Raw genomic sequence first — 144179 nt, 5'->3', positions numbered from 1 at the left:
CTGAAAAATTAAAAAGCAAACAGAACCCCCCAAATAAAAATAAAGTAAAAAAAATCCTCGTCAACTGAAATCTTTTCTCTGTTTATCGTGATGTTGTATATTAGTCTAGTTGTAAGCAGTTTTGTTTACATTGAGTTGTAATCCAAACTTAAAGATGCAGTGTTTGATGATGATCTGTACGTGCTTCAAGTCCTCTTGATTTTTAGCAAGCAAGGTCATGCCACTTCAGATTGAAGGTTGCTAGAGAGCCTTTCTCCAGTCCTGAAGGTTGGTTTTCTCCACAGTCCATCTTCTCAGATTGTTTGTTCAGCACGGCGTTGTTAGGTGTCATTGAGTTTGTTCCAACCCATAGCAACTCTGCCTAGAAGGAAACACTGCCTGGTCCCACACCATCCTCACAACTATTGTATGTGAGCCCATTGTTGCAACCCCTGGGTCAATCCATCTCACCTAGGGTCTTCCTCTTTTTCACTGCCCTTCAACTTTACTAAGCATGATGTCCTTTTCCAGGGACAGGCCTCTCCCAATAATATGTCTTCATTTATGTTTTGAAAGAGTTTCAATGGCATACAATTCACATATTATGCAATTTAATAATTCAATCACATTGGTAAGAGTTGTACGAGTATCACCAACATCAGTTTTAGAACATTTTCTTCATTATTGTACTCATCTGCATTAGCTCCCTGTTTTCCCCAGCCTCCTCTTCTCTTGGAAATATCCTAAGGAACTGTAATCTAATTATTTTCTCTATAGATTTACCTATCTTGGATTTCATATACAGAAAAATAATTAAAACAACAGCAACAGCAACAACAACTAAAGAGCATTCTGTCTGTACTTCTTCCAAGACAGATCTATTTGTTGTTTTGGCAACTCATGGTAATTTCAATACTCATCACCAGCACCATAATTCAAATAAGTACTTTCTTTTCAGTCTTTCTTATTCAATATCCAATTTTTACATGCTGTGGTAGTTACATAATCTGCTGTCAATTTGGGACTTGACAGGATTAAGAGTGAAGGGGTGGAGTCTAGTCTGTCAGTTGGGTCATAGCCAATGGGCTTCTCTGTGGGCATGGCCTTCTTCTGAGAATTCTGGGAAATATGGGTTTTCCTCCTTGGAAGCAGGAGAGACTATTCACCCCCTGGGAGACATTGCAGCTAACAGGATACATGAAACTACACTAGTGTCTGGAGCTGGAGAAACCACATAGACCTACCCTGATGCAACCAGACCTCTGAAACCAGAGAAGCCATGTATAGACCCCTGGCAGTCCTGAGATGCTTACACCGCCACTGGATCCAAAGACTTTCTACCCACTGGCCTGTGATCATCCTGCATTCAGCGTCATCCATTGCATATGTTTCATGAGTCTGAAGAGGACTTTATAGATTGGTATTGGACATATGGGCTAATATTGGACTTAATGGCTTGGACTGGATTTGGTTAGGATCTTTCTTAATGTACAATTCCCCTTTATATAAAACTATCGCTTATACACATGGGTTTCTATTGATTTGTTTCTCTACACGACCCAGACTAACACACATGCATATAAGGCAACAGAAAAAAGCATGGGTTGAATCAGGCACATCTTAGTTTTTAAAGTAACATCCTTGCTTTTCAACACCTCAAAAAATCTTGTGGAGCAGATTTATCCAGTGCAATAAGTCATTTGATTTCTTGACAGCTACATCCATGAGCATTGAGTAAGGATCCAAGCAAGAAAAAAAAATCCTTGTCAAATTTAATCTGTTTATCATAATGTTTATTATTAGTCCAGTTGTGAGCACTTTGGTTTTCTTTATTTTGAAGTCTGCAGTCCTTGATCTTCGTCAATACATGCTTCAAGTCCTCCTCACTTTCTGCAAGTAAGATTGTGCCATCTGGACATTGAAGAGTTTTACTAAGCCTTCCTCCAGTCCTAATGCCACATTCTTCTTCATATGGTTCAGATTCATAGATCATCTGGTCAGCATGCAGATTGAATCAGTATGGCACGAAGATACCATCCTGTCACACATTATTCTTCATTTTACACCATGTCTGCAATGTGAGCAGTTCAAAACCACCAGTCACTCCTCGGGAGATAGACCATGCTATCTGCTCCAGTAAACAGTTAAAGTCTCAGAAACCCACAAGGGCAGTTCTACCCTGTCCTACAGGGTCACTATGAGCCAGAAGAGACACAATGGCAGCGACTTGCTTGAGTGTTTTCTTGTTCTGTTTGAATGATAACTTCTCAATCCATGTACAGGAACCTTTTAGACTATGAATGTAACACCATTATTTTTGAATTTGTCATTTCTGGGGCAGTAAGCCATATGACTGTACTCTTAAAAATTGCCAAATCCCATAGGGAAAAAAGCTACTGTATACAAACATTTGTGGGGTGAAGACTGTGTAGTATGGCAGAGACCAGACCAAAACCAGGGATGCACATGGTGGACAATGGTGGAGGAGGTGGGGAAAGGAAAACAAAAGGATGAATACAAGGAAGAAAAGGGTAGTGGGGTCATAGGGCATTAATCCACCCAGGGGGAGGGTATTGTTTATATCTCCACAGGGAAAGTGGGACCAGACTTCAACCCAGTGTCGCAAGGTGTGAATGCAATATCCCGGCGTGGAGGAGGGAACCCGTGGAGAGGTCTGGGAGGCTGGCCCCAGCACCATAAATTAAGTGGATTCCTGCCCCTCCCCCTTAAAGAATTTGTTCCAAAGGACGACATTGACTCTGCAGCTCCGGGAGATGGACATATTTGATCAGAGCACACGGGAGCAGATGAAGGGGCAGGAGGAGAGAGTGAAGCACAGCCTGGCCACCAGGCCGTGATGATGATGTTCCTAAGTAGAGCAGCCAGTCCACAGAGAGAACAACATGGCTGGCCCTACTATGAGACATGATGCCCCTCAGTGACTAAGGGTGATACAGGGGACAGCACCGGAGACACAGTGTGGGAATTGCACCCGACCTGATCCCACCACACCGAGGCAAATCACTGGGGGAGTGCAGCAGAACAGCAAGGGAATGGAGTGGCAAGGTCCCCAGGGAATGCTGAAAGTGGACTTTGGGGCCAGGGCGTGGTGCCCCAACAGACTGGACTGGAAAACGCTCCTAAGGGCCAGCAAACGATCCCAGAACTAACTACAAGCTTTTCTCTTGTGAACTGTTTTGTTCTGTTCTTTGTCAGTGGTTTGTTTTTGTTGTTTTGTTGTCTGGTTGTATACTGTTGCTTTGTTTTCCTCTGTCTAGTTTTCGTGCATGTTAGTGACTCCACAGGTCTGTCTGAATAGGACAGGCTGGATGAACTATCTGGAGGAAAAACAACGGGACCGACAGTTCCGGGGGGACTTGGGGTGGGGGGGTAGGGGGGGTAAGGAAGTGGTGTTAACAAAACCCAGGGACAAGGGAAAAACATGGGACCCCAAATGGTAGAGAAGGGGGAGTGGCAGGCCTGGTGGGAAATGATCAAGGGTAGGGCTGCTTAGAGAAGAGGTATACTCTAGCCCAGGTGGCGATGAAGCATGGTAGTAGGGCAGGAGGAAAGTCAAGGGAGATGGAGGAAAGAGCTAGGAGTCAAAGGGCATTCATGGAGGTCTAGACAAAGACATGTACATGCAAATATATATAGGAGGATGGGGAAATAGATCTATGTGTCTATATTTATAGGTCAAGTATTAGGGTGGCGGAAGGACCTTGGGCCTCTTCTCAAACACTCCCTCAATGCATGAATACCTTCTTTTATTAAATTGGAACTCTATGATGCTCACTCTCCCGACACAACGGCTGGAGCCAAAGTGGGTGAACAAGTAAATGTGGTGAAGAAAGCTGATGGTGCCCAGCTATCAAAAGAGATAGTGACTGGGGTCTTAAAGTCTTGAAGATAAACAAGCGGCCATCTAGCTCAGAAGCAACAAAGTCCACATGGAAGAACACACCAGCCTGTGTGATCGAGTGGTCCCAAAGGGATCAGTTACCAGGCATCAAAGAACAAAAAACCATATCATTGATTGCACACCTCCATGATAAGATCGCTGAAGACAAATGGGTGCATAAGCAAATGTGGTGAAGAAAGCTGATGGTGCCCGGCTATCAAAAGAGATAGTGTCTGGGGTCTTAAAGGCTTGAAGGTGAACAAAGCGGCCATCTAGCTCAGAAGCAAATAAGCCCACATGGAAGAAGCACACCGGCCAGTACGATCATGAGGTGCCCAAGGGACCAGGTATAAGGCATCATGCAAAAAAAAAAAAAGATATAAGTGTGTGTATGTATGTGTATATATGTGTATATGTATATATGTATATGTATATATATCATATCGAATGAAGGGGGAAGTGCAGAGTGGAGACCCAGGGCCCAAGTGTCGGCCAATGGAGATCCCCTCATAGAGGGGTTTAGGAGAGGAGATGGGTTAATTAGGGTGTGAGGTAGTATCGATGAAGAACACAGCTTTCCCCCGGATCCTGGATGCTTCCTCCCCCCAACTACCATGATCCGAATTCTACCTTGCAGGGCTGGATAGGACAGAGGCTGTACACTGGTACATATGAGGGCTGGAGGTACAGGGAATCCAGGGTGGATGATACCTTCAGGACCAAGGGTGTGAGGGACGATGCTGGGAGAGTGGAGGGTGAGTGGGTTGGAAAGGGGGAATTGATTACAGGGATCCACATGTGACCTCTTCCCTGGGAGAGGGACAGCAGAGAAGGGGGGAAGGGAGACTCCGGATAGGGCAAGATATGACAAAATAACGATGTATAAATTACCAAGGGCACATGAGGGAGGGGGGAATGGGGAGGGAGGGGAAAAAAAAGAGGACCTGATGCAAGGGGCTTAAGTGGAGAGTAAATGCCTTGAGAATGATTTGGGCAGGGAATGTATGGATGTGCTTTATACAATTGATGTATGTATATGTATGGATTGTGGTAAGAGTTGTATGAGTCCCTAATAAAATGTAAAAGAAGAAAAGAGAAAAAAATGATTAGGGCAAATACTGTACAGATGTGCTTTATACAAATGATGTATGTATATGTATGAACTGTGAAAAGAATTGTATGAGCCCCAATAAATTGTTAAAATAAAAAAAAATAAAAATAAAAAAAAAGATTAAAAAAATTGCCAATTCCAGCCTATTTTGGCTCACAAATCCTAGGATATTGATCTTTATACATTCCATCTCATTTTTGACAACTTCCAATTTTTCTAGATTCATATTTCACATGTTCCACGTTCCAAATATTAATGGAGATTTGCAGTTGTTCTTTCTAATTTTGAGTCGTGCTCCATCAGTAAATGAAAGTCCCCAAAGCTTTGCTCCACCCACATGATTAAGGTTGTCTTTGCTTTCAGGAGGCAGGTCTTCTCCAGGTTTATTTTAAATGTCAATCTGGGTTGCACGTCTTCTGGTTCTGTGTCACGTAACATTCCCCTGCTATTCAGAATAGCAGTGATATATACAGACAGAAATATTCCTATATATACTCTCATAGTGGTAGACATTTAGACTCTTTCCAATCAGTGGCTTATATGCTATGAGAGGTCTGAGAGATATTGGGGAATCTCAAAAGGAAGGCAGGGAAGGAAATAGCAAGCAGGGCCTCAACTAGAGTATTTTCATTTTTTGCTGTTTTATGCATTGGGATGCCGCAAAGTTCCTGTTAGATAACCTTACTTATAACGACCCCCAAAGGGAGAATATGCCCAGTATTATGTTCCTAAGTGGACACTTTAGACCTAGTTTCTGTTCAGCCTTTGGTGATCCAGGACACTTGCTGTAGACAACCAGGACTTCAAACTCTGTCCTTTTGAGGCCACACTAGAAGGATCCTATTTGGAAATAACTGCTGATAGACCTGGACTTCATCTTAAACAGTTATCGTAGATTGAATGAACTGAAATACTGCCTTAGTCTTAAGGCTGAAACCCCGTAGTGTGCAATGAAGCAGATGACTAAAATCCCAAGACCGCGGATTTAGACACCATTGAACTTTGGTGGAAATATCTGGTTTTGAAGGTTTCCAGTAAATTGCAACTCAATACTACCATATGTTTTCTATTTCTATATATATTTTTTGATTTTTTATGAAATGCCTTTGTTCAGCAGATATAGCTTTGCCTTTGGGCATGAGACTTAATGAAATTTTTGCCCAGTTCCCAGCCTTCATTGTTAGGTAAATAGTGTCTATTCACTTAAGTTTTTCATCTGGACAAGTCAAAAATCCAGATATTTTAATATAAGAAGCTGTCTTCCATATGTATACTTTCTATTTATAAACAATATTTAAAGTCCTGTATCATTGGCTAGATTGATACTATCAATAGAATGACCATATTTCCTATGGGGATGATTTATAATGCTCCCCAATTAGATAATGATGTCCCTAAAGTAGCCCAGGGATACATATAAACCATAGATATATTAATTGATTTTAAGCTCACATCTAACCATATCCCTAATCTAAGAAAAATTAGTTCTTAGGACATAGTTCTACTAGATACTAGCCTTCATGAAGAGTTCACCAATGATCTAGGTGCTATAGACTAGCCTTCATGAAGAGTTCACCAATGATCTAGGTGCTATAGCAAAATGGAGTGAAGAAATCAGATGGTACCTGATTACCAGATCTGGGATTTTAAATATTTATCTTACAAAAACAGCCATTTACATCAGATGTCAGCTAAATCCATACCACACTAGCCTGTGTAATTCAAAATCCAAAACTGGATGAACAAATCTTATTAGGTTTTAATTCTGAGTCCCCAGCTTTTTCAGAATGGATGACTATTAATGACAGTGAGTGGCCATAATCCATTTGCATAGCCCTCATTTGGATTATGCATCCCATGAATTCTCTGATCATTGATCAGGGATGTGAATAACCTTGTTATCAGAGAGAGCACATTGGGAAATGGACTAATGAAGATATAGTCAGGTTAAAATGTAACACCTTACCATTTGTTCTCCCTTTGACCCATTTTAAATTTTTTCTAGTTTACATTGTTTTTTTGCTTTCTTTTCTATTGAGATTGATTTGTTATTTGTTTCTTTTCTTGGTACTTCCCCCCCTATATGAAATTCATGATAGGTAAATCTATATATATAGAGTAAGTGGATTAATTGTTTCTTGGGGTTATAGTAGGGAAGGCTGAGGGAAATCTGGAGCTAACAACAATGAGTACAAGAAAGAAGAAAATGTTAAAAAAAAGTTGATTTGGTGATGAATGTACAACTGTTTTAAAAATGTTTAAATTATTGAATTGCATGATGTGCGAATTATATGTCTATAAACCTGTTAAAAATAAAATTTAAAAAAGAATTCTGGAATTACATACCCTCTTCTGTGTTAGCCTGGGTAGCCTAGAAAAACAAATTCATAGAAACTTATATGTGTACAAGAGAGAGTCTTATATAAAGGGTAAGTGTGCATTAAGAAAGCATCCCAACCCAGTCCAGATCAAGTCCATAAGCCCGGTATTAGCCCAATCTATAAAGTCCTCTTCGGACTCACAAAACACATTCAATGACAGGAAGATCACAGGCCAGTGGGTGGGAAGTCTTGTGAATACCGTGGCATTGTAAGCATCTCAGCAGTGGCAGGAGTCTTTGTGTGACTTCTCCAGGTCCAGGGTTCTGGCTGCACCAGGGTAGGTCCATGTGGCTTCTCCAGGTCCCAGGGCATGGAGTCTATCAGCAGTGTAGTGCCACGTGTCTTGTCAGTAGAGCGTCTCCAAGGGAGTGAGGAGAGAGAGAGATAGTGTCTCCTGCCTCCAAGAAGGAATACAGGATTTTCCCAGAATTCTCAGAAGGCTACACCCACACAGAGGCCTCGTTGGCTATGATTCGATTGACAGACTAGACTCCACCCCTTCACTTGTAATCCTCAAATTGACAATTATATAACTACCATATCTTCAAACCAGTGATCTAATTTGTTGTTCTTTTTCTGTGGACTCAAAATGGTACAATGACTTCCCCAGTATCATCCAGCCAATGTGCGTTAGGGCCAGGTTAGATCCCAAGTCTTGGGACTCTGAGTTAAATATTGTCCATTCTTTATCCTCGTACTCATTTCTTTGCTTCCTGTGGCTGAACACTTCAAGCATCCACGAGAAGGAAGGATGTGTCTGGTCCCTGTGTGATATACAAAGAGTTAACATACTTGACTGCTCAATGAAAGGCTGGCTCTTTGACTGCACTCAGAGGCATCTCAAAAGAAAGCCTGGGTGCATTCTGTGATGTTCACCTTCCCAAAATGATCGCTGAAGACAAATGGGTGCATAAGCATATGTGGTGAAGAAAGAAAATGGTGCCTGGCTATCAAAAGATGTAGTGTCCGGGGTCTTAAATGCTTGAAGATAAATAAGTGGCCATCTAGCTGAGAAACAACAAAGCCCACATGGAAGAAGCACACCAGTCTGTGTGGTCACAAGGTGCCTATAGGAGCAGGTATCAGGCATCACAGATCAAAAAAAGAAAATCATATCATTGTGAATGAAGTGGAGTGCAGAGTGGACACCCAAAGTCCATCTGTAAGCAAGTGGACATCCCCTTACAGAAGGGTCATGGGGGAGGAGATGAGCCAGTCAAAATGCAGTATAGTGCCAATGAAATATACAACATTCCTCTAGTTCTTTAATGCCTCCTCACCCCAACTATCATCACCCCAATTCTACCTTACAAATCTGGCTAGACCAGAGCATGTACAGGGGTACAGATAAGAGCGGGAAACACAGGGAGTCCAGGGCATATAAACCCCTAAAAACCAGTATGAAGAGTAGCCACAACAAGAGAGTAAGAGGAAGGTGCAGGGAGAAAGGGGGAACTGATCACAATGATCTACTTATAGCACCTTTTCAGAGAGATGGACAACAGAAAAGTGGGTAAAGGGAGATATCAGTCAATGTAAGACATGAAAAAAAAATTATGAATTATCAAAGGTTCATGAGGGAGAGAGGGTGGGGAAGGGAAGCAGGGAAAATGAGGGACTGTATCAAGGACTCAGCTAGAAAGAAAATGTTTTTAAATGATGATGGCAACAAATGTACAAATGTGCTTGACATAATGTATGGATTGTGATAAGAGTTGTACAAGCCCCCTATAAAATGATTTAATTAAAAAAAGAAATAAAGCCTGGGTGACTTATTTCTGAAAAATCAGCCATTGATAAACTCTATCGAGCACACAGATTTACTTCAATACTTTTGGGGTCACGACGAGTTAGCATTGACTCAATGACAATTGGCTTTTAACTTCAGTAGGGGCACACGCAAAACAAGTTGATCAGCTTGGAGGTGAGCTCAAAGGTATGTGGCTTGTTTAAAGTGGAATGGTCTAATTAGAGTTGTGGAGGGAAGCTAGGTAGAGCATATTGTAGCAAGAGACCAAAGCCAATGCCTTCATGAGTCTGTGATGGGGTAGTTACAGGTTGCTTACAGGTTGGCAAGACTGGTATTTCTGTCATTTTGTTCACCCATTTTGTTTTGGCTGCTGCATATGTTGTGCACTCTTCTATTTAAAATAATAAGTTCCTTATGCGATATCTATTATCACCTCTAATTTGACGATGTGGAACCCGGAGTGTCAGAAGACAGGTGGACTCCTTGGAGGTGCAATACAAGTTTGACCCTACAACCATCTCCCAGATTCGTTAGTACCCTTTTCCCCAGCACAAGGCTCCCTTCTGATTTGCTACAAACCATACCCAGGACTGCCTGTACAGCTGAATTCTCTTCACAGGCCTCTGCCCCAGCTGAGACCAGCATCCCTTGCATCTGTATGAAGCCGGGATGAAGCAGACAGACCGATGTGTGTGCAGACACCTTCCTTTACGTCCCTCGATCACTTGCCTCCAGGCCACACCGGCTGCAGCAAGGGGTCTGCCAAGAATTGCCTTTCTCTTCTCTGGCTTCCCTCTTATTTTTTTTTAAAAAGCCCACTGGGCAGGACTAATATGCAGTAAAACTGATTTGTGCACTTTCCAGCCCTGGCGGAGAACAACAGCCGTGTACATTAGTGGGGAGGTATTTAATGGATGATTTATAAGATGTTGAAGATAAAACTTGAAAGATACATGGGCAGCGCCGAGGTGCAACATTCTTGAGGAACAGAGAACATTAAGTGCTTGATTGGCTGGGATGATTTAGAAGCCAGCCTCGGGCAGCCGCCCAGTCAGCCCGACAACGTTCCGGCAGCCTCTCTCCTGATGGCCTTGGCCTATGATGAGGGTGTGAGCTAGAGATGGACTGCCCTGTAGATCTCAGAGGAAACTTCCATGTGAAATGAGACCAGGCCTGCAGGGTTTCTTCCCCACAACCCTCCTGAGCGTGCAGCTTGAACTCTCTAGAACAGCTTTCCAGGCAGCAGCCCTCACCAGGTAGTGTTGTGGCTCTTTTCCAGAGAAGTGTGGTTCGACAATCCGGTGTAGTTTGTGAACCGTGAGTGAGTGCTGCCCCAGCTTTTAGTCTGAGCAGGTAATCAAGATGGACAAAGCCCTGGAATCCAGAAAATGAGTAGCTTTCCCGCTGGATAATTCCCAAACTAACAACAACAACAACAACAAAGTGGCCAAGGCATGTGTTCTAATAGAAACTATGAAATTAACTCGAAGAACCTGGCTCTCTGTCACTGACTCCAGACTCTCCAGGAGATGGAGCCCTGCCCTGAAAAGTTGGGTTTCTATTAGCCAAACTGACTGTGTACTCCCTCCCGCCGCCCTTCACTCACTCACTCACTCACTCACTCACTCACTCACTCACTCACTCACTCACTCACTCACTCACTCACTCACTCATTCTTGCTGCTAGAATTCACATTCTCAGTGGTACCACACTCCTCTTAGGTTTATCTTTGGCAAAACTATAGAACATGTCAGTGGTCCCTTGCCTCTTCCCTCTGAGAAGACCTCCTTGTCATCTTCTTAATCCTGTAGTGAGTTGTTCAAGGGGAAGTGTTCAGCTGCTAATTGGCAGGTCACCAGTTCAAACTCAGAGCTCTCCTTGTGAGAACGAAGCGGCAGTCTGCTTTTGAAACCCTTGAAAGCCATGTGCTACAGAGTTGCTCTGAGTCAGAATGGACTCCGCAGCCCTAAGCTTGGTCTGCTTTTATTTATTTTTTATTTTTTTTAACTTCTGTATCCCTGCCATTTGCAAAAAGCAAAATCCAACCGTCCTGCTTTGTACCACCTTTTAGCTTCTGTAATCACACTACTTCCAGACCTTTACAATTTGCATCCAGAGTCTTAATGTGAAACCAACTTTGAGGCCCAAAGGAATGACTTCAGTAATGGTGGCGTGACGGTGAGACAGTCCCCTCTGACCTCATCAACTCTGACGTAAGGGATGGACAGTGGTGTAGAGTGACAGCTTTTCCCAGGGACCTCCTTCAGTCCCCTCCCACTGAGCCAGCCAAGATGTAGGGAGGTTAGCTCCAGCAAGTGCATTCTCAGCCCTTCAGCCTATGATCCTGCACCTTTTCTGACTCTTGACTCTGGGATCCAGGTCAGAAAGGGCAGTTATTAAATTTGTAATTGTGGATGGAAATATGAAATTACCCAAAAGATGAAATAGGGGGAAACTTGTTTATTATAGAAAGATGAAGGAATTTGATACAAGTGTGTAAGATGAAGGGAGTTAGCGGTTTCTGTGCAGTGACTAGGTGCTAGGCAATGTATTTGCTCATTGAAGTTCTCACACCATTTAAAATGAGGTTTTTGAGGTCCAGAGATGTGTGTGTGTGTGTGTGTGTATGTGTGTGTGTGTGTGTGTGTGTGTGTGTGTGTGTGAGAGAGAGAGAGAGAGAGAGAGAGAGAGAGAGAGAGAGAGAGAGAGAGAGAGAGAGAGAGAGAGAGAGAGACTGTCTATGTAGGGCCTGGATTGTTTTTACCCAATCCTGTACTGATCGTTTGTCTTTGAAACCTCAACTCTCAGTCAGGCCATTCTGAATCTCTGGAGTGAAGCTAAGCTGTCGGGAAGGGTGCTGGATAGGTACCCCTTTGGGTCCACATTGTGGCTCTCCAGAACCACTGTGTGCAAGGACTGAGATTACTGGCCTGGCTGAATGCTCCTCTCCCACAGTCGTGGCAACGTGTCCATCTGTATAGTTGTGGTCCGTGACAGGAAGATATGTGCTAATTAGCCACATTTCTGTTTTATGAAGTGTGTGTGTGTGGGGGGGGGGTGAGGTCCAATAATGACCCCTTTGTTTTGAATAATGGCTTCACTCTGGCCTCTCTGACTCCAAGGTCAGAATACATTTCAAACATCATCAATATCCTTGGTAAACAGTAACTGACCACAGTCAAGGCATTCTGATCAGCCTGGGAGGGAGGAGACTCCCAGATGCTCTAGAGAGGGTAATGCCACTCAATAATTCCACCAGTGTTTTACTGCCAAGGTCTGTGTGTGCTAGATATTATGAAGAATAACAAAAAGACTAAGATTCACCTTAGATTAGAGGTCTTATTATCTAATTAGAGAAGTAAGGCATGGTATGAAAGGGTATATTAAAATATGTTAGTATACGCCTATTGGCTAGGTAGGTAGAGATTGAAACATGGAGTCAAACATTGAAGTTGCCCTCAAGACCTATATTCAAGGCTCAGTTCCATTAACTAGCTGTGCGGATCTGAGCACGTTAATTAACTTCTCTGAGTCTCACTTTCCTCCACCATTACGATGGCAATGCTAATCTCCCAGGGTTTAATGTAATGAAAAATAAATGAATGTTTGCTTGTAAATTCAGTCAGCTTCACATAGGGTAAACAGCTATCCATAAACACTTAGATAGATCTGGGATTAAATAAATGTACATATGCCAAAAATCAGATGTGGTGGTGTTTGGTCATTCAGAGGGAGATTGTCACAGAAGGGATATGTCCTTTTTACCACATCAGATCAGAGGGCACAGGGTCACCACACTGACTTTTTACTAGACTGTCTATCTTATTTAGTGCAGGAGGTGTTTCTCCAACTTGTTCACTGTAAAATTTACTGTATTTTCTGTATTGTTCGATACGTACTATCTTTTTCTGTATTTACTATATCTTCCATTTGTATTTACTATGGTTTCTTATACATGCTTGTTTCTTTGGAATCAAGACCACCCTGCAGTCAAGGGTAAAGGAATTAAGCTGGGGATCGGACTGATATTTTCAACTTTTTATCTTGAGGTAATTGTAGATACACATGCAGCTGTAAAAAAGAATTAGTACAGAGGGATTCTGTGTACCCAGAGGTATACATCTTACACAATACAGTATCATAGTGCACAAAGCATAATATAATATTATATAGAACAACATCATGACCAGGAAGTCAATATTGACATAATCCATCAATATCATCCCATTTTCAGCAGTTTAGCATGTGATGTTTCACTAACACTACAAATTCTGACTCACAGGGACCCTAGAGGGCAGGGTAGAACTGCCCTTGTGGATTTCTGAGGCTGTAACTCTCTGTGGGAGTAGCAAGCTTCCTCTAGTGCCTCGGCTGGTGGTTTTGAACTGCTGATGTTTTGGTTAGCAGTCTGATACACAACCCACTGCATCACAAGGGCTCCTCAGAATCAGGTTCCTAGCTGCCTTCTAAGCAATTTCACCACTTGCATAAGTTTGTGTGAGCATCATCATCAAGATCCAGAATAGGTGTAGCATCTTTGGTTTTCCTGTTATAGCTATAATGATACCCTCATCCCCATTGCTCTCAATGCCAGACAGTCATTAATCTTTCCTCATCTCTATGATGGTTTGTTCATTTCAAGAATGTCATATAAACAGAATCATGTGGTGTGCAGCCATTTGGGATCCATCCTCCCTCCAACTTCTCACTTTTCCTGATCTTTTCTTCACTCAGCATATCCCCTGAGATCCATCCAGAATGCTGTTCATCAATATTCCATTCCTTTTAATTGAAGAGTAATATTCCATGATATGCATGTTCCATAGTCTGTTTAACCACTCACCCATTGAAGAACATTTGGTTTTTCCCAGTTTTTGACTATCACAAATAAATCTGCTATGAACACTCATGCACAAATTGTTATGTATACAAATTTTTTTTCTGGGAAAAATGCCCATGGACGATTGATTTTGAACATGATCCAGGCAGGGGATTTGTGGTTTTGTTCTCTTTCTCTGTACCCCTGTTTTGATCATGGGCTGGTGTCTGTCTGCAACATCCCTTATTACCTCTCATCTGAGGATATTCAGTAAAGCAGGCAAGGCAGTGGTTTTACCATTCAAGCTGGTGGGAAGTGACTTTGTTCACTCTTGCTTTGGCTGAAGTTACATGGTCTGGGGCTGTCCTGGAAGGGAGTCAGGCACTTGGTTTTCAAAAGGAGCAAACTCAGGGTTCCATTGAGCATACCTCCTGCCCCCATGCTCCAGCCCCCCAGCCCCCCCACACACCTTGGCTTGATTGTGTCAATACTAGGGGGAACTTTTCATCTGGTGAAGCTCAAGGAGGCCAAGTGGTAATGAGTTCTGTGACCTTGGGAAACTCCCATGACCTAAGGGTTCATTAATTTCAGCTTTATGTATGGTTGTGGTAGTTACTTAATTTCTGGTTGCTGCCAGAGCCCTGTGACGCTTCCATCGCCAATGGATCCATATGACTCTGTACCCACAAATCTGTGATCTTCCTGCATTCTGCATCACTGCATGTGCCTTCCTGCGTCTGAAGAAGGACTTTTGGACTAGTATTGGATTTATGAACTTGAGTTGGACTGGGATGTTTTCTTGATAAATAACTACTTCTTGATATAAAACTCTGTCTTAAACATATGTGAGTGCCGCTGGATTTTTGTCTCTGGTCTACCCAGCCTAACGCAATAGTGCAATGAATCGAGAATCCTATTCTCCATTGGAGTAGAAACATAACTGTCTAGACCTCTCATCACTGTTGTTGTTAGGTGCTTTCAAGTCAGCTCTGACTCATAAGAGTTCGATGCATAATAGAATGATGTGCTGCCCAGTCCTATGCAAGCCTCACAAGAATAACTATGTTTGAGGCCAGTGTAGGCAGAGTGTCAATCCATCTCATAGAGAGTCTTTGATGACCTTTATTTTATAAAACATGAAGTACTCCTCTGAGTCTTAGTCCTTCCTGAGGACATGTCCAAAGTGAGATGATGTCTTGCTATCCTCATTCTAAGGAGCATTCTGGATGTCACCATCAGATGGCTAATGTAGAACCATTCACAGCTCAAATTGTGGCCCATACAAAGTAAACCTCACAATGGGGAGAAGTCAACTGCTTCACAGAACAATAACATGAAGGTTATCGTTTTACAGAGAACCAGTTCAGAAACTCTCACAGCTACTGAGTAATTCCAACTCATAGCCACCCTATTGTCAGGGTAGAAATGCCCCTGTGGGTTTCCAAGACTGTAACTCTTATGGGAGTAGAAAGCCTCATCTTTCTCCTGAGAGGCAGCTAGTGGTTTCAAACTGCTGACCTTGTGGCTAGCAGTCCAACTCATAGTCACTACACCACCAGGACTCCTAAACAACAGGTTAAATTCCCAATAATTAGAACAAGTGCCTACTCAAGGTGAAACTAACTAGCTCGTGTTATCACCATTAAAATATGCTTGCAAAGAGGACCTGATGCAAAGGGCTTAAGTGGAGAGCAAATGCTTTGAGAATGATTGGGGCAGGGAATGTATGGATGTGTTTTATACAATTGATGTATGTATATGTATGGATTGTGATGAGAGTTGAATGAGTCCCTAATAAAATGTAAAAAAAGAAACGAGGAGAAAAAAAAAGAAAATGATTAGGGCAAAGAATGTACAGATGTGCTTTATACAATTGATGTATGTATATGTATGGACTGTGATAAGAGTTGTATGAGCCCCTAATAAATTGTTTTTAAAAAATAAAATAAAATATGCTTGCTGTGATAAGGTGGCTTTGTTCTTGGGTAATTGGCAAGAAAAATAGACATAGCACTTTCTTGGGGGCACTCTTTATCCCTGTATTTCTTGGTACCAGAGTTCTTCCCTGGAGAGTTATGCATGTATAGAGTCATATTTCACAACTGAACATAGGTAACATTATGATAAATAGAATAAAGATCAATGTTGTCAAGGATTTCATCTTGTTTGGATCAATAATCAATGCTCATGGAGGCAGCCATCAAGATCAAATGACACATTGCTTTGGGTAAATCTACTGCACGAGACCTCTTTAAATTGTTGAAAATCAAGGATGTTACTTTGAAGGATAAGGTGCCTTACCCAAGCCAGTGCATATTCAATCACTTCATATGCATGAGAAAGTTGGAAGTTGAATAAGGAAGACCAAAGAAGAATGGGTACATTTTAATTATGGAGAAGGTAAAAAATACTGAAAGTCCCATGGGAAGAACAAGCCTGTCTTGGCAGAAGTATAGGCAGAATCCTCCTTAGAGACAAGGATGGCACGATTTCATCACATGTATTTTGGACGTGTTGGCAGGAGAGACCAGTATCGAGAGAAGGGCGTCATGCTTGGTAAAGTAGTGAGGCAGCGAAAAAGAGCAAGATGCTCTACAACATTGACACAGTGGCTGCATCGATGGACTCAATGAAAGAACCATTGTGGGGATGTCACAGGACCATGCAGTGTTTTGTTCTGTTTTGCATAGGGTTTCTATGAATCCGAACTGACTCGATGGTATCTATAACTACTACAAGGCACTCCAATGTGGGAGACACAGAGGAGAAGCACATGGTGGGGGTGGAGACCATCACAGACTGGAGACTGTAGAAGAAAGATAGGTTGGGGATGGAGGCAAAAGAAGAATAAGTCAAGGAATCACGTAAGTGGGATAAAGAGTCTGACTTGGGTGCTTTGTATTTTTCCCACTGTGTAGTTCTTTGAGCTCAACTTGCTCAACATGATCTGAGAGAGATTGAAGCATTGGGAAATTACACCTTAATAGTCTTCTGCGGACTCTGTCTTCACTCTACCCTGACTCTGTTTGTGGCCACAGATGATCCGTGGCAGCAAGAGACAAAATACCTTCCAAGGCACAGGGTCCATGGAAGAGCAAGTCTCCTGCTTCCTCTGTTCTTCCACCTTGCCCACGGGTTAGCTGGGAATAGCCCCATGAGACGGTACATGTGGGCCATCCCATCCTATTGAAATGAAGGCTATAGTAGTGGTTTTCAAGCCTGCCTGCTTCCAAGATATTGAAAAGTCTTGAAAATATGTGAAATATCCCATTTCTATTGAATAAGAGGTTTCTAGCAGTGATATGAATCCGAATGTTTTACAAACTTCACAAGAGACCGATGAGTAGCTAGATATGGGAACAACTCTCTCAGATGATTGGGGCCTTGGTGGCACAGTGGGTTAAGCATTTGTATGCTAATCACAAAGTGTGCCATTCAACGTCAAACTCAGCAGCCATGCTACAAGAGGAAAATTTGGGAGTCCACTTCCATAAAGAGTTATAGCCTTCAAAATTAGGAGGCAGGTCTGCTCTGTCCTTTAGAGTCCCTATGAGTTGCAATCAAGTCAATGTTGGAGGGTTTTGGTTTGATACGAGACAATTTCTAAGGTTACTCCTATGCGATGAAGAACTGGAGAAAGGTACCTACTACCTTTACTCCATAAAATTCTGAAGCTTTCTGCATGCTCTCATTCCTATAACTCCTTCATTTAGGACAGTCTTTTCTTTCTTTCTTAAAAAAATAAAAAAAACAAACCATCTTAGTAGGAGCTCGTACCACTCTTATCACCATCCACACATCCATCCATTGTGTCAAGCACATTTGTACATTTGTTGCCATCATCCTTCTCAAAACATTTCCTTTCTACTTGAACCCTTGGTATGAGCTTCTAAATTCCCCCTCTCTCCCCAACCTTCCCACCCTCACAAGCCCTTGATAATTCATAAATTATTATTATTTTTTCATGTCTTGCGCTGACTGATGTCTCCCCTTACCCACTTTTCTGTTGTCCATCCCCCAGGAAGGGGGTTATATGTAAATTGTTGTGGTCGGTTCTGCCCCCTCCCCTTTCCTTTACCCTCCTGGTATCACTACTCTCATTATCTATCCTGAAGGGTTTATCTGTCCCAGATTCCCTGTGTTTTCAGCTCTTATCTGTACCAGTGTACATCCTCTGTTCTAGCCAGATTATTAAGTTAGAATAGGGCTCACGATAGTTTGGCGGGGGAAAGGGGTGGGGAGGGAAGCATTAAAGAACTAGAGGAACGTTGTATATATCATCGGGGTTGTACTGCACCTTGAGGGCACAATCTTTTCTTTATTTCTTTAAATGATACACAACTGCAGTTCTTTGGAGAAGATGAAGTGTCTTTGAAATACTTTGAATGAAGGTCTTCTCAGAAATTAGTCACTGGACAAAAAGGTCACGTAAAAAAATGATTTCATGAGAAATCTGGGTTCTCTAGAGCAGCACGAAATTCACATTCTGCCACCAGTCTCCTCTCACCATCTCTACTTCCTTGCCAGTCTCTCTTCTCTGCTGGAGTCTGATGTCCACTTTCTCTGTGCCATAGAAGCAGCTCTTGCTAAGGTCCCTAGTGACTTGCTCTTTGTCAAGCTCAAAGGCGTCTCCACTGTTCTCATGCTACTTGAATTCCCTACAGTGTTTTGTGACATGGATCTTCACAAAACTATTTTTCTCTGGATCTTCTGCTATCTCTCTGGCCATTCCTTGGGGTCTATTTTATTGTAGCTTATGTTTCCTCCACCCACCTTTAATGGCCTTCCTCAGAATGCCAGCCTCGGTCCCTTCTATAAAGTCACATACCCTACACTCACTTCTGTGAGATTTCACTTACTTCCAGGGCGGTAGTGGGGATCTTCCCCATTCTAGAGTGATTTACCTTCCCACGTCTTCACCTCAAGCTCTCCGTCGTTCAAACTAAAGAGACCTTCCTCCCTAGAAAGATTTCCATCTCCCTTTTCAGGGGACACCAGTCTCCAGTTGTCATTGTGTTTCTGAGTCACAGGGAGCCCATGTGTGACACGGACAGGTGTGCTCTATAAGGTCTTCATGCATCCCTCCTCCTGTCCTTCTTTCTGTCCCCCCTCCCCCCCTCCCTCCCTTATTTTATTCCCCACCCACCTCTTACCTTTCTACTGTGATTTAGGTAAAAAAAAATACAGAGGAAATTGGCTTCCTATTCAACACTTCATGCAGATTTTGTTTTGTGACATCAATCGCAACCTCCACGATGTAACAACAGTTGACCCACTTTCTCCCTGTGCTTCCTGTTTCTGTTCATCCTTCTTTCTTGTCCCTTTCTGCCTTCTGAGCTGTGCCCATGGGCAAATGTTGCTCTTTGATCTCAGACAGTTGATTGTTCCATAGGGCTTTGAAAGCGGACTTTTCGCAAGTAAATCTCTAGTCCTGACTTCCAAGGGACCTCTGAGTGAACTTGAACCTCCCACCACTTGTCTAACAGTCACACGGTCAACTGATTGTATTCTCCAGGGACTCCACTCAGTTTAGTGAGGGGCATTGGGAGCCATTGTCCAAGGTGGAGCCCCAGAAGCTCTTGTCTCTACTTGAGAGATATCGGCCAAATCTCTTGCTTTCAGCACACTCACTGTGCTTTGAGGCAGGCTCTTGTGCTCTCTTACTCAGACTAGTGAATAGCTTCATAAATGGTTGTACTCTTTGTTAATATATAAATCATTTTGGGGGGGCTCTTACAGCTCTTATAACAATGCATGCATCAATTGTATCATGGTTGCACTCTTAATGCTCTTTGAACAGCATAAAAGTGGTCTTTATAAAGTACAGGCTTCATCAGATTTTTGATCATTAAAAAACATTTGCCAAATGCCATTGTCAAATACAAAATAAGACATTAACCTCTTAATATGGATGGTACAAATGGGTAATGCCATCAGCTGCTAACTAAAAGGTTGGTGGTTTGAATCCACCCAGAGGTGCCCCCTAAGACGTTGTCTCAAATGCATTGGACGTATTACCAGGAGAGGAAAAGGATATCATGCTGGGCAAAGTTGAGGGCCAGTGAAGAAGAGGATGCGATGGATGGATGCCATGGCTGCATCAATGGGCTCACACATAAGGACAACAGTGAGGATGGGACAGGACTGGGCAGTGTTTTCTCGGTTGTTTACAGAGTCACTATGAGGTAGAGCTGACTCGGCAGCTCCTAGCAACCACAACTACAGAGGTGCCTTGGAAGAAAAGTTTGGTGGTCTATTTCTGACAAAAATCAGCCACGGAGTATAAGTTCTACTTGGACACACATGGGAACAAATGAACTAAATCAACTTGAAGACAACTAGTTTTTAACTCCTTAATAGAACCATCAAGGGCCTTTTTTGCCTCTTTCATTGCATCTTCTGTCTTCTTGCTTCACCCTCCAGCTCTCTACACGTCCTCTGGGCCCCAGTCACCCTGGATGCCCAGTGAGATATTACCATGCCCTGAATTGGATTGGCTGGTCCTTTTGCTTCAGTTGGGCTCTATGATTAGAATGCCCCGGTCCCCTGTCTGCCTGGTGAAATTCTGCTCGTCTTTCAAATACTGGCTCTCTTCACGAAGCTTTCCTCGGCACCCTGCCTCCCTTAAGGCTCATATGAGTTTACTCTTGGTGCTCAAAGGACAATTAACTAGCATATTTTATTGTGATTCGCTAACCTATCTTCCTCGCTACTTCTCAGGGAATGTGTTTCATTCACCTGTGAATTTCTAACAGCGCCGCACTTGCCACACAGACACTCTAATTCATGTTTACAGAATTTCCATGAAGCTCTAACACTGGGGGCAGTGGTGATCCAGTGGCAGGATTCTAGCATTCCCTGTAGGAAACAGTGTGATGCCTGCCCAAGGTCTATCAAGCACAGCCAGTACTAGTCTGCCCTTGGAGGCCTCTGTGCTCTATGATGCTTAATAGGTATCAATAGAGCTTCTAGAGGGACTAGGAAGAAAGGCGTGGCAATATACTCCTCCCAAATAGGCAATCAAAGCCATATAGACCACAATGGCTATATCCCATTGTGCCCGGGGTTGCCCTGAGTCAGGGGCCAACTCAACGCAGCTAACAAGAAGATATACCATTAAGAATGATCGTGAGAGTAATACTAACGAGTAGTATTCACGAGGACCTTCCAGGTATCGAAGGAGCCCTACTGGTGGCGTGGCTAGCCACTGATAACCTAGCCACCAGTGACTCAAACTCAATCCCCTCTCTGAGAGAAAAACATGTAGCAACTCACTTATGCAAAGAGAGAAGCCTTGGAAACGCTATGGGGGCAGTTCTCGTCTAAGGGTTGCGGTGACTTGAATTGACTTGACAGCAATGGGTGTTTTCAATGTGCCAAGCAAAGGAACTACAGGTGTTATTATCCCTGTTTGATTAAAGGGAAAACTGAAGCCATCGAAAAGTTAATCAATTTGATTTAAGTGTCCCAGCTTATATATTTAAGAGTCAGATTTGGAGCTACATGGCTTGATTCCAGGATTCATTTCTTCATGTTTAGTCACTTCTCCATCCCAAAGCCAAAACCAAAGTACTTCCTGAGTAGATCTTGATGGGAGGGGATAGAATTTATAAGCAAGGGGCAGGAAATAGAAGCCAAGCTTTGAGCAGTCCTGAGGGGAGGCTGGTTCTCCGAGGGGACTTATTTTCTTTATAGGATCAGAGTTCTAGCTGGTGCAAACTGTTAATACAATGGAAGTGCTGCTCATGGGAGGTCCAAGTCTACTGAGGAGCACCAAGGAAAAACCCACAGAGCACACTCACAGTGCTGTCATTGATCCAAATGGTAACTGTATTTTTAAATTTATGTAATCATTTTATTGGGGGCTCATACAACTCTTATCACCATCCATCCATGTGTCAAGCATATTTGTACATTTGTTGCCATCATCATTCTCAGGACATTCACTTTCTACTTGACCCTTGGCATCATCTCCTCGTGTTTGTTGTTGTTGTTGTTGTTGTTTTGAATTATACTGGGTTGAGCCCAATAGTTCAACTGCAGCCTGTGCATCTCAGATTGTGGGAGATAAGAAGAGAATAACAAGGAAGGAGATCGTCTTGATGTGTCATGACTGGTTTGACAACTCCATTCGCCACCATCACCTTCTGTCAAATCTCTGAGGTAGAGAAAGGGAAGGGAGAAGGAATAATCACTTCTCCGAGTTTGAGGAATATTTTCTTTAAAGCACGTAGTCAAATGGCCCCACCAGCAGACAGGCGGATCATATACAGATGATTTAACAGCAATCTTGTTGAGTTCATGGAGTGAAGAATTCCCATTCCCATCTCCGAGAAGACTGGAACTAAATAAAGTTGAACTGACTTTGACACGGCAGTGCGATGGAGTCTGAGTTCCTACTTAAAGGCATAGCACCTTATTTTAAGTTGGCTTCCCAGGGTTTAGGGAAGACAATCCAGGTGATAAAAATACTTGTTTCTTTGCATTCTAAAAACCTCCTTTCCTTAGGAAGAGGTTCAAGATGTTTCAGTCCCACAGGCTGCTTTATGTACTGGGTAAGTGGTCTTTGCTAAATCTACTGTGATGAAGGCTGGGAATGATGGTATTGTTATTATTTTCTGCCAGTGTCTTGTCCATGTTAGCTCATTGGAATCTTCCTGGAAATGCTATGGCATGGGTCATATTGTTATCCCCGTATCCAAGAAGATGGAAACTCAGCGAGACTAGTCACTTGCTCAAAGTCAGAGCCAATGAGCGGTGATAAATAAGGATGTTTAAATTGTGGCCAATCTCTGGCTGACGAGGCTGCAAATGTTTCTATGCCAAGGAAGAGTAAGCCTGACTGCCACATCACCTCACTTCCCAAGCCTTGGTGGTGCTGCTGTATAAGCACTTGATTGTTGCTCTGGTTCAAATCCACCAGATGCTCCCAGGGGGAAAGATGATGCTGTCTGCTCACATAACGACGGACAGGCAGAGAAACCCTATATGAGGCCACTATGGGTTGGAATCGGCTCACTCTCAGTGGGCTTGGTTTTTGGTTTAGCTCTTTGCTTAAGCATTCTATGCTGGGGTCTAACAGAGGCAGGAAGGCTGAGGATCTGGGTGAAATAACTGGGTGGACAGAACCTCTTCTTAATTTCTGACCTTGGAGTAGCTTCACATTCACCGCCTGCCTTGGTTTTTCAGCTGTAGTCGTCTCACACACAGGGTGCTGATGCATCGAGCGGACTCACATCGGCAGTGTGTTCAAGGACTCTCCGTGGGAGTGCAGGTAAAGCAGTGTGGACAGGCTCAGCAAGGGCACTGGCAAGTTCAGCACTGGCCAGAGGTCTGACTGATGAAACCAGGCACCTGACCCTGCTGCCGACATTGGGATTGCCCTCCGCCTGGGCACACTGGGTTCCCAGGGTCTTTTTGTTCCCATCCCCTTGTCTTGGTATCCACTTGTGAGGACGTTTACCGAGGGAGGCTTGTGGCTTTTCCCTTTATGTTTCTGGCCTGGCCAGACCTCCCTCACAGCCGGGAGTCTTAATCAAGGGGAGCAATTACACGAGAACGAACAACAAATCGAGATCAATACAGAGACTCTACTGTCTACTGGAAGAAACAAAATTTATGACTTGGCTGGATTATGCTTACCAGCCAAGAATAGTGGTGGTTCCAAGCGACCCCTCCTACCGGGATCAATCATGGCATTTTATTACTTTGCTCAACTCTGCTTGCTCCCCACCCTCTAGCCTCCATCTTATCAGAGCCCAATCTCCAAGGAAAATATTGCACTTGTTATCAAATTTTAGAAAGAGAATTTATGGCAAAGGAAGATTGATTTAAAGCCTTCCTTTAAAAGGGGAGCGGGGGGTGGTGGAAAGGTAAATTTTGCTGCGTCTTTTAGATTGGTTCCTTTGCTTATCTCTTCATTTTATGACATAATCTGTTGTAGCATTACCCAGGGTCCTCTGGGCTGAAGCTTCTTGCCCGGCATTAGATAAGGGGGAGATATTGTCTGGGTGTAAAGTTTAAAGCCCGTGGCAAGGGCTCATTTTTCTCATTTCAGGCAAGGGAGAAAGGATATAAAATGAAAAGCAAGCAATCAATAAAGAAGAAAGATAGAGATCTTCCCAAAAAAGGAAAAAAAGAAATCCTCCCCTCCGTGACTGCTCTTTTAAGTAAGACTTTAACGGGCGAATAATGAGCTCCCATGTCTTGTGGTGGAGGAGGGGCTGGAGGGAACACCGCCTCCCCTCCCCCAACCTGGAAAACCCACTCCCCTTCCATTCCCATACTGCATAATTGATGTACCATTGTGAGTGTTGGGGTTATTCTGTACCACTCAGCCTTCCTCGTTCCTGCCAGACAGCCTGTAAAAGTGGGGCAGAGCGGTTAATTAACTATCGGGCAATGAGGATAGGAGTGTGGGGCTTGTGCAGATCGGATCATAACCGCTGTTATCCTACTCTGCTTAAGCGGAGATGCCGCCTCCCAACTGCTCATGAGAGAAGAAAAGAAAAGGTACACATATTCTTTGGTTAATCCTGGAGTTTATGATAGACTAGTCTGATTTAATGGCTTGACCGTCATTCTGTTGTTAGAAAATCAGTATTTTACGAAGAAAGAGTATTGAAAGCCATAAATACATTCCAGTTATATGAACCTTGGCCACAGACTTACGTACTGCGGAGACTATAATGAGTGGCAAAGAAACAGCCACCCAAAGAGGCAGGGGAAGCAGGAACCCCATTAAGAAGCTCAAAGGTCTGTCAACAGCGGCAGCACCCCAGGTCTTAAAAGAAGCTCTCCTGAGACTATCGGGGGAGAGAAGACTCTGCAATTATCTTCCCTTGTGGAGTTCCTTTGTGTCACTCATTCTGGGATGGTAGTGGGGAAAGTAGGTCCATGAGTGGGCTGGCTACTTACCAAAAGGTTAGCTGTTCAAATCCACCCACAATTCTAAGGAGTGCAGTTCTTTTCTGAAACACTTGGGTTGCCAGGAGTTAGAACTGACTTGACAACTCTTTTTTTAAGAGGGGGTAGTAGATAGAGTAAATGCCCTTATGATGCACTGAGTTAAGCACCTGGCTATTAACCATACAGCTGGCAATTCAAATCTAGCAGCTTCTTCAAGGGAAAATGATGAGGTTTTCTGCTCTCACAAAGATTTAAAATCTCAAAAACCCCTAGTAGTAGTTGTATTGTATCCTGTGAGTCATGGTCAGTGCAAATCAGAATCAACTTGGTGGCAGTGAGTTAGGGTGGGTTTTTATTGGGCAGATAAGACATTGTTGGGACAGGCACAATGCTGGCAAGAGCAGGAATGGGGACAGGATCTCAAAGGAAAGGCTTCCCAACTTCACGGAGCAGCAGTCAAAAGACGGGGCTCTTTTCTTCTTGAATCCAAGTGCAAGTTAGAGGGCTCTCTTGTGCTGAAACATCAGAACATGCTACCTATTTGCTTCTTTCCTTGACTCTTTTGCAGACAGGGCATCTCCCTCTGATCCAGGCTTGGTAAAACATGGCCCAGATTTGAGTCAGGGGCTATTGTGTTACAATCTACCCAAACCAACTTGTTTCCAGTGACTTGAACCTGACTCAATGGGAAGGACAGAGTAGAACTGCTCCACAGAGTCTCTGAAACTATAAATCATTATGGAAATACACTGCATCATCTTTCTTCTGCTTAGAGGCTGATAAATTCAAAAGGCAAGAGCTTTTCAGTTCGCAACCCAGCACTTGGCTCCTTTGTGAGGTCAAGCTGTAGGGACATTAGGGATTTCTCTGGCTATTGTAGTGCTTGTAGAAATGTCCCCATTGCAGGTGCAGCAGTGGTTCCCCTGTTTAAAGCCAGCAGTGCTGTCAGTGGGGCCAGGTCAGCTGGGGTGCCTGGAGTGGAGTGACGGTATCAGTAGTATCCTCAGTAGACCATTCTGTTGAGCAATTCTGAATATTGTTTCTACCTCTGTAGACACAGAATGTATACTTCGATGATCCTACGCACATCTTCATACCTCCCCTGCCTGGGCCTGCGGCAATGCTATGTGCAATTTGTTACAAAACAGTTGATGTCTGGGAGGCCTCTGATGGTGGAGCTGGCCAATGTACTGTGGAGAGAAAAGGCAATCCAATATGTGAAATACATATTTTTGTTGTGAGCTGTCACTGAGTTGGCTCCCACTCACGGAGACGTCATGTGTAACAGGATGAAAGATTGCTGAGTCCTGTGACATCTTCATGACTATTGGTGTGTTCCAGTCTATTGCTGCAACCACTGTCGATTTTTAAGTGCCTTTGTTTTCTACAGAGTATCTGAGTTAGTTTATTGTGCCAACCTGGCTGATAAACACAGGTGGGGTTAATTGAAGGGTGGAGAGATAAATGGCTTGGTGAGCCTCACCTTTCTAGTTCTCAGGTCTCTTGCTTTCTGATGGTCGGAGCAGGGTGCAGCTGCCTTCGCCAGGTCCCTGCTTCAGCTGGCAAGGCTTACTTCCTACAAGACATCCCTGAGAAGAAGCCCCATGGACCTACCTCAGTGCAGCCCTGGGTGCTGGAGCAGCCACATGGAGACTCCAGGCAGCACTGAGATGCTTGCACATTCACAGACTCAGCTTTCCTCCTGCAGTCGGCATCATTGTGTGTGTTTTGTGAGATGGAGAAGGACTTTGTGGATTGGTGTCGGACATATGAGTTAATGTTGGACCTGTGGGCTTGGGCAGCGCTGGGTTGGGATGTTTTCTTGATGCGCGCTTAACCTTTATAGAAAATGCTCTCAGACATGAGTTTCTGTGGAATTGTTTCTCTAAGGTTCCCAGACTAACACAGCATCGGAACAGTGATATCTGCAAGCACCAAGAGCTTAGATGAATTGCTTGAGCTAAGCAGGAAGGCCACTTGCACCACCGTTAGTTGAAGGATTTCTTCTGCTCTAGTCCCTGCTCAAAACTGATCACCTCTGAAACCCAAGACATATGTCACAGCTCTAATTCTGAGAGGTGCTGTGTCTTTGTATAGGATAAAGCAATGTAGCCATGGTCTTTGGAAGGGTGACCTGGCGTACTTCAGACCAGTAGACCTCTAAAACCTTCACTGGTATGGCCGAACGTGGACCTCGGAAGGTTTATCTTCTAATCTATGGCATAAGTGTTTTGGCGGGGTATTCATTCCTGATATATTGTGATCATAAGTCTGAATGATATGATGCTGTCTCCTTAGTGGACTACTGTGATAACTGCTACTTAAAGCCATTTGGGGTCATATTGTGGGTGAGAATTCACACAGCTCTGGGGCCAGTCTGTGAATATGAACTGATTCTGATTTTCTGAATTTTCATCATCATAACTGCCTACCAAGGCCAGAGGCTGGTTGATCTATTTCGTTAAAGAGACCATTACTAGCACATCGGGTGCTGTTGGGTCGAACACTTGGTTTGATATACAGTAGTTCACCGTCATCTGCGATGATCTATCTGTGATTTACAGGAGCCAGGCTGAAGACTTAAATAGGGATATGATGAGAACCACCATTCTTGCATCCTTTGAAGTCTCTGTGATGGAACTAATATCTGTTATTATCACCAGGATGTGGTATTTATTCTGACTTACTTTCAGTGAATTCCATTTGGCTTTTCTTAATAGAATAGCATTTACTCCACAGTTCAGGGGACCAATGGGAGGGCCTTGTCAGGGACTTATTGTGTTCGTTCTGACTTGAACCTGGGCCAGGTTTTTATTGCCTGACTTTTGTGTATCTTCAATCTTAGGGGGCAAAGACTGGATGAGGTCAATGTCAGTTCAGTTACTATGTCCTATAACCTCACAAGATCTGGTAGTCTACCTTGTATAACTACTCTTGTGAATGAAATAAGTCTACTTAGAAAAGTATTATGGATATCTATCTTATCTATCTTTCATCTATCTATCTATCTATCTATCTATCTATCTATCTATCTATCTATCTATCTATCTATCTATCTATCTATCTATCTTGTGACATTGTAGGATCAGAAACCTAGCCTCCCTTTCAATTGAAGGACTCTGGGCCAAAGACCAAGGATCCCTGATGCTGCTGTTGAGCAAGCAGTGAACTTCTCACCCAAAGGTCTGTGGTTCAAACCCACTAGCCATTCCCTAGGATACTGTCAGCTCCGGTAAATACTCAGAGCTTTAGTGGCTCTATAGTGGGTCATTCATTAGGAGTTGATATTGACTCAATGACAGTGGGTTTTAGTTTTGGTTTGGGATGAAGACCTAGTACTTGTCAAGAAACTTGGCAATATTTGTGGTTTTCCATTGTGTCAGCTGATGACAGCCTTCTGAACACCAGTTCTACATCTGAACTCCAGTTCTACATCTGAACTCCAGTTCTACATCTAAGCACAAGTTCTACATCTTCTTTGCTTAAATTTATCCTCATGGATTGCCCATATATTTCAGCCCTACAAACATCATAGTTGGTTAGGTATTGCGACACATTCCTATGTGGACTATAGTTATTGCCACACTAGTCTTGCATCTGCGTTGCCATCGCAGCCTTTGATTTTCCAGATCCCTTTCATTCTCGCTGGCCCCTCAAGGAGCTGAAGTTTCCCAGGAAATATAGCTAATTTCTCTCATCTTATTTTCGTACATTCATTCAGGCCTGTCTTGCTTGGTGAGACATTTCATCCCTTCTTCAAGACTCTTCTGTGGCTTTCAGAACTCCATGGTTGACCTACCAACATTTCTGTCCCTGTTTATTCTGTAAAACACGACTGCAGCTACTACCATGAAGGAGATTTGTAGATGTGAGCCCAGCAGCTGATCTGCAGGAGGAAGGTGGGGCCGTTGGTTTCTGTAAGGATTACAGCCTTTGGGGACCTTTCCGGGTACTTGTACTTTGTCAGATAGGGATGCTGTAAATCCGACGGGCTCAACAAAAATGGCATTGGGGCAACTCACTGGAGTCCCTACTTGCTGCATCAGGTGCCTTCCTTTCCTTTCCAAATAAACTCTGTTCTCTGCTCACCAAAAAAAAACCCCACAAAAAAACCCCAAAACTACAAACCAAAACAAAACATGGACTTGGTTTTTGATTGTGGTGGGAGAGAGAAATATAGAGTTGCTCACTAGAGTTGCTCACTCTTGTTGACATTTTCGGGTAGAACCACTAACCTCTCACCAACAACTCCCCCCAGGCCATTCATGGTTGAATTGAGCACCCCCAAAATAGGTATCCGTTTGGCAAGGCCATGATTTTCGGTGGCTTGGCAATTATATAATGATGCAAAGTGGCATTTATATGATTCCCCATGGTGTGATCTGATGTGCTAAATCAGCCAGTTATGAGTGGACCATAACACTCTAATCTCACCATAGCTCAAATCCAATGTATGGGGAATTTCCTTGAAAACGCCTTTTATCTTACAGGGGACAGAAGAAAAGACAAGTGAAAAAGAGAGAGAGGAGCCCACTACCACCAAGAAAGAAGAGCCAGGAGTGGAGCGCATTCACTGTCCCAATTTCTGTGGACCTCCCAGCTCCAGGCGAAGGCTGATGCCAAACAAAGGGAGAGTGCCAAGGACCAGGAAGGAAGATACAGACCTTCCTTCTAAACTGTGAACCGACACAGAGAGAGCATCTCTCGACAACTGGTGCTGTGAATTTGGACTTAGACTCTGCTAAATTGTGAGAAAACATATTTCTGTTTGTTAGTCATCTCCTTATGACCCTTCTGTTATACCAACACACCTGGTGATGGCTGCCCATACTGTTTGGTGATACTGTGGCCCTGATTTTTTCCTAGTCAGAAGATTCTCTATAAATCTTTTTAATAGCTTTAAACCAGAATCCTAGTTATACCTCTTCCCTGTTCCATGAGGTCATCTCTATTGCAGCAGCCCATTAGAATACTTTCTCTTGATGCCCCTATATTATGCCTGGGTGAATATTCTTCTAGATCTTAAATACACTCTGGATGTGTGTGAGTGTGTTTCAGTGTAACTGACCTTTCTGTGACTCCCTTCTCCAGTACTGGATACCTAGAAGGTATGTAATAAATGTTTACAGATTATTGATATCTAAACGACATAAGGCAAATAGGGAGCCAAGTGGGGAATAGCAGACAGCCATTGTTAGAGACCTGGCCTGTGCTGTCTCAGGTGTTAGAGGAAAGGATGTTCCAGGTGCCCAGATTTGGGTAGGTATGTTTGAGTCCATTCATTCATTGGTGCTCAGAGAACCTTTTAGGAATGGACAAGGCCATTCCATCTTTTCTGTACCCCCAGCTGGAGGCAGGTTTCACTCCCTGGTTGACTTGTGTGGCCCAGAGCGCCTCATTATCTCCTCTAGCCACTTGCCTGGGAGGATCCTGGATTCCCTTCCCGGGTAACAGTCCTAGGAAACAGGAAGAGAGAAAGTAGCTGGGGAAAGAATGAGCAATTACAAATGGCAAGCACCAGCCCCAAACATGCAATTATTTCCCAAACAGGCTATTTACAACCCGTCAGACTGAGCCTGCAGGGAGTGGGGAGTGTGCAATCTGGGAATGGTCCTGGCTGAAAGAGGCAGAAAAGGGAGTGTCAGGGCTGGCTGTGAACCGTATGAGGCAGAGAGATGGAGGCATTGGTGCATGAGGCAATGGCCAGTTGGGAGGGAACAGTAAAGGGCAGCCAATATCCCTTCTGTGACCTGCCCTTGTGCAGCTGATGCCTCTTCTGTTCTGGCCATGTACTCAGGATTCTGCTCTGTGTTAGTCTGGGTAGACTAGAGAAACAAATTCAGACACTCATGTGTATATAAGAAAGAGCCCTATATACAAAAGCAGTTGAATATTGAGAAGACCTCCCACCCCAGTCCAGATTCAGTCCATAAATCTGATATTAGCCGAATATATAAAGTTCAATACCAATCTATAAAGTCCTCTTCAGGCTCACAAAACGCATGCAATGACGCCAAATGCAGGAAGATCACAGTCTTGAGGATCCAGTGACATTATAAGCATCTCAGCACTGGCAGGGGTCTCTACCTGGCTTCTCCAGCTCAGGGCACTAGTGTAGTTCCATGTATCTTGTCAGCTGCTATGTCTCCCAGGGAGTGAGCAGAGAGAGGGAGTGTCTCCCACCTCCAAGGAAGAATACCACAATTCCCAGAATCCTAAGGAGACAGCCATGCCCACACAGAAGCCTCATTGGCTATGACCTGATTACAGGCTAGACTCGCCTCCTTCGCTCTTAACTCTCGAATTGACACCAGATGATGTAACATAGTCCTTCGCAAGCTGCTACCTTCACAGTTTCCTACTCCCTTCCTTCTCTTATCTTCTCCTGGTCAATTTTACTACCTGGGAACAGCTGCCTCGGTCCACATAGATCTCATGTGTCTGAAGCCTTGGGACTTTTGTCCTCTCCATAGTTGGTGTTGTCTCTGGTTCCTATTCCAAATTCAAGTACAAACCCATTGTCTTCCTCTTTCTCATCCGTGCACACTGCAGGCTGTATCCCAGTAAGTGGCCCCCAGAAGATGGTTCTGCCTTCATTAACCCCAGCCTCGGTTTCCTTGTTCACCCAATGGGGCATGGAAACAGTGCTTTCTTCTTTGGGTTACGGTGAGGGCTGGAGCAGTTGATGCTAGTGGGGTGCTGAGCACCGCCGTAGTACATAGTGAGTGTTCGGTAGCTGTCAGTGACTGCTGCTTGCTAACGACTTGCTCGAGGCTTCCTCGGGGCTCAGAGAACCCAGAAGAAACTTCTGGTCACTCTTTTGTTTCTTCCATATCTTGACCCCCTTAAGATAGAACAGGGATATCTTCTCTGGTTATAAAGTGTATTTTACAGTAATTCCTAATAAGCCTTTTGGCATGGGCCATTTAAATTTGGTCTGTATAGTCAAGCCTTAAGAGTCCTCTCTGGTGCTCATTAGAGTGGACTTTGAGAACTGTACTAAATGCTGGTTACAGATGATTCTTATGTTCCTCTGGTCAGCCTTATTTTCAAAAGAGATTGCTCACCAGAGCCATTTGTGATCATTAGAGTGAGGAAACTCTTCAAAGGAATGTCTGTGTTAGGAGACGCAGCTGGGACATTATCGTCAACCTGAGCTGACCGGGCCGGGGATGAGAACATCTGATGGTGTCGGTTAGTGATGGCCAGGGCAGATACTGCACCTGCTCTTACGTTAGATTAGGCTTTTTTTAGTTGGATTATAGAAGCCACCCTCTTTGCCTAAGTATATGCGACACTGAACCTCTTAAGACAAAACATAACAAAACCATACCAACAACAACAAAACCACTGGGGAACTGGGCTCAGGAGACGTGTGTTTAGATCTCAGTTTATACTCAATGCTGCATTTTTTGAATTGGTTTTCCAGCAGACCCTTTCCCTGTCCTGTCCCAGAGCACTGTTCTCGATAAGCTGCATAGATGAGTTATTTTGTTGTCTGACTTTCACTTGAGTTCTAGGCAAGTAGAGGCACCAACAGCAGATCAGAGAGTGAGCTTAGGTTATTTATTACTCAGACTCCTACCTAGCATCTTGGTAGAGATTAAGTTTTTCCATCTAATGCCATGATTCCATAGGGTTGTCCTCTCTTACACCTGTCTTTAGATTGCAGTAACCACACAGTCTCTTGCACCTTGGAGTAGATGGAGGGAGCTGATGTTCTTGCCTTCATCTATTTCATCATCCCTTAGGGGCAGATCTTAACTGTGCTCACATCGATATGCATAATCCCTGCTGTAAACTTTTCTCATTTAGTTTTTTTTCTCTCTGACTTCTCCGTGATAGTACAATTCAGCGATTTTCTGTTCCAGTGGTTATGCGCAGAAGGACTACAGTCAAGCTCTCTTGGTTCACTGCTTGACTGTTTATTAGCTGTGTGTCTATAGCAAAGTGACTTAACTTCCATGTGTCTCCATGTTCTGTAATATGGGACTAAATCAGAGTGCCTCGTGAATTGGTTTGTAGTCACGATCAAAAGACTTAAGACATGCAAAGCCCCAGAACAGGGCATAAACTATAGCAAGCCTCCAATAAAGGTTACCTATAATCATCATCCTTAGGCTTAGTTTAGGGAGCAAATATAGAAAGGAAATTGTAGAGAATATTCTAGGAGGACACTATAATATAAAAGGAACCATAGAGACAGGAAGATATGTGCAGATCAGTGAAGATCCTGGCCTACTCCAAGGTTAATTCATCTAAAGAAACACAATGCACAGAATAAGGTTGGTTCAACATAGTATAGTAAATATTCACCTTGAGTGTGTTGTGGGTCTTGGTAGAAGGACCTGTCCTGTGGCCATTCTAACATTCCTCCAAGGTTCTGGAAAGCAGAATTTCATTAAAAATCTGGAGTCTTCTAAACACAGGCAAGTGGATGCCACTCAAGCTTGGAGGTGGTTTTGCCATATTTCTACCAGAATTAAAAAGCAACAACAACAAAAATTTGTTTTTGCTAAAGCTGTTGATGGATCTTATTTTTCATCTTGGATGTCTCAGAGGCTACATCTCACATTGTCTTAGCCACTTTTAATTTTTGACACTTGTCGCAACACACTGCTTGCAGATGTAGCCTGGGAAGGAGCTGCCTGAACCTCTTGGGTTATTGTATGTTTTCTGTCCTTGGGCTTCTTTGTCTCACTATGGAGGATGCTGTGGCATCTCACTCAACCAAGCTAGCGTAAATGCCAGTTTGGAAGAGTGAACGAGTTAATGACCCCCATCTCTGGCAGGGTTTGGGGAATCTTTTACCAATTGAGTACAAGTTTCAGTGTATACTTTCTTCTTTATATCTTGGGCAGATGTTACTGGAACACCCTATATGCAGTTCTGTAGAGGATCCCAAGCAAGATAGAGTCCCAATTGTTCATAATTTTTATAGATTCAATGTGATAGGTTTTTTTTTTGTGACCACCTGGCCAATACGAACACGTGAGATTAATAAGGTTTCAGTTTGATTGGACGGCAAAGAGATCAATGGTTCAGCAAGGCCCATCCATCTCTCTCGTGCTCTCTGGTGATTGGACCCAGAGCGCGGCTGCTTTAACTAGTTCTCTGCCTCAACTTGTGAGCTACACTACCAGTGGGATAGCCAACCTGTCGTGTGGCTAGAGTTTGAGGTTCCTTCAAGACCCACTTTGTCATGCTGCTGGTATGTACATTGCTTGAGCATGAGGCTGGTGGATCCTGTCATCTTGCATTGTTTGAGTTCCATATCCTGCCTGGGTCTACATCTCTAAGCTCCTGAACTGCTGACTGTTGGTCACCCACCCTGCTCTTTGCTGCCTGTGGACAGACTACCTGAATTGCCCGAGGGAAAACAGCTCTCTGTTTCCTTGACCTTGGACCCAGGAGCCCTCATGAGCTGAAGGGCTTCTAGTATATATAGAAGTGAATTGAACTGACTCCTCTGTACCACTGTGTGGACTAATTAGCTGTTTTATTCCTTCATGCCTATATATATATTTTCACAAGTGTCCTGGTTTTGTTTCTCTAGAGAACCCTGCCTAACACACTCAATAATGCATTCTTGGATTGACTTTCTCTCTTTCTTTTCTTACTCTTCCAATTCCCTCCAGACCCATTCTTTAGGAATTGTCCCGAAAATAAACTACTGTCTGCTATGCCCTTGTATTAAGCACTGATTTTTTTTAGGTGAACCCAAGCTAAAATATTATTTTTACTTCATTTCCTGTTATTAAGTACATTTTCCTATTGCATTTTATGATGCTTTAATGAACATAGTTTATGTCCTCTTAATAATACTCATAATAGCTGAAAGTGAGCCTTTCATAAATAAGACCACAATTTCCACGATGGGTCTTAATAGCCATATTCTTCAGTGAGTTACACCTTCTAGAAAGCCAGGCTTCTGCAGAAACAGAATGGTCCAAGGGGATGAGCAATAAAGTGGGCTTCAGTAACATCAGCTCCTTCACCAAGTCCTTCCACTATCTAGTTGTATAATTAAAAACAAAACAAAACCAAGAAACACTTTTGTTATAATATCTCTATTTAGACCTAATTTATATACCCCAAACCTCATTCACTTAAATTGCTCAAATTGCTTTTAGAATATTACAGCATTGTTTAGCCATCACCAAAATCTAATTTCATCACTCCTGAAAAAACTTTGTACCATTAGCAGTCATTACTCACTCCCTTGTCCCTTTACCAATTGAGTATACATTTCCATGCATAAACGCTATCTTCTTTATGTCTTAGATGATTCTGTAACACCCTGTATGCAGGGGCTCCCAAGCAAGATTGAGTTGCAGTTGTTCAAAATTGTTATTGACTCAACAATGCACTTGTGTTCGGCTGGGGTGACTAGAGAAACAAATCCAGAGACACTCATATATATGTGTAAGAGGGCCCTTTATATCAAGAAGTAATTGTATATTAGAAAAACACCCCAGCCCAGGCAAGATGAAGTCCATAAGTCTGAAATGAGTCCATAAGTCCAATACTAGTCCATAAATCATTCTTGACTCAGGCAGTACATGCAATGAGGCAAAATGCAGGAAGATCACAGGTTGTTGGGTAAAAAGTCCTGTGGATCCAATGGAGGTGCAACCATATCAGCGCTGGTATGCGTCTCCATCTGATTTGTCAACAGGAAGAAGAAGGAAGAGAGAGAGAGAGAGAGAGAGAGAGAGAGAGAGAGAGAGAGAGAGAGAGAGAGAGAGAAAGTTCCCAGAATCCTTGTGAGAAGGCCACGCCCACAAGAAGGCTGTGACATGATTGACAGGCTAGACTCCACACCCCAATTACCATAGCATTCTCAGATTGCCTTTTTCTTTTCATTTGCTTATTCTCTCCACTCCCATTCCCTAGGATGCTCCCCCCAAATAAACTACCTTCTGCTACATCCTTGTATTAAGCACTGCTTTTGGGGATAAACCCAAGCTAAGACATTATTTTATTAAGTGCATTTTCCTATTCCCTGGTCTTACCTAGCTGCCATCAAATCAATCCCAACTCATGGTGACTCCATGCCTTAGGCAGCCACTGATCTATTTACTATTTCTGTAGATTTGCCCAGCCAGTACTCTAAATACATAGCATTATAAATTCGATGGTAGTTGTGACTTAGCATAATGTTTTTGAGCGTCATCCATTTGAGTTATTATGCATAGCTACTAACCTCAGGAATTGTGCTTTTTCTCTAGCCCTAAAACAAACAAGACACAAACTAAAAAACAAAACAAAATCAGCTGACTGCCATCTGATTCATCCCAACTCATAGCTGAGTATGTCCCACAGTGACTCTATAGGACAGGGTTTCTGAGGCTATATCTCTCTCTCTTTCTTCTTAAATTTTATTTTATTGGGCTCTTACAGCGCTTTTCACAATCCATACATATATCCATTTTTGTCAAACACATTTTTACATATGTTTTAATCACCTTTTTCAAGACGTTTTCTTTCTACTTGAGCCCCTGGAAAAAAGCTCCTCGTTTTCCCCCCTCCCTCCCTCACCTTCCCACCCTCCCCCATGCCCCCTATAAATTATAATAATCTATAAATTATTCCTTTTTTCCTTCATGTTTAACACTGACTGCTGTCCCATTTCACCCACCCTTCTGCTGTCCGTCCCCCTGGGATGGGGACCACAAGTTGATCTTTATGATCGGTTCCCCCCATTCCCCCTCCCCGCCATTACCCTCCTAGTATCGCTGTTCCCCTTATTGGTCTTTAGGGCTTTATCTGTTCTGGAATCCCTGTGTTTCCAACTCTTATCTGTACCATTGGTAAGATAAAATTGGGGTCATGGTTGTGGAGGAGGGCGGGGGGTGGGGTGGGGGAGGAAGTATTAAAGAACTAGAGGAAGGCTATGTGTTTCATCAGTGCTGTACTGCACCCTGACTGGCTCTTCTCTTCCTTGTGGCTGTTCTGGTTCTGACAGAGGGGTGTCCCAATTGAATACTGATGGGCTTTGGTTCTCCATGCTACCCTCCCCCTCATTCCATTTGCTATGCTTTTTGTTTGTTTTGTTTGGGTCTTTGATGCCTGATAGCTGATCCCATTGACACCTCATGATCACACAGGCTGGTGTGCTTCTGGACACTTATTTATCTTCAAACTTTTAAGACCCAGATGCTATATCTCTCATCTTTCTTCCACAGAGTGACTGGTGGTTTTGAATTGCTGATCTTGTGGTTAAGAGCCCAATGCATAACCCATTATACCACCAGAGCTTCTAGAAGTCTAGTAATATCAAGTCTCAAAGGAAGAAAGGCAGGAAGTAGAGAAGCCTGGAGAAAAAGCAGCTTTGGTTTTTTTATGATAAGATTTTTAGCTCTGGAAAGAGTTGCAAAGTTCTTCTTTGACAGTTGATGCCTGCGTGTGCATGTCGAAACCAATTACCTATGAGGAGTAATTGAAATCATTAATAGTCACAAACAAATGTGTCTATTCCACAAGTAATTTGCAGTAACATTTAGTAATTGATAGTAATTTTTAGTAATTAAGTAATTCATTTACGAAGCTACACAGCCATTTTATGGGGTTACTTCGTGTTCCCACAGCAAATCTTAATTACTTAATCCAAGTACCGGAAATATTTCTGTCACTTCTAAAAAAATAAGTCTGTATAGAATGTGCTATTCTGGGTAAGCCCCACTAGAAAGACTCCATGGAGAGAAGTTATTTTCCTGAAGAGTAGTAATTAAAAGGCTGGAGCTACCTTAGGGGCCAATAGTGGGGTTGTTGAGTGAAGACCTTTTAGACTTAATTTTGGTCTGTGTTGCACAGAACGTCCGAGTGAAATATGGGTTGTGAGAACTTGTTTCTTCTTTTCCTCTCCCCAATATTTTGGCGCAGCCTTTGTCTGGTTTGTCCAGACTTTTACAAAACCAGGCAGGAGTTGGCTGTTGATAATGAGCAAGCACAGGGCCCATTCTTATCTTTAAGGTACAGTGTGAAAGTTGGGGCTCAGTCTTTGGTATTATCCGCAGCCTAACTCCAAGTCACTGTTCCTAGTGGCTAATTCTCTCCAGAAGACGTGACTTGCTTCTTTCCTCCCTCCTGACTATCCCAGTTTAGTTTAGATCTCTACCTTTCTCTATGCAGACTATGTGCTATAGTCAGTCGACTCCTGGTAGATCCTAAGTAGGCCAAGCAATCATAGTAATACCACTGTCATTTCTTCCTAGGGAATGGTTCAGAAGACTGGAAGTCACCCAGGAATATTCATGATTCCTATTAATCCAACCAGGAAGAAGGCTTCCATTGGTGGTGGAAGAGACTCTTCTCTGTGGGAAAGTGACATTTCTTCATATGGCTCTTCTTTCCATGTTTCTGTAACTCCCACCCAATGATTGGGCGGTGTTGTGTTGGTTTTTAAAAATCTATTTTATTTTATTATGCATTTATTTAATAAATCATTTTATTGGGGGTTCTTACAGATCTTATAACAATCCATACATCAATTGTATCAAGCATATTTGTACATATGTTGTCATCATTCCCAAAACATGTTATTTCTACTTGAGCCCTTGATATAAGTTCCTCTTTTCCCCACTTCATCCCCCAACCTCTCACCATAGTAACCCCTTGATAATTATACATTATTTTAATTTTCATATTTTACACAGTCCACTGTCTCCCTTCACCAACATTTCTGCTATCTGTCCCCTAGGAGAGGGTGGTGGGGAGGATGTTGTACATCAATCATTGTGATCAGTTCCCCCTTTCTCCCCCTCCTGCTCCCACCTTCCCCCTACCCTCATGGTATCGATACTCTCATTATCGGTCCTCAGGAGTGTTGTTGTTGTTAGGTCCCTTTTAGTTGGTTTCAATCCACAATGACCCTCTGTGCAACGGTACCAAACACTGCTGGGTCCTGAGCCATCTTCACAGTTCTGTTCGAGTCACTGCCACAGCCCCTGTGTCCAGACATGTTGCTGAAGGGCTTCCTCTTTGTCATTGCCCCTTCACTTTACCGAGCATGATGTCCTTCTCCAGGGACTGGTCTCCCTGATAACCTACCCAAAATGCATGCGGCAGTGTCTCTCTATCCTTGCCTCATGGTTGGGTGGGATTGTGCCAATGCTGTTGTTGTTAGGTGACATTCAGTCAGGTTCAGCCCATAGCGACCCAAGAACAACAGAACGGAACGCTGCTCAGGCCTGTGCCATCCTCGCAGTTGTTCCTATGCCTGAGCCTATCGGTTGCAGTCCATGTGTCTGTCCATCTCTTTGAGGGTCCTCCCCTCCTTTGCTGCCCCTCCACTTTGCCACACCTCAAGTCCTTCTCCAGAGATGGCTTCTGACAACATGGTCCAGGTATGTAAGACAAAGTCTCGCCATCCTGCCTCTAAGGGGCACTCTAGGGATGCTTCTTCCAAGACAGAGCAGTTTGACCTTTTAGCAGTCCATGATACTTTCAATATTCTTCTCCAGCATCACAATTCAAATGCATTGATTCTCCAGTTTTCTTTATTCAATGTCCGACTTCCACAGGCATTTGAGGCAAACAGGGTATGTGAAACACTGCTGAGGGGATTGATTGATTTTGACATTCCTTTGACTATAAGAATGAAGCATCCCAAAAGCCAGAAGAGAGAACCTCAGGGCCATAAGGAAGAATAGCCACCAGCAAAGCATGGTTAAGAGTACTACTTAAAGTTGCAGAGGCCAGGACCAGGGACACCAGAGGCCGTGGCTTAGAAACCATGGCACCAAGCAAAGGAGCCACACCAAGACCAGAAGCCAAGGCAAGGAGATCATGAGACAGAGCAAAGGAGCCGTGCCAAGTCATTGAGACTGTGCAGCTGGGCAACGGGCTATCTCCTGGCCCATAGCCACAGAGGCCAAGAGACCACATAGCTGAGGACTCAAGAGACTTGGCTGCTGGCTGAAGAGAGGTGATGCTGTGGCCCAATGACTGCATCCTTAATGTGTCTGGTCCTGGCTTTTGGTGCCTGTTAACCTCCCTAATCAAATCCCCCTAATCATTAGCATTGTCTGTGAGTCCTGTGTGGCCACTGCAACAGATGATTGAACCCAGCAGGGAAATAGAGTGCCATGGAAGGAATGATTGGTGCCGGAATAAGATAAAGAAGGATAGATGGTGGAGGCATGTCTGACCAATCTCTGCCTCATGGCATTAAGCCTTTGCCTAAGTCTTGCGCTGCTGAGGAGTTGGATTCTCCTCCCTACTGAAGCCAGAGGATGTCAGAGGTTGTCTCCTGCCATCCACAAACCCTCTTTCTACTCGGAGTCTCTAGGTGGCTCAGACACTTCAGCACTAGACTCTAACCGTAAGGGCAATTCAAACCCACTCTGAGGTGCCCTGGAAGACAGATCTGTCATCCTATGTGCATTCTACTTTGAACACATGGAGGTCTCTTTGAGTCAGAATCTATCCATCAGTAACTAGCAGCAACTCTCCGTCTTGCTTACATGTGAACCTCGGTACTGTTGGTAGCCATCCTGACACCATATGGCAGACTATCCTAAAAATGAAGCCTACAGAGGTGGACACAGCTTAAGGAATCAGAGAAGCTGAATCTGGGTGCTTGTGTACCTATGATTCTACTTCTGAATTTCTTGTTATATGAGATGATATACTGAACTTTGTGTTAAATTCAGCTTGGGGTTCATTGTATGTTACCTGCAGTCCCAAGTACCCAAACTCCTATGTCACCAGTCCCCATCTTCTATCCCTATTTGATTTCTCCATATCTGAAGCAAGGCTCCATAGGAGAGCTCACATTTTACTGATACTGCTTAGATAGACTGTCCAATGCCACTCCTCCCTTACCTGGGAGAGTTCTGCATCAATAACCCCGATCATAACTTTTAAGCTCAGCTCCAGATCTATTTCTTCCATGAAATCTTCCCTGACCCCCCACCACACACACACAACCACCCCCAGGCCTCTATAGAATTCTGTAGCATGATGTCCACGCACTGTACTTGGTATTACTCATTAGAGGTGGTACATGTAGTTCTTCTCAGCAAATCCTGGATAACAGAGGAAAACAGACTAGCAATGGGATGGGGAAGAAGAAATGGGCTCCCAGTGAAGGTCCATCTAAAAAGAGTGTAGAAAACCAACGGAGAGACAGTTGGTAAATACTACAGCTGTCCAGAGGAGGGGGAGACCATTTGGAGCTAAGCTGATTGGGAAGATACGAAACTTTTTGTGTCTGTGAAGGGATAGAAAAAATGGGATTGTTAAATACATACAGGCTTTTGAAAGGGGCTATATATAATTTTCCATTATTATGTATTGAACATTAGCTATATTCTAAACATTATACAAAGTCCTCCACCCATACATATCATCTCACTTAAATTGCGTACGGAACATACATTGTTTATTTCATTTATAAATAGAAATACCTTTCACCAAAATCAAACCAAACTCACTGCCATTGAGTTCATCTGACTCATAGCATTCTTATAGGATGGAGTAGAACGGTCTCTGTGGCTTTCAGAGACTGTAACTCTTTTAAAAAAATCATTTTATTAGGGACTCATACACCTCCCATCACAATCCATCCATACATCAATTGTGTAAAGTACATTTGTACATTCATTGCCCTCATCATTCTCAAAACATTTGCTCTCTACCCAAGACCCTGGTATCAGGTCCTAATTTCCCCCCCTTCCTCTCCCCTCCCCCCTCCCTCATGAACCCCTGATAATTTATAAATTATTATTTTGTCATATCTTGCTCTGTCCCACGTCTCCCTTCCCTTACTTCTCTGTTGTATGCCTCCCAGGGAGGAGGTCATATGCAGATCCTTAAAATAGGTTCCCCCTTTCCAACCCGCCCTCCCTATGCCCTCCCAGTATCGCCACTCACATCACTGGTCCTGAGGGGATCATCTGCCCTGGCTTCCCTGTGTTTCCAGTTCTCATCTGTACCAGTGTACCTCCTCTGGTCTACTCAGGCTTGCAAGGTAGGCTTTGGATCATGACAGTGGGAGGGGGAAATGAAGCATTTAGGAACTAGAGGAAAGTTGTATTTTTGATCGTTGCTACATCACACCCTGACTGTCTCGTGTCCTCCCCAAGACCCTTCTGTAAGGGGATGTCCACTGGGATACAAATGGGCTTTGGGTCTCTACTCCGCACTCTCCCACTCATTCACTCTGGTAAGATTTTTGTTCTGATGATGCCTTATACCTGATCCCTTGACACCTCGTGATCACACAGGCTGGTATGCTTCTTCCATGTGGGCTTTGTTACTTCTGAGCTAGATGGTCACTTGTTTACCTTCAAGTCTTAAAGACCCCAGACACTATCTCTTTTGATAGCCGGGCACCATCTGCTTTCTTTACCACATTTAGTGGTTCACCCGCTATGGAGACTATAAATCTTTAAAGGAGTATAAAATACCATCTTTCTCCCAGGAGATGGTTGGTAGTTTTGAACAGCTGACCTTGCAGTTAGCAGCCCAACACATAACCAATACACCACCAGGACTCCTGAGGGATACCTATAGTTATGGTTTTATTTGTGTTATAAAGCTATGTGCAAATCCTAAGCCCCAGTACCTATGTATGAGGCTTTATTTAGAAACACTCTGTAGATCTCATGGTTAGCATGAGATCACACTGGAGTCTACATTCCCATCTGATCAGGCCCTTACAAGAAGAGCAGAGGAGATGGGAAAAATTAGTGCTGAGGGAAGATGGGCAAATGGAGAGAGAAGCAGAGATTGGAGTTATGTTGCTACAAGCCAAGGGATGTTTCAGGAAACTAGAACTAAAGAAATCACAGGATCTTCCCCTAGAGCAGTGGTTCTCAACCTGTGGGTCGCAACCCCTTTGGGGTTGAGGGAGTCTTTCACAGGGGTTTCCCAATTCATAACAGTAGCAAAATTACATTTATTAAGTAGCAATGAAAATAATTTTATGGTTTTGGGGTCCCACAATGTGAGGAATTGAATTAAAGGGTTGCAGCATTAGGAAGGTTGAGAACCACTGCCATAGAGTTTTCAGTGAGAGCCGCGTTCTGCTGGTACCCCACAGGTGGGCTTGTATTCTCTGGGACTATGAATGCCCCTCAGAGGCAAGGATGACAAGACTTTGTCGCCTTACGTACTTTGGACATATTGGCAGAAGAGAGTAGTCCCTGGAAAAGAACATCACATTTGGTGAAGTGGAGGGGCAGCAAACAGGAGGAAGGCTCTCAAGGAGAAGGATGGACATCGTGGCTGCAACTAGGGGCTCAGGTGTGGAAACAATTGTGAGGTTGGCCCGGAACAAGCAGTGTTTCATTCTGTGGTGCACAGGGTCAGTCGCCATGAGTCAGAATTGACTCGATGGCAGGTAACAAGCACAACAGCACGAGGGCTTGGATTTCTGTTGTTTTAAACCACCCAGCTTCTGGTACTTTGTTCTGGGAGCTTTGAAAACAGTACATTTATTCATTTCATTGCTACTTAATAATAATAGGGTCCCTGCCTATACTACAGATGGTAATAGATAGCCTTCAAAGCAGGTCTTCTAAGGCCAGACCCAAAGCCACTTCCATACCTCTCAAGTCTTTTCCGATCTTCATTTCATTTGTTGTTCAGCAGAGGCCAGCGATTGTTTTCGATGAGCACCAGCCTTACCCCTTTTCGGCTTTACACACCATACAGGCTGAGTTGCCCCAACTCAATCCTGCCCCTGCCGCCCAAAGGCAGGCGTAGATAATACGCAAACAATGCAGCACCAACAGAACTTTATTTATGACACTGAAATTTGTATTTCATACAACTTTCTCATGTTACAAATAGTGTTTTTTACTCACCTACCCCCAACCATTAAAAAAAATAATAATGTAGAAACAGGGGCAGTTGGGATTTGTCCTGCTGGCCACATTTGCCAACGTCTCCTTTATCCCAACGATGAATTCGAAGGCTGTGCATCTAATGAAGGGCGGAGGGGGAGCCCCACCACCTCACGAGGCTGCCCCAGGTCTCCTTGACCCCTCCATAGCTGTGCTCAATTGCTTGGCTCCGACCTGTTTATCAGCCCCAGGCCTTCTTTTCATTTAGCAATCTGCAAAGGTCTCCGATGAAAAGCCTTCGCCCGCCCTCATTCTCTAGCCTGACATAATTAGCCACATCTCAGCCCCACCTTCTAATCTCTCCTTTAATGAGCAGCACCAGTCCTGCATCACTTTAAAGGAGCAAGCAGCCCCTTGGTGTCAATTCAGAGGGAAAAGCTTTCCAGTGCTTACAGGGTAAGGAGCAGTAAGCGGGTACAAAGAAGAACCTAGAAGTTCTGGCACTGTTAAGAGCGCAGAGCACTTTACAAGGATGGTGTGTCCCTCTTTCTGAGGCAACAGGATAGCAGACCCAACATGCCAGGTAATCTGTTACTCCTGGGCGGCAAAGCCTTTACCTCTGAGTCTTGGAGCCCAGAGACTTGGGCGAAGTCCATTGAGCAAGCTCTGGCATGCATGGGACTAGCTCAGCCTGGCCTTGTTTTATCTCGGATGGAGAAGCTGTGTGCAGCGCCAGTGAGCCGCGTCCAGGGGAGATGATTTAAGAGGAGTGGTTTAGCGCTGTGTGATGTTACATCTCTCTCATTTCCCTCCACTGAAGTGAACAATCACCCACCTATCCCTTTTGTTCAGGCAGGGGGTTATAAGGAGATAGTGGGTGGCATCATTGATGCTGGGTTCTTCAGGGAAGCCAATTTGATCACTGGTTCACCTCGAGCGCTGGGGGTGTCTTGTTGCTGGATACAATAGTAATTATTGTTGCTAGTTAAGGCAGATGTTTCCCAGGAACACACACTGCGAAGCCTGGCCCTGTGCTGAGGCTGGCTGTGGAGAGGCAGACAGGGAGTGAGAGAGAGAGCTGTGGTTTGTGGTTTATTATCAGAAGGATATATGACACAAAGCCTGGGTGGAGCAGGGGACACCTGTTAACAGGGATGCTTGCAAAGTTACTGTTTGGGTGCCCCAGCTGCCTGTTTGAAGTCTTGTCACCTTAATTTTCTAAGGCACTGAGAGAACCCATTTACACCTTGATACCAATGCCTCCCAGGACCAGAGGCTTTGTTTCTCCTTTGTTTCTGGAAATAAGTTATCTATACAATTTATCAAAGTCTTTTTAAAAGATGGGAGGGTGCAAGGGTGCTTTTCCTGGTCCTTGAAATCTTCCTAGGAGTTCCTGGGAGGTACAAATCATTAAAATGCTCAGCTGCTAACCAGAAAGGTTAGAGTTTCAAATGCACCCAGACATGACTTGGAAGAAAGGCTTGGTAATCTGCTTCCAAAAAACCAGCCACTGAGAGTAGAGCCTAGTTCTATTCTCCTTGATAAGCATGAGTTGGCATTGACTCAAGGGGTAGCTGCTTTAAACAATAAATTAAAGCCTCTTTTTAAGTAGGCTTCACCTCTTTTTAAAAAAATCATTTTATTGGGATTTCTTACAGATATAACAATCCATAATTCAATTAGATCAAGCATAATTATAATTGTTGCCACCATCAGTTTCAAGACACTTTCTTTCTTCTTGTACTCTTTGATATCAGCTCTCCTTTATCCCCTCCCTCCCCCACCATACCCCCAAGGAACTATTATTGTTATTATTATTATTGCCATATCTCACACAATCCCCTGTATCTGTTCACCTATAATTCTGTTATTCATTCCCCTTCAGTGGGGTTATACACTCATTGCTATCAGTGCCCCTTCCTCTCCTTCTCCCCACTCTCTTCCCTTACCCTCAGGGAATCATTACTCACCTTACACTTTCTGAAGGGTTATCTATCTTGGGTCTCATGCATTGAATGATCTAAATTATACAAAGGAACAAATGCAGGTCTAACAAGATCAATGAGGTAAAACTGAGACCATAATACTAAGAGGAGGAAATATTAGAGAACTAGAGGATAGTTATGTGTTTCATCAGTGCTGTACTGCACCCCAGATATATCATCCTTCCATGTGGCTCTTCTGTGCTGGACTGTCTCCACTTTGGCTATGCTTCTTCACGTCAATTTGATTACTTGCTGTTGAATTTCTGTTACCTATTCCCATTGACATTGACACCTCACGATCACACAGGATAGTGTGCTTCTTCCATTTGGGCTTTGTTGCTTCCCTGCTAGATGGCCACTTGTTTAACTTCACACCTTGGCAGAAAAAGACAACCTTTTCTGGGCCTGCGTCATTGATATCGATCCCCCTCCTCAATATCAGACAGTGCTTCCACCTTCAGACTGGAGAAGGACATCCTGTTTGGTAGTGGGGCAGCAAAAAAAGGGGAAGGCCCTCAAGGAGATGGACTGACACACTGGCTGCAACAAGGGGCTCAAGTACAAGGACACTTGTGGGGCTGGTGCTGCACCAACCAGGGAGTGCTTCAGTCTGCTGGGCATAGGTCGCAATGGGTCGGCACTGACTCGATGACCTCTAACAGCAGCAGCAGAGGGGCTTCAGTTAGTGAAACCTCGACTTTCGCAGTGTCTCGCTTGCTTTCTTCCTGCAGTGACCTTGTGAGGTCGGCAAAACAAGGATAACAGTAACTTCTATTTATTGTTTATATTATTTTTTATTATAATAAATAAATCTTCACCATCACACAGAGAGGCTGATAGCATTTGGTAAATAACAACCGTTGTTGCTGAATTCCAACCCCTGTTCCACTTACTCTGTTTCTGATTCTCTTATCAGCTCTTTCTCATGCCCCACAGGGAAGCAGAGAGGTTCAAAGGGATTCAGTAATCCATCTAGGATTCCACAGGTCGGAAGTGGCAGGATAGAGCTTGGACACTGCCTCTACCTGACCCTGGCATCAGAGATGATGTGGCAGAGCAGGGGACATTAAGGGGAAATGTGTGTAAATGCTTCATGTACTTGGCTATGAACCAAAAGATTGGAGGTGTGAGTCTACCTAGAGGCACCTCCAAATAAAGATCTGGAGGTTTATGAAAAATAAGCCACTGGATACCCCAGGGAGCACAGCTCCACTCTTCTACACCTGAGGTTGCCAGGAGTTAAGGTGACTTGACAGCACCGGGTCACACATAGAACCTGGGATCCTAAAGGCCATGTATGCAAGGACATACACTTCTCTCATGAGACCAGCCTTAGAAGCTCATGTCCCAAACCAAACTTCAGAAAGTTTTTCCTCCTGGATAAAATTCTTGATGAAACATCAAGAAAAATGCCCTAATTACACCCACTGCCATCAAGTTGATTCAGATGTAGGGTTTTCTAAGCTGTACATGTTTAGTGGATCAGACAGCCTCATCTTTCTCTCATGGAGCTGCTGATGGACTTGAACTAAAACCTTAAGGCCAATATCCTCCTCGCTCTCTCCCACTCTCTTTCTGTTTGATATCTTACTCTGTTACCCCTCTTCTATGATCTCAACCTCCCATATGGCCCACCCTGGGCAGCGGCATTCCATACCAAGACTCTTCTGCAAAGAATATTCACAGGCCCCCTTTAGCTTGAACAGATCCCAGAATGTGTATAATCCATAGTAAGTGTCCCCCAGCTAACCCTAGATCCAAGAATAACTGAAAGGAACACATTATCTGACCCACCTTCCTCCTGGCCCATTTCAGAAGCAAGAGATACATCAAGACAACATCCAAGGGAACAGGATTCAACAACCAGGCCTCCATTTACAGATAGAAGTGGTTTAGAAGGTGGGAAGGGGTGGGAAGAAGGCAGAATCCTAAAGGTATAAAGTTATAAAAGACCCAGCTGGCCCCAATTCAGGAAGGTCTCAGAATTTTGGCCATGAGACACTGAGCTTCTCCTTGTGTGCACAGACCAAAAAAAAAATCCCCTTCTGCTTCTCTTGCACTTAAATTTTAATTGGCAAATAGAACAAGACAAGGACCCATAGGTTTGTTGACTACATGACCACCAGTTTTGAGGCTAGTGGCCCAGTGCTTAGGATTCTTAAATTCTTGATAGGACCTGTAATTGAGTTTCTTGAAGAAACAGCTCACCATATTATATTCTGCAGACCCATTCCTCAGACAGGGTGCAGTGGCAGGCAAGAAATCGCTGCCTATTGATCTTGTCATTGGTAATTAATGACAACCACAAATTAATAACTGCATGCACACAAAATGATTTTCAGAGGTGCAATAATTAGATTTAATGCTTGCCACATCATGTATTTAATTATCAGCTTCATTATGAATTTTAATGAACTTTCAATGGTTCAAGATACTCCCATCCCATTAGGTATGTGACTCCTTTCTCATTTGTGAATGGATTTTATTCTCTAGGACATTGGAGTTAACTTCCATAGGTGATGAGTACTAATTTCTAGCTCTTCTTTCTGTTCCCCGTCCCACATAGACAGGTAAGATGCTTTGGCAAAGGGATGAGTTCTTTCCCTCAAGATGTTGGCCCTCGTTGACCAGAGGCGAGAAAGAAGACATAGAAACTGCTACCACCCTTGTTTCTGGAGTTGTGCGGACACAGGTAAGTCACTTCCCTTCTCTAGACTGCAGTTTTCTTATCTAAAAAGTGATGATAAAAGCGGATAAGGGCGACAGGGTCCATGGTGTCTGAAGTGTGATATCTCCAACCCCATATTCCTGTAGACCCCGGTTGAGACAGTTTCTAGAAACAAGAGTGTAAGAAGCAGGTGGACATTATTCCTCAGTGTCCCCTGGCTGTAAGTAGGGAAACTGCCTTGGGAAAAGACATGTCTGCCAGTTCTGTTGTGAGTCCAGCTGCTATTACTGCGACAGAATTTAGGCTCGAGCTGGGGATTACAACCGCAGCATCCACTCGCAATTTGGAGCCTGGGCCACCGGGAAATTGCAGGCAATTTGGATGAAAATGGTTGGAAAATTGCAGTGTTTAGGCTTCTCCACAATCCCCTTCATTTCTCCCCCTTACTTTCTTTTTTATTTCTTTTTTGAAATTACTTTAGAAGAAAGACAACAGGCTAGACTAGATGGGGTTTTTTTTCTTTTCCTTTTCCCACCCAGTTTGTGATGTATTTTGTAAACAAACATGTAAATTGATGGAGAATTTAACTACCCTTCAGGAAAAGTGGCTAAAAGACTAGAGGGAAAGAAAAAGACTCGACAGAAACCCTGGATTACCTGGAATGTGGGGGAATATTGTATCCTGGTTGATTGAATTTCGTAAGGGCTACAAGCGCGGATCAAGGCACTTCATCCTGCTGTAAAATGGCCCAAAATGAGTCCACTTATTGGTCTTAGTATTTAATTAATTATCTCAAAATTTTAGTCCCTGCAGCATCTCCCCCCAAAGTTGTGGAAGTCACTTGATTCTATAATGGTATGTTAATTGGGAGATAGAAATATGCAACGTGTGGGAGATAAACTGTACAGACTGTCATGATTCCTCTATTCTATTCAATTTGCCCGTTTAATATTTGTTTCTCCTCTCTACTTTCTAATTGATTTCTGGCCTTTATTTAAATATTTACCTGAGACAGACAATTCTATTTTTGGAAAGATCTTGTTATCTACAATTTTCTACATTATATTGAGCCAAAATGCATTTCCCTATATTCAATCAATCACTGGGTCTAATTCTATCCCTTGGGTCAACACAGACTGAGCGGTTTCCCACTTGCACATGTCAGCACATCATGCATTTGTGAGAAAGTCATCTTCCCGCCCGCTGGAGGAGTTCCCTCCGCTCTTGTACAGTTGGCATGGAAGAGCTCGGACTGGGGAGCCTGCTTGTCTGTGCTGCCGCCCGACTTTATGTCTCCCCAGTGCCTGCGCATGCGCTCGGGGAACCTACTCAGTCCCTCTTTTCCTCGCGTTCTTAATCTATGAGCTGGAGAATAACCCAATCGCCTTGCTATGAGTAAAACTCGATGTAATATATATAATCAGTACCTGGTATACAGAAGGGACTATTTGTATGTTTTCTACTATTTAAAAAAAATCATTTTATTGGGGGCTCTTACAACTCATCACAATCCATCCATCCATCCATCCATCCATTGTGTCAAGCACATTTGTACATTTGTTGCCATCATCATTTTCAAAACATTTTCTTTCTTCTTATGCCCTTGGTATCAGCTCCTCATTTCCCCTCCCTCCCTTCCCATGCCCTTCCTTCCTCATGAACCCTTGATAATTTATAAGTTATTATTTTTCATGCCTTACACGGACTGATGTCTCCCGTTGCCCACTTTTCTGTTGTCCGTCACCCTGGGAGGGGGTTATAGGTAGATCATTGTGATAAGTTTCCCCTATTCTCCTCTACCTTCCCCTCCCCTCCTGGTATGGCTACTCTCAATATTAGTCCTGAGGGATTTATCTGTCCTCAGTTCCCTTTGTTTTCAGCTCTTATCTGTATCCATGTATATGATCTGGTCTAGCCAGATTTGTAAGATAGAATTGGGATCATGATAGTGGTGGGGGGAGAGGAAGCATTAAATAACTAGAAGAAAGCTGTATGTTTCATTGTTGCTATACTGCACCCAGATTGGCCCTCTCCTTCCTGTGACCCTTCTGTAAGGGGATGTCCAGTTGCCTACAGCTGAGTTTTGTGTCCCTACTCCGCACTGCCCCTCATTCTCAATGTTTTATAATATTATGGAGCTCATTATGGTTTCTTTTTTGAATAAGATTCAGTTCATTGTCATTATTTTTAAAGTATAACAGTCATATACACATATACTTTTACTGGAAAGTATAGTACATGAGTACAATGAAACAAAGCAAAAACAAATCAGTTTACATCAAGTCAAATCTGACTCCTGACATCTGCATGTGCTTCCCAGTGGATTTGTGCTCCGGAAAGGATTTCAATGACTATGACCTTTCAGAAGCAGATTATCAGCCCTTTATTTTGAGGTGTCTTGGGGTGCATTTGAACTGCCAGCCTAATGCTTAGCCATTTGTACCCAGAGCTGTTTACTACAAAAAATGGAGTGCAGACACTAACCTCATGGAATATGTTTTCTTCTAAGGGGGATATGGATAAACAAATGTGTATCTGTTTTACCACAGTGATCATATGCACTGAAAAAGAAATTATGGAATGCTAGATATAAGTCATCTAGTTGAGGGTAGGAAAGCAAAGCAGTGACTCAAAGGGTGAGTAGAAATGAACCAGTTGGAACAAGAAGGGATTAGACAGGCTTACGAGCAGAGAAGAGAACCTGAAGATGGAACTTAGATGTTTAAGACAACATGACAATGAGCCTAGATTGTGATACATTAGGGAAACGGAATGTAGGAAGAGATAGAAGACGTGGCCAGGGGTCTCAGATCAAGTAGACTTCATAATCAGATAGCTGACTAATAAAAACCCATCAGGAAAAGGAGAACCATGGTCTAATTTATATATTTAAAAATGACTCCAATTGCTCCTGGAGAATAGAGTCAAGATACAAGCAAGGGGAAATCATCAGATTACAGATGAAAAACCATGATAGACTAGAATTATGACAGTAGACATGTAGAAAAGCCAACTGATAGAGAGGAAATTTACAAGAATAAAGCCCTTGGACTTGGTCATGGATTAGATGTGGAGTATGAAGACGTTATCTGAAGGAAGTCTGTCGTGGGGGAAAAAGAGACCCTAAATTCAAATGTATTTTATAGAGACCCCTTCATTGACTCTTAAACAGGACAATGACAGCGCAAACCATGCAGATGAGGGAGAGTGTCAGCATGAGACGATAATGGGGTCATTTACAGCCACATGGCTGCTTACATATGACATGGAAACCCAGAAACTAATCACAGAGTTACTACAAAAGTGGGAAAGGTGCCCTGCCTGGCATACTTGCACTTATTGCAGATTAGAAGCATTTACAAGTTTGATTCAAGGCCTTCTGGCCACCATGTTCATTACCATGTGGCCTTGGTATCCCAATCTCCATGAAGGGCATGGCCAGGCAAATATCTGAGAGCTAGACTACACTTCCCCGGACTGGCCAAGGACGTCACAGAAAACACCCTCTAACTTTCACATTGCTGTTTAAGGATTAGAAAGAACTGAATAGAGGTTGAAGCTTAAGTCTAGATTTAAGACTCCCACAGAAAACCATGGGCAGTCTTTTGAAAACCTAATTTTCAGAATTTAGGCTCTAATAGCCCCCCCCCCCCATGGTGTGGTGGGGTACATGCTGGGCTGCTAACTGCAAGGTCAGCAATTGGAACCAGCAGTTCCTCCGAGGGCGAAAGATGAGGTTTTCTGCTCCCATAAAGTTTAACACCCTCAGAAACCCAAGGAGGCAGTGCTACCCTCCCCCTCAAAGTCAGTGTGAGTCAGAATAAGTGAGTTTGCTTCTGTTTGGTGCAGGTCTTCTGAGTTTCTCCCTAATGATTGACATAGCATGTTGAGAGTGGTGCTTTGGGGGGTGGGGACAAAGAGCAGGCTCTTGAGTTGGAGATGCCTGAACGTGCAGTTTCTGGACGGTTGTTGGGGTGCTAGCAGTTGTATAATCTTGTAAAGATGGAGTGTAGAAAAATGAGGAAATCGGGGGTAGGAGTCCATGAATACTGACACGCAATGGTTGGACAGAAACTTCAGAGGCTGGAGCATTGGAATAGAAGTTGAGAAGACATGCCTAGAAATATAGAAAGGAAACAGGCAAGTATTGTACCACCATGGAAAGAGTGAGCAAGTGGCCAACTGACTTGTTGAAAGACACTAAGAAGTCAAGTGCCAGGAAAATGGAAACATGTCCAGCAAGTTTGGTGATCTGGAGATCGCCAGTGCCCTGTGGTGGTGGTGGTGGTGGTGGTGGTGGTGGTGGTGGTGGTGGTGGTGGTGGTAGTGGGGTCAAGTTAGATTTGAGTAGTTTGAAATGTGAATGGGAAGTAGGGATGGAGACAAAGGCCTAAAGTTGTTTTTTCAAAGGTGTTTGGCTGTGAAGAGGAATAAAGAGATGATAAAAACTGGAAGATCCAGGGGTGCCTATTATAGAGATTAATATATGTATTTATATCATTTATATATACATAGTTATTGAGAGATGTAGAGAGTGTTCACATATTGACCAGACAAAACTAAAAGGGAGAGGAGGTTGAAGACCCAGAAGACAGGGGCAAGTAATCGATGATATTAACGCTCCTGAGAAGAGGAAGGGATGGATACTGAGCACACCTGTAGGAACAGATGTGTCCGATAGCTCGGCTCCCTCTTCCTGGTCACAGGAAGGGACAGGACCAGATAGAGGCAGGCTTGCTGGTTTGTGGGACATGGAAAGAGTTCCTTGGGAATGATTCCTCTAGTCTCTGTGAGGTAGATTCTCTGACAATGGTGAAGAAGGTATGCAGAGAGCGTAGCCCAGAGGGGGGAGTACAGAGACAAGAGTGAGCTGCTCTCTCTTCCTCCTGATGCTGCAAGTATGTTTCTGCCTCCCAGGATGTCAGTGGGAGTCACTAGGTGGTGCACATGGTTAACACACTTGGCTGGTAACCCCCAGGATGGAGGTTTCCACACACCAAGGGATGACTTCAAAGGAAGGCCTGGCGCCTTCAAAGCAAAGCTACTTTGGAAGCATCAACACTGAAAACCCTACTGGACACAGTTCTGCTTTGACACACATGGGGTCGCTGTGAATCATAATTCACTTGACCACATATTTGTTTTCTGAACCAGGGCTATCTTTGCTCAGGGGTGTGTGTATGTTTCTCAGAGTCTTTGCCTGAAAGGTAGTGGTTGGCTTGCCGGAGGAATCTAGAAACGAAAATTTAAAGATGCACAGCATACTGGTTTGGCAAGGACAGTCCTCATTGACCTGTGATCCAGGGAACTGTGAATGCTGCCCCTTTTACACCCGACAGTATCCTGGTTTGTATTATAAGTTGCAAGGTCACTCCGCACTTTGAGGATGGAGTAAACCCTCCAAACAAACCTCACTGCCACCCAGTTGATGCCAGCTCATAGTGACCCTATGTGACAAGGTAGAGCAGTCTCCTTTGAGTTTCTGGGACTGTAAATTTTATGGGAGTAGAAAGTTCTATCTTTCTCCCATGGAGAAGCTGCTGACTTTATAGTTAGCAGAAGAACCCATAAACCACTATGCCACCTAGGCTCCTGGGTGGCATTAGGGGGTAGTAAATGTCAATTTCTATTTCCTGAGCTTCAATTTGGCTATACCCTAAAACCAAATCCTTCTCCTCTCTTCTCTATTTCCAAGAGTGGGCCTCTGGGTCAGATTAGATGGTTATATAAATATCCTCCCCCGTATGACATATCCTTAAAGGACTGGGAAAACCATGTATGTATAGTTACTACAAAGTGATGAATCTGGGGGCCCACATCAAGGAAGCAGGGCACTCTCTCTCCCCCCAGAGTGAATTCCTGGCCCTCAGTGGGATCAGTGATTGATTGGACAGTGTTTCCTGATAATTAATGTGCTCTTGGTACCCTTACCTTATTGATCTCTCTGTCTCTCTCTTTCACTCTCTCTCTCTCTCTTTTTTTTTTTGGACACCGCACATCCGACAGCACTTTGGTACAACAAAGCACCCAGAAGCATAATGTATTGATCTGTAAAAAGCCTTTTGAAACAGAGAAGTTTTTTTGGCTGGGTTCAAGAAACCTCAGCAGTTACGTCTGTCCCCAACTACAATACACCCAGAGATGTTTTCTAAGAGGAGAAGGTGGACACCCCTGCTGATAGGTCCTGCCAGGGCCCATTTTAGGACTGCCAGCTTCCCGGGGCTTTCCCTGGCAGGTGCTGTGTGAGAGGCTGAGAAAGAAGGGCTGTGCTTGCTGAGGGGGACAGGAGTTGAATGAAGTTGAAATCTATGTGTTTTTAACAGCAGGTAGACAGAACATTTTTTTTTTGGAAGCAAAATAAATGAGAGCCAGTAAAAAGATGTGAATGGCTCAGGAGAGAAGCAGGGAGGGCCTGAGCTGCCCAGGCCTGGCCGTGGGGAGCCGAGAGGGATGAGTGATGAGGCCGTGGGAAGGTAACCCAGCAGAGCCCAAGAGTCAGTCACTTAGCTGTAGTGCTACATCAGAATAACGTGCTGGCTGGCTTTCTGTTGAGCAAATATTTCTTGTATGCGAGTAACAAAGCCTCAGAAAGAGCTCGAGGCCCTGTTTTAGCTCTGGCAAAGCAGTCCAGAGCTTAGGAGGCTCTCACTCTTTCAAGTCCAGTATAACATTTCATCTCTTTGCCACTTGGCAGCGGTGCCACGGGGTGGGTCTTCTGAGATGCTCTTTCAAAACCCAGGGGTTTTCCCCACCCTCTGGGAGCCTGAGAAGAACAAAGAGCTCGAGTGTGCGGAGAACACTCCCCTCTCATAGCCAGGCTGCTGTTTGCACTCCTGGGGTAGAAATCCAGCCACTGAGGCACTCTGAAGCCACAAAGGACCGGCCACTCTTCCATGACAGTTGGGGAAGGTATTTGGTCAGCGGAGTAGCATTTAGCCTAGAAGGTCTGTCACAGCCCAGTCGTCTCAAAAACAACATTTTGATGAGCAGAGTTGAGTTGGGAAAACATCAAGGTGAGAGACGGCAGCAGCCATCATCTCTTAGGAGCTACATTGTGGGACCAATTTGAGGGAACTACTGCCGGGAAGAGACGGGGACTGAAAATACTTCTGAAAGTATTTTCCAGGTCACTGATGGAGTGGCAGGCATGAGGCACCTCATCTAGCTCTGTCACTTAATTACTGGGAAAAATTAGCACAATTCCTCTGCCTCCCCATGCCTCAGCTTCCTGTCTGTCAATTGGGAATTATAATCTCTGTTCTTCCTCCTTGCTAAGAGAGCTGTCGCTGAGCTTAGAGGACAGGTGGTGGTGTTGCTGTCTGCGCTTGAGATTATTTGAACAGTGACCCTCCATTCTAACTCACGGTGACCACGAAAGGTAGACCAGATATACCATGGGGTTGTTACGGTTCCCATGTAACCTTCATGAGAACAGACCACAAGATCTTTTCTCCTGAGCAGCTCCTGGTGGGTTCAAGCCACTTACCCTTGATTAGCAGCCACGCCTATAACAAATGGCTCCCTGGGCTCCTCGAACTGGTGGCCATGCTCCTCAAGTGATGGAGCAGTCCAAACCCTTGAGGTTTGTGCTGCAGGGTGGGGATGAGGGTGCGTCAAGCATTTACTGCCATGCCGCCCAGGTTACACAGTTGGCGGTAGAATTGGAATGCCAAACCTGGCCTTCCACGTGGTTATAAATCATTACCCTTCACAACAAGGCGATCGTAGCAATTTTGCCTTTATTCCTTTGTTTAAGATTCCGGGGTCAAATATTTCAATGCTCAGTAGGCACAGTCATATGCACATAGTAGGGGCTTGATGAAACCAGGTGCCATTGCTCTGTACCAGGGTACCTGTGTGTGTGTGTGGGGGGGAGAGGCAACAATTTCTTACTTTAAAATTCCAAGGGTTAATTGTAGACCAGTCCTTCTTTGGTCCCTTTGATTTTATCTGTGGAGATCCTCCTCCCTCTCCAGCTGGTGGTAACCCGACTAGTCACTCGTTCCTCTTCACTCGGAAACAGAGGCTTGGATGTCAGAGCCTGGGAGGAGGAAGAAGGAGTGGGGACACCCCTGCTGGTTTGCTCATGAACAGCTTCATTCTCCCTCCTAAGGCTCAACTCAGCCTCTGCGGCTCAGGACCCTGGACACCTCCCCGAGGAGGCTCATCTGATTGGCTGGGGGGACTGAGTTCCAGCGGCTCTGCTTCATTCCGCAAACAAAATGATGATATTATAAACCAGGAGAGAGAAAACCCCTGAAAGGCCTCACAGTGGTGCTTTCCAGAGTCTCGGAGTGGGGGGATGTGACTTCATTGAACACCAGCTGCCATTTGACATTCTGTCACTACCTGCAGACTACCCTCAAAACGGGGGCTGCCACCACCCACCTTTTGATGGAAAAGCACCCAGGCCAGGAGAGAGGTCTGGTGGGGGATGAAATGGGCAAGGCGGCTGGTGGACTGCTCCCACTGGGGCACTTCCCCAGTCCCTGTGAGCCCCAGGCTGCCCTGGGTCTGCCTTCCACAATTGATCCAGAGGAGGCTTTCTGTGTTTCCTGAGTGGCCTTCGGGATGTGACTAAAAACAGCAGTCTCCCAGTGTTCCTCCGGTGAGATGTACTCTGGATGGTTTTATTCGGAAAGCCTGGTTGGAGCTGGGCCAGAGGGGGCGGGCGGGGTGTGCTCCAAGGGGCCAGTCAGCTGGTGAGGCTGAGCCATGTTCTGTGCTGAGAATAGCGGAGCGGGAGGAAGGTCAGCGCAAGGGTGTGTGTGTGGTGGAAGGAGACAGGCAGTGCAAAGACCTCAGAAATAGCAGGGGAGGGGCAGTGCTGTCAGGTCTAAGAGTAGCAGCAGAGCCGCAGGCATCTCAGGGGAGGGAATAAATGGGTTTTTCCAGGTGTGAGCCCTGGGGTCCTGGGATAGCTGTCTAGGGAGTATCTTTGTGGCTTTCATAAGCTTGCGGCGTCTGCTTGCAAGCATTACAGAATTGAAAAACAAAAACCAACCAACCAATCATTCTGTACTGAATTGACAGCCCTAGCCTTGTTTTGGTCTCTTCTCTACTTTGGTCCTCACTCTTCACAGTCTCGTCTGTACTGTCTGTCTCTCAGCTGAGACAGGATATACCTTTGGGTCTGGACATGATGATGACATATTGGTATCAGCCAAGTGGATTCCTGCCCTGGGTACAATGGACCCTGCCTTAGGAGCTTTCCAGGAATTGGACTCCCCCCATCCCCATGCCAGTGCTGAGCATGGTGCCAAGTTGACTTGGGTTTGAATCTTAGTTTAGGCTGATGTTAGTAACCTAGCTATAGTGAAGTTAAATCAGATACATATTGGGATGGTTAAGTGATGCTAGCCCATCTGGTTGCTGTGAGTCTGAATTGGTTACTATGAGTCAGAATTGACTTGGTGAGAGTTGTCTGCTTGCTTGATGCGCCTGGGGGATCCCTGTGTGGTACCAAAGTTAACTCACTCAGTGTCTAACCTAAATAGTGGAGGGAGGCTCCTTCTACACAGAGGCGCCTTGGAAGAACCACCAAAAGATCTACTGAAAATCCAGCCTGGGGCAGGAGGCCATGGGCACGGATCCACTCTGATACACATGGCGTCACTGGGAGTGGAAACTGGCTCCAGGGAGGCTCCTAACTGGCAGTGCATCTGGAACCTTCCAAAAGAGTAGCTGTGAGGTGTGGTCAGAATCGAACCCATGCTTGCTGCATCTTAATCTCCAGTGGGAGGGTTGGGTTCCATAACCTTATAATGTATGCGTTCCAGCTCTGAGACTCCAAGGGGCAGAGTCAAGTCAGCGCTCTGTTCCCCACCCCCGCGTTTCGCTCCTTGTCTTCTGATGGGGGTCTCACCTCAAAGGCCAGGCCCTGCCACATTAGTGCAACCCAGGCTGAGATGTGACATTAAAGACCTTTGAAGGGAAAATCAACTGTTATCAAATTAGTGGAATTTCTCAAAGCCTGGCTAACACACGAGGAATCAGATGCTAATTAATGAACAGCCAACACAGGCCCACTGCCTATTTGCATAAACATGCATTGTCAAACTGTAAGGTAAACAAAAGCAGGATAAAGTGCCTAGGAGCTAGATTCATTATGCCTGTGTTCCTCCTGAGCCTTTGCAGTAGGGATTACAGTCTCCACAATTTTGTCCTCTTTGAGAGGTTTTCTTCCTCTGCCCCCCTTCTCCCTTTGCCCCTCCCCTGCCTCACTCTAGTTAGAATTCAGCTCTCTTTCTACTATGAGCCAAGGAGCCCAACAGGATGTACACCGAGGTAGGGCTGGCCCTCTTGTAAGCAAAAGGTGTCCTCTTTACCACTCACACCTTCTGGGTCACTCACGTCTGTTTCAGAGAGAGGGGAGTTGCTCCCTCCAGCCCTCTTCATCTCACACGAAGATATAAGAAGCATAGGGTCTATCTATAAAACTCATCTGATGGATGGTTTTAATCCTTCCTAATTACAGCTAATTGGAGCTGTCAATCGTTTAAAACCCTGAAACTGACACAGGGAGGTCAGGCGATTCAAACTTACCCAACTGTACAGAGGATAATTAGATGCACTGAAGTTAATAAGCACCAGGAGGGGAGCTCTCAGTTTCCTGTGCATAAGGGAACCTCAGAAAGAGGGAGTGGAGCCTCCCCACCTGGGGAGGAAGTGAGAGTTGGCAGCATCTAAACTCCTCAGTCCCTGAGACACAGTGGTGGCAGCGCCGATGGTATTTGTCAGTTCATTTCAGCAAATATTTATCAAGTGTCTCTGCTGGGCTGGGCTGTGCTTGGACTCTGGGGAGACCAAGACACAAGTTCTGGTCTTGGAGGAGTTCTGTTTCATTAGGGATAAATACACGACCGCATTGCTAACTAAAGCTCAAAGGATGCTCAGCCTTCTGGATGGGGCTCACTTTTGTAGTTCCTACAGTATTTCTCCATTAATTTATTGGTACGCGGGTATGACTGAAGTGATTCTGCCTTCTGGCAAGAATCCTTCAATTTGGGGGCCTGACTGTTTTCTCATCTGTTCCATCTCCTCACTAACAGCATGAAGTTGGACAGGACTGCATCTGTAACTTAACCAGGATGACATTTCATAACCTGTAAAATGAGAGGTGTGGCATGCTCCTCCCCAGCTCCCAGGGGGAAGGGCTAGGCGAGAAGCTCAGCGTGGCTTCTGGGGAAGTGAGTCTGGATTGTTGGGAAAGTGAGCAGTGTGGATTAACGTGCCTGGCTGCTAACAGGGAGGTTTGAGGTTTGAGTGCAACCAGCGACGTCTCAGAAGAATGGTGTGGCGATGTAATTTTGAAAAATATAGTCATTGAAAACCATATGAGTACAGTTCTACTCTGAAACACATGGGGTCTCCATAAGTCAGACAACTAATTGATTCTGCTGGACCATTGGTAGGTTCATGTTTGCTGATGGGCTGTGTCCTAAGCTCCCTGAAGGGGTCTTGATGCCTCTAAATATCGATAAACTATCAACCTGCATTGCTGTCCTCATTTTCACCTCCACTGGGACAAGGAATTGGTGTAAACATCCAATGAACACCTCCTCTATCGAAAATTTATATCTGTTGTTGTAACCTTCATTTCTCTTGAAAACATACTTGTATCATTGGTACTAATGGACTCACCTTAGAGAGTCCAAGTGACTTTGAGATATAAGAAATAGCCCACAGGCAGAGTGAGGGAAAGAGGCAGGAAGCAATGGTTGCTGCAGGATATCTGGAAGGTTGATCTCCACAGCCTGGGACCATCTCTTAAACCTGCAGGCATCAGTCCCCTAGGCTGAGTCTAAACTTCAAGGTCAAAACCCAAGACTCTTCTTACTGACCTTTTCACGAGTACTTGTCCATGCCCAGGCAAGACCTAGCCGAAGAGAGAGCATGACCAGATTTATGATGGGACCTGAGAAATAGGAGCAGTCCCGGGATTGGTCCATTCAGAACCTGGAGTTGCAGACCGGCTGAGTACCCCACAGTTGATAAAACCCAGCTTTTTTGCCCAGGTTGACTAGAGAAACAAATTCAGAGATACTCATACATGTTTAAGAGAGAGCTTTATATCAAACAGTAATTTTATATTGAGAAAACATCTCAGCCCAACCCAGGTCAAGTCCGTAAGTTTGATATTAGCCCATATGGCCGATACTAGTCCATAAATTCTTCTTTAGATTCACCTCGCACATGCAATGATGCTGAATTCAGGAAGTTCACAGGGCAGTGGGTGAAACGTCTTGGGGATCCAATGCCAATGGAAGTATCTCAGTGCTGGCCTGGGCCTTCATATGGCTCCTCCAGCTCTCAGAGTGTGTGGCTCCTCATCAGGAAGGTGAAGCAGTGATAGAGACTCTTTCAGGGCTCAACAAGTCTCCGAATGGGTTGTCAACAGGAAGAAGAAGGCAGAGAGAAAGGATATGTCCAGAATTCTCATGAGAATCCCATGCCCACAAAGAGGCATCCTCAAGCTGTATCCTGATTGACAGGCTAGACTGCTCTCCTATACTTATTTATCCAAGTAGACATGAAAATATGTAACTACCACACCAAGAGTTCATTCTGCAGCAAATAACTTGAGTTCCTACCTGCTGTGTCAGGTGCTTGGATTCCCTTCCCAAATAAACTCTGCATTCTGCTTGCTGTTTTGTGGCCCTGAGTCCATTCTTCTATTCAAGAGGTCTAGAGCCATTGGCCACATCAGAGCAGTTGCAACAACTTTTTCAGTGTATCATTGTGATTACTAAAGTCAGAATTCACGTTTATTTTGTTCTGATTCCTGGGCTTAGATTTTGCTTTTCTTGGTCCCTACTTCTTGCTACTGTCTTAATTTTTTAAATCATGAAACACCTACTCCAACCACAGCAATGTTTTTCCTGATTTACATAGATTGAGACCTTGCTACTTTACATATAAATTTCACTGAAACCAGACACTCTCCATTTAGCTGTGTTCCTTGGGTAGAGAACCAAGGCAGACATGACACCTAACTGAAATGGCATGACTGTGAAGCCCCACTTCCATGAGGTTGGAAAACAATGGTTCAACAAGTGGTCCAACCACCTACCTGGTAAATTTAAAGACATGAGGCCCCAAACTACAAAACTGCCTCTAGCCAATGTCTGGGCCTACCTGGTGAGTATAAAAAGCCCACTGAAATTCAGGAAGACAAAGGGTTTGGTTTAGAAGTGTTAACTGTAGATAAAACTGAAAGAGCATGGGGTGGTCTCCAGGTATGGGATCCATATTTGTGCCCATTTCAAAGAAATGTGTTACAACACAGTACAGAAATGTATTGTGTTACACGATGTAAATATAATGTGTTAAATGTATTATGATACATGAGTAAAACTTTGCTGAAGTCAATTGAAAAAAGATCACAGCAAGACATCAATAGGCAACTGTTAAAAATCAAGCCAGTTTCAGAAGAGAACAGAGAATGAGAGATATCATTGGAGATGTCATGGTTCTTGATTGAAAGTAAATAATACCAGTACATTATTCAACTGTTTTATTGGCTATGCAAAGGCATTTTGCTGTGTAGATCACAAAAAATGATGAATAACATTGTGAAAAAGTGAGACCACCAGAAAACTTAATTGTGCTCATGTGAAATATGTACATAGACCAACAGGCAGCCATTGGAACAAAATAAGTAGATATTGCATGTTTTAAAATCAAGAAGAGTATTCATTGGGGTTGTTTCTTTTAACCATACTTATGCAATCTAGATACTGAGTAAATAATCCAAGAAATTGGATGATATGAATAATGAGACAAAAAGATTGTTGTAAGACACATTAACAATCTGTGATATTCAGACGACACAATCTTACTTGAAGAAAGTGAAGGTCTCAAGTCCCTTGTTGATTAAATATTGATTCTAATATACAGAAAACAAAAATTCTCACAACTGAATAAAGAAGCAACATCATGATAAACACAAAATAAGTTCTCAGAGTTTTCATTTTTCTTGAACTCATTTTCTGTGTGTTCATGTTTTCTTGGCAGTAAACAAACTAAACAGACTTCCAGGAAGATCACCCCAACGTAAGAGTGACTACCTTGGGAGATCCATGTGTGATTGCTGGGTTTGGGGATTGGGAGGCTAAATCAGGTGGGGACAGGGAGTGGTCCGAGATGCATGGTCAGGCTTTGCAGCACCCCAGTGCTCTGCTTTGGAACATGGCCCGTCCTATCCCATGGCTCTCATCCACCATGCCCCACTACCTGTGCCACAAGTTTCTATGGCTCCCATCCTGATAGACCGGCCACACCAGCCTGCACTGCCTGTGCTTTTCACACTGCCTACAGCCCACAAATTCAATGCTTCCTGGCCCCCATCTGTGACACTGGTGGAGCCTGAGCAGCCTAAGGGTTTGCTTAGTTTAGCCTGTGCCTTTTGTGCAGCTTGTGCTGCCCACAACCTATGGCTGTAGCACATTCCAACCCCAGCCCACGTCATCTGTGGGGCTGGAGAGACCCACGGATCCCACCAGCTCAGCCGTGTGGCCCATACCACTGATGTCATACTGCCCATCTGCCAGATCTACCTGTGCAGACTGAGTGGCCCATGAGTGGCACCCCCAGGTCAGAGGAGCTTGAGCAGACCACATAGCTGGCGCAGTCAGCAACCCAAGACCACGGCCCATCTCCCCTCCCACTTGTGAAACCGATGCCATCTGCTGATCATAGCCCTGCCCACCCCAGCCCACAGCACGATGCTGCTTATGCAACATGTGAACACAGCCAGCCATGTCTCCTGCACCATATGAAACATACCACCTCCAGATACACCAAAAACAGTGCAGAGAGCAACCCACATCAGCAACCACTAGAAGAAAGCAAGAGAAAGAAATCTCAAAGTCTGAAGATGACCCAAATCTAGTGACATACATGGAAGAAGCAGACTTTAAGCAGCCACAGAAAGAAATATTTAGAATGCTGCTTAGAGTCATACAGGATATGAGGAAATCATTTCAGAAAAAGAACGAAAACTTAGGACAGAGTTTACATACTAAAGGGAAATTCAAGAGTTAAGGAATAGTGCAAAATAAACAAAGAAAATGGTGAAAACTAAACACAAAAAATCCACCAATAGGGTGGAAAAAGTGAAGAACCAAATTAGCAATGTTGAAGATATCCAAGCAGAGTAAAACAAATGTGAAAGAAATTCAAACAAGATAATTAAAGAAGCTGAAGAAAACCTAAGGACAGTGAGCAAAGCTATAAATAGAAACAATATCTGAATAATTGGGATGCCAGAGCAAGAAATAACAAAGAAACCAACAGCTAGAATAGCGAGGGTATTCCTGGAAGAAAATTCCCCCAATATAATAAAGGAAGATCCTAAAATCATCCAGGAAGCAGAGAAGACACCAATTAGATTGAATACCAAGAACACACGAAGGCATGTTGTAGTCAAATTATCCAAATTTGAGGAAGAGGAGAAAATCATAATAGAAGCTAGAGAAAAAAAAGCTGCAGTCACCTATGAGGGTAATCAGATAAGAGTATGCTCAGACTTGTCAGCAAAAACCATGTAGAACGGGAGAGAATGGAGTAGCATCTCCCGAAAGTTGAAAGAGAATAGTTTAGCCCAACAGTACTCTATCCTGCCAAACTCTCCACCAAAATGGAAGGTGAAATAAGTTTTCTTGGATAAGGAAAAATTCAAATACATAAAAATCAAAGCAAAACAAAAACAAGCCAGCACTACAAAGTCACTTTCCAAATCACTTTAGACGGAAGACCATATCCACAGAACACAAGCATGAGACAACCTTATACTATAGCACTATTCAGAAGGTATAATACTTGAAGCAACACTCAAGACTTCATTGACCCAACGGAGAAGAGAAGGCAAGAATGAATCCCCTACACATACATAACACAATTAAGGAGGTAGGTAGGAAAATATATATTACAAAAGGCACAATATGACAATGAAGAATCCACAGATGAATGTAATTACTCTGAATGCTAATGGTCTAAACACACCTATTAGGAGACAAAGAATAGCAGACAGGATTAGGAAACAAAATACATCAATATGTTGTCTGCAAGAGACACATCTCAAGCTCACAGACAAAAACAGGTTGAGGGTCAAAGGATGGCAAAAATTATATCATGCAAATTACAATCTAAAAATAGCAGGAGTTACAATTATAATACCTGACAAAATCGACCTCAAGGTGCAGATCATGAAAAGAGATAAGCATGGGCACTACACAATGCTTAAGCGATCAGTACATCAAGATTCAGTGAGTATAATAAACTTATACATGTCCAATAAGAGACCCGTCAACCAAACACTTCAAAAGATGAGAAAAGAAATCAGAGGATCAACAGTCATAGTAGGGGACATGCTCCTTTTCAAGTAATACAGGTCATCAGTAACAAAACTCAACAAACGACTACAGAACTAACGTCTGCAATCAGACACCTTGACCTGATAGATATATTCAGTGTTCTCCACCCAACTGCCCGAAACATACAAATTTTTCAAGTGTGCACAGATCACATCTGAAAATAGACCACATGCTGAGTCACAAGTCAAGCTTGAGAAAATTCAAACCTGTAGAGGTCACACTGACTTCCTTCTATGTTCACTGTGCCATAAGGCTGAAAATCAACAAAAGAAAGGATAAAATGACAAAGGGAAGCACATGGAGGCTAAATAACTTCTCAAAAGGACTGCATATTAGTCCAAATTGGAGACAAAAATAGGTAGTTCCTAGAAACTAATGAGACTGCAAATACAAGATACCAAAACCTCTGTGGTACAGCAAAGGCAGTTATCCAATGACACTTGATTTCAATAAATTCACATACGAAGAAGGAAGAGAGACTCATGGTTGATAACTTATCACAAGACCTTCAGAAGTTGGAACAGAGTCAATAAAACAATCCTAAAAGCCAAATAAAATAAATTATAAAAATTAGAGCAGAGATAAATGAGTTGAAAAACAATGGAAAAAATCAACTCAGTCAAAAACTGGTTCTTCAAGAGGATTAACAGAATTGACAAACCACTATCAAACCTAACAAAAGATAGGAAGGAGCACACATCAACATCCAGTATGAGGGATGAAACGGGAAATTACAACAGACCCCAATGAAATTAAAAGACTAATCACACAATACTACACCGGACTGTATTCTAATGAATCCAACAACTTATAGGACATGAACAAATACCTGGAAAAACAATTCCTCCAAATTATCTCATATGAGATCAAAAACTTGAATAGACCCATAACAAAAGAAGTATTAGATAAAGTTATCAAGGAACTCCCAACTAAAAAAAAATCCCTGGTCCAGATGGCTTCACAGGAGAATTCTACCAAGCATTCAAGAGCTGAACCAATTCTACATAAACTCTTCCAGAAAATAGAAAAGGCTGGTAAGCTCCTAAACCCATTCTAAGAAGCTAGTGTAACATTGATACCAAATCTGGGCAAGGATCCTACAAGAATAGAGAGCTAAAGGCCAATATCTCTACTGAATAAAGATGCAAAGGTCCTCATCGAAATCTTGGCCAACAGAAAACCAAAATATATCCAAATATAATTCATCATGACCAAGTGAGATATATTCCAGGGAGGCAGGGATGGCTCAATACCCAAAAAGCCATCAATATTATCTGTCACATTAACAAGAAAGCAGACAAGAATCATATGACAATATCAGGAGATGCAGAAAAAGTACTTGACAACATGTAACACCCATTCCTAATTAAGACACTCAAGAAAATAGGATTAGAACAATTAGAAATTACCTCAATGTACCAAATGCAATATATGAAAAACCAACAGTCAATGTTACAATCAGTAGTGAAAAGATGAACACATTCCCGCTGAAAAAGAGGACCCTCTTGTCCCCACTCCAATTTGACATCATGTTGGGAGTCCTAGATAATAATATAAGGCAATAGAAGAATATTAAAGGTATATGACTGGGCAAAGAACTAGAATTGTCATTATTTGCAGATGATATGATTTTTTATATTGGGAACCCTAAAACATCCACAATAAGATTTCTGGAAATGATAGAGGAGCATGGCAGAGTCACAGGATAGCAGATCAGCAAGCAGAAGTCAATTGGATTGCTATATACTACTGATAGGATTACATGGAAAAAAAAAAAGATCAAGAAAGTAGTACCTTTCACAACAGTCAAGCATAAATTGAAATATCTAGTTATATTCCTAACCCCCAGAACAAAAGATCTGTATGAGGAAAACTACAGAACATTATTACAAGAAGCCAATAGGGACATACACAAATGGAAGAATAGCCCATGCTCATGGACTGGAAGACTCAATATTGTAAAGATGTCAATCCTGCCTAAGGCACTATATAAATTCAATGCAGTCAATACAACTTCAAGCACCATTTTTCAAAGAAATGGAAAAACTGACTACCTATATCATATGGAAAGGGAAAAAGCCCAGAATTGGCAAGGAACTCCTCAAGAAGGAGAACAAAGTGGGCAGACTTGCACTACCTGACTTTAAAACTTATTATATAGCCACAATTGTCAAAATCACATGGTACTGGAATAATGATAGATACTCAGACCAATGGATAAGAACAGAAAATCCAGACATAAAAATAGTATCATATAGACAACTTATCTTTGACAAAAGCCCCCCCTCAAAATATCAAATGAGAAGCAGATGCCCTTTTCAACAAATAGTGCTGGAAAAACTGGATATAAGTCTGCAGAAGAATGAAACAAGACCCTTACCTCACTCCATGCACAAGAACAAATTCAAAGTGGATCATAGACCTAGAAGTAAAACTCCAAAGTATCAGGATCATCAATGGGAAAATTGAGACAAAGCTAAGAACCTTAGCACAGGGAATACATAGGCTATCAGAAATATGGAAAGATGTACACCAATAGGAATATAAAATAGATGAGTGGGACCTACTAAAGATAAAACACTTGTGTACATTGAAAGACTTCCCATGGACTGAGAAAAGATATTTAGTAATGACATAACAGACAAAGGGCTTATTAATAAACTCTATGGAATCTTGCACATTTATAGCAAGAAAAAAATGAATAGCCCACTGAGGAGGTGGGCAAAAGACTTGAACATAAGATTCACAAAGGAGGACCCAAATGGCAAATAAACATATGAGAAAATGTCTCTGATCATTAGCCATCCCGGAAAAATAGCTATGAGATACCACCTAACACCCACAAAGATAGCCCAATTCAAAATGACAAAAAGCAACAAATGCTGGAGGGGTGTGTGGTGAGACAGGAACTCTTATTCACTGCTGGTAGTTTTGTAGATATGTATCCTACTGTGGAAAGTGATTTGGAATTACCTAAAACATGGAAATACGAACTCCATATGACACAGCGAATCGACTACTGGGCACACACCCAGAAGAAATAAGAATCAGACAATGACCAGACGTCTGCTCCCCAATGTTCATCGTCGTGCAGTTCACAATCGCAAAATTAGAAAAGCTTACATTTTCATCAATAGATGGGTGGCTAAAGAAACTCTGGTACACACGCAGAAAGGAATACTACGCATCCCTAAAAAACAGTGATGAAACTATGAAGCACCTCATCTTGTGGAAAGATTTGGAGGATATTACAGTGAGTGAAGTTAGCCAAGCACAAATGGTCAAGTACAACATGAGTCCACTGAGTTAAGTTCAAACAGAAAAATGGGCCCAATGGAAAATGTGCACAACACACAATCCCTGGGCTGAGGACCAGCTATTCCTGCAAGGGCCAGCCCAGAGCCAATGATTCATATGTAACAACACCCGATTCAGATAGCAATGTGGTAGTTACATAATTTCATGACAACGTGATAAGTAGAATAAAGGGGTGGAGTCTAGCCTGTTAGTCAGATCACAGCCCAAAGATGTTTCCTTGTGGGTGTGGCCCAGAATTCTGGGAACTTTTTCTTCCTCCCTGGAGGTGGGATACACTACTCTCTCACACAGTCTCTGTTATGCATTCCCGTTGAAGAGCCTTCCTTTCCCCCCACCTCCTCCTCGCCCATATCCCCCCGTAACAGTTGGTCCCATTGTTTTCTCCTCCAGATTGTTCATCTAGCCTATCTTATTTAGACAGACCTGTGAAGATAATAACATGCACAAAAACAAGACAGACCAAAACCAAGCAACAAAATAAAATAAAACAACAACAACAAGGCAATGACCCCAAACTAAACACAACAAGAAAGAAAAGCTTATAGTTAGTTCACGGACTGTTTGTTGGCCTTTAGGAGTGTTTTCTGGTCGAGTCTGATGGGGTGCTGAGCCCTGGCCCCAAAGTCCTTTTGGTATTCCGTGGGGACTCCGTTGCTCTGTTCCCCTTGCTGTTCTTTTGCACGGCCTTAGTGTTTTGCCTCGGTGTGGTGGGATGAGATTGGGCGGAATTCCCACATTGTGTCTCCAGTGTTGTTCCCTGTAACAGTATGGGTCAGTAGGGATGTTGTGTCTCGTAGTGGGGTCGGCCATATGGTTTTCTCTGAGGTTTGGCTGCTCTGAAAGGGAACATCGTCCACAAGGCTTGGTGGGTCACGGTGTGTTCCACTCTCTCTTCCTCCCTCTTCATTTGACAGGACAATGTTGCATTCTGTTATACATAGAATCACTTTGAATCAGCACAAACTCAATGGTACCAGCCACATACTAAGGAGGATTTAGAGATTTGTTGACTGTAAATGGATGACAGCAAACAAGATATTTAACAACTACTTTTATGTTCTTTAGGAGGTTGTTGTTCTTCTTAGGTGTCATTGAGGCAGACTCATGGTGACCGGAAGGTAGAGTGGTTAAAGCACTGGGCTGTTAAGCGAAAGGTCGGTAGTTGAAGCTGAGCACCTGCTCTCCCGCAGAAAGATGTGGCTGTCTGCGTCCATGAAAATGCACAGCATTGGAAAACCTAAGGGGCAGCTCTACTCGCTCCTTTAGGAGTGCTGAGTTGGATCCAATGCAACAACAATAGGCTTTCACAGTGAATGGCAGAACTGGGACTTGAAACTGTATCTGCCTGACTTCATAGGAATTACTTAATCCACTCTGTAAACTCCGCTCCTTTGTCTCCATATCCCATGTGGCTTTGCACTGGGCACTGCTTATAGCAGGAGCTCTTTGAGGTTTTTTTTTTTTAATGTAAATGGAAGTAAATAAGTATAATTATTTGTTTAAGCAATTTGTGTAAAGCTGTTTCTTTTAAATGCTTCATTTCAATAATTTCTGGGTTATTTTTTGAATACTGAAATTACTCTCCTGAGGTGAGTAGGGCTCAGAACTAAAAATGTAGACTAGGAGACTTGCTATAATCTACACACCTCCCCTCCCCCTCCCCAGCTTTACTCTGGCACAGTCATGAGGGTGGCAGCAGCAGGAGATGAATCCCCACTGAATTCTCAGCCCCAGAACCATAGATCCAGGGAAACATATTCAAGAGGAACTTGTGATACTTGGGGTTCTCATCTAACCCTAACCCCAGCCTGTTTTCTACTTGTACTGCAGAACCATGGGAATGTCTCTCACCAAAGCTGTTGGGTTCAGAGTCAACAGTGACCATTGTTTTCCCAGGCAGATAAAAAGCTGAATTCAGGTTTCAGAGATGTCCTGCTAAGAGGCATCCATTGGCAGAACCAAGTTCATTTTCTGTGAAAGTTTTAGTGCAAGTTGTGCTAGCAGCTAGAGCCGAGTGCTTTCTAGCAACACATGGTTTATGGTGGCAATTATTAAGCTGGAGTCTTAAGTAGTCATGAAATCTTCAGTTATGGGCAAAGTTGGGGAGGTCAACATAATAAGCGTTTGCATTTTCAGGGTCCTGAGAATCCATAAAGATCACTGGAGTATATGATTTCACCCCGACTCTGCCTTCCTGGACTTCTTAGCTGATTTAAAACGCTCCCAGCACGTGGTGTAAAATTAAACACACACTGCTGGCTAATGCTAGCAAAGCACAATCAAAAGGGGGAAAACAGCCTTTAGGATAGAACGCAATTGTGAGTGCAGTGTGTGAGTGTGCATCACACTTTCTTAGAGACAGACTCTCTGTGGACTTCAACAAATGTTTCTGTTGTCGAATATTGTAGAATCAGTTATCAACTCAGAGCAACCCTGTGTGAATGAGCAGAAGACCCAATAGAGTTTTATAGGCTGTAATCTTTATGAGAAGATCACCAAGACTGTCCAGAGGAGCTGCTATTTGGGTTCAAAGTACCAACCTTTTGGTAGCAGTCGAGGTCTTCACCATTCTGCATCAGGGCTCCTTTTGAAAGACACAGTATGCTGAAATATGAAAATTATGCTAAATCTGTAAAAATGCTGAAACAGTTTCAAATGTACAGACAATTTACAAATACAATAATAGACACGTGTTTTCAACAGAACGAAACTGGAGAGTAAGTTGCTGGTTGGTGCCCGATCCCCTTTAAATTCTTTAGTTTCATTTCCTACAAACAAAAACATGATTCTAAAGGACCCCCAGAGAGTCACTGAGATCAGGACACTGACATTGGTATGAGATTACCATTTAGCCCTCAGATTCCATTCAAGGTTCTGCCTGGAATCATGGGGTGCATGAAGACTTGCCTCTTTTATCTAGAACAGCTCTTCAATCTTTCTTTAACTTTCACAAACTGTATTATGTTTGAAGGTGAAAATATTATTTAGAATGTCCTCCAATATGGTTTCGTCTAAAGCTTCCTTAATCATAGAAATCGGGAGGATTTTTAAAGTAATGCTGTGATCATATTGCTTCCTATCAGGAGGTCCATGATTTTTATTTGTCCAATTTGTGAAACATTGATTTTCCTCACTCAATCCATATACCCCCACCCCTGTAAAATTAGACTTTCCCCCTTTGTGATACAGATTTTGAGGAGAGTTCCATTAAAAACATGTAAATACCCTATGACTCACTACACATCCATAATATTTATTCATTTTGCTCTTGTTGAAGTTGTGTGCCCTCTATTTATTTGGATGGTTTGTAATTTGAGAGCACTTTGTTTTTATGCTCAAATTGTCCCAGTTTGGGCCAGTTGGAAGCTCCCTCAAGCTGTCCCTGTCACCACGGTTCTTTGACTATTGCCTGGCTTTGTGGCATAACCAGAGATTTCAGTCTCAGCTTGTATTTCCCTGATTTGTGCTTTGAATCAGCCATTTCTCCAAGGAGAACCTTTTAGTGGAAAATGGTATTTAGGAGCTATAAAATAAGCATTGGGTATGCACACTGGGGCTTATGCGCTCTTGTTGTTTTTAGATGCTGCCAAACTGGTTCCAACTCATAGTGACCCTATGTTGACAGAAGGCAACTCCACATGGTTCCGCACCATCCTCACAATTGTTCTTACCTTTGAGCTCATTGTTGGAGCCACTATGTCAATCCATCTTGTCAAGCCCCCACCCCCCGCCCCACTTTTTTGATGGCCCTCTACCAAGCATGATGTTCTTTTCCAGAGAATGGTTTCTCTTAATAAAACGGCCAAATGAGGAGAAGTATCACCATCCTTGCCTCTAAGGAGCATTCTGGTTTCATCCAAGACAGATTTGTTTTTTCTTCTGATAGTTCATGGTACTTCCAAATTCCATTGCCAGCACCATGATTCAAATGGATCGATTCTTCTCTGCTCTTCCTTATTCAATGTCCAATTTTCACATGCATATGAGGCATTTTGTTGTTCTTAGACTTTCTCAGTGGCCCAAAGGGAGGGGGGAAGACACATATGCACATATTGTGTCTATGTTAATAATCTATGCTAATCTATCTATATATACACACACACACTAAAAACCAAGATTTAACCCTAATGCCTCTCATTTCAAACCAATACCACAAAGATCATTCTAAGCTTTTTATTTTTCCATACTAGAACACACTTAGTCCCCAGTAAGGGCCTTGGTCCTTCTTATCTCTAATCATTTGTTTGTTCAACCAGTCTATATGTAGCCAGTCTACCTTCCTTATCAATGTCTCCTTGGCTCCCCCAAAATCCATCTAAAAAAAAGGGCATAGGGAGAGTGTCTGACCTCCTACTCCACAAGTGTGCAGGAGAAGGATAACCATCATTACCCCATCTGGACAAAGCCAGTTCCTCGACCCTTCGGCTCTCCTCACCAATTCTGACACAGGCCATTCTTCCTGTGGCACTCTCCAAATCTCTGCTACATTTGACAATTAATAAACAGTGGCCACACAGAACTCACAGACAATACTCAGGGTTGTGAGGTTTCTTTGGGAAATTAGCAGGTTATAATTCAGGACCAGAAGTGCTCAAGACACAGTTCCTCTGCCTGGTCAGCCTCTTCTCAGCTGCGTGCACAGGCAGGCCACAAGGCCCCTTGCAGCCACAAGATCTTTTGGCCTCTGTCCTGTTCTGGCAAGGGTACAAAGCTCTTTTAGTGCTCTCAATAAATGTCCATTCTGCTGTAATCCTGAGGCTGAGCGTGCTCTGTCTGTTCTAGCTCCCTGGAGACAGGCTGCTCCTCAAGCAAGACTCCTGCCTGAAGACACTCAGCTGGGCTCACTCCACGGGCTGGAAGTCATGCTCTGGCTTATGGTTCGGCTGCTGCCACTCTTTCTTCCCCAGCTCTGCTGTTCCAGCTTTCTGCCCCTGGATCTAAGGAGTTTAATGCACAGAGATTTGGGAGGGCAGTGCATGCTCCCCACTCCTGGCTCTTCTTTGTTGAGAATAATGAGATCCTCCCTCCTGCTTCTGGGACAGCTCATTCCAAACTCAGAAGGATGGCAAAACTGACCAATCTGCTTGTTAGATTTCCAAGTTTTTACAGCCACTAAACCTTTTTAACAATTACTCAAAATGGAAGCAGATAATTAGATCAGCATCTTTCCTTACCTCCTTCTTATCCAGATCCATCAGGGAAAAGTCATTTGGTGGAATTTACAAAGGTTATGGCTAGAAGTCCTATATTAAAGCTTTCACTGCACGGTACCATCCTGTCCTTATTTGGCTCCCGTATCTCTTACTAGGCTATTCCCCTGTACTGATGTGCCCCTCCTCCCAATCAGATTTGACACCTTGTATGGCCCCTCCTCAATCCACTTGGACTTCAACTCCCAGTCTGGTCACCCCTAAAATGGACTTCCTTCTCACACTGCTTGGGCTTTGATACCTCATGCTGCACCATTTCCAGAGGTGATTTCCATCGTCACTGAACTTGCGCTCATGCCAGCTGCACCCCTCAGTGACGGCAGCACCCTCTGCTGAGTCTCTGACACCCACACCGGGATGACCTTTTGCTGTGCCTTACCTACTTCCACTCTGCCTCCTCCTGTTGGCCACCTGCACACAGACATCCCTCACTGTGTGCAGGCTCAAATTCTTAAACTGGGACCCCGACTATGTGGGCATTCTCGTAGTCCTCCTCCCTTGCTTGGTTCTGCGTTAGGACTGAAGTGTTTGAATAGGAGAGCCAGAACTGCAGCCTGAAGGCGAAGGTGGAAAACACTCAAAGTATATTCATTTACTTTGCTCTGATCCCCTTTTATTGAGGGGCTTAGTGACACTGCACACCAGCACACATGTTGCTGGTTCCACACAGAGTAAGCCACAGGCCCCTTTGAGTCACTCGGACACTCTTTCAGCGTTTGCTCCTTGTGATTATGCATTAGGCTACCTCCACCAGGTCACCAGTTTTCCAGACCACCAGCTGCTTCACAGGAGAAAGATGAGGCTTTCTACTCCTCTGAGAGTTACAGTCGTGGGATGCCACAGGGAAAGTTCTACTTTGTCTTAAAGTATTGCTATGAGTTAGAATTGACTAAACAGCAGCACGTTTGGTTCTATTAGAATAAAATTTTTAGGGTTTTCTTTTTGGTTTGTTCATTAGCTGCCATCTGGTCAGCCCTGGACTCATAAGAAATGGCACAACGTGCTGCCTGGCCCCACACCATCCTCTTGTCTGGTTGCAGATTGGACTCTTATTCGGCCACAGAGTTTTTATTAGTTGATTTTTGGGAGTAGAACTGAGGCCTTCCTTAGCCTATTTTAATCTAATTTTATTTACAAACTGTTACTCTGTAACTATTACAATCTAAAGGACTCTTCCACAATCCGATAAGTAGGCATTATTCAGATTATTTTTCAAATTAGGAAAAATGTGACTAAGAAAAGTCTCCAGCTTTTTTGTACTCACCCCCTCCTCCCACCCCCACCATTTAAAAAGTCAAAATTTGGAATCAGGAACATCTCCCTTTAAATCTCAGTCTATGTTGTCTTTTGCAAAATAACTGACTTACCACATTTTACAGAGTGGAGCAAAAGCAAAGTACTTAATAAGAGCTTATTAAATGAGTTCTCATGTAATAATGAGGTTGGTGTGAAGTCTGTATGAAGTTTGGGGGCTATGGTGACTTTGTGAGACTTTTAACTCGACCCCTCACAGTCAAGGCATATTGTCTACCTTCCTTTCTGAATCTGAAAACCAAACGCACTGCCAACAAGTTAAGCAACTTATACCAGCCCTTAGGACTGGGTAGAATTGCCCCTGTGTTTCTGAGACTGTAAGTCTTCATTGGAGTAGAAAATCCCATCGTTCTCCTGAGGAATAGCTGGTGGTTTCAAAATGCAGAACTTGTGGTTTTCAGCCCAATATGTAACCACTAGGGCTCCTGATTCTGAAGGTAGGCATTTATTTCAGGAGATGAAGATGTTAGTTTACAAAGCTAAAAAGGTTTTGTGGGCACACCCATAGACTAAGGTTTTAATAAAAAAATACATGAATATTTATTGTACGTTTTACTTTATCACTGATCCTATTCTAGTAGTTTACACTTGTAATTTATTGAAGGGCCACAATAAGTTAGGAAGTAAAGGAACTTTGAAAAAGGGGAAGACCTTCAATGAGATAGCTTGACACAGTGGCTGCGACAATGGGCCAATGACAGCAGTCGTTGGGAGGATGGGGCAGGATGGGCAGTGTTTCATTCTGTTGTGCCTGGGATGAGTCAGGACTGACTAGACAGCAAGAGCAACAGCAATGTAGGGCGAAGGCTGCCTTTTGTACGTACATGTAAGAGCCTGAGTCACAGGAAAGGCTAGCTAGTGTCCGAGGGTATAGAAATGGGAGCAGCAGAAGCAGTATGTGAGTGCAAGCTGTCTGCTTCTGCTGTCTTGGCCTGGACAAAAAAACCCCACTTAGTTACAAGTTTCTGAACAATAAGTGGCTTTCATAATCTCATTGACTGTGTTAATTAGTGAGGAAGAAGTAAGAAGTCACAGAAAGACACAGCTGATGGCCCTCGAGGCTCTAGCACTAGCTGTTTGATCTTACACAGCTCAGATACTTTCCTGAACCTCAGCATCACAGCTGAAAAATGGCGAGCACACGTATGCACTCACGCGCACACACACATTTAGCATCTTCTGTAAAGCACGGTCTAGCTCACTAGGTACAAAGTAAGACAATGATATCTGCAAATAAATGATTAAAGGGACTGACATGTGTCCTACCTTCCTAGATTATAATTGTATTTTGTTTATAATACATCTTCCTTATTTTGTCCACAAAGCTGTGGTGACAATTCAGCCAATGAAATAAAAGCACCTTATGAAAGATAAAATTTATACAATCATTGCTTAGTGAGGTATTACCATGCCAGTGCTTTCATTTTTTTTATAGGAAGTCCTGATGGCATGAGTTCAGGAACTGTAACTTCAGAAACGAACAGGTTTGAGTATTCCTTACCTACTATGTGTAAAGTGTACAGCGTAAGGTGCTGACAACCCAAACGTGAAAAGAACAAGCAACTCTCAAATCCAAGATACTAGCAGTTCATATAACAGATACAGTCAGAGGACGCTCACAGGAGGAAAAAGAAAGCACACGTGAATGATGCTCAAGAAGGAAATGTGAGGTCGGGATTCTGGCAAGACCTAAGTTTCCCTCTCCTTTTCTTCAATGGAGAGAACTTTCTTCAAGAGACTTAGAGTAAAGGCATGGAGAGGGTCAAGGAAGCCAAAACAACAACAACAACAACAACAACAAAACAGACGTTGAGGGCAATCATGGGAAATTCTTACTAGAATAGAAAAGTCAAGTAGAGGAAATAGGTTTACCAGAGCCCCGTGAAAGTAGAATCTATAGAAGAAAAATTGGTGGCAATGAATTTAGTCTGGGAAGATGCAGTTATTTCCAGAGAAGAGATATTGAAATAGAGAAGGAGCAGAGGAGAAATATCTCAATATATTTTCTTTCCTCTTTATAATCTCTTGTTGGTGTCTCTCATTGGCCAAACCTAGATGAAAATCAACAGTCTAAGGGGCTTTAAAAATGTACCTTGTAATGGTCGCCTGCTTAGATACAAAGTAGGCATTTCTCTCTCTCTGTCTCTGCTTCACGCCCACCCTCTCTCTCTGCCATGGAATTGACTCTGATTCACAGTGAACCTATAGGAAAGGGTCTAATTTCCCCTGTCCATTTCCAGGCCTGTAACTCTTTGCAGGAGTAAAAAGTCTCATTTATTTTCCCTCACAGAGCAGCTGGTGGTTTCGAACACAGAGCAGCTGGTGGTTTTGAACTGCTGACCTTGTCGTGAGCAGCCCACTATGCCAGCGGGGAGCAGAAAATGAATGAGAATAAATGGAAATCTCCCTAAGAGACGCAAATAAGCTTGAAGTATAAAGAAAAGTTTTCTAGGTGGTGACAGGAGTGGAGGTGTGAGGAGGCACGCCAAGTACGTGATTGATCCTGTTTACAGGCATGGTCTGGTCAGGAAACTGCAGTATCTGCACGATCCTGCATTCGTGACGAATGGAGTGAGGTGTGAGAAAGGTGGAGTGATCTATACCGCCTGTACCTTCAATTCTAGCACTATCTCCTCACCTTCGTTCTCGGCCTTTTTAACTATTCAAAAAGATATTAATCATAGAAAGTAAAATCATTCCTCAAAATGTTCTCAGATAAATTAGCCCCTGGATCAAACCGATACATTTCTAAGTCATCCAGGAGAAGAGGTATGTGAGTTAAACCTAAAATTCATTATTTCACTCATTTCTTCCTTTTTTTCTCTAAAGCTTATCATGGCCATGTGTAAAATGGTGCAGTTGGAGCATGTGACCTCTAACTCCATGAGGAGACTCAAGATCAACAGTTCAAGGCTGGTTCCTATGAGATGGAACTAAAAGTTGCCTCAACTCCCCCTTTTTAAGGCCAATTTTCAAAAAAGTCCTCCCTCCAATGACATTTTCCTTCTCTGTTGGGTTTGATAATTCATTGCAGTGGCCACAGAGAACTCACATAAAATGCTCAGAGTTTGGGGATTTAATAGAGAATTTAAGGGTTATGATTCAGGATAAAGAATGACTCCAGACACAGTTCTTTTGTCAAGATGTCTTTTCTAACTCTGCCCTGAGGCAGGCCTCTCTCTAGTCCTGCTTTCTTGGGCCCTCAACCCCACAGAGACAATCCAGTTTGACCTTCTTCTCAGGAGCTCTTCTACAATATTGAATTAAGACAACCGAAAGATGATGATCTCGGGTAGGAGAAGTTGGCTTATTGCTAGTGAGGTCCCATGGATTGCTTTTTTATGGACTTCCTTGTCGTATCTTGTAACTCCCCAAAATAATTGTCTGGGACTAGTCAAATAGGGCACTTGTGGTACAAAAATAGGATTGAGGAACTGGCTCAGGCAAGTTTAAAAAGTTATTGGATTCCACAAATAAGTGCCCAGAGGCACCTCATTCTACCGGAAGCGCCCAGCCCAAAGGCACTTAGTTTCATTTTCCATGGACCGGAAATCTCACCGCACTACCTCCTGCCAGTCTCCTGGTCCTGCTGCTGCTGTCTCTGCCAAGCTTCTACCACATACCACTTTCTTGCACTATTAAAGCTCTGTTTCCTGAGTCCAGGAGTTTCTCAGCATAAAGACTCTGGGTCCAAAGAATGTGCTCAACTCCTGGCTCTTCTATCTTGGTGGTAATGAGCATCCCCCTTCTGCTTCTGGGTGGCTTATTTTAAGCCGAGTGTGATAGCAAAACTTACCAATCTCCTTGTTTTGCTCTATCATATTTCTATGGTCCAACTCCTATTAAGGGTACCATCCACTTTATTTGTATTTTAGCTAGTTACTCAGTCCTATTTTCATACCACAAGTGCCTTATTTTCCTAGTCCCAGATAATTTTTTGGTGGAGGTATAAGATGTGACAAGTAAGTCTATTAAAAAGCAATCCATGGGACCTCACCATCAATAGGCCAACTTCTCCTACCTGAGATCTTTCTCTTTCAGTTGTCTTAATTCAATTGTCTTGTTGTAGAAGACCTTCTGAGAAGAAGAGTGTCAAATTAGATTGTCTCTAATGATTACATTCAATTTAAAGATTTTATAAATTTGACCCCAACTTTGTCTTAAATCCTTAGAATTCCTTTCCCTGGAAAATCTCAAACTTAGCCTTACCATATCAATGGTGAGAACTAGTTTTGGCCATAACTAATCCAGCTTACATGTGGCCTGGATGGTTCAAGTGCCGGTTGGATATTCCCCTTTCCCACTCAAACCACCCTCCCATCTATCCTAAACCTTTAGCAGCAATTATCTTCCTTGAGTTTTCCCACCCATTTGTTATTTGTTTCAACAGAATCAATAATAAATTTCAAATGCTCTTAATAATGCACACATATAATATTTTTTCATCATCACAATAACCCTTTAATAGTAAAGTCTTTTATTGCTTTTATTATATCGATGAGGAATTTGAGGCATAGGCATCTTAATTCACATTACATGCACAGCTAGTAAGCTAGAATTCAAAGTCAGGCAGTCTGACCCAGAACACACATTCTCCACACTCAACTGCTATATGTCTTCTCGGCATGAAGGCATTTCAAAATCTGATTAGCTCTTCTGATTTGCCTTAATCTACCTCAACCATGGTACTCTGCTTTTGCTTCAGTGCTGTTTCTAAATCATTGAGTACTCCTTCTTGCTTGGGGAGCCTATTTTCTTCTTCTTTAAAATTACGCCTCTTGGTCTCTATTTCCTCAAGTTCTGATGAAGTCTTAGTCTCCCCTTGCTATTTCCAACTCTGATCCTATTACAAACCGTTCCACAGACCCTGGTTTCAGCTCTAACCAGCAGTGCCCGATTTGCTTGTTAATGGACTACAGTTCTACGTGACTTCATTGAAATGAGCAGTTTAGGGCTTCCAAGCTAGAAGTCCGACCCTTAGTTCAAGGGAAGGAAACACCAGCAACAATGCAGTCTTGTTCCTCTGTGCGGGGTCTGAGTCACAATGATCCTTCCACAGTTTGTCCTACCCTGACTAGAACCATTGGTATCTGTCTATCCCAAGGAATTGAGACCCCATCTTGGACAATTCTGGTGTCCGCGTATTGTTCCGGTGTAATAACTAACTGTGCCCTCTTTCATTCTCAGAAGCATCCTGGGTTAGAAGATGAATTGCCTTCCAGCTAGTTATCCCACTCACTGGTTCCTCCGTATAAAATAAAGAAGTTCTCTGAAACAGGAGTGAGAGTGCCTGAGCTTTGACAAGGGAATTGCAAGTTGCATGCCAGCACAGGCAACCTTGTCTGGTGGCCCTTAAAGCAGAGAACATAGGCAACATGCCCTAGCTCTCTCCCTTTAAAAGCAGCTCCAGGAAGCACGAGACAGGATCCAGCCAACAAATTGTGGCGCCGCCTGGGGCTCGGTTGTGTAAAAATCTTTTGAGAGTTGTCCTATCTGGGATATAAACGCCTTTTTGTGATCTCGGTCACAGGCAGAAGAATAGGCAGCTAGCTCTGTGGCCTCTGTGAAGTCCTTGATCTTTACACACTCTGCTTGTGGGAGTCATGTACAGAGCTTACCCAGAGGACTACTGGACTGATTAGGGTCAATGGTGACACTGCTTTCAACTTGGACTATGAAGAACTCCAGGACTGGGGCTCAAAAGAAATGAGTCAACTGCTTCCCTAGAGTTGGGGGTACATGCGCCATTGGTGGGACACTGATGGCTGATTGCAGGGTGAGAATCCACTTAGGGCTATCTTAGATTCCTAGTACTATTCTAACCAAAATGCTGCAGGCGGGCCATTTTAAAAACAAGACATTTGGTTTTTCTAGTTTAGGGGGCTGGATGTCTGAATTCTAGGCACTGACATAGCAGGAGGCTCTCTCTGTGTGTGCTCAGCCAACTCTCAGCTTCTTGTCCCTGCTGCTCTTTGGTTTCTTGAAGAATTTCATGTGGCAGGAGTCTTCTCTTCCTTTCATGCTTGCTTTTCTGTGCCCAATTTGCTTTTCTCTCTCTCTCTTTTTCTTTCTTAATCATTTTATTGGGGGATCTTACAGCTCTAATAAAAATCCACACATCCATTGGGTGAAGCACATTTGTACATATGTTGCCATCATCCTTTTCAAAGGACTTTCCTATTGAGTCCTTGGTACTAGCTCCTCATCCCGCCCCCCATGAACCCTTGATAACTTATAAATTATTATTTTCATATCTTATACTGTCTGCAATTTCCCATCATCAATATTTCTGTTGTTCAGCCTCCTTGGGGGGCAGTTATACGTTGATTATTGTGATCAGCCCCCCTCCTTTCTCCTCCCACCTTCCACCTACCCTCATGGTATTTATCTGTCCTGGATTCCCTGTGTCGAGAGCTCTTATGTACATGCTCAGAACATGTGTTCTGAGCAGACACACCCCTCTCCCCTCAGTGCTGTCTTCTGTAGTTGGAATGGGGTGAGTTCTGGGTACTTGGAATGGGGTGAAGTTTCTGGGTGCTGTGAGTTGGAATGGGGGTTTGGTCCTCTTGGTACAGGAAGTCCAAGAATAAGCATTACCTGCTTGCTCATTTTATCAAAGATGAGGCTAGATTAGGCTGTCATTGATTTATGGCCGTCATTCCCTCAGTCTTCATGTGACTGGCAGGAAATGCATGCTAGGTGTGTATGTGCTGTGGTGGTCAAGACCCAAGTCAAACTCACGGCCATCGAGTCGATGCCGACTCCTAATGACCCCATAGGAGAGGGTAGACCTGCCCCCTCTGAGTTTCTGAGACTTAGCTTTTTACTGGAGCAGAAAGGTCCATCTTTCTCTTGATGAGCACTGGTGGTTTCGAACTGCTGATGTTGTAATACACAGCCCAATGTGCCATCACTGTGTTACCAGGACTCCAGGGTGTAATCCCTACAGTGGATGACATAATGGTCAGTCACACTTCTGAGATAGCAAGGCATTTTCTCCTCCATAGGGAGGGTCAAGGAGGAAAGTGGGGTGGTATTCTGGCCATATGGGGAGGGTTCTTTGGGTACAAGGAGGACAGACTATAAACAGAGAGGGCGGGGGTAGTTTAGGTCAAGTCTAGATTCTGGGACTAAGATTCTTTCCTTCCTAAGTTTGTATCCAAGGGGAGCAAGGAACTGGGCCATCTGAGAAGTGCTCAGAGAGTGGAAGGCTGAATGTCAGAGGTCATGGAGAGGAGAGTATCTGAGGTGGGCGCGAACCTACAGAGGTGCAGGTGCAGATGGAAGCAGTTCCTCTCACCGCATTTCCAGTGGGGGAGTCACCACTGGTGAAGATCCCTCTGTCTGTGGGGGCTTCACCTAGTCTTACAGGCTAGATGCCCAGTCCATTGTATACATGGTCTAATCGATTTTCATATGCATCCTCCACTCATCTTCTCTGACAATAGTTACAGTCTCAGAAACCCATAGGGGGTCGCTATGAGTCAGCGTTGGCTTGATGACAGCGAATTTCATTTTTTTTTTTTCAAAAAAGAAAGCTTATAGACCCTTTGTGGCTTGGTGAAAAACATGGCTATAATCTAGCTGTTAGCTTAGAACATTCTCCAGGCTAGGGTCAGCTTCTTGACTCCTTCAAGGGAATGTTTGATTCTTAATTTTTTAAATCTACGCTATATGTTCCCTACAGGGAAGTCAGGTTGGAACAGACTTCTCCTGCATGAAAAAAAATCCATAGAAATTCCATAAGGAGGGTGGCATGGAGGCAGGAAGGGCTGCTGATGGAAAAAAGCCTTCTCGTCAGGTTGCTGGTGGGTGGCTTCATGGCCCCTGGAGACTGTATTTGATTCTCCTTAGAAGACTCTCTAAGGGAAACACAGCCCCTTTGCATCTGAGCCTTTGCCAACCAATGTCGGAGCAGTAAGCGCTCATAGCGGCACAAGCATAGCAGATATGAAGCATTTAAGTACTCAAAGGGCACTGGAAAAGCCTATTCAAACTTAAGTGACTTTGAATGTGATACTCTGATTATCTACTAGAGGGAATTATAAGAAGTAAATGGTAAGGCATACAGGGGAGTTTGGAATGGGGAATGATCAGAAAGCCCCATTAAGCCTGGCAGAGCTTATTAGCGATGCTACCCAATGCTTGGATTCAAAGCTACATTTAACTAGGCTTCGTTGGCTCTTCTTTTTGAGCCGTTGCTTGAGCCCTGGAGGTGGGGAATATTTCGTCGCAGGATAGAGTTGTATTTGCTAATTCTTAAGGATTAGTAGAAAGAGTATTAATGAGATCTTGATCAGACCTGCTGTGGTTGTAGGGGCCTGTTTGGATTTCTTTGCCTTTTACAATATTTCTTGAGACTCAGAAATCTATCCAACTTGAAAAATAGACACTCACTGCTCTGCTCTAGGCCCAGCCACAGGCTAAGCAGGACACACACTTGGTGCCATTTAGAGGGCAGCGTTAAGTGCAGGAAACTGCACAGACAGTCTGGATCGCAGTCTGTCTTGTCCCAGGTAAGAGGGATACTGTCTCTGACTTACAACTCATGAGAGCCCACACTTGGCAGTGTTTTCCTTGATATTTGACACCTGGGACAAGTTGCGTCTAGTAGACCAACCAGAATTGACACCAGAACCCAAATGGTCCTAAACTCCATTTTTCCCCTTTCAAGCACTCCCAGGCCTTTTATACATTCTCTGCAACCTGAGCATGCATTGATGTGCTACACCAAGAAACAATTTGCTCCCGTTCTAGAGCCCTTTGGCAAGGTATCAGTTTTCGAAGGACAATCTGGTATGCAGCTTGTTCCTATTGCCTGATGCAAGGAGCCTAGGCTATCAGAATGCTGATCTCGGTTGATTCTGATTCATGAGTTCAGTGCTTTGGGCTACCAGGGACCCAACATAGCTTTCTTGAACTCTGTGTGTGGCCTACGTGTTGGCTTTCATCTATTTGTGTTCTGCCGTAGTGACACCTTTAGTCTGCAGGAACTGAGGACATCATGTCAATGAGGAAGGTCTACATGTTCTTTCAGCCTGAATCAATGAAACAGAAGAAATGAACAAAGACACTCTCTTATATGTTTGTGTTAGGTAGTTAGTTTACTGTGCCAACCTGGCCAATTAACACATGTGGGGTTAATTGAAGGGCGGAGGGATATATGGCTCAGTGAGCCTCGCCTTCCTAGTTCTCAGGTCTCTTGCTTTCTGATGGTTGGACCAGGGTGCAGCTGCCTTAGCAGTTTCATGCTTCAGCATGCAAGGCTGACTTCCTGCAAGATATCCCCAAGGAGAAGCTGCATGGACCTACATGATGCAGCTCTGAGTGCTGGAGCAGCCGCGTGGAGACCCCTGCCAGCGCTGAGATGTTTACACGCTCACTGACACGGCTTTCCACCTGCAGTCGGCGTCATTGTGAGATGGAGGAGGACTTTATGGATTGGTGTTGGACATATGGGTTAATGAGTTAAAGCTGGACTTGTGGGTTTGGGCAGCACTGGGTTGGGATGTTTTCTTGATGTGCACTTAACCTTTCTATAAAACTCTCTCTTATACATGAGTTTCTGTGGAATTTTTTCTTTAAAGTACCCAGACTACCACATTATGCTATAATAATGTGTTCATCAGGCATCAAAGAACAAAAAAATCATATCTTTGTAAATGAGGGGGAGGACACAGTGGAGATCCAAAGCCCATCTGTAGGCAATGCGTGACCCCCTCACAGAAGAGTCTAGGGAGGAGATGAGCCAGTTGGCATGCAGTATAGCAACAGTGAAACATACAACTTTCCTCTAATTCTTAAATGCTTCCCCCACCCCACCCCTCCCCCCACACACTATCATGATCCCATTTCTACCTTACAAATCTGGTTAGACCAGAGGATGTACCTGGTACTGATAGGAAGCAGAAACACAAGGAATCCAGGACAGATGATCTCTTCAGGACCAGTGGGGTGAGGGAAGGTGGGGTAGAAAGGGGGAACCAATTATAAGGATCTACATATAATCTCCTCTCTGGGGGGCAGACAACAGAAAAGTGGGCGAAGGGAGATGTCGGACAGTATAAGACATGACAGTAATAACTTATAATTTATCAAGGGTTCATGAGGGAGGGGGGAGTGGGGAGGGAGGTGATGCCAAGGGCTTAAATGGAGAGCAAATATTTTGAGAATGAGGGCAACGAATGTACAAATGTGCTTGACACAATTGATCTGTGTGGTGTGATAATAGGTGTATGAGCCTCCAATAATATGATTTAAAATAATAATGTGTTCAGATATAGGGCTGATTGAGAGAATGAAAGCATGGATTCCCCCTGGAGCAGGGCTGAGTCTAACTGGGAGATGTTTGAGCTGGTGGGAAATATATAGAAACATGGCACGACCAGGCCAAGTTAGCTTTTGGGAGCACTGAGAACAAAAAATAGGAGCAAGAGATATGAGATTATTTCAAAGAGGAAACTGTGGGCTTTTAGAAATTGGAGAATGCCGGGTAGAGGCCCCATCATGGGAGAGTGTGAGTTATTTGTTTATTAGGTGACTCCCAATAGGTTCAGACTCATAGCCTTTATGTAAAACATGATAAAACAAAACGAAAAGCCACTGCTAGTTCCTGTGCCTTCCTCACCAGGGGTATGCATGCTGCAGCCACTGTGTCAATCCATCCCCTGCAGAGCCTTCCTCTTGTTGGCTACCCTCTGCTTTCCAAAGAAAGATCCTTTCCCAGGGTCTGGTTTCTCCAGATAACAGCTCCAAAGTCATATGAGATGAAGTCTCCTCATCCTTACTGCTAAGGCTGCATTGCTTCAGAGGCAGGTTTGTTTGTTCTGCTGATTGTCCACAGTACTTTTAACATTCTTCACCAACACCATAAAGCAAGGATATCAATTCTTCTTTGGTCTTCCTTATTCAAGTACCATGGCCCAAGTCAGGTGCATTTTAATCCTCACAGTGACATCTTTGCTCTTTAACATCTTTAAACATTACAGCTGCATAGAAAACACAGAGAAAAGATGATAGGGTTAGATGATATCAGGGTTGATGTGTTAATCTGGGTAGACTCAAGAAACAAATTCAGAAACCTGCAGATGTATATAAGGGAGAGGTTTATATACAAGAGGAATTAAACATGGAGAAAACATCCCAACCCAGTCCAGTCCAAGGGTATAAGTCTGATATTATCCCATATGTCTGATACCAATCTCTAAAGTTCTCTTCAGACTCAGAACACATGCAATGAAGCCAAATGCAGGACGATAACAAGCCAGTGGGTAGAAAGTCTTTAGGTTCAGTGGTATTGTAAGCATCTCAGCTCTGTGGCTTCCCCGACTTCCGAAGTCTGGTTGCTACTATGTGTCTTGTCTTCTGCAATGTCTCCCAGGGAATAGCAGAGAGAAAGGTGTCTTCGGCCTCCAAGGAGGAAGTACCAGATTTCCCAGAATTCTCAGGAGCAGGCCATGCCCACACCGAAGTCTCATTGGCTATCTCCAGATTGACAGCCTAGACTCCACCCCTGTACTCTTAATCCTTAAATTGACACCAGATTAGGTGACTTCAACAGGTAAAATGGTGAATTTTCTAGCATTAATTCCAATGGTAAAGTCATGACAGCATGAATGACGAAAATGACTTGCGATAAGTTGCATTCTTGGGACTTCTAAAGTCTCTCCTGAAGTGGAACTGTATAAACCTCTGGAGATTATATCAGGTATTAAAGTGTAGAAGGAAGTTGATTACAGAAATACTTGTGATTTTTTTCAGCATAAAATTTGGCCCAGCACAGAAGATTTTAGACTGAGAGGTACTCTTGCATTGATATGAACTTCAGTCAACTCTGTTTTGTCCTGATTGGCACCATGTTCAAGTACATTCAAGGAAAGGAGCATGGACTTTGAGATCTGTGATATTTAGAAACAACTTAAGATTTCCAACAATCTCTCTGAACCTTGGTTCACTCATAGAATAAAATGGAGAAAACACCTTAGCTCAGTGGTTCTCAACCTTCCTAATGCTGTGAGCCTTTAATACAGTTCTTCATGTTGTGGTGACCCCCACCCATAAAATTATTTGCATTCTACTTCGTAACTGTAATTTTGCTACTGTTATTAATCGGGTGACCCCTGAGAAAGTGTCATTCGACCTCCAAAGGGATCACAACCCACAGGTTGAGAACCATTGCCTTATATGGTTAGGCTAGAATAAACTGTTGTGAGGGAGGACTTTGTAATCAATATATATTCTCTCTGCATGCAATCTGCTGTCCTTAGCTCTATTTCTCTTTTGAGACCATGTTTCAGCTGCAGGATCTATGGAGCCTTTCCCTAGAGCCCTCTCCCTTCATAGTGGGTGTGTTCTTTCCCCTCTTCAGTAAGACAGATCAGTGGAGTACTTGGCCCTGAGCAATAGCTCAGATGTGGGTCCTTTGATTTCCTATTTCCTTTAATGTTTTCAAAGACTTGGAAGCTTTTCTCCCCTTGTGAATTCAGCTCAGCCACTAGCAAAGAACACAGTAGCAAGCAGAAGCCAGGGCCAATTAGAATCCAGGCTGACCTGAAGACCTGATTCCTTATGGAGATCTGGGGATTCTCTTGCAGGTTGGAGATCTAGGGTCATAGCAAGGGCTATCTAAGGAGTCCATTGTGTATGTGGATTGAGATGAAATAACTCTTGGGAGAAGCAGAACCTGGTCTTCAGCACTGTGTAGACCCATATAAGCATGCTCAGTGTCTTTTGCCCCCATCTCATCTTTTGAGCATCATTTATTAACTAAACTTTTGGTCTTCTGAAGTTGTAACAGAGAAGAGGGACTGCTCACTGCAGGCTGAAAAAAAATAAACAAATGTTGAGCTGCATGGAGAGTTGACACTGGCTCTTTGGAGTGTAGGAGATGCCAGCTGGTAGTTCAGAGGCAAGACCTTTTGGGGAGGTTGTGCCTTATTCCCTCCCACAAAGAGTGGACATGTGGGCCAAGGGGTCTGAGCTGAAGTTAGATTTTGTGGACTTTTCACCCCATGTTTTCTAATTTTTTTTAAAGAGCCAGGATCTTCATGGACTTTCCTCAGCCTTGAGGATCTAGCCCAGTTCTGCAGTGTGGACCTTGAACTCGGGCTTGTGATGAGAGCACTGTAATTTGTGCATCCACAGGGAAAATACACACTGTTGCTGCCCTGGCATTTATTTTCCTTTGGAAGTACACGTGTCTCTCACCATCCCTTGACCGCAAAGTTTTCATAATAAAGCTTAAGAAATACACATAATTGTTTTGTGTAAGGGACATCAATCTATCACATCTATACGATAGAGAGAGGACCTAAATAGGAAATACTTATATCCATGGTCAGATTTGGGTAAGTAGTTCTGGCATGACACCAACCACTTTCAATGGAGTCAGTTCCAACTTGGTGGCAACCCCTGTCTTGCTCCATAGGATTTTCAATGACTGTGATTTTTCACAGAAATGGATCACCTCTGGTTGGGTTTGAACCGCCAGACTTTTAGTTAGCAGATGTTTAGCCATCTATACCACTCAAGGACTCTTGTTCTATGACTCAATCCATGTGCAAAGAAGTACAAGCACCCACATCTCTAGTCTCCCCACACAATGTATATAAGAAGGAGCTGAGCCCCAGCCGGAGACCCAGGATACATTCTAAGCTAGAGCCCGTTTGGACACTGGCATTGGCACATGGGGCTGCACATGCGCATGTGTGGGTGTATTGAGTCACAGCAGAGCCTCGTTTCCCAGTGTTTGGTGCTGCTAATCCGTCAGCCTGACAGCTGTGGAGGCAGAGGGTTGGGAGGTCAGGGAGAGTGCAGTGCTCCAGGGAAGGTGAAGGAGGAGCCTAGATGTTGGTGGAGAGAGATTTCCAAGGATGCCCTGTGGAACTTTCCTTCGATGGAGCGTGGCAGGGGAGGAGCAACAGGGGTCCTGGGGGTTGTCCCTGATGGGTTTCCTTGTGATTAAAAACATAAGATTTTCTATCCCTCAAATGGCATTCTGCCTGAGAAATTACTACTGTCCGCCCCCTCCCCGCAGCCCGCACTGATGTATGTTTTTTTTTCTAAGTGTCTCTTGAATCCATTTGTTTTGTGACTGAGAAGAGAGAAAGAGAGAAATCTTTAAAGTTCAATAACTTTATATATTTCCATCTATATAGAAAGCAATATATGAAAAGCCTTTCAATTGTGCTGGTAAAATATTTCTCAGCTTTGCTACTTATCCATTCCACTTTGTGGTCCCAGAAATACGTCATCTGCAATTGTTTTCTGGGTTTGGGCATTTTCCACTCTTCTGGATCTGAGCCTGTATATGTTTTCATTATACACATACATTTCTTTGTACTCTATTGGATATAAGTAATCTTTTTGAAGATAGAGAACATCACTCTAATACATTGTAGGTGGCAGTGGAAATTGTTGCAAACACTTTTGTAAAGCAATTTAACCAAATCCTCCAAGAGCGGTGAAATGGTCACTGCTAACGTTGAGCTAGCATCTGTACTTCTTAACACCTAAGCTAAAGAAATAATTTTGAAACGTGAAAAAGTGCACATAAGCAAGCGAAGTTACTTATCATATATGTTTTTTTAAATGGTAAACAGCTGAAATGCTCAAGTGAAGGATGTTTACATAAACTGTTTAATGGTAAACATCACATTATGCAGCCGTTGTTTCTGAAGACTGCCACATGAAAGCATGATTCTTGTGACTAACTTTCAAATGAGAACCGGAAGACATACAATTACATATCTAGTCTGCATAAGTCCATGTACCAATATGCACACATAAAAGAGATGGAGAGGGAACATGGCAACCTGCAATGAAGGTTAGCTGGTTTGGATGCTGATGTAATGGATGATTTCTACATTCACTCTTCTTTCTATTTCCTTCCAATTTTCTACTGTTTTCCATTAAAGACAAACAAAACCAAAGTAACATAGAGCAAACGTGAGTATCTTAGAGCGGTAATAAGTCTTTAAAAACTCATACTTGTAGTCTAGACATTTTGCCCTGTATGCTTAAATAACAATCACATTTATATAAGAAAATGGTGTGGCATAAAGGCATAATGGTAAGAGAACTGGCCTGGGAGTAAGGAGATGGATCTATGTCTGGCTCTACAACTAATGCTGTGAAATTGGGCAAATTACTTTGCACCTCTGGCCTGCTGGACTCCATCAACAAAATGGAGGGGTAACTCAAGAACAGTGTTTCCCAAAGTGAGAGATACTGTCTGAGATAGTTAGTTTATTGTACCAACCTGGCCAATAAACACATGTGGGGCTGATTGAAGGGCAGAGAGATAAATGGCTCAGTGAGCCTTGCCTTTCTAATTCTTGGACCTCTTGCTTTCTGATGGTCGGACCAGAGTGCAACTGCAGTAGCTAGTTCCCTGCTTTAGCTGGCAAGGCTCACTTCCTGCAAGACACCCCAAAGGAGAAGCCACATGGACCTACCCTGATGCAGCTCTGGGTGCTGGAGCAGCTATGTGGAGACCCCTGCCAGTGCTGAGATGCTTACACATTCACTGACTTGGCTTTCCTCCTGCAGTCGGCATCATTGCATGTATTTTGTGAGATGGAGGAGGACTTTGTGGACTGGTGTTGGACATATGAGTTAATGGGTTAATGTTGGACTTGTGGGCTTGGGCAGCGCTGTGTTGGGATGTTTTCTTGATATACACTTAACCTTTATATAAAACTTTCTCTTATACATGAGTTTCTGTGGATTTGTTTTTCTAAAGTCCACAGATGAGCACACTGTCCCTGCGTGGTACAGGAATGATTCAAACAACCAATCCAAACTCACTGCCATTGAGTCCATGCCAACTCAGTGACCCTGTAGGTGAGGGTAAAGCTGACACTGAGTTTCTGAGACTGCAATTCTTTGCAGGAGTAGAAAGTCTTGTCTTTTCCTGAGGAGTGGGTGCTGGTTTTGAACTCCCTTCAGTTAGCTATGCCAGCAGCGTTCCCATGAAATGAACCAAGGGGATCATAAAAAAGCAGATATCTACACTTTATCCTGGATTATGGGCTGTGGCACAAAATGTTTTAATTGCCAAGGGTTTGCTGAGTAATTATTTTTCTGAAAAGGGCATGGGTGGCAGGTAAATAAGTCTGGGAACTTGTGTTGTAGAAGTCTCCCAGGTTCCCAGGAGAACTCTAGCTTCTCTTGATGGAGAAAGTAAACAGGCAGAGATTTCACACTTTAACTACAGTTGAACTTAATTGAGTGGATCTTTTTCAAGTCCAGTAATCTGGGTACCACTTGGTGTTAAGAATGCTGTGTGTTATTGCTTGATCTCACTGAATTGTCTGGTGATAAGTTTCTCAAGGCAACAAACACATTACTCAGAGAGTTGCAATAGCATCAGTTTAAGCAATACTGGAATAGTTAAAACAAGAATCAGATTTAGATGCCATTATTTTTTTTACTTGTTTTATTAGGTGCTCATGCAACTCTTATCACAATCCATGCATACATCAATTGTGTAAAGCACATTTGTACATGCATTGCCCTCATCATTCTCAAAACAGTTGCTTTCCGCTTAAGCCCCTGGCATCAGGTCCTCATTTTTCCCCTCCCTCCTCACTCCCCGCTCCCTCATGAACACTTGATAATTTATAAATTATTATTTTGTCATATCTTGTCCTGTCCGCCTTCTCCCTTCTCCCACTTTTCTGTTGTCCATACTCTAGGGAGGAGGTCACATGTAGATCCTTGTAATCGGTTCCCCCTTTCCAACCCACCCTCCCTTTACTCTCCAAGTATCGCCACTCACACCACTGGTCCTGACAGGATCATCCGCCCTAGATTCCCTGAGTTTCCAGTTCCTATCTGTACCAGTGTACATCCTCTGGTCTAACCAGACTTTGAAGGGAGAATTTGGATCATGATAGTAGGGGGAGGGAGGGAGGGGGAAGAAGCATTTAGGAACTAGAGGAAAGTTGTATTTTTCATCATTGCTACATCGCACCCTGACTGGCTCATCTGGCTCATCTCCTCCCCGAGACCCCTCTTCCAGGGGATGTCCAGTGGCCTACAAATGGGCTTTGTGGTGTCTCCACTCTGCACTCCCCTCCTCATTCACTATGGTAAAGTTTTTTGTTCTGATGATACCTGATGCCTTTGACACCTCGTGATCACACAGGCTGGTGTGCTTCTTCCATGTGGGCTTTGTTGATTCTGAGCTAGATGCCATTATTTTATACATAAGGAAATATCGCAGAAGTGGGATATGATTTGACATATCACATGACTAGGCAGGAACTAAGATAGGTTTCAAACCTTGGTCCCGTGACTCCTTCTTTTTAGTGATTTTCTTTGCTGTATATTGTTTACAGTAAAATAAAATTAAATCCAATTCATAACTATTGAATAGGTAAATAATTAAAAATAACAATGCCAGTCCACATATGAAAACAGATTTAACATTTCAAAATGCCCAGAACTAATTTCATGGATATGAAATTTGAGTTTTAAAAACTAAAACTTACTTCACATAGTTAGGTCTGCAGAAGCTATTGAATGTTTCCCAAATCTATTATTTAAGCTCTAATCCCAATACCACCTCTCAAACATGAAGCAGAACCAAACTCCTTTGCCATTCCTTCCTCCATTTCTATTTTTTCTTCCTTCCTTCTTTATTTCAAAAATATTTTAGGAGCATCTACAAGGATCCCTGAACTGTTTAACTGGAAGGTTGATAGTTAAAACCAACCCACTACTCCCAGGGAGAAAAATGAGGCTACATACTCTCATAAAGATTTACAGTCTCAGAAACCCTATAGGGTCCATGTGAGTTAAAATTGACTTAATGGCAATGGGATTTGGGTGCTATAAAGAGATAGGTCTCATACTGGTGGGCCTGTTCACATCTTCATGGATCTTAGATTGCCCAGTGGAACAAGCCTGACAATTGAGAGTGCTGGTGGACTTTACCTGGGGAAGTAAAAGTTACTTCACACTGGCCCTGCAGTATGAAGCATAAAAAGTACAACAAGCAAAGAGTAATTATCACATGCATAGTTGTGTTTATTACTCAAGATGCTATATGATTCTAAAGAAGGCAAAACTCAAATAGGCTAGAAAAATTCAAATCTAGGTTGAGTGCAGTGTGAAGCAAGCAGAAGGTCTTGGCTACCCCACACCAATCAGAACTGAACTCCCAATGAGAGCAGAGCAAAGTACCTTGACATTTATTTCCCTTTGACCATGCACTCAGACCAGTGCTGGGGTTAGTTGTTAACCAATCAGGTGCTGATGAGTCAATTCCAACTCATAGCGACTCCACGTGTGTCTGAGTAAATTTGAGTTCCATAGAGTTTCAATGGCTGATTTTTCAGAAGTAGATTGCCAAGTCTTTCTTGGGAGGCTCTTTTGACTGAAATCTACTTCCAATCTTTTGGTTAGCAGTCAAGCACTGTGTAATTTTCACTACTCAGGGACAAAATTGGGAGTTATTATCCCTATTTTATAGCCAAGGAAGTGAAAACTTAGCACGGACATGTTGGTGTTAGGTGCCATTGAATCAGTTCTGACTCATAGCAACCCGAAGTCCAACAGAACTACACTGCCTGTTCCTCTGCCATCCTCATGATTGTTCTTGCATTTGAGCCCAATGATGCAGTCCCTGTGCCAATCTATCTTGTTGAAGGTCTTCTTCTTTTTCACTGACCCGCTACTTTACCAAGCATGATGCCCTTCTCCAGGGACTCGTCTCTCCTGACAACATGTCCAAAGTCTATGAGATGAAGTCTTGCCATACTTGCCTCTAAGGAACATTCTGGCTGTACTTCTGCCAAGACAGACTTGTTTGCTCCTTTGGCAATGCATGGATACTTTCCTGGACAGATGTACCAAAAACAATCCACTGTGGTGATATCCTCTCTTTAGGATTTAGCCATAAACCACTGGGAAAATGATGCATTTCCATGAGTACTGGGCAGTGTGAACTACAACACAGAGAAATGACATGGACATGAAACATTCAGAGAAGAGCCTGTGTCCCTGCACCGCAGACTCCATCCATCTCGCCATGCCATAAATACTAGAGTTTCACTTCCCCACCCCTCTTCAAAATGTCTTTATGTTGTCTTTAATAGAAGACTCATGTCTTATTGATCCCAGTCTGCATGCTTCCCCTGCAGCATGTGTCTGCCGCATGCAGACTCGGATGAGAGAGTGAAGTAATCAATTTGGATCCCAGGGTGATGTGCTGTTTCCAACTTTAATGTATTATCTCCCTCTCTCCCTTTCTCTTTTCAACTATGGAAGGACTTCCTTGTATCCTAACGTTGACAAAAACCATGTGGTTATAGCAACACTTCTTGGGGAAGACAACAACATAATTAGCACAAGCCTTTTGACTTAGCAAACACACAGTCAACAGCATTCAATGGAGTTATATCATTGGGAAATGGGTAGTAATTGATGCTGATGAGCAATCTTCTCCACACAATGTCTTCTTTCTTAACTGCTTCTTCTAAATCCCACAGGCTCTACATCTAGATCTTTCCTGCTATAATCAATTTAGAATAGCTTTCTTGAGCTCCCACTTAGCACCCAGCACTGCACTTTATGCTCTACACAGTGTGGCAGTCACCTACTCTGGTGTCAATTTAAGGATTAAGAGTGTAGGGGTGGAGTCTAGGCTGTCAATCTGGAGATAGCCAATGAGACTTCTGTGTGGGCATGACCTTCTCCTGAGGATTCTGGGAAATCTGGTAGTTCCTCCTTGGAGGCCGAAGACACCTCTCTCTCTGCTACAATCTTGGAGCTCTCTACTGACAAGGCAGAGTTCTTGCGAGGCATCTCTGAGGAGATGCCACATGGACCCACCCTGATGCAGTCCTGGGAATGGCCACGTGGAGACCCGTGCCAGTTCTGAGCTGCTTCTACCACCACTGACTTTGCAGCCACTGTTCTGTGATCATTCTGCATTTGGCGTCATTGCATGTGTTTCATGAGTTTGAAGAGGACTTTATGGATTGGTGTTGGACATATGGGCTAATATTGGACTTATGACTTTGGACTGGACTGGGTTGGGATGTTTTCTCAATGTTCACTTGCTCTTGTATATAAATCTCTTTCTTATACACATGTGTGTGTGTGGATTTGTTTCTCTAGTCTACCCAGACTAACACACACAGAGTTTTAAGACAAGAGCACTTCGCTTTTGCGGAGTCACACATGACCCAATGAAAAGTAACTATAAGGCTGTAGGAACTTTGGTGACATAATCGTTAATCACTTGACTGCTAACCTAAAAGTATATGGTTCCAATCCACCGGTGACACTATGGGACAAAAGGCTTAGCAATCTACTTTCCTAAAGATTACACCCTAGAAAACTCGACAGGGCAGAGTTACTCTGTCGCATGACGTCACTATGAGTCAAAATTAACCCAATGGTACCTGACAATAACAGCATATAGCATGAAGTCTCCATGTGTCGTAGCTGACTGGATGACAGCTGAGAACAACAGAAGGCTGTTTAGTGCATTGGTGTGTTCAACATTGAGCGGCATTTTTATAAGACTTTCTAGAAAGCCAGAAAAAGGATAGATAAGTTTGCAGTGAAACAGATAATAGATCAGTTGAGCTCTCATTTCCTGGATGGATGGTATCATGGGGAGATGTGAAAAAGTTCAGCATTTTTACCAATAAATGCCTGCAATTCAGCTTCAATGTCCATTAATTAAAACATGCACTTCAAGTTCAAACTCACTGCCCTGGAATAGATGTTCCCTCACCCCCATGCGACAGGACAGAGTAGAACAGCCCTGTGAGTTCCTGAGAATTTGACATTTAGTTTTATTGGCACAGAGTGAGAATTTAATGTTTTATGAGAGTAGAAACATGTCTTTCTCCTGTGGAGCAGCTGCTGGTTGCAAACTGTTGACCTCATGGTCAGCACTCAAAGGCAGACTCGCTATGCCACCAGGCACCTTGGAGAACATACACGGCAGAGTTATATTGTTATATTAATTTATAAATTGCCTAATTTATGTCAAATTCTGTATTTTGCAGATACAGAAATGAATAAGACTCAACCCCTGATCTAAAAAGATTCTGTGCTGTCATCTAAAGGGGAAATCATTAATTGTGTTCTAATTATTAGTATCCCAATTTAATTTCTGTAATTGGTGAGCATGTAAATTACATTGAGAGTACCATTGAATGCCTTTCTGTGGATAAAAGGAGATGATTAGCACAAACATCAGAAAAGGGTTAACATTTTAACTTGAAAATTGGAAGATAATTCCCAGATGGCTCAAAGCTTTACTGGTAGAGGAATCTAAGCAAGCAGAAAAGAGTAATATGGAAGTGCTTGGTAGGATCAGGGACCAGCAAGGGTCTTGTGTAGACAGAGATCAGGAAGACGATGGCTAAAGATGAAAAGATTCAGAAGTGTAAACGGTAGTTTTGGTCAGAGAGGGATTATGCAGTTGGAGAAAAGTGGACAGAGAAAAATCATATGTAAGAGTTCAATCAATAATCCTTGTGGATTAATTATTTATAGGAGCCTTTGTATTTACTGTTGAAACCTGTGCAGACACACATTACCTGGTGGAGGTACATCCATCCCTTTAACTGCTAGGTTGTAGCTGTTGCTGGTAGGTGCTCCCCAGGCCATTTTGACTAACAGAGACCCTGCGTACAACAGAACGAAACACTGTCCAATCCAGCGCCATCTCACAGTTGTTCGTCTCTGAGCCCATTGCTGAAGCCATTGTGTCAACCCTTCTTATCAAGGGTCTCCCTCATTTTCACTCCTTCAATACTTTATCAAACATGTCCTTTTCCAGGCACTGGTCTCTCCTGTCAACAGGTCCAAAGTATGTGAGAGGAATTCTTATCATCTTTGCTTCAAAGGAGAATTCTGGCTGTAGGTCTTCCAAGACAGATTTGTGTATTCTTTTTGAAGTTCATGGTAATTTCAATATCCTTTGCCAGGACCATAATTCAAATATATTGATTCTTCTTCAGTCTTCCAACTTTCAAATGCACATGAGACAATTGAAAATATCTGGGCTTGGGTCAGCTGTGCCTTAGTCTTCAAGGTTGTTCGATGCCATCAACTTAGTTCTGACTCATAGTCACTCACAGTGACTCATAGACAACAGGACAAGACACTTGCCCACCTTCCACTATCCACACAATTGTGGCTATGCTTGAGCCCACTGGTGTGGCCACTGGGTCAACCCATCTCTTGAGTGTCTTCCTCTTTTTTTGATGAACTTCTATGTTTCTAAGCATGATGCCCTTCTCCAGGGCTTAACCTGCCTGATACCATATACAAAATATATGAGGAAAACAGTCTCACTATTCTTGCTTCCATGGTACATTCTGGCTGGGCTTTTTCTTTTTTTAAACATTTTATTAGGGGCTCATACAACTCTTATCACAATCCATACATATACATCCATCAGTTGTATAAAGCACATCTGTACATTCTTTGCCCTAATCATTTTCAAAACATTTGCTCTCCATTTAAGCCCTTTGCATCAGGTCCTCTTTTATTTTTCTCTTCCCTCCCTGCTCCCCCTCCCTCATGAGCCCTTGATAATTTATAGATTATTATTTTGTCATATCTTGCCCTATTCGGCGTCTCCCTTCACCCCCTTCTCTGTTGTCCTGCTGACTCTGCTCTAGTTTTTGTAAATTTTGTGTCAGCGTATTAATCATGAGTCTCTCTTCCTTTATCAGGTGTGCATGCATTGCTATGAAACTTCCTCTGATGACTGCCTTTGCTGTGTCCCATACGTTTTGGTACGTCATGTGCTCATTTTCGTTGGTTTCTAGAAATTTCCTGATTTCATCTCTGATCTGCACCAGTATGCACTCCTTTTGCAGTAGAGAGTTATTCATCCTCCAATTATTTGCTCTTATTTTCTTTGTCTTCCAGTGAGGAGTGTCCAGAGGAGGCCATTTCCTCACTCAGCTCCCTCCACTCCTCTTCTAATAATACTGTCTCAATACATCACTTTCCTGACAATCCCCACCTCAGGTTTTCCTTCTAGAGAACCCAACCTTGGTTTGGTAAGGTTTGAGTATGGAAAAGATCAGATTGAGGATGATTCCCAGGTTCCATGTAGGGTAATTGCACTGTGGGAGAGGCAAGCACAGAGTTAAAGGGCATTTGAGGAGCAGGCTGGCCCCAAAGGGATACATTCCATCTCATTTTCTCCAAAGAGAATGTCTGGAATCACTTGGATACCTATGAAACTTCCACCCCAAAAAGGAGCCTTTAGCATGATTGTCAGCATCCAGGACTAGGTGGCAGTTGAAATTCTGAAGTTGCCCATGAAGGAAAAGCGGCATGAAAAAGGAAGAGGTCCTTGGATGAACTTCAAGGAATTTGAATATGATACATTGAACAGAGAGTGGGAGGCTACAAAGGAGCCTTGATCTTTTTTTCATTATTACTTCCATTGAAGTTGGCTCATGTATTGTGTTAGTATTCTACCAGTGTAGAGGCTTTCAGATTGTGACTTAGTATTTATGTAGAAGTGTGTGTTTGTGTATGTAGCTACATATATAATAAAATATTCCAAAAGAAAAAGATAGCCTCACTATTAATTATATATAATGCACGTCAATATTTTATTCTATCCTATGCTATTCTTTTCTATCTATTCTGAGAAAACAAATGTTGGTCTATATGCTATTAATTTGATTTTCTAAGCCACTGATTTTTCATGACTGAGAGTTAAAAACACTCAAAATGATACCTATAACCTAGAAAAATTTATTTAATTCCCCCCTAGTTGTCATTGTCAAAAATGTAATAGTAACTATTGACTCCAGCCTTTTACTTCCTCTTAATATCTTCAACTACACTGTTTTGTTTTATATTCTAATATTTCTCTCTGGATGGCTATTGCTAAATCTACATATTTACATTTTACTTGCATTGTGAACACTATTTTTGTTAAAATGGTACACTTCAGAAGACAGCACTGAAGCTGCATCTTGGGGAGAGGGGCACATCTGATCAGAACCCACAGGAGAAACTAAGAGGGAAGGGGAGAGAGTGGAAAACATCCTGGCTCACCAAGCCCTGAGGACAATATTCAGGCTCAGAGCAGACAATGCACAGAGAGGACCAAGGGGACCCCATCACAGGACACGACCTCCCTCACTACAGGGGACAACACTGGAGACACAGTGAGGGAATTGTTCCCGACCTGACCCCATCACACTGGGGCGAAACATTAAGTTCTTGCAAGAGACCAGCAAGGGGAGAAAAGCAATGAAGTCCCCAGGGAATACCAAAAATAGACTTTGGGGAAAGAGTGTGGCACCCCATCACATTCAACTGCAAAATACTCCTAAAGGTCAAAAACCAGACCTGGAACTATTTATAGGCTTTTCCTTTTTTGTCATTGGCTTTCTGTTTATTGTTATTTTGTTTTGTTGGCTTTGTCTTTCTTTGTTGTTTTGCTTCCTTTCCTTTATTTTTGCACTTATTAACGTCTCTGCATGTCTATCTAGATAAGATAGGCAGGATAAGTAGTTCTTAGAAGAAAACAATGGGTCCCACGGTTCTGGGGGGACTCAGGAGAAGGGGAAGTGGGAGAAAGGAATTGGTGGGGTAGGGGGTCAACCAGCCCAGGGACAACGAAACAAGTGAACTAAAATCAATGGATCAAAGCCTATTGGAGCTTAATCAAGGGCAATGTAACAGTGAGGAATTAGTGAACCCGAATGAAGGCTGGATATGATAATGGAATAAGAGGAAAGCAAAGGAAATAGAGGGGGGACTAGAAGGGAAAAGACATTTATAGAGGTCTAAATATAGGCATGTACATATGTAAGTATATTTATAAACAACAATAGGGAAATAGATCTATGTACTTCTATTTATATGTTAAGTATTTGGACATTGGGCCTCAACTTAATTGTTCCCTCAACACAAGAACACTTTGTTCTAACAATCTGGCACTCTGTGATGCTCACCTTCCTGACACTATCATTGAAGACAAAATGGGTACATAAGCAAATGTGGTGAAGAAAGCTGATTGTGCCAGGCTATTGAAAGATATAGCTGCTGGAGTCTTAAAGTCTTGAAGATAAACAAGCAGCCATCTAGCTGAGAAGCAACAAAGCCCACATGGAAAAAGCACACCAGCCAGTGTGATCATGAGGTGTCAATGAGATCAGCTACCAGGCATTAAAGACCCAGAACAAAGTCATACCAATGTGAATAGCGTGTGTGTGTGTGTGTGTGTGTGTGTGTGTGTGTGTGTGTGTGTGTGTAGTGGAGACCCAAAGCCCATCTGTAGACAATCCTCTTCCAGAAGAGTCACAAGAAAGAGATGAGTCAGGCAGGGTGCAGAATAGCACTGTTGAAACATACAACTTCCCTCTAGTTCTTTAATGCTTCCTCCCCGCCACTATCATGACCTCAGTTTTACCTTACAAATCTGACTAGACCATAGCATGTATACTGCTACAGATAAAAGCCCTCAACACAGGGAATCCACGACAGATATACCCATCAGGACCAATAATAAGAATAGAGATACCAGGAGGATACTAGGGAGGAGAAGAGGTTAATTGATCACAAGGATCTATTGATAACCCCTCCCCAGGGGGTCAAACAACAGAAAAGTGGTTGAAGGGAGACAGAGGATGATGTGAGATATGAAAATAACAAATATCAAGGTTTCATCATGGAGGGAAGGGGAAAATGAGGAGCTGATATCAAGGGCTCAAGCAGAAAGAAAATTCTTTGAAAATGATAATGGCAACATATGTACAAGTACACTTGACACAATGGATGAATGTATGGATTGTGATAAGAGCTGTAAGAGTCCCCAGTAAAAGTATTTAATTAATAAAAAGAAAAGAAAGAAAACACAGGGAGGAAATAATAGCAAAAAAAAGATTTTTGATACTGTCAATATACTTTATTGTTTTATGAATGACAAATTGTTCATATACAATTTGTGTATGTATGAGTGGGTAAAAGAAAATAACTGTATGTTAAAGGTTTAATATTAATTATCCCTAAGTGTTTACATTTCAAGATTTTACTTTTTCTTTCTGCCTTCCTATGATTTAATTTTTTTTAATAGAAGTGATATTTTTAATTAACAATTGAATAATAAGATGACAAAGAACTTAAAATAAAGAGAGCATTTGTTGCTTATGTTGATTTATATAACTTAACATTTTTTGTGTAGCCTAATTAGGTATATGTCCCATTGCTTTTAAAAGGAGAAATTTCTTTTTTTCAGCAGTCAGGTAGGATCTCAAATTTTTTTCTGGGTTTAAGCGATTTAATTTTTGATAGCTTTTTTTTGTTGCTTTTAAAATTTAACAGAACAGCATTTTTGTCTCTGTTGTGCACATCTACTCTCCAACAGCAATGTTGAGATGTCTTATGAAATGCATGACAATGAATGAAGTAGTGCATCAGAATTATCTGTGGTGCTTATAATTATCTCTGGTGCTTATAAGTGGTAAAAATCCATGGGTCTTACCCCAGACCTATGAAGTCAATGTTTCTGGATGCATGAACAGAAATCTGCATCTTAACAAATCTTCTCCTTTCTTCTGCCCTTAGTAATTAATATTTACCATAAACTTGGAAAACAGAAATCTTTGATATATCAATTATAGGACCTTAACTGAAGCCCTAGTTTAACCTAACTGACTCTGTACCTCTGGGCAAACCTCTGGGCTTCACCACTAGGTACTTCTGTACCTCTGGGCTTCACCACTATCAATGATAATTTTCTCAATCATGAAATGATTCACATAGATTAAATCATGTTAGCTTTTTAGATTGTCTCAGTTCTAAGATGCTTTGGCTCTCAATTCTCTGTTGTTCTAAAACAGAAATAATGCCTTTGTTCTGTCTATGTCACCTGCTATTGAAGTTATGAGTCAAAAGAGTTCATTTTAATTAAACCATGATTTTTGCTGTTAATGTTATTGCTATGGTTGCTATTGCTTGGAAAACCCATTTGCTCTTCCCCCTTTAAAATGAATAAAACCCTTTAAAATGCATAAAACCACAAGATTAGCATGATGAAACCAACACTCATTTTTGGGGAGAAAAAATGAGGCTACCTAATTCCATAAAATTAGTCTCAGAAACCCACCAGGGCAGTTTCACTCTGTACTAGAGTGTTGTCATGAGTCAGAATCTACTCAAGGGCAGTGTGTTTGTGTTTTATTTTTGATGTAGCTCTGAAAGGGCTCAAGCATCTATGTGAAGAAATGTGGAAGAAAGCTACCTGGCCAACTGAGTGAAGTGATCTTTGCACCCATTTCAAAGAAAGGTGACACAACACATGATGGAAATTATTGAATAGTATAATTAATGTCACACACAAGGAAAGCTTTGCTGTAGATAACTAAAAGGTGGCTGTAGAAATACATTGATTAGAAAAGGCGAACATTTCACTTGGATTCAGAAAGGGGATAGGGAATAAGGAATCTCATCTCTGACATCAGTAAGAGCTTCATGAAAAACTAAGAATAGTAGAAACATGTTTACCTGCCTTCATTGACTTTACAAAGGCAATTGATTGTGTGGATCATAACAAATTATTGATAACAGTGCAAAAATTGGATTTCTAAAACAATTATGCTCATGGAAAACCTATACATATACCAAAAAGAGGCATTTGTTTAGAACAGACCCAGAGATACTGCATGATTTAAGATCAGGAAGGTGTGAGTAAAAATATTTTTATTATATTTAATCAGTAGGTATGTAAAAAAGTAACCTGAGAAGTTGAACTAAATAAATCTAATGGTGTAAGGATAGGAGAAAGACTCATTAACAACCTTTGTATGCAGATAACACACCTTTGCTTATTGCAAATTAAGAGAATGCGAAGCACTTGCTTATTAAGATCAAAGATTACAGCCATCAACATAGGTTATATCTCAACATAATGAGAACAAAATTCCTCACCACTGAGCAAAGAACAGCATCATGAAAAATTGAGACAAGATTTAAGTTTTCAAGAATTTAATTTTTTTCCAAATCACCTTTTTAGGAGCTAATCAAGACATCACAACATCCCCTAGTTCAATCATATCAAGCAGTGCTGTACAATTGCTACCAAATCAGTTTCAAATGATTTTCTTCTTTATTGAATTCCTTGATATCAGTGACCCCTTACTCTTCCATGACCCCAGGAGCCCCTGTTCTAGTTGTCTCTATAGACCCACCTCTCCTGAGTTTCATATACCAAAAAAGATTAAAAATAAACACACAACAGAGAGCAAAGAATGCTACCAACAATGATAAAATACAACAGAGATAAACTCCAGTATGAAACAAAATTCCACATAAGATAATAAAAACCAGAAAAAAGCCCAAAATGTATCAGAAGGGAGATTAAGTGACAAGGTTTTAATGGCTTAAGTCAGTTTTATCACTTTACTCTACTATAGTTGTCTCTCCATTATATTCGGATAACCATTATATTCCCTTCCATCAATTGTGGTCAGAGGGAAATCACTGGAGGCTTACGCCTTGAATAGATCCTGCGAATGTATTTTTGGCTTCCACTGTCACGCACAATCTTCTGTACACCAATTTATGATGCTTGGATCACAGGTGTTGTGCTTCTTCAAACGTGGGCTTAGTTGACATCTCACTTAGATGGTTGCTTTTTTGAAAACAAGCCTTTAGAAAAAGAGGAAAGGACTAGGAGGCAAAGGACATTTATAGAGGTCTAAATACAGGCATGTACACATATAAATATACTTATATATAACAATAGGGAAATAGGTTCGTGTACCTGTATTTATATGTTAAATATTTGGGGCCATGAGTCAAGTACTCCCTCAACACAGAACAAAGAACACTTTGTTCTAATAATCTGAAGACAAAATGGGTGCATAAGCAAATGTGCTGAAGAATGCTGATGGTGCCTGGCTATCAAAAGATATAGCACCTGGGGCCTTTTTCTTTTTAATCATTTTATTGGGTGCTTGAACAGCTCTTATCACAATCCATACATCCATCCATTGTGTCAAGCACATTTGTTGCCATCATCATTTTCAAAACATTTTTTTCTACTTGAGCCCTTGGTATTGGCTCCTATTTTTCCCCCCATTTCCTCACCCTCCCTCATGAACCCTTGATACTTTATAAATTGTTATTATTTTCCATATCTTACACTGATGGATGTCTCCCTTCACCCACTTTTCTGGTATCTGTTCCCCTGAGAGGGGGTTATATGTAGATCATTGGTATTGGTTCCCCCCACCTTCCCATACCCTCCTGGTATCGCTACTCTCATTATTGGTCCTGAGAAGTTTATCTCTCTTGGATTGCATCTGGGGTCTTAAAGGCTTGAAGGTAAACAAGCGGCCAACTAGCTGAAAAACAACAAAGCCCACATGGAAGAAGCACACCAGCATGTGTGATCATGAGGTGTTGATGGGGTCAATATCAAGCATCAAAGACCCAGAACAAAAAATCATATCAATGTTAATGAGGGGGGAGCAAGGAGTGGAGATGGAAAGCCCATTTGTAGAAAATTGGACATCCCCTTCCAGAAGGGTCACAAGAAAGAGACCAGCGTTAGGGTGCAGTATAGCACAAATGAAACATACAACTTTTCTCTAGTTCTTTAATCCTTCCCCCCACCCCCACTATCATGACCTCAATTCTACCTTAAAAATTTGGCTAGACCAGAGCATGTACTCTGGTACAGATAAGAGCTGGAAACACAGGGAATCCAGGACAGATAAACCCCCCAAGACCAATAATGAGAATAGAGATATCAGGAGGATTAGGGGAAGGTTGGGGGAGAAAGAGGAAACCGATCACAATGATCTACACATAAGCTCTTCCTAGGGGGATGGACAACAGAAAAGCTGGTGAAGGGAGACAGCAGTCGGTGTAAGACACAGGGAAAAGATATAAATTATCAAGGGTTCATGAGAGAGGAAGGGTGGGGGAGGGGGAAATGAGGAGCTGATATCAAGGGCTCAAGCAGAAAGAAAATTTTCTGAAAATGATGATGGTAATATATGTACAAATATGCTTGACATGATGGATGGATGTGTAGATTGTGATAAGAGCAGTAAGAGCCCCAATAAAATGATTTTTTTAAAAAGAAAAAGAAAACAAGCCTTTAGGACTCCAGTCATTATTCTTTCTGAGAGTTGGGTACCATCTAATTTCTTCACCACACTTTGCTATAGGACCCATATCATCTGTGTTTCCTTCATGAAAGCGAGTAGCAAGCAGGGCCATATTGTGAGAACCCATTGTTCTTATATTGGAGTTAGGATTAAGTGAAAGCCCCAAATCCATTCCTGAAGCTGTTTTCTTATTTGCCTCTGGTTCGCTTTAAAGACAACCTTGTTAATTTATGGCAGAGAACCTTCTCAATGATCACCCTGGAGCATAAGAAACTTCTGTTTATAGTGTCATTGATTAGACCATCATGCTAATTTTAAAACAATATTGAGAGAGGGAGATCGAACAAATGTAGGCTAATTACATATCATAATATATGGATTATTCACTTGAACAGGATAAATCCTTATGTTACTGGATGCTATTTGCATAAACAATGGGATCCAGTGGTGAACCCACTATCTATGCTCATGGAGATAGCAGTCAAGAAATCAAGTAATCTATTGCATTGGGAAAATATACTTCAAAAGGTCTCTTGAAAGTGTTAAAGAGCAAATATGTTACTTCAAGGACTAAGGTAACTTCGAGGACTAAACACCTGACCCAAGTCATGCCATTTTCAATCGCTTCACATACATTAAAACACTGGACACTGGATAGAAGATTAGAGAAATATTGATACCACTGAATCATAGTGTTGGATAAGCAGATTAAATATTCCACAGACCACCAGAAAAATGAAACAAACATGTCTTGAAACAGTACGACCAGAATACTCTTTAGAAGCAAGGATGCCGAGACTTTATTTCATGGATTCTCAAGAGGTATAAGTATCTGGGAAAGTGTATCATGTTTATTTATAAAGCAGAGGGTCGGTGAAAAAGGAGAAACCGTCAATTATGTGGATTCACAAAGTACCTGCAACAATGGGCTCAAACAGGAATGATTGTGTGGATAGTACAGCGCTAGGGAGTGTTTGCTGTTGATCGGGTTGCTCTGAGTCTGAAGACCCAATGACACCTAATGACAAGCACAACATGACTTTAAATCATCGAGCTCTTAGATAATTTGTCTGTTACATTGACTAGCTTTATCTCCCAAACATTCTCTGCCCTCAGTAGGCACAAAGAACTTTTCACCTTGACTAGAAAATGACAAGATGACAAGTTTCATTAGGAATATTGATACTAGGTCTAGACACATTAGAGAAACAAATCCACAGAAACTCATATGTATAAGAGGGAGTTTTATATAAAGGCTAACTGCACATCAAGAAAACATCCCAACCCAGTGCTGCCCAAGCCCACAAGTCCAACACCAATCCATGAAGTCCTCCTCCATCTCACAAAATACACGCAATGACACCAACTGCAGAAGGAAAGCTGAATCAGTGAACATGTAAGCATCTCAGTGCTGGCAGGGGTCTCTACAAGGGTGCTCCAGCACCCAGGGCTGCATCAGGGTAAGTCTATGAGGCTTCTCCTCGGGGATGTCTTGCAGGAAATGAGCCTTGCCAGCTGAAGCAGGAAACTGGCTAATGCAGCTGAACCCTGGTCAGACCATCACAAAGCAAAAGACTTGAAAACTAGAAAGGGGAATCTCACTGAGCCATTTATCTCTCCACCCTCCAATTAACCCCACATGTGTTTATCAGTCAGGTTGGCACAATAAACTTTAACTATCTCACTAATTACTAATGGCTATTACTAGTAAGAATGCTACCTCCTTAGAAAGACCTCACTGTTCTCTCTACCCAAAAGACAATATTATTGGAGGCAATTAACCCAATAATATTCATTATGGGACTTACATAGATTGTATTATGTTTATTTACTGATTTATTTATTGCATGCCTCTCCCATTAGGATATGAAATTCCTCTTGCAAAGATTCTTCTCTGCCTAGGTCACAGGTATATTACCAGAGCCCAGAATAACATCTCCATCCCTGTAGAAAGGCCTCGTCCTTAGTACAGTGCAGGGTAGGCGGAAAAGAAGCGGCCCTTCAAGGAAATGGATTGACAAAGTGGCTGCCACATGGGTTCAAGCATGGGAACAGTTGTGAGCATGGGAACCATTGTGACAAGGCAGTGTTTCATTGAGTTGCGCACAGGGTCTCTATGAATCAGAAGTGATTGGATGGCTCCCAAGAACAACAACAAGCATTTCCAGTATCATTTCAAAGAACTTCTGACATACTGATACCACAGATGACCGCTTGCTCCTCTCACACCACATGTGCTGGCTTAGAGTTGCTCTGAAACTCCACGTGCTATCAGCTGACTTCCTGATTCTGACTGGGCAATTCAGCAATTGCTAGAGTTATGAGACTGACCTGGCTGGGAGGTGAGAAGGGCGAGCAAGAGCAGGAGGACACTTGAAGGTGGTCTAGCAAACATATCCGAGAGGCTCCTGAACTTAGTGTGTGAGTTCATGGATTTGGAAACACGTGTGTCTGGGTAGACATGTGTAAGCATAAATTTGTAGGTATGCGTAGGAGAGAAATGAACATTGTCTGTAAAGCTTGGTCTGTATCCGAGAGTTTTCTCAATACATTAATATAAATGGGTTTGAACTCCTTATGAGCAGAGACTTTTTAACATATATTTAAATTCTCCCTATTTTTATTACAGAAAGTTATCTCTGAGGTCCTAAGTCTGGCTGTGGACACCTCCTCTCGCTTTCATCCTAGACGATCCCTTCAACTGCTTTCACAACCTGGGCAGGGCTGAATGTTGAGAAGTCCCTTCTCCCTCCCGCATTTTTTCATTTGGTGTTTGTGATAGGCTTCGTTTCAAGTTGGCTGGGCCAGGATCCTCATTGAAATGCTACTTAAAAACTCGTAACCTCCCATGATGTAACCTAACACGATGTATTCACCCTCATCATTGGATTTGCTATGAGTAGTCAGTCGTAAGAAGATTAGGATGGAAAGCAACACCTTTACTTAGGTCACAACTGATGCCATTTAATGGAGGTTTTCTTGAGCGTGTGGCCTGCTTCTGATATAAAGGGATGCTGTGGAAAATCTTGCTTGCTTTTCATTGGGTCTGGATCCTGTATCTGACTACAAACACTGGGAGCCATCAGCACAAATACTGATGTGCGATCTTGGCTTTATTCACCTCTGCAGTTATAAGCCTGATGTGCGGGTCCTTATATCCACTTGCCTTTACAGCCACCTGTCTGTTGCCTTCCAGTGATCTTGGGTTCATCAATGCCCAGATTTTCATAAATCTTAACAGAAGCACCCAGCCTGTCATCTCGCCCATGTACTTGGGACCTGCCCTGATTTGGCTTGAACGGAGTGTAAGTGTATATAGGGGCCACTGGCTTTGGTTCTCTAGAGAATGTAGTCTAAGATGGTGATGTTTATCAGTCTATTCATATCGGAAAGGAGCCCTTGGTGGTGTTTGGGTTAAGCACTTCGGTTCTCAGTAGAAGATAGGGGATTTGTGTTCACTCACTTTCTGTCAACAGCCTGCTCCTCCTACACACCTTGGGGAGAAGTTCAACACAGGGTGGATGTGAGTCAAACATGGGTTCAATAACACCCAACAGCAACAGTAATTCACACAGGAAGGCACAGCATGTTGGGATGCTTTGTTTCCTTTTTTTTTTTAATGTTGTAATTAAGTGACTCAGCAAAACCTATAGCACGTCCATTTCCCTATCTGCTAAGTACAGTGGTTTCTGCATCTCTCACTTATAAAACCCTGATATCCATCACGTTAAAGAAAATTAGATGAAGCTTTATTGTTGCATAGCTTCTTCATTAGAAAGGTGTCATACAGGTTTAGTCTTAAAGCGGCCAATTCCCTACCCAGGTATCAGTGAGCTGTCCGTGGTGCTAACAGTTGACAGGCTAATTCCCAGTCCTCAGATGTTCTCTTTACCAATGTTCACTTTGGAAGATGGCCTGCTGGGCTGGGTTATTTTACTGCCAGATGCACAGTTGCAGCTCAATACTTCTACCTGTGCTTCAGAGAACCCAGTGCGTTTCCTGCTACTCAGTTGGTAGATGAGCTCATTTGAAAGGTGAGGGTTAAGAATCAGAATTAGTGAAGCTTTAAACCAAAATTTGTGTTGTGTTACTGGGTTCCTCAGGACAAATCTCACTACAAGAAGAGTATTAAATTCTAATACAACAATATAAAAGAAAACTGACAAATTTCAATAAGAAATAATTATTTTAAAGACATGCTTGTATAGCTATATATCCCCAGGCCCATCTTGATGAACTACTAAGAACAGTTAACCTCAGCCAAGTTCTATTTTGTGACTAATTTCAAGCTTCGTCTCTTCATCAGTGAGAGTTCAGTAAACCCCATCTTCATTCACTTCCTGAGGTCGGAGACTCCACCAAATGACTTTTGCTTGTTGATCTGACATTCACCTATGGAGAAAGATTGTGAGGAAGAAAATATAGCAGCAGAGAGTGGTTGGAGTATGAACCAGCATAAGGTTTAGAGTTTATTTATAGATCTCCTGGAATAAAAACTTTATTATTAGTAAGTTATATATGGAAACTTCTTATTGCCCATCTGGCCACTTTGCTGGCTGAGGCCTTGGCAAGCATGCATGTGTGTGTGTGTGTGTGTGTGTGTGTGTGTGTGTGTGTACAAGAACATGTGCACATGCCCAAGAGAGAAATAGAAAATTTATGTTCTTTGAACTGTGAGAGAAACAGCTTGGTTAATAGTATAAACTGCAAAATGGTGTTTTTAGCACCTATGGTGAATTTCACCCAATAATGGTTTAGATGCGAGTTCTAGATATGTTGAGGTTGATGCTGAGAGAAAATTGTGCTCTGTATATGGGATGTATGGGACTAAGTTTGGGGCCGGTGTGGTGAAGGTGAGGGGCTTTAGTTGAATGAAGCAGAGAGGAAGATAAGAGGGAGCAGTCGGAGTAGCTGGACATGATTTCATGCAGTGTAGAGTGCTGCCCAGTCCATTCAGAATGGATTGACTGGCCAGTAGGATCAAGTTAAAGAGAATTGAAAGGGGGAAACATCTTTTAGGGGCTGTGGATGGAGGAGATTAATTGTTATTTTATTTCCAAGTTTTTCAGAAGGCACAGAGAAAAAAGGTTAGAAATGCCTCATTAGGCAAGGTAACGCTGAAAGTAAAAAGTATCATTACTAAAAATAATTTCCTGCATTCCTATATGCTTGATAGTTTACCTGTTGCTGTTAGGTGCTACTGAGTTGGCTCTGTCTCAAAACAACCTTATGTACAACAGAAGAAAAGGCTGCCTGGTGGTGTGCCCTTCTCACAACTGCTGCCATGCATAAGCTCATTGTTGCAGCCACTGTGTTAACCAACCTTGCTGAGGGTCTTCCTCTTTCTGCGGATTCTTTACTAACCACAATTCTACAGAGACTGGTCCCTCCTGATAATATCTCCAAAGTACATGAGGTGAAGTCGCACCATCTCCACTTCTAAGGAGTGTTCTGATGTAGTTTCTTTCCAAACAGATTTTTGTTGTTCTTCTTCCTATGGCAGTCCATGGTATTGTTTTTTTGTATTTTTGTCAACACCACAGTTCAAAGGCATTGTACCCCACCCCAGTCTAATTTTGTTCATATTTCACATGTATATGAGGCAATTGAAAACACCATGGCCCAATTCAGGTGCAACTTAGTCTTCAAAGTGACATCTATGTTTTTAACCCTTTAAAGAGATATTTTTAAGATTTGCCTAATTCACTAGTTTGCTTGGTCTCTTGGTTGCTGCTTCCACGAGCATTGATTGTGTGTACAAATAAAATGAAATGCTTCGGCCTTACCTCCGGTTATCATGATACTGCCTCTGTTTCAGTGGTAAGGATGTTTGTTTTCTTTGTGTTAAATGTGATCCATGTTGAAGGCTGTCTGGTTTGATCTTCATGAGGGCTCTAGTCAAGCCCTCTGCACTCACTGCAAGGAAGGTTCTTCAGTTTGCATCTTGAAAGTTATTAGTGAGACTTTCTCTAGTCCTGATGATACACTCTTCCTCATAGAATCAGCTTCTCAGGTTATATGGTCAGCATGCAGATTGAATTAGTGTGGTGAAAAGATATTATCTCGTGATCCTCATGTCAATCCTGAGAAACCGATTGTTCTTATTTTAGTGATAAGAAAATAATTAAATGACCCACTCAAAAAAGTGCATCCTGTCAATATGTATCTGGTACATGGACAGAGATATGTTCACTACAAACCACTTAGAAAATTACCTTCCAGTTGGCTCCAGTGTTGGAGACCCTGTATATGTCAAAGTAGGGCTATCTCCATAAGGCTTGCTCACTGAGTATTTTGAAAATAAATACCTATACCTTTCATTTGAAGCACATCTGAATGGATTGGAACCTCCAATCTTGTGATTGTTGTTGCCGTTGCTGTTGTTAGGTGCTGTCAAGTTGGTCCCAACTCCTAGTGACCTGATGTAAAACAACGAAACACTGCCCAGCCTTGTGTCATGGCACAACGATTATGTTTGAGCCCATTGTTGCAGCCACTGTGTCAATCTATCTTATTGAAGATCTTCATTTCTGCTGCCTTGCTACTTTCCCAAGTATGGTGGCCTTCTCCAGGGACTGGTCTCTCCTGACAATATGTCCAAAGTAGTGGAAGCTCACTCTCCTTACCTCTAGGGAGATCTCTGGCCATACTTATTCCCAAACAGATAGGTTTCTCCTTTTGGTAGTCCATGGTACTTTCAATTCCCCCCCCCCCTTGGCACCATGATTCAAATGCACAGATTCTTCTTTGGTCTTCCTTATTCAGTGTCCAAATTTCAAACGCATAAGAGGCAATTGAAAATACCATGGCTTGAGTCAGGTGCACCTTAGTCCTCAAAGTAACATCCTTGCTTTCTAACTATTGAAAGAGGTCTTGTGCAGCAGATTTACTTGTTGCAAGGTGTTCTTTGATCTCTTGACTGCTGCTTCCATGAACATTGACTGTGGATCCAAGTGAGACACAAACCTTGACAACGTCAATCTTTCCCCATTTATCATGATGATAACTACTGGTCCAGTTGGAAAGGCATTGGTCTTGTTTACATTGAGCTTCTAATCCACACTGAAGGCTTTCATCATTGATCTTAGTCAACAAGTGCTTCAAGTTCTCACTTTCAGGAAGCAAGATTGTGCCATCGGCATAGCTCAGGCTGTTAATAAACCTTCTTCCAATCTTGATGCTGCATTCTTCTTCACATCATCAAGCTTCTCTGATAATTTGTTCAGCATACAGATTGAATAAATATGGTGAGAGGATGCAACCCTATTGCACACATTTCCTGATTTAAAATCCTGCAATAGCCCCTTGTTCTGTTCCCACAACTGCTTCATCATGCATGTAGTGTTCTGTGGTTCTCATTCTTCTTAAGGCTCTCCATAGTTTGTTAAGATCCCCACAGTCAAATGCCCTGGCATATAAAATAAAACATATGTAAACATCTTTCTGGTATTCTTTGCTTTCAGCCGAGATCCATCTGACACCAGCAGTGATCTCCCTTGTTCCACATGCTCTTCTGAATCTGCCCTGAATCTCTGGTAGCTCCCTGTCACTGTACTGCTGCCACCATTATAGGATGATCTTCAGCAAATTTAACTTGCATTTGATATCCATTGTATTATTTTATAATTTGAGAATTCTGTAGGGTCACCTCTCTTTGGAATGGGTAAATATATTAATCTCTCCTAGTCAGTTGGTCAAAGAGCTGTCTTTTAATTTTCCAGGCACAGAGAAGTGAATGTTTTCAGGACTTCATTGGCTTGTTGAATCATTTCAATTGGTATTCTATAAAACCCTGAAGCCTTATTTTGGGCTAGTGTTTTCATTGGCACTTGAGCTTTTTTCCTTCAGTGCCATTGGTTCTTGCTCATAAGCTACATCTTGAGATGGTTGAATGTCAATTAGTTCTTTTTGGTACCGTGACTTTGTATATTCTTCCTATCTCCTTTCGATGCTTCTAGCATTATTCAATATGCTGTCAGAGACTCTCTCCATATGGAAACTTAAGGCTTGGGTTTTTCTTCACTTCTTTCAGCTTAAGATATGTTGAGTGTGTTCTTCATTTTTGCTTTCCTAACTCTAAGTCTTTGCACATTTCATTATAATATCGTACTTTGTCTTCTCAAGCTGTCCTTTTGACTGTCCGATCCCGCTCTTTGCCGTCCTCATTTCTTCCATGTGTCTAAGCTACTCTACAATCACGAGCAAGTTTTAGTCTTTTTGGAAATACACATTCATCGTTCCCCCTGTCTTTTTAATGATCCACTTCCTTCATCCATGATGTGCTTCGTGCTATTCCACAGTTCTTCAGATCGTGTGCCCCCAGTGTTCAATGCCGCAAAACAGTTCTGTTCTTGAGACTTTCTTTTAATTCAGGTGGGATGGATTCAAGGTCCCATTTTGGCACTCATGGACTTGCTTTAGGTTTCTTTAGTTCCAATCTAAATGTGCATACGACAATTGGTGGTCTGTTCCACAGTCTGCCCCTGGCATCGCTTGGCTATTGATATTAAGCTTTTCCATCATCTCTTCAAGTCAATTTAATTACTGTGCATTCCATCTACAAAAGTCCACACGTACAGTAGCTGTTTGTGTTGTGAAAATGGTATTTTTAATGAAGTCTTCAGTCTTGCAAAATTCTATCATTCAATATCTGGCTTTGTTTCTATCACCAAGGCCATACTGTCCCCCAACTGTTTTTTTTTATTTCCAACTTTTCCATTCCCTTTACCAATAATTATTAATGCATCTCAAATGCATTTTTGATTAATTTCATACCAAATACATTCATCTAAATCTTCAGTTTCTTCATCACTAGCTTTAGTACGTGGTGCATACATTTGAATAATAGTTGTACTGATTGGACTTCTTCAAATGAAGATAGATATGATCCTATCACAGACAATATTGTACTTCACTACAGATCTTGAAATGTCCTTTTTGATTATATATACAACGCCATTTCTCATGACCATTTCATTCCCAGCATAGTACACCACATGATTTTCTGATTCCAAATGGCTAATATCTGTCCATTGCAGCTCACAAATGCCTACAATACTGATCTTCATTTATTCAATTTTTTATGCCTTCCAATTTTCCTACATTCATATTTAATATATTCTGAGTTCTGATTATTAATTGATGTTTACACCAGCTTCTTCTCATTTTCAGTCATGTCCCCTCAGCAAATGATGGTCCTGAAGACTTACTCCATCCATGTCATTATGGTTGATTCTACTTTGAAAAGGCATCTTTTTCTCAGTTTGACCTGAGGAGCTCACCTTCTGGCACTATCTTTTACAATGTTCTGTTTCTTTTTATAAGGTTTTCAGTATCTGAGAATGTTTTGATTATTTCTTTAGGATTTTTCATGGTGAATTCCTCAGAAGTAGATAGGCTAATCCTTCTTCCTAGCCTGTTCTTATTCTGTAAACTATGCTGTGACCTTTTCAATGTGGTAACTCTGCTGGCATTTGAAATACAGATGACATAGCTTCCAACATTACATTACACACAAGCTGCCAGAATACCATAAGCTGACAGACAAGTGGTAGTCTGATAGTACAACTGAGCAATTAATAGGTAGGCATTTATACCACTTACACTATCCTCATTGCATACTACTAGCCACTATTAACTAGAGTGGGAGCTTATACTTAAGCTAACTTTAAGGTTACACTTAAGGTTCTTTGAATTTATTTTTGTCACAATGATAAACACTTAACAAATGTGTGAATCATCCTTTCAATTCAACACACACTAGGGAAAAGTAATTTCAAATGTTACAGAAGTCTCCTATTCCTCACATCTCACCCTCATCCCCAAATTTAGTAATAATCATTGTATTGCAGATCTACTATGTACTAGGCACTTTGTAAAATCCTTAGGAGCCCTGGTGCTGTAGTGGTTACACAATGTGCTGTGATTGGCTTGATCAGCACTTTGAAGTCACCAGAGTTCAGGAGAAAGACTGAGTTTTCTGCACCTGTAAATAGTGACAGTCTCAGAAACCACAGGGGGTGCTCTGAGTCAGCATTCATGACAATGAGTTTGTCTGTTTGGCAAATCCTTAGTAAACATCATTTTCCAGACCTTTACAATGCTTTCAAGAAACAGATGGTACTATTATTCCCATTTTAAAAGGAGAAAATTGGATCAGAATGTCTAGTAGTATTACCAAGGTAACGTTCCTAGTTAAAATAATAGCAATATTTGCTGAGTAGTTGACATGAAACTAAATCAACTGATGCAACAGCTGGTGGTTATTTTGTTTTGTAACAAGTCATCGATCTAAGCATATCGAAAGTATTAGAGCACTTAATGCATTCAACCCCATAAATAAGATATTTAAGTATTCCTAAGAGGTCCTGGTTTACTTTTGCTACTCTAACTTAATTGTCAATTGTGACCTCTTTCCCATTCAAAAGTGTTCTTGTTTGAAGGATAAAGTATATGTTAATTTAAGCATGCCTAAGGGACAGAAAATCTTATTGTTTCTCTCTTTTATGAATGAAAATGAGGTATAGAGTAGCTAAGCAACTTGCTTTAGGCCACCCAACTAAAAAAGTAGCTGAGTCAAGATTCAAAGCCAGGTGGTCTTATTGCTTTTCTTTGTTCTCCTTATGCTCTCAAGTATCTCCTTTACTTGCCTTACTATTTACCACCCCTGCTCTATAGTATTTTCAAAAATTTCCAACAAATAATACTCCCTATTCTGGCATTCTACTCTCATAAAAAAATTACAGATCCAGAAACCCACAAGGGCAGTCCTAACTTGTCCTAAAGCATCACTATGAATTGGGATTGATCAAATGACAGAGATGGAGAGTTTCTGGTGTCAGGTCCCTGGGTAGTACAAGCTATTTTTGTTCAAAGACTAGAGAAAATATTGGTACTTTGAACCCATCCAGCAGTGGCATGGAAGGAAGGCTTAGCCATATACTTCTGCTAGATTACAGATATGGAATACAAGTCCACTGTGACAGGCATGGCATGAACTTGAGTTAGAATTGACTCAAAGGCAAATGGCAACAGGCTTTAAAAAAAATCCTCTTATTGGACTCCCCCAACTCTTTACGGACTCCCTTTGTATTCTAAACCAGAATACAGTATAAATCTCATTCCATCAGAGCCACCTTGGAGGAAAAAGGTAATTTTAAAACATGGGGCTGTAAACTATAACATTTCTGGGTAGTTTCCATATGTCATTTAATATATGTAATCCCTATAAGTACTGTGTGCATTATATATTATTATTCTCATCATTCAGATGAGAAAAGGGAGGCCCAGAGGGATTAAATAAGGGGCCAACGGTCTCTTAGTTAGAAGGTGTCGGAGTTGGAACGTGGCTCATCTCTCTGTGATCCTGAGCCCGTGCATGTTGGTGGACCATATTGTCCTCTGCAACAAAATGCTTCTCAAGCTCCTGCTGCAGCCTGGAGACTGTAACTCCTTCATTTTAATAGTAAAATCTGTCCAATGTGAAGTTCATGTCATCCTTCTAATAGATTTGATTGGTGTAATTTGACAATAATTTATTTGCTTTTAAGCTGGGGAACTCTGATACCTCTACACTGTGATAATTCCAGGAATCACAAGTCTCAATGGAATACAAATCCCTTCTTGGAATAGGGAAATATAATCATTGAGATAACAACAAAAAGATCAAAGACAGGCTTACACATAGGCAATGAGCCAGGAAGGGACCTTTTCCCCATTATTCCTCCAAGTCTCCACTCAGACTATTGGACCGGCCACCAGCTCACATATAACGCATACAGTAGTTTGAAGGCTGAAGTAAGTAAATCTATATCTGGTCTGAAACACAGGCTCTGCACACTAAGTATGATGCCACCCAAGTCAAGTGGTATGCTGATTAACAGTGGATGATGTGTCTCCCATTTCATACTCCATTAAGGAAGGATGAGACAGGCTGGGCTTACAAATGGTAATAGCATTTACTATTAACTCATTAGGTTCTGGGTATCCACTCTGTCTTTCTTTCCACTGCTCTTCACCTCCTGTCTCTCTGAGGGCCTCACCAGCGACTCCAAGAAGATGCTGACATGTTGGACACGCATCAGCCATTATAAGAGCACCGCTCTGTGGAAGGCTAGAGAAGCACCACCCCCTTTGCAAACCCAAGGAACCAAGCGTGTGGCTCCTCTGATCCTCCTGTGGGCGAAGAGGCTCTGAGTCCCTCTCCCTGTGTTCCTTAATGAGGCAGCCACGCTGATGGAGTGATCCGTATGTGGACTGCTGGAGCATAAAAGATACCATGTGGGTGGCTTGAGAGGAAAATTAAAGGGTTTTTTTGGTCTCTGGCAGCTAATGAAATCAGAAAAGTAATGGAACTCACCCAAAGTTGAGAGAATGGAGGAAAAAATAACCAGAATATATTTTTAAGAAAAAAATCAAAGCAGCTCACTGAAATGTCAAAATATCTTTTCATTCAGTTTAAACAAAGAGAAGAAATAATGTGGTTTTAGTCACATTTGTTGGCCAAAATTCCTGAAGCTGTGTTCATCCTATCTATTATTTTTACAGTAGGTTTGCCACTCAAATTGACTATGAAATCTCAACTCCTTAAAGATGTCAATGCAAATAAAGGCTGATTATAGAAATATGACAGAAGGCTAAGGGACCAGCCCCAACCCCAACTACAGTCACCCTGCCAACCAGAAGAACTTACTTCAGAGGAGAGCACTGAAGCTGCAGCTCAGGGAGAGGGACATGTCTGATCAGAGCACATAGGAGCAAATGAAGGGGGAGGAAGAGAGAGTGGAGCACATCCTGGCCCACCAAGCCCTGAGGATGATATTCCAGCTCAGAGCAGTCAATGCACAGAGAGGACCATAGGGCCAGCCCCACTACAAGACATGATGTTCCTGACTGACCCATAGTGCTACAGGGGACAACACCAGAGACACAGTGTGGGAATTGTGCCCGATCTGACCCCACCATACAGAGGTGAAACACTAAGGGCCTGTAAAAGAACAAATGATGTCCCCAGGGAATACCAAAAATAGACTTTGGGGCCAGGGTGTGGTACCCCATCAGCCTCAACCAGAAAACACTCCGAAAGGTCAACATACAGACCTGGAACTATTTATAGGCTTTTCTTTTTGTCATTTTTTGTTGTTGTTGCTTTTGTTTTCTTTTGTTGCTCTGTCTTGTTTTTGTGCATATTATTATGTCTGCATGTGCATCTAATTAAGATAAGCTGGGTAAACAATATGGAGGAGAAAACAACTGACAGTTCTGGGGGACATTGGAGAGGAGGAGGTGGGAGACAGGAAGTGGATATTAACAAACCCAGGGACAAGGGAATAACAAGTGATCTAAAATTGATGGTGAGGAGGATGTAGGAGGCCTGTTATGGCTTGATCAAGGAAAATGTAACCGAGAGCAATTACCAAAACCCAAATGAAGGCCAAATATAATACTTGGGCAAGAGGAAAGCAAAAGGAAATAGAGGGAAGAACTAGGAGGCAAAGGGCATTTATAGAGCTTTAAATGCATATGTAAATATATTTTATATGATGATGGGGAAATATATCTATGTGCATATATTTATAGGTTTATTATTAAGGTAGCAGGTAGACATTGGACCTTTACTCAAGTACTCCCTTATTAACATAAGAACACTTTGTTCTAATAATTGGCATTCTATGATGCTGACCTTCCTGATACAATCAATGAAGACAAAATGGGTGCATAAGCAAAAGTGGTGAAGAAAGCTGATGGTAGACGGCTATCAAAAGATACAGCATCTGGGATCTTAAAGGCTTGAAGATAAACAAGTTGCTTCTATAGCTGAGAAGCAACAAAGCCCACATGGAAGAGGCATACCAGCCTGTGTGATCATGAGGTATTGATAGGATCAGGTATCAGATAGGCAACTGGACATCCCCTTACAGAAAAACTTCGGGGGAGGAAATGAGCCAGTCAGGGTGCAAAATACAACTTTCCTCTAGTTCTTTAATGCTCCCCTTTCCCACTATCATGACCCCAATTCTGCCTTACAAATCTGGCTAGACCAGAGCTTGTAGAGGGAAACGGTAAGGAAGGACAGATAAACCCTTCAGGACCAATATTGAGAGTAGCCATACCAGGAAGGGAAGGGGAAGGTGGGAGGAGATAGGAAGAAATGATCACAATGACCTAACTATAACCCCCTCCCAGGGGGATGGACAAGTAGGTGAAGAGAGACATAGGTCAGTGTAAGACATGGAAAAAAAATTATCAAGGGTTCCTGAGGGAGGGAGGGTGGGGGAGGGGAGGGAAAATGAGAAGCTGTTACCAAGGGCTCTAGTAGAAAGAAAATGTTTTGAAAATGATGATGGCAACTAATGTACAAATGCGCTTGACACAATGTATGGATGTATGGATTGTGATAAGAGTTGTACAAGTCCCCAACAAAATGACTTAAAAAGAAATATGACATAAGGAAAGCATAGGCTTAGGATGCACAGAGCATGTTCTTTGTAGTCCATCTATAAGAAGAAGATCCGTCAAGGACCAAATACAAGTTGCTTTTCATGGCCAGGACAAACACTTAGCAAATGGGTGAATAATTCTGACTCCATTCAGATTAAAACAACTAATTTCAGAAATTAGGTTACAAGTTCTAAACCTGGAAAATTCATGCACTTCTAGCAATGAAAATATTGTATGACAGATTTCTTTAGCAAAGTGTGAATTTAATCTGTTTCTATTTAAATCCCCTCATTCTGGCTCCCCCCCCCCCCCGCCCTTGACCAAGATACAAGTCCCTTTGTTCATTGCCCTGTACTTGCTCGCTTCCCCTCAGTCGTACCTCCTCCTGAACTTCTGATCTGATTCTTCGCTCTTCTAGTTGTGCCTTCTGGAAAACTCTTGCAGTGTAAAGACATTTTAAAATATTTTCAATTACTTTTACAACAAAGTCAGTCTTCACGAATCAATGTTTCCTTGTAGTATCTCAGGTGAAATTGCTCATACCTCCTGATCTCTGTCTGTCACAAAGCGGAAAACATAAATTGACTTTCTAAGAATTTATCCCACAATGGTTTACTCTTGTCCTACTTGATATATTTTTCCCCGAGAGGTGGGTTTTCAGCCACAATCTGCTGAACTCATTCTTCCACCCAACTGTCCTAACCATTTGGATTGATGTTCATATTCTGCAAGGTTTACAACACTTGTCTAAAAGGATCCCTCTCCACCCTCTTCTGCTTTCCTTCTGAATGACAAAAGTGTCTTTGTTTACAGTTTTCTAGCACCTCATCTCTTCCATCACAATCTCCTCCCAGGGCCCAGTGCTGATCACTTTTACCTCTGCAGTATGACTCTCTAATGCTGCACTCTCCCTCCCTCTGAAGCCAATTCCTTTTCCTCCTCTTCCCCCAAGACTTCTATCTGATTCGCTCTCTCGCAGTATGTGGATCCTGGTCCCCTAACTTTCTCTAGATGTAAGAACCTTACAGACATTCTTGCAAAGGCCCCCATGGACATCTACTCTATTTAACAAACTCTATTTTTTCTTCATCCTGAAAGATCTGTCTGCCTAAAATTTTGTAGATTATTTATCTCATAATGTTTGTTATTAATACTTTTATTGGGGGCTCTTACATCTCTTTTTAGAATCATTTTATTGGGGGTTCATACAACTCATCATAATCCATGCATCCCTCTATTGTGTCAAGCACATTTGTACATTTGTTGCCATCATCATTCTCAAAACATTGGCTTTCTACTTGAGCTCTTGGTATCAGCTCCTCATTTCTCCCCTTCCCCCCCCTCACAAACCCTTGGTAAGTTATAAATTGTTATTACTTTTTCATGTCTTACACTGTTTGATGTCTCCCTTCACCCACATTTCTGTTGCCCATTCATCTGGGATGGGGTTATATGTAGATCATTGTGATTAGTTCCTCCTTTCTACGCCACCTTCCCCTTACCCTCCTAGTATTGTTACTCTCATTATTGGTCCTGAGGGGTTTATGTGTCCTGGATTCCCTGTGTTTCCAGTTCTTATCTGTACCAGTGTACCTCCTCTGGTCTAGTCAGATTAGTAAGGTAGCATTGGGATCCTTATAGCGGGGGCGGGGGGAGCATTCATTATTCGTTGGTTTTATGTTGTATTTCATAAATTAAAAAAAATTCCCAGAAATTATTCTTGACTTTTCAGTTGAGTTTGATAACTCCTCTTATCTGTATACAAATGAATGTGGGAGTTTGTTACATGTTCCAGAATAACCCAAATAAGTTAATGTTCAATATTGAACACCCAAACTTTTCCTATAGAGCATGATCTTCCGTAGACAGATCACATTATCAACTCAGTCATTCGATCTGTAACTCGGGCGTATTTTTTTTCCCTGTCACCTCATCCATTCTGGCTGTACCTTCCTCTCCCCCCCTCACCTCATCCCTTCCAACCAATAAGGGAACCATTAACTTGTGCCAATTCTTATTCTTAAAGATTCCTCAAATACTATCTCTCCCTTTTATCTACTACTACTGAAGCTTCAGCTTAGATATTGAAACTTTTCCTGGGTATTGAGACAGACTCTTATCCAGGTTTAAATCTACCATCTCCTATTGAACAGGAGTCAGTTTTCTGAAGCATAAATTCAGTTATGCAGTTTCCATAATCGAAGTTATTCATGCCCCTTCCCCATTATTTCAGTGTCCAACTTAAGACCATGTTTCCCAAGAAATTATGATCTCATCTCTGATTAAGTATTTAGCTTCACCCTTCTTAACTGTTTTAAACATGCTAGACATATCAAAAGATTTGTTGAGAGAAAGAGAGAACCTCATCCTGGCACACCAAGCCTTGAGAATGACATCCCTGCTTGGAGTAGCCAATGCACAGAGAGAACCATGGAGCTGGCCCCACCAGGAGACACAACACCCCATCACTGACTCACAGTGCTATGGGACACTTTGTGGGAATTGTGCCTGATCTGACAACCCACACTGGAGTGAAACATGTAGGGAGTGTAACAGAGCAGCAAGGGAAGCAAAGCAATGAAGTCCCTAAGGAATCCCGAAAATAGACTTTGGAATCAGCGGGCAGGGTTTGGCATTTCACCAGATGTGATTGGGAAACATCCAGAAGGGTGGGCAGACAAACCTGAGACTATTAAAAGGCTTTCTCCCCCCCTCCTCTTTTTTTTTCTTTCTAATGTCTATCCATATAAAATAGGCAGGTTAACCAATCCTGAGTAGAAAATAATAGGCCAACCGCTCCAGGAGGAAATGGGAGAGGAGGAGATGGGAGAAAGGGAGGGCGGAGCCAACAAACCCAGGGACCAGGGAACAATTAGAGATCTGAAATTGATGGTGAAGAGGGAATAGAATGCCAGGTGGGGTTTTATCAAGTACAATGTAGCTGAGAGAAAACACTGAGAGCCAAATGAAGGTTGAACATGATAGTGAGACAGGAGGAAAGTTAAAAGAAATAGAGGAAAGAACTAGAAGGCAAAATACATTTATAGAGATATAAATATAGGCATGCACACATATAAACATATTAATATATAATAGAGATATAGGCCTATGTATGTATATTTAAATGTTAAGTATGAAGGTAGCAATGGGCCTTGGGTCTCTACTCAAGTATTCGTTTGATGCAAGAACACTTTGTTCTAATAACCTGGCATTCTGTGATGCTCATCTTCCTAACATAATCACTGAAGCCATATTGGGTGCATAGTAAATGTGGTGAAGAAAGCTGATGGTGTCTGGCTATTAAATGATATCTCATCTGGGGCCTTAAAGGCTTGAAGTTAAACAAGTGGCCATTTAACAAGGAAGCAACAAAGCCCACATGGAATAAGCACACCAGCCTGTGTGATCATGAGGTATTGAGGGGATCAGGACTCAGGCCTCAGAAGACCCCTATCGCCACCCCAAATAAATTGTTGCAAATGGATGGTCAGAGACCTATCCCACAGACCCAAAGCCTATCTGTAGATAATTGGACATTCCCTCACAGAAGGGTTACAAGGAAGGAACACATCAGCCAGGGTGCAGAATAGCACTGAGGGAACACACAACATTCCTCTAGTTCTCTAATGCTTCACATCTCCCCCGCATCCCCCCCACTATCATGACCCTAGTTCTACCTTACACACCCAGCTAGATTGGAGCATATACACTGGTACAGATAAGAGCTCTCGACACACAGAATAGAGGACAGATAAATCCCTCAGGAACAGTAATGGGAGTAGTGATACCAAGAGAGTAGGAGGGTAAAGGGAAATTGTGGGGAGAAGAAATGGGGAACTGACTACAATGATCAACATGTAACCCCCACCCCCACCCTGCATCAGGAAAATGAACAACAGAAACGTGGTAGAAGGGAGACAGAAGATAGTGTAAGATATGAAAATAATAATAATTTATAATTGATCCAGGGTTAATGAGGGCTGTGGGGCAGAGGTGGAGGGGAAAAAAGAGCAACTGATACCAAGGGCAGAAGTAGAAAGATAATATTTTGAAAATGATGATAGCAACATATGTACCATTGTGTTTGAAACAATTGATGTATGAATTGTTATAAGAGCTATAAGAGCCCCCAATAAAATGATTTTTTAATAATAATAATAATAATAAAAGATTTGTTGCTACCTGTGGTAGTTACATAATCTGGTGTCAATTTGAGAGAATTATGAGTGAAGGGGTGGAGTCTGGCTTGTCAATCAAAATGTAACCAATGAGGACGCTCAGTGGGCATGGCCTTCTCCTGAGAATTCTGGGAACTCCTGCGTTTCCTCCTTGGAGATGGGAGACACTGTCTCTCTCTGCTCACTCCCAGAGAGACGTGCTTCTAACAAGACACATGGCGCTACACCCTGGGAGCTGGAGAAGCTACTTGGACCTATACTGATACAACCAGACCTCTGGAGCCAGAGAAGCCATGAAGTAGAGGCTCCTGCCAGTGTTGAGATGCTTACAATGCCAGAGGATCCATAAGACTTCCCACCCACTGACCTGTGATATTCTTGCATTCAGCGTCATTTCATGTGTTTTGTGAGTCTAAAGAGGACTTTATAGATTGGTGTCAGACACATGGTCTAATATTGGACTTATGGACTTGATCTATACTGGCCTGGGACATTTTCTCAATATTCAAGTGTTCTTGTATATAAAGGTCTTTCCTATACTTATGGGAGTGTAGATGAATTTGTTTCTCTAGTCAACCCAGATTAACACAACAAAATACACCACGGAGATTTACATACACCCACTTTTGCACATACACACAACTATCTTTCTTTCTTTGTACTGTTACCAATAAAATCCTCTTTTAAGTCTTTTAAGATCCAGTCTCTGTATCAGTTAAATTCCCTTGTTTTTCAGCACCTTGTACTGTATATCTCTATTGGTAATGAAATACTCATCGTCATTCCATTTGTAGTTGACTGAACCTGGTCTTTATTTTTATTATCGCTACATCTTCAACTTAAGTGGAACATATAAAGATTGATATCCCATGTATTAGTGAGTGTAAATGGCTATTTTGAATGGGACAATCATGGTTTACTATACCGGGAATGACAAATTGAAGAGAAATGATATCACATTCATCATCAAAAAGAACACAAAATCTTGTTTGAAGTACACTATATACATTGTACATTATATAAGTGTTGGACTGCTATCTGCAAGTGGATAATTCAAAGAAAAATGATGATACTTACCTGGCAGGGGTGATACCATGATCACAAAGGTGGTTTTCCCAGGGCGAGGCTCACCCATTGCACTCCAGGTGAGCTGACCCCTGTGATTTCCCCAAATGTGGGAAACTCGACTGCATAATTTGTGGTAGTGGGGGACTGCGTTCATGCTATCCCCTGGAAAAAAAAGGAGAAAAATGAGTTTATCTCTTCCCTTCAAGATTTAAAAAAAATCTTGAAAATTCTATGCAGGATTAATATGAGTCAGAATTGAATCAATGGTAGTGTATACATGGAAGATCAGTTAATACACCTATTATTCAAATTTATCCATCATCCACTAAAGTCAGTCATGGAGAAATGGAAGAATTCTACCAACTTCGATCTTAAATTTATTAAACATGCAATCAAAATGCATTTATAATATTGTTGATTAGAATGTGCAAGCTAGAAACAAAGGGGAGGGATCAGTAGTTGGATTATGCGTGTGTGTCGGGGGAGGGCTAAGCTGGAGAGCACATGATAGAAATTTGGATGAGTAATGACTCTTCATTGCAGATACCTTTTTTTAGCAACACATGTGGAGCTCTAGAAAAAATACACAAAATTACAATTGAATACATATTTGGGAAGGGATAATATAGAAGCTTAGCATCATCGGCCAAAACAACGCCAGGGGATAACCCTGGAAAAGACCATCAGTTGCTCATATGTGAGTTCAGTTTGAAGGTGAATAAATTTAAAGAAGTCTGTGAAACTCAACATGTGACTTTGAGTGCATCCAACCAGAATTTAGAGATAATTTTAACTGTTTTGATACATTGAACTTTAATTACTGAAGACCAGATGACTAGTGGGGTGGCAGCAATAACATACATGCAGAAAGAAAAAGTTCACATTAAAGATAGAAAAGAATAAAAGGAAAAAATAGATGTTAAAAGAGACTATGAATTAGATAAAATAAATGAAAGAGATGGTGATGCAAAAAAGCTGAACAGATCATTTCAGAGGGTCACTTGAAAAGACAAAGTAAAACATGACAACGATATATGCAAAGGCTTAGAGTTAGCAAACCAACGGGGAAGAATGCATTCAGCATATCTGAAGCTGAAAGAACTGATAAAATAATTCAAACCTTGAATTACAGTATTGAAGGATTCTATGGGAAAAATCTTCAATAATTCAGGAACCATTAAAAGAAGATGGAAAGAATGGACATAGTCATGGTACTAAAAATAATTGGTCAACGTTCAACTATTTCAAAAACCAATGATATAGAAAGAACAGGTCCAGGCTGCAGTAACGACAATAGCAACAAGACAAAGCTCCAAGAGTTGACAACATAACAATCGAAATGTTGCAAAACCAATGCAATATTGGAAGCACTCAGTTTGCTATGCTAACTGACTGGAAGAGATTCATATTTGTGCCAATTCCAACTAAAGATGACCTAATAGAAGGCATATATTTTCTACCAATATCATTCATATCGGTACAGTAGTACATTAACCGAAAGTGGCCAGAAATGCAAGGCAGATTTCGGAGAGGTCTTGGAATGAGGGACATCATTGTTAACATCAGATGCATCTTGGCTGAAAGTAGAGCTTGTCAGAATAATGGAAATTCCAGAACACTTGTTCTCACTTGGAAGCCATACACGGACCAAAGGGCAGGTTTTTTTTAACAGAATAAGGGACTATTGTGTGGTTTGAAAGGAGGAAAAGTGTACATGAGGGTTGTGTCCTTTCCCCATATTTATTAAATCTATATGCCCAGCATATCATTTGAGAAGCTGGTCTATATAAAGAATTGTAAGATTTATTAATAATCTTCTATATGCATATGACACAACCTTACTTGCTGAAAGCCAAGAGAACTTGAAGTACCTCCCAATGAAAATCAAAGATTTCATTGTACAGTATGGATTGCAACTCAATGTAAATAATAATAATTCTCAACTGTACCAATAGATAACATCATGATAAACAGGGAAATGATGGACGTCAAGGTTTCCACTTTGCTTGCATCCACAATCAATCCTTATGACAGCAGCAACAAAGAAGTCCAATGGCATAGTTCACTGGACAAATCTGCTACACAAAACTTCTTTAAAGGGTCAGAGTACAGATATCACTGTGAGGACAAAGGGATATTTGACACACACCGTGACATTTTCAAACACCTCATATGCAAGTGAAAGCTCGACCATGAATGGGGAAGGCTGCAGAAGACTGGATGCACTTGCATTATGGTGCTGGCAAAGAATATCGAAAGTGCCCTGGTCTTCTAGAACAAACAAATCCATTTTGGAAGAAGTGCAGCTGCAATACGCCTTCTGAGCCAGATGGTGAGACTGTCTCAACTACCGTGGACTTTATCGGGAGAAACTAGACACTAGTGAAGGACATTATGCTCAGTTAAGGAGAGGGTTAGCAAAAAAGACTGAGACCCTGGACTTACTCAGCGACTGTAACAATGGGCTTAAATATAACAACAATTGTAAGGATAGTATAGAATTAGGCCGTATTTTGTTCTATTGTGCATAATGTCACTATGAATTAATTGAAAAGGACTCAAGGGCACCTAATGATTAAGATATTTTCAGGCCTCATAGTGTTTGACACATGGTAGATAATCAATAAATACTTTTAGAAATTTGATGGAATTCAACCTATCTCATGATGCCACCGTAGAGCTAAACCCAATCTTTTAGGGCTTACATTTTGCTTTCATATGTCTCTGTATTTAACAGTGCATAATGTATCAATTTCCCTAAAAATGGGGCTTTCTGATACAGTACTCAGGTGGGATCTTCTAAGCCAAGAAGTAGCCACATAAACTCACATGTGTAGGTTACAACACCAACGAGATCTGGAAGACCTTAGTTGGATATCAAACTGAAATGAACAAAAGTGATTAAATCTGTGTTTGAACATCATATGAGGGTGGTAGCAATTAGGAGGTTTAAGACAAAGTCATGAGAACTTACTTAACAACGTAATCAGGTAAGCTGGTGTGATCCCCGAAAGTTTGGGAAAGAGGCACAGCATAGGTGCATTTATGAGTTACTTGTAAATGTTCCTAAGGATGCCGAGCAGGGGTAGGCACATGAAGGTTTTTCTGTGGTTGCTGTGGTAGTGGAAGTGTGACTGACTGTGTTCTCCTTGTATTTCAATCTCCTCTTCCAGACTTTGAACCCTGTAGAAAAAGGAGCTCTATTTTAATCAACTTTTTAATCTAAAGATCATAATAGAGTAAGTCTTTAATACCATATGTAGAGTTAGTTATTCTTCTCATCTAAAACCTGATTGTTCACAGCTTTATTTACAAAAAATAAAGCTCTATGTGTTGATTAGAAAGGTTTGCTAAGAATAGGCTGAACTCCACGTGTTATTTTGAAATGCAAGCTTTGTGAATTTCAATTTATGAAATCTGAACAAAACTTCAGTGTCTTAGTGCCTTGTAATCAAGAAATAACCTGCTAGTTAAATAAACCATTAGCGTTGAAAATCCAGGCATAAACAGATAAACTTGCAATCTGGGCTCTCCTGCTGAGGCCATCAGCCCAGTAATTAGCAAATTAAATAGAGTGCTGAATGAGTTGTTTTAGGATAACTTCAATCTGAAGTAACTCCTAAGACCAGTAGAGCACTTTGTCACAGTCAAAGGATACAAAATGTAAATAAACTACTTTGCACGAAGGAAGCAGTTATTGCTATTACTGGACTATCAGCTGCTTTCACCCTAGAGGCGTTTCAGTGTGGTGGAGGGGAAAAGAGGAGTGGTCTTCTCTGGAGATGAGCGATAATATGGGGAACGTAGTGTACAGACAACAAATGTAAATGCACTAAGGAACCACCGGTCAAGTTTTTATCATCATGCAGTGACAACAAATTTGTACACCCAGAATGGTCCTGAGAAGTGATGATGAGACTTTGTATCATGAATGTCGAGCATGTTATTGGAAGATACCAGTCCCTGGAAAAGGACATGCTTGGTCAGGAGAGGGTCAATGGAAAAAAAAAAGAGAATATACTTGATGAGATGTACTGGGATAGTGGCTGCAACAGTGGACACAAACAATGATTGTAAGGATGCTGCAGGTCCAGGCAGTGTTATGTTTTGTTGTATGTAGCACCAGTATTAGTCAGAACCCACTGGAAGGCCCTTAACAATAACCACAATGATAACATGCGCTGGCAATTCAAACCAACATCAATGATAAAATACTCTTTCCTTTAATGATTCTGTTGTTGGACTACATTATAAATAATTGTTATATTATGTATACAGTTCTACAATTGTTATGTTTAATATTATTTAAATTATATATGTAATTATACTATTATAATTCAGTTTATATGGGTTTCAAATAAAATATTTTTGTTATTCATTTTCTAACAAACATTGTATTCCACATGAGCATTAGAAAACTCCCAGTTACATCATCATCTGTCACTGTGAACTCAATTTATTTCCTAAATGAAGATGTAAGTATTGTGAATGTTTTAAACTCACTTCCTTGGACAGTAGGTGGTAACATATTTTGGTGTCTAAATAGTGGATAAGTAGTAAGCTATGATAACATGATGATTTTAAAGATGAAAAACATAAATAACCCAAATCACTTCAGTTCTGCCATTCATTATGTGGACTTTTAAAAAATTTATTCATCATTTTATTGGGAATGCTTACAGATGTCATAACATTCCATAATTTAAATAGATCAAGCATAATTGTACAATTGCTACCACAAGCAGCTTCAAAACATATTCTTTCCTCTTGAACTCCATGACATCAGCTCCCTTTTGTCCCACCCTTCTCTCCAGGAACTCTTGTTATTGTTATATAATATATATCTCCATATCTAACCCCATCTAATACATCCATTCACCTCCAATTCTGTTATTCACTCCCCTTGTGTCCTTGTGTGGCCTTATAGCCATCATTGCTTTCAGTTCCCCCTTCCCTCCCTGTCTTCTCCACCCCCGTCTTCCCTTATCATCAGGGTATTATTACTCCCATTGCTGTTTCTGGAGTGTCATCCAATCCTGGCATTCCTGCATCAATTGATCATAATTATACACATGAACATATGCAGGTCTAACAGTATTAATGAGGTGAAACATAAGCCTTCATAGTAAGAGGAGGAAATAGTAAAGAACCGGAGGGTAGTTACATGTTTCATCAGTGCTGTGCCACACGCTGAATTCCTCGTCTTCCCCGGGTCTGCTCTTCTGCACAGAGGGTCTTGCGAGGGCCTATGCAATTCTCCTGCAGGTGGGTTTTGGGTCTCCACTTTGTCCATGCTCCTTCACACCAATTTGATGACATGATTTTGAACTTCTGATACCTATTCCCATCGACACCTCATGATCACATAGGCTGGTGAGCTTCTTCCATGTGGGCTTTTTTTTGCTTCCCTGCTCGATCACCACTTGCTTGTCTATGTGGACTCTGGGAATTCTTGTATTTATACTTTAAAATATCAGGTGGAGAGAAATGGGAAACGCAGAACCCAATTCATTTGAAGCCCTGAGCTTCTGTTGAAAGTGATAGAGAAAATTGGGAATGGATGAAGGTTCAATAACATGGACAATAGAATTTATTATACTTAACTATACATCTGAAGATGGTTGAAACGACAAATTTTTTTTCTTCTTTTTTTTTTAATTTTAACAATTTATTAAGGGCTCATACAATTCCTATCACAGTTCATACATATACATACATCAATTGTATAAAGCACATCTGTACAGTCTTTGCCCTAATCATTTTTTCTCCTCTTTTCTTTTTTTACATTTTATTAGGGACTCATACAACTCTTATCACAATCCATACATATACATACATCAATTGTATAAAGCACATCCATACATTCCCTGCCCCAATCATTCTCAAGGCATTTGCTCTCCACTTAAGCCCCTTGCATCAGGTCCTTTTTTTTCCCCCTCCCTCCCCTTTCCCCCCTCCCTCATGTGCCCTTGGTAATTTATACCTCGTTATTTTGTCATTCTTGCCCTATCCGGAGTCTCCCTTCCCCCCTTCTCTGCTGTCCCTCTCCCAGGGAAGAGGTCACATGTGGATCCTTGTAATCAGTTCCCCCTTTCCAACCTACTCACCCTCCACTCTCCCAGCATTGTCCCTCACACCCTTGGTCCTGAAGGTATCATCCACCCTGGATTCCCTGTACCTCCAGCCCTCATATGTACCAGTGTACAGCCTCTGTCCTATCCAGCCCTGCAAGGTAGAATTCGGATCATGGTAGTTGGGGGGAGGAAGCATCCAGGATCTGGGGGAAAGCTGTGTTCTTCATCGGTACTACCTCGCACCCTAATTAACCCGAACACACCAGCCTGTGTGATCGAGTGGTCCCAAAGGGATCAGTTACCAGGCATCAAAGAACAAAAAATCATATCATTGACTGCACACCTCCATGATAGGATCGCTGAAGACAAATGGGTGCATAAGCAAATGTGGTGAAGAAAGCTGATGGTGCCCGGCTATCAAAAGAGATAGTGTCTGGGGTCTTAAAGGCTTGAAGGTGAACAAGCGGCCATCTAGCTCAGAAGCAAAAAAGCCCACATGGAAGAAGCACACCGGCCAGTGCGATCACGAGGTGCCAAGGGACCAGGTATAAGGCATCATGCAAAAAAAACAACGATATAAGTGTGTGTATATATGTGTTTATGTATATGTATATATATATACCATATTAAATGAAGGGGGAAGTGCAGAGTGGAGACCCAAGGCCCAAGTGTCGGCCAATGGAGATCCCCTCATAGAAATGACAAATTTTTGTTAGCCATGTATTTATTGGAGGATCCCTGGTGGTGTAGTGGGTCTACATTGCACTCATACCCCATGGTTAACAGTTCAAAATCACCAGCAGCTCCAAAGCAGAAAGACTGGGCTTTCTATTCCCATAAACCGTTACAGTTTCACAAATCCACAGGGGGGTTACTATGAGTCAGCATTGATTCGATGGCAGTAGGTTTACATATTTATCAAAATTAAAAAACACAATGGACCAATATTGAGAGTAGCAAGACCATGAGGGTAGGGGGAAGGTGGGGAAAGAGAGAGGAGTAGGGGGAACTGGTCGCAATGATTAATGTACAATCCCTCCCCCAGGGGGGAAAATAGCAGAAATGTGGGTGAAGGGAAATAGCAGATGATGTAAAATATGAAAATAAAAATAATTTATAAATTGTCAAGGGTTCACAAGGGTGGAAGATGGAGGGAGGTAGGGGAAAAAAGAGGAGCTGATACAAAGGGCTCAATAGAAAGAAAATGTTTTGGAAATGATGGCAACATATGTAAAAATGTGCTTGATATAATTGATGTATGGATTGCTTTAAGAGCTGTAAGAGACTCCAATAAAAGGATTTATTTTAGAAAATGCAAATGTGGAGAGCCAATATCTTTATATGATATTTTAATTCATATACAAAGTCCATTTATTTCCTCTCATTGTAGTTTCTGAAAATAGATTAGCACAAGGGCATTTAAACATAATTTGCTTCAAGTGTTAAATACACTACATTTTCCAGTTTTCCTCGCTTCCTCTCTTTCTTCTTCTTTTCTTCCGGTACGAAGCTTGGCCCGGCACAGGCGGGCCTTCTTGTTAGGTGCCATCAAACTGGTCTCAATTCATAGCAATCCTCTGCACAATAGAATGAAACTTGCCCAACCATGTGCCAACCTCACAGTGGTTGTAGATGAGCCCATTGCTGCATCATTCCATCTCATCAAGGGTCTTTGTCTTTTCCCCTAACCCTCTCCTGAAGTTCCCCCCTAAGCAGGGAAGAGGAGGAACATGTCTGAGTTTGTGGCTCAACAACTCTGCACAGTTGTTCAAAACTTCCTACATTCACTTTCTATACCTTAGAGTTATTCTCTCATCATTTTCCAACTTGACACCTCTGCTCCTTAAATTATTCCTGGTGTGGTTGTTACGTGCTGTCAAGTCGGTTCTGACGCTTAGTGACCCCATGAACAGTGCAATGAAGCACCACTAAACCTTGTGCACCCCTCACACTTGTTCCTGTTTGAGCCAGCTGTTGCAGCCAGTGTGTCAATCCATCTTGTCAAGTGTCTTCCTCTCTTTTGCTGCCCTTCTATTTTACCAAGCATGATGTCCTTTTCCTCGGACTGGTCTCTCCTGATAACATGTCCAAAGTATGTGAGATGAAGTCTCACCAACCTTGATTCTGGTGAGCATTTTGCCTGTACTTCTTCCAAGGCAGCTGTTTGTTTGCTGTTTGACAGTCCATGGTGCTTTCAATATTCGTCACCAGAAACATCATTCAAGCGCATTGACGCGTCTGCAATCTTCTGTATCAAATGCCAGCTTTCAGATATAAGGTGATTGAAAATACCATGGCTCGGGTCAGGCGCACCTTAGTCTTTAAAGTAACATTTTGGATTTTCAACACTTGAAAGAAGTCTTGTGCAGCAGATCCAACCAATGCATGAACTGTTTGATCGCTTGACTGCTATTTTAATGAGGATTGAATGTCGATCTAAGCAAGACAAAATTCTTGACAACTTTGAACTTTTCTCCATTTATCAGGATGATACCTTCTGGTTGAGTTGTAAAGATTTGAGTTTTCTTTACATTGAGTTGTAATCCATATTGAAGTTGGCCATCAATCATCAGAAAGTATGTCCTCTTCTGAGTTTGCCCTGAAGCTCTGGAAGCTCCCTGTCAATGAGGCTGTTATTGTTGAATGATCTTCAGAAAAATTTTACTTGCTTGTGATATTAATAATATTGTTCCATGATCTGAGAATTCTGTTGGGTCATCTTTCTTTGGAATGGATACAAACATTCATCTCTTGCAGTCAGTTGGCCAGGTAGCTGAATTCCTGGTTTCCTGACATTGACAAGTGAGTGCTTCCAGTACTTTATTAGCTTATTGAAACATTTCAATTGATAGTCCATCAATTCCTGGAGCCTTATTTTTGACTAATGCCTAAAGGACAGCTTGGGCTTCTTCCTTTAGTAGCATGGGTTATTAATGATGTGCTACTTTTTGAAGTGATTAAATGTTTGCAAGTTCTTTTGAGTATAGTGACTTTCTGTGTTCTTCCCATTGTCTTTCATTGCTTCCTACGTCATTCAATATTTTACCCATAGAATCTTTCAACATTCCAAATCAAGGCTTGATTTATTTTTCTTGAGTTCCTTCAGTTTAACATATGCTGAGCATGTTCTTCCTGTTTGGTTGTCTAACTCTAGGTCTTTTCACATGTCATTATATTACTGTACTTTGTCTCTTGAGCTGCCCCTTGCAATTTTCTATTCCACTCTTTGATTTTAAGTTTCTTCCACTTGCCTCAGCTACTTTACAATTAAGAGCAAGTTTCTGTCTCTTCTGACATCTACTTGTGTCTCTTTTTCGTATCTTTTTAATGACTTTTTGCTTTTTTCATGTATGATGTCCTTGGTGTCATCCAATAACTCATTAATATCATTAATGCTCAATGCATAAAATCTGCTCTTGAGATAATCTTCAAATCCAGGCAGGATGTACTCAGGTTGTATTTTGGCTGTTGTGGACTTGCTTCCATTTCCTTCAGCTTTCACCCAAACTTACCAATGAGCAATTGAGGGTGCTGCCCTCATTCTAGCTGCTGCATCTGAGCTTCTTCATCATCTCTTCCCACAGATCTAGTCAGTTTAATCTCTGTGTATTCCATCTGGAGAAATTCACATTTAGTTACCATTTATGTTGTTGGGCAAAGGTATTGCCAAGAAGAAGTTGTTAGTCTTGCAAACTTCTGTCATGTGATCTCCAGTTCTGTTTCTATCACCCAGGCCATGTTTTCCAACTGCTGCTCTTGCCTCTTTGTTGCCAACTTTTATATTCCAATCGCCAATAATTATTAATGTGTCTTGAATGCATATTTGAATGCATTAATGTGTCTTGGATGCACCAATTTCAGACTGAAGACTTCAGTAGAGTTCTTCAATTTCTTCATCACTAGCTTTAGTACTTGGTGCATAAATTTGAACAAGAGTTGTATTGACTAGATTTCCGTGTATGTGTATAGATATTATCCTATCCTAGACAGCATTGCATTTAAAGATAGATCTTGAAATGTCCTTTTTGGTGACGAATTTGATGCCATTCCTCTTTAATGTGTCATTCTTGGCATAGTAAACCATATGGTTTTCTGATTCAATATGGCCAATATCAGTCCATTTCTGCACACTAGTGTCTAGAATACAGCTATGTTCCATTTAGCTTTTGTTGATTTCCAATTTTCCTAGTTCCATACTTCATATATTCCAAATTTCAATTATTAATAGATGTTGAAGCTGTTTATTTCCCCTCCTTTTGAATCATACCCCAACGGCAAGTGAAGATCTCCAAAGCTTGCTCCCAAACACGTTACTCCTTCTGCATCATATGGACCACTCTACTTTGACACGGCAGTCCTTCCTCGGTTATATTTTGAATGCCATCCAACCCGAGTGGCTCATTTTCTGGCACTATTTCTAACAATGTTCTACTTCTATTTGTTACAGCATCTGACAGTGTTTTCATTCTATCCAATAGGTGTTCGGTGGTTGATTCCCCCAAAGCAGACAGACTATTCCTTTTTCCTAGTCTATCCTTAGTCTGGAAGTTCTGCTGACACCTGTTCACTTGGATGACCCTGCTGATATGTGAAATACCAGTTACAAAGCTTCCAGCATTAAAGCAAACACATAAGCCACCACAGTACAAACTGACAGACAAGTGGAGGCATTCGGACTAAAACTCACTCTCACTGCTATCTGGTTGATGCTGACTCACAGTGACCCTATAGCACAGGGTAGAACTGATTCTTTGGTTTTCAGAGACTGTAACTCTCTACAGGAGTGGGAAGTTCCATCTTTCTCCTGCAGAGTTGCTGGTAGATTCCTCTGTTAGCAGTTAGCAGACAATGTGCACCCACTACACCACCATGGCACCTCATATGAAGACTAGTCCCTTCTATATTTCTCTCCTCTGCCCTGTTCATTCTCTTACATCTTCCTCTTGGTCATACCCTTCTGTGTGTTTGGGATATCCCTTTACTTCCTCATCCCCTTACACAAAGCATTCACAAATCCCCTGCAAAGCACCCTCTGATTGCTCCATTCCACAAATATCCCTTCTTTCTCTAACTTTCCATAATATTTAGTGTCTAGATTGTTCCTGTTTATACTGATGGCTTTTTTGGTTCTCAGTGTTCGAAACACACATATATACCACATAGTAATTGAGCACTTTCTAAAAGGTCCTATTTAAGCAGACCCTTTCCATATATAATTACTCTCTTACAGTTCAAAAATGTATAAAGGAGGTACTATTTACCCACTTAGGAAGTAGAGAAATCAAAATTCACAGAAATTAAATAAGTAGGCCAACTTTACATAATTATTAATTACGTAAATACAAACTCAGTTTTATTTCAGTTAAAAGCCCCAATTCTCTCTACTTTCCCAACTTCATACATGGAAAAGGACAGGGTCTCTCTGGACAGAACTCATATTTCATTGTGTGCTTAGAGCAACCAAAAAATCTAAGCCTAGTCAGATACTCAATGTCTTGTTGATGAATCAATTGCCAATCCATTTCAAAACATCCCAAGAGCTTCCCCCTACCTCGCTGTCTGTTATCTAGTGCTACTTTAACAGGAGTACTATAAATAAATGGATGGCTTCAACAAATAGAAATTATTTTTTTGTAAAGTTTAGGGGATTTGTATTCTGAATTCAAGGTTCTGTTTCTAAGGGCAGGTTTTCTTGTGGTGTCAGCTCTGGAGGAATGTCTCAGTCTCTGTTAGCTTTTCTGCTCTTTTGTGATCTTCATGTGACTTGACGTATTTCGTCCCCCATCTATGCTTCTTGCTTGCTTGTTTAATAATTTTTTTACATTTCTGGCAGCTTCTTGTTGAAGTACTGCTATATCCATTTTTGAATAATGCTCAGCATAGCTTTACTTGCCTTTAATATTAATGATATTGTTTGATAATTTCCACATTCTGTCCATTCTCCTATTTTGGAATGGGCAGAAATATGGAACTTTTTTCAGCAGGTTGGACAGATACTTGTTTTCCAAATCGCTTGGCATTGAACAGTAAGTGCTTCCTGCATTGCCTCTGTTTTTTGAAATCAAACACATGGTCTGAATTTTTCAACAATGCCTCCAGTGCAGTTGGGATTTCCTTCCAGACCATTGGTGTTATTTATTGATCACATGCGACCTCTAGAAATGGCTGCATGCCGATCCATTTTTATTGGGACAATGTGTACTTCTTCCATCTTCTTTTGATGCTTCCTCCGTCACTCAGTATTTTGCTACTAAAGGAATTTCTCAACATTGCAATTCAAGGCTTGACTTTTTCTTCCTTTCTTTCAACTTGAGATAGGCTGAGCTACGTTCTTCCTTTATGGTTTTTAAACTCTAGATCTTTGAACATCCAATTAAAATATTTTAGCTTGTATTCTCAAACTTCCTTTGAAATGTTCCGTTCAGATCATTGCTTCCATTTGCTTTAGCTACTCGAGATTTAAGAGCAACCATCAGAGTCTTTTCTGACAGCCATCTTGGTCCTTTCTCTCTTTCCAGTCTTTTTAATGACCCCTTTGCTTTCTTCATGTATGAAATTCTTGAGATCGTCTCAGAACTCGTCAAGTCTTCTATCACATTGCCCAAAAGCTGTTCTTGAGAGGGTCTCTAAATTCAGATGGGATATATTCAAGGCCATATATTGGTTCTTGTGGGCTTGCTTTAATGTTCTTCAACTTCAACTCAAATTTGCTTATGAGTAATTGATGGTCTGTTCTGCTGTTGGCCCCTGGTCTCTTGACAACAAGGATGGTTCTTTCCACTTTTGGGGATATAGAAGGTATAACTCCATTGACCTGTTTTCTGTCTGTAGAACTCCAAGAGACAGGCAGGATTCTTGACTTTCACACTCTGTTCCCTTTAGTCTAATTTCATGACTTGCCTGCAAAGGTAGTGATGTAGTTATCACTCATGAACTTAATATCCTTAAAAAAGCTTGAGTAGACACAACCTTGGTGAATATTCAAGAGCATGTGTCCCTATTTTGTACAACAGAGTTTTCTAAATTCTTATGTTTTGTTTTCATTGTTCACTGTTCATTTTTAAGTTTAGCTCTTCCTCTCACGTTTTACTTGAAGCAGCAAGGATAAGCCCTTGGGCCCCTTTTCGATCTTTTGTAGACATTCTCAACCAACTACTCAACATCATCAAACATTTGAACACAATCCACACAAGTTCTTTGCCTCTACATAGAACGCCTCATCTAATTACATGTTTACCATTTTAATTTAAAGCCTTACTGGAAACACATTTCAGGACTATATTTCTATCAATGTTCTGTTGTTCGTACCAAATGTATTCTCTGAAATGATAGATTTTTCGCTATAGCTCTCGAGTTAGTTACTTTATTGTGAAACCTGGACGATAAACATATGTGGGGTAAATTGAAGGGTAGATACATAAATGGCTTGGTGAGCCTCGCCTTTCAAGTTCTCAGGTCTCTTGCTTTGTGATGGTCAGACCAGGGTGCAGCTGCCTTAACCAGTTCCTGCTTTATGTGGCAAGGCTCACTTCCTGCAAGATATCCCCAATGAGAAGCCACATGGATCCTGGGTGATGGAGTAGCCATGTGGAGACCCCTGCCAGCTCTGAGATACTTACACATTCAATTACTCAGCTTTCCTCCTGCAGTCGGCATCATTTTGTGTGTTTTGTGAGATGGAGAAGGACTTTGTGGATTGGTGTCGGACGTATGGGTTCATGTGGGACTTGTGGGCTTGGGCAGCACTGGCTTGTGATGTTTTTTTGATGTGCACTTACCCTTTATATAAAACTCTCTCTTTGATATATGAGTTTCTGTAGATTTGTTTCTCTAAAGTACCCAGACCATCACAGCTCTCCTTACTCCCTTCTGAGCTCCCACCAAAATTATCTTTCATGCTCATAATCCTACTAGCATTCTTTTCTAGGCAATTTAGGCTTCAACAATTGTACCTTAAAATTATTTCAGATTTTACTCATTAACCCAATTACAAAACATCCACATTTTATATATTTGCTAGAGCAACATCCCACTTCCAGAATCAAATTCTACCTAATTATCTATTGCAGTTACAGCAGAATTACCACAAAGGAGTAGGTTGGACAAATAGAACTTTATTTTCTCATACTTTAGAAGACTGGGTTCCAAGTGCCCACTGGAGCAGAAAAGGAAGCTTGCTTCCCTTGCTGACTCTGCTCCTGGGATGTCCTCTGCAATCCTTGCTTCTTCTTCTTTCAAAGCTATGGTTATTTATTTATTTGTTTGTTTTATTAAAATATCATTTTATTGAGGGCTCTTAAACTCTTGTAACCATCTACACATCAATTGTATTAAACATATTTGTACATATGTGCCATCATTATTTTGTAAACATTTACTCTTTATTGAGCCCTTGATATCAGATCCTGTTGCCCCCCTCCCCCCTCCTCATGACCCCTTGATAAATTATTATTATTTTCATATCTTACACTGATCATTGTCTCCCTTTCCCCATGGTTTCTCTTGTTCATCCCCCTGGGTGGAGGTGGGGGGAATGTGGCTATATGTCAATCATTGCAATTGGTTTCCCTTTTCTCCCCTCCTTTCCCCACTTTCTCCCTACCCTCCTGGCTTATCTATTTTCACTCCCGTTCCTGGATTCTGTGTGCAGTGAGTTATTATCTCTTATATGGACCTGTGCACATGCTCCAGTCTAGCTCTCAGTGAAAGGTAGGATTGGAGTCATGATACAAGGAACCAAAGGAATATTGTGTGTTTCATTGGTGCTTTATTGCACCCTGGCTGACTCATGCCTTCCTTGTGACCTTTCTGTGAGGAGGTGTCCCATTGTCTATAGATGGGTTTGGGGTCTATGCTCTGAAACCCCTCATTCTCAATAATATGGTTTTGGCTTGTTTGTTTGTTTGTTTTGGGTCTTGTGATGCCTGTTACAGGGTCCCAACAACAAGTCATGATTGCACAGGTTGGTGTGATTCTTCCATGTGGGCTTGTTGCCTCTCTTCTAGATGGCTGCTTCTTTAACCTCAAGCCTTTAAGACCCCCAGACACTTTATCTTTTGACAGTCGAGCATCATTTGCTTTCTTCAACACATTCACTTATGTACCCAATTTGTTTTTAGATATCTCATTGGGAAGGTGAGCATCACGGAATGCCAGGTTGTTAGAACAAAGTGTTCTTGCATTGAGAGAGGGCATGAACAGAGGGTTGAAGTCTGTTCAGTACTTCAGTGTATTGCCATATAAATATAGGTGCATAGGCCAATACCTCTATTTTTATGAATTAATGTATTAATTACATATGTACACACTTATGCTTATATCTCTATCCATAGCTTTGCTTCCTGTTTTCTTTACCTTCCTCCTGCCCCACCATCACACTCACCCTTCTTCCACCTCTCAGTAATTCGTCTCAACTAGATTACTGTTGCTCCAACACCTCCAGTATCTCTACAATCTCCACATTGTTGATTTTAGTTCCCTGGTTGTCCCCTGTCTATGGTACTGTTTGCTCACTGCTCTCCCGTCCCCCACCTCCCTCTGCCCCCAAGTCCCTCCGGAACTATTTTTCTTCAAGCTGGCTTCCCAAGCTGTCTTACATAAGAAGGCAAACAAACAATAGCAGAGACCAAGGAAAAATAAAACAAAAGATTGAATAGAGAGAGAGAGAGAGAGAGAGAGAGAGAGAGAGAGAGAGAGAGAGAGAGAGAGAGAGAGAAGGATAATAATAACAAACAAAACAAAAGCTTACGTAATTCCAGGTCTGTCCTCTGCCCTTTATGACTCTCTCCCTATGGGTCCTGGGGGAATTCTGGGAACTTCCGCTCCTAGCTGAGGTCTGTTTGGGGGGGACTCCTCGGGGGCTTTGTGGCTTGGCTCTGCTTCCAATGCTGATACAACAGACAAAGAGCTTATTACTAAAATCTATAATACTCTCCTAGCCTGCAAAACAAAAACAAAACAAGGAAAACTGTTAAGCCCCTGAGGAAGTGGGCAAAAGACCTGAACAGAAGTTTCACTATGGAGGAGACCCAAATGGCCAATAAACATGTGAGAAAATGCTCCTGCTCATCAGCCATCAGAGAAATGCAAATTAAAACAGCCATGTAATACCCTTGAGGACAGCCCAAATCAGAAAATCAGAGAGCGACACCTGTAGAAGGGGACGTGGCGAGATAGGAACCCTCCTCCGCCGCTGGTGGTCATGGAGAGATGTACAGGCTCTGTGGAAAGTGATCTGATGACACACACAGAGAGTGGAAATTGAGCTACCTTATGCCCCAGCTATCTGCTTACTGGGCTAATACCCACAACAGGTAAGAAATAAACCACAACCAGTCATTCGCACGCCAATGTTTATTGCAGTGCAATCCACAATCACAAAGAATTGGAAACAACCTAAATTTCCATCAATAGATGAGTGGATTAGTAAACTCTGGCACATACACAATGGAGTCCTACACATCACTAAAAAGAATGAATGATCACATGAAACATGTTGTTTCCTGGGAAGAGTTGGAGAAAATTATGCTAAGCGAAGGTAGCCAATCACAAAAGGACAAGTTTAGCTTGAGTCCCCTGTGGTAAGTATAATCAGCACGGTACGTATGGAAGAAAAGCCTCACACTGTAAGGTTGAAGTACAGGCAGTCAAGTGGGCGGCAGGCCAAACCCAAGGAGGTGCATGCTACTCCAACACAAAGAAGGGGAGGGGAGATGGGGAGGGAGAAAAGGGGACGGGAAAGGGGAGACAATAGCAAGGGGAGCAGGGCACTAACCCACCCAGGTGGAGAGTGTTGCTTTTGTCTCCACAGAATCAGAGGTGTGCATGCAGACCCCACCATGGCACACCAAACCTGGAGGGCAAAGTAACCACGTTGAGCAATGCAGGATTCTTGCTTCTTAATTGTTCGCGTTCATTCTATTTTAGATCTCACAAGAGATTGATGAAAGGCAAAATTAAACTAATCTTGCTTTATTAACATAACAAAGACAACTCTTTCCCAAATGGGATTACAATGATAGTAATAGAGGTTAGGATTAGCAACATTGCAATTTGGAGGGGTTACAATCCAATTCATAACACTGTTGCAAAGGGAAGCTGGGTAGTTGAATATTTTGTTGAACCCAGTTCTCGATGTGGGCTCCATGTACCCTGAGTGTGCTCCTGTGCTTGCCTTCTGAAGTCATTCCCCCTCCAGTCGACAGCTGCAGCTCTTCCTGGCCTGTTATTATAGCCACTTATGTGTATGTGTCCTTTGCCGGTTCATAGCAGCAGCAGGACCTCGGCTGCTTTTTCTGCCAGGACTGTGCCTGAAGCTACCCCAGCGTCAAATGCCAGTGGCACATTGCCAGCTGAAAATCCATTCCTTTCCCAAGACCACCTCCATTCTTGGCCAACGCAGGGGGGAAAAAATTCTTCGGTAACCAAATTGACAATGTTGTTGAAAGGAAAGGCTGAAAAATAACTTCTCATCTAGACGCCAGCTCTACAAACAAATATTTCCACGTTCTCAAGACCTTAACTCCCTCAGAGATGACCTACGGGTTACATAATCATGCTGGTTGGATGAGCCTTTTAAGGTTTTGAACACTGAGTAGGGGTTGATTAGGGTCACAGAGAAAGATCCCCTCTATTGTTAGGATAACTGCACACATATGCATTTTGGGGGATGTCTTGATTCTAAACAATTCTGTCCATATGTCCTAAGAAAGAGTATCTTGAATTGGGCCACTTATTTTTATTTTGGGTTCAGGAATGATAGTTATAGCGGAGAGAACACAAACAGCAGGTCAAAAGCGTGTTAAGACTGCGCATTCTTATGATGATCCACTGTGGGATGTGTTTTGGGTTTAATCGCATCTATCCAGATTCTGTGTTGTAAATCCTAAACTCTGAGTCTGCAGTTATAATTCTTCTTGGAAATGGGTTATCTCATTATGCTCTTTCACATGAGTGACTGTCCTTTGAAGAAAAGAAAATAAGACTTTGCTGTGATTATTGGCTTTGAATGACACTGATTCCAGGAGACCCAGAGTGTTGCTGTGGCCCAATAGTCAGCGAGGGGGACACAGGTGAGGTTATTAGTGGAGTTGTTGATACATCTCACAGTGGGTCCATAGGTCCCTGCAACTATCTTGCTATGATTTACCAAGGTCCAGAAATCATACTTGAATAGACATACCGAGTAACTGGTAGAATCCCCATAGTCAACCCCTTACATGGGAAATAATGGCTATTTTTGTAGGAGAAGTCAAGTAGAAGCCCTAAAAACTGCCTCTACATTAGAAAATACTAAGCCCAAAGCAATCTCTATTCCTGAAGGGATTGCAGAGACAAGGAAAGGTGATGCCAAGCCACATGGAGACCTTCAAGGAACCAACAAACAAGGGAATGAAACAAGGACCTTCCTCCAAATAAAGACTTCCCTCTAGATCCAGTGCTCCAAATTTGGGCTTCTAAACTCCTAATCTTGGAGAAAATTAATTTCTTTTTGTTGAAGTCACTTATTGTGACATTTTGTTATAGTAGCGCTTGATAACCAAGGCAGAATGTATGAATACATGTCTACAATTCTGTGTATGCATTTTGGCAAAATAGATTAGCCACAATAAGGTGGAGATTAAAGATGTCCTAAATATTGCATTTTCCAAAATTGCTAGACCATTCCATTACCCCTGATATTAACCACCATTTCTCCCCTTAGTATCTTCCCCCTGTCCCAAGGTCTTCTGATTGATTACAACATCTCACAGAAATCACACACTGTTAAGGAAATGGCCCATTTTGTTGTGGAAGCAGGCAAGTCCCTAATCCAAAGTTCAGATATCCAACTGGAGGATCCTCTCCATTCACTTATTCACATCAAACTAGCATTGTTGACATACAATGTTGTTGAAACTGGTCAGATGGTGGACAGATGGCTCAAGTCCCCCAATCCAGAGGCCAGGTGGAAATAAACCAGAGTTAGGATCCAGAGCAGGAGAGAAAACTTAGCCAAAGCAGTTCAGTATGGCTACAGAGATGTAAAATATCCAAGAGTGAGAGACATTTTCACTTGCTTAGCCCGACAAAGACTCACATCAAGATGGCCATCTGAATCTGGGATCAGCAGTCTTTTAGGTCAGTAACTAGCATTTGATTGGTATTCAATACTGGTGGCTAAGCACTAATCTTCAACATACGTTCAGTTGGAAAGGGGAGGTCACAAAGATGGCCTCTTGTCCACATCGCTGTGGTGTGAGTGCTTTCTGATGTCAAATGTTAGGTAGAGGACGTGTTGATCATTTATTCAAATCTTAAGTGGGCCAGGCCTAGACTCAATCAGTTCTATGACCCCATCCTTTTCTTAATTAAGCAAACAGCTGGGGGTTTGCCTACAAGGGGAACAGCTTAAATCCAAACATTATTTCTTGTTTGAACACAAACTAGGATCACAGGTGTACTGGTAGGGATTTACAAATATCATCAAATGGAGGACCACAGCTTAAAGGGCCACATTAAGGTAACTAGCTATATTATAATGTGGTTGTGAGTGTATGTGTGTGTGTGTGAGACTCTTTATATATATGGGTGTGCAGCATGGTTCTATTTAGAAATGATGATTAAGATTTAAGTCTCTTATGAGAAATATCCTGTGGCCATCAGAAACTTCCTCAATCCCCAAACTTACATATAATAATTTGGGACTAAATGTTTAGGCCAGTTCTTCAATTACCTGAACAATTAGGAATGAGTGTACAGCCAGAGACAGAACTTTCTTTGAAATTGGTGCCTGGATGTTC

General features: G+C 42.3%; 1 non-coding gene across 1 annotated transcript; it reads left to right on the top strand.

Moving 5' to 3' along the window:
• The first annotated feature begins 124325 nt into the window (after positions 1-124325).
• Positions 124326-124489, top strand: LOC142455877 (U1 spliceosomal RNA). The gene has a single exon (XR_012785989.1). It is a non-coding gene; the product is annotated as a U1 spliceosomal RNA (small nuclear RNA).
• Positions 124490-144179: the final 19690 nt, after the last annotated feature.

This window comes from Tenrec ecaudatus, chromosome 8 (genome assembly GCF_050624435.1).
Source record: "Tenrec ecaudatus isolate mTenEca1 chromosome 8, mTenEca1.hap1, whole genome shotgun sequence".
Classification (NCBI taxonomy): Eukaryota; Metazoa; Chordata; class Mammalia; order Afrosoricida; family Tenrecidae; genus Tenrec; species Tenrec ecaudatus.
This window is presented reverse-complemented; position numbering and strand designations above follow the sequence as displayed.